Below are 144,179 nucleotides of genomic sequence, written 5' to 3' on the forward strand. Positions count from 1 at the left end.
AGCTGTTCTCTATCCTAGTTTCACACTTACAATAACACTTAATTATGTGAATTTTTAAAGCAGATAATTACCTAATTTTCTTAGCTGGCAACTAAGACATATGCAAAGTTACATAACAAATTGTGTCCAGTCTAGGAATTTTATTCTCTGGGATCCTTTACCTCTTTATGCTTTCTATGCAATGGTACAAAACACACTTCAAATATTTGAGTTTTCTCATGCACATTAAAAAAAAAAAAAATAAATAAAAATCATTCCTACACCTAGCATGATGGTTTGTTAAGTTTGATTGTTTGGTTTTTTTTTAAATTTCCATTATGGCAATAAGAGCAAACATAAGGAACATAAATTCTTTTTTCAAGCTAAAGAGAAACAAGGGAGAAAAGTGACCAGAAAGCTCACACTGGTTACTCTCCAATTTTTAACCCTTCTGTGCAAAAGATCAAGATGGATGTGAACAACCGTTACTGGGAGGAACAATGCCGTCACTGTTAGATTGAATCTTGAAGGTCTGTTTTCAGAGGGTAAAATCTTTTTGGGGTGGGATGAGATGCTTTCAGGCAGGATGACTCTCATACCGTGCCACTGAGGAGAGAGAAGGGAAGCTCCTTTCGATGTCTTAAGTCCCTGAAAAGACTGTGAGTGGTCCTACAGCCTGCAGGCTGCTAAACTAAAACGTTTGTGAGGAAAAATAAACTAGAGGGAAAGGAAATATTCTATAAACTGGTGTGACGTGTCCCGTGCTTGTGTTGTGTGGGGACTCTTGTGATACCACGTTGCACAGGAGCTACTTGGATCAATGGGTATATTTGCTGGTCATACTGTTTTATACTGGGAAAATGCATCGTTTCAATAATCTCTCTCTCTGGTAAAAAGGTGATCATTACAGACAGTAATGAAAAGTAAAACAACTTATTTTGTGCCTGAAAGTCTAAGTTCTGTATCAGAGGTGAAAAGACCAAATGATTTGTCTCCAGTGAAGCTGCATGGTTTTAAAAGCAGATTGTTACTGGGCCAGATAGCATTGACTCGGTAAACTGAATGGGACTTAATGCAGCAGGAAAGATAATATAGAAAGGAAGAAACAAACTAAACCAAGACAGTGGTAACACTGGTGATAACTGATAGGATGACAACACAGTGATGGTGAAAATGGAAGTTAAAAAATAAACGGACATATTTTCTTTTCCAATTCAAGTATGTAAGTCCCTTTAATGTTAATATATTTTATAGGACTGCTAGAAAAAGTGGAGTAGGAAACACTATCTATATGAAGAGCCCTGTAAAAGAGCCAAATCTTTGATAATGGAGGAAAATGATAGCTAGGATTTTAAGGGTTTGGGGGCAGGTATTATGGACTGAAGAGGCAAGTTCTGAGAGCTTCCCTTTTCCAACTGGCATTAATTTTCCTGGGTTCAGCTTTAGCCAGCTGCTCTTCATCCAGGTGCTGATTTTGGCTGGAGCATTAGGAGGATAAATGCTATATCCTGTAAAGCATGAAGGAGAATATTTGCATACTCTTTTATGTTTCCCAGAGAATTCAAAATATATGGTGGAAAATAATGACAGTATCATGTCAATCAACACACTAAGTGTCAGAAAATCTGCAGCGTCATTGACTTTCTTTGTCAACAGAAGAACTCTTGACATTATGATCCAGTTGGTTCTTTGTTTGGCTGAATTATTTAGGAATGTTGTTTTGTATCTAAATACCAACAGTAATGAACCTCGCTAGACTTCCTGATCATCAGAGCCAGACTGTGGTTTCCACGATGAGCCCATCAAAAATTAAACATTACCTGAGAATTAGTGTCTGACACCGCAGAAAAGGGGTCATTCATTAGAACATATTTTCATGAGAAATGTACTACTGCAGTTTATAGCTCAGCCAGCTCTCTCTTAATCTCCCTTCTACACTCCTTAGTGAAGTTATAATATTTTCTAAAATATATGCAAAATCTCTTACCGAGAATTTCTGCTTCTCATTGCGTACGTACTTGAGCTTAAGACTGGCGTCGGGACCATGACACACTGTGTTAACTCATAGGAAAAATTGCTGATATAGTTGTACACAAGACCTTTATTTTTTTTTTCCTGGAGCGTGCATCTACGCTACAGAGTAGACATAACTGAGTCTGGGGCTTTTCATGAATACTCATTTGTGCTGTAACTGACCTCCTTTAAGGACCTAACATAAGCCTACCAGGAAAGCAGAGCAGCATGCAAAACCCACCCAGGATAAGTAACTCATACGTTCTGACTGGTAATTGAAGCAGTGATAAATCAACCTGGATATGCGCTTACCCTGTAATACTACAGTTTGGGTTCCGAAAAATAAAACTTGCCATGAGAGCTATCCTCAAGATTACCTTTTTTCCAAATTCTATGTATTTTCTATGACTCTGTCTATTACTCTGGTAAGGGTACCTGGGTCCTATTACAGTGTTTTTCACACTTCCATCTAGTATTTCCATTTTTCATAAAGAACATTTTCCTAGAACCAAACAGTTTCCTAAAAAACGTACGGTACTTGCCAGAAATCTCCTCTCATCATCCACAAGTTAGAAGGTGATGATGGTAAAGGAATTAAATTTCTGTAAAGCTTCCAGTGGAGTCATGTGCCACCTGTGCACATAATAAAATATCTTGTCAGTCTTTGTTACAAACACCGATGTTCAAAAACAGTTTTGTTCTGAACTGTCAATGGATTGTTCATTGGGAATTGGAAAGTCAATCTGTAGATTCTAAAATAAATAATTTCACTCGCTAAGACAAGAGAAAATTGGGTGAGCAAGTAATGGAGTAACCATAATGTAATAAAATCTATAGAGAAGTGGGACTTGATGTCAGCAGAAAAATTCTCTGGCCACAGTCAAATATTGGAGAAATAATAATTTGGAGAAGGTATGTCAGGTTCTTACATATCCTTATTATCCCTGTGTCCTTTATACAATACTTTCTGGACACTGCTGCTACACTAAAATGAAATTACAAATCAAGTGCTCTGGACTCCCTTAGCAGCAAATTATTTGAAAATCTTAATCGGTAATACTCTTTAAAGATGGTAATTATTAGATAGTGACAGCACAGGGTACTAGATTCCTACTGACAAGCAGAAATTGTATTTTTTAGGACAAAATTCAGTACAAGTCTTCCTGAGAGCAGTACAGTTGAAATCAGTGACAGTAACATCACTGGTAATAGTGATGAATCCAGCCCTAGAATTTTCTAAAATGATTTGTTTCAGCAAATGAAGGAAATCATAATTCTACAAGTTTATCCATTCACTCTTAAAATTACCTTATGTAAAATTTCTCACATGGTCCCTACAGTGAATCTAACTCATTTGTTCATTTTCCAATAGCACTGATCTAACTATCTATATAGCTTCATCTTCCAGTGGCCATGCCTTAAACAATATCAACACACTTCCTGCTGTGGAGAAGTACTATTATCAACAAATAAATCTAAGTACAAAATGTGCAAGAAAACAACAGACAAAATCTCAAAAATTTAGCCATTTTTCTAAAAGGAAGAAAGGAGGGGGGGCTTAGCCTGTAAATGTGAAACAATCTGTGATTGATTAGCCAAAATCAAACATACGTATTAAAGAAGAATCATGGCATAAGAACTAACAAGGGATTTAACACAGATTGTGATTAAAAAAATAAAATCTCTTCAGTACAGACTCCATGGCTGAGCAGTTGGTTGGTAAGAGAAGTTCTAGCAGGTGTCACCAACAGAGGATTGAGGACATATGAGTAACAGCTATGTATAAAACACCATTTTTTTACCATCTTTCCACCTTAGCTTAAAGACTATGCTTTGGGGGACAACTGAAATAGTTTTCTGTTTTAAGAATAACCTGACAAGTGTCTGAAAGGTTCATCATGAGAAACATGTTCTTTACAGTGAAGATAAAATGCTGAGTTGATAATACAGAGCAAAAAAAAAAATTTAAAAAAATTTTAAAAAAATAGGGAGTTCCATGAGATCAGATGGCATACAGTTTTTTTACAGTGGAGGGGGGCAAAGACTTTGGGAATTTAGTGGTTAAAGCTGGGAATTAAGGCAGAATTATTTAATAACGTCAGAGTCGTAAGTATATGAAGCAAGTTGCCAAGTTGGATCATCACAGCAAACGTTATAAATAAATGCAAGACACAGCTAGACATTTTTATGAAAGGGGAGGACACTGAAGGGTGCAGTGACAAAGCAGCAAACAGGCTTTTTGAGCCAAGCAGTTTCTCCCTGTCCAGCAAATCTTTATGTTCTTTAACATTCATTTTCATCATGATTCAGAGGCATTATTACCTTCATTTTCCTCAGTCTGTTAAAGCTAGCTGAATTTTTCTTCATTTTTTTTCCAGTTACTGATGTAGGGTGTCTCCAAGTGTAATTACATTATCTTCATATCTCTGTAAGAACAATGTCACCACTGCTGAGAGGTAAAAATTTAGTTGCCCTTAAAGAAAATATATCTTAGGTTGTGTCCCTGGAAGATGCCTCTGATATATCATACCAAAAACTTTGATAGACTGCTGTATTTTGCAAGATGCGTACAATTATTTTTTTAATTTTTTTTTTTGTACAAAAGAAACATGACATATTTTCTGTAGATACTGCTGATAACTGCCTTCTACTGGGACAGAAACTTCTGGCAACACAATATGCTGATACAGTCCCTTCAGTGTTAAAATTTTAAAAAAGGGGCAGTTTGGAATGGAATTTTCTAATGCTGATATCAATGTGACTTTGGGACTTTCATAAGTCCTTTAAGATCTCATCATTTTCCGTATCAACATGGAACCGTTCCAGATTAAGAGATATATTTTCTTTCTCTTTGAAGACCATGTTAGAAACAAATTTCGAAATACATTCATGATTTAAACCCAGAAATTTTGGTTCTGAATAACCCCATTGCCACCACCACCACAAGTGCTTCTGATAGCTCAGGTTGTTTCAGGGTTCTTTTTTAATTTAATTTACTACTTTCTCTGCTCTGCCCAGCCTGTGCTTTTAAGAAATATATGAAAACCCGAACTAAATTCCAACGTTTTAAAGATTTCCAATGTAACATAGGAGTTTGGAAAGAAAGAGTTCCCTCTAAGCGATGGATGTAACTAACTAGATTATTTAAAATATTCTGCTTTTGTAGAAGGTTTTGTCTATTAATTGTCTAATGGTAAGAAGCTAAAGGACACAGTAGTCTCCCCCTTCCAGAATGTATTTTATTATTTCTTTTGTGATAGCGTTGCATTAGCTGATATAGGTTTTGAATAATAGAAAAGGATATGCTTGGTCATGTTAGTAAAGGCAGACTTCTGACAGTCAGTGTCAGTGATGACATCACAGGTACACCAATGGCTCTAACAAAATGTAGTGTCAAATATCTCTCCTAAAATAAGTGAGCAAATACAATGTACGCTACTATTCATTTCGTATTATCAGCTTTCTGTATTTCTTATTAGGACCTTGTATAAATCATGAGGAAAGATGACAGATTTCACACATTAGTCATGGTAAAATGGTAAATTTCACAATTAGTCATAGGCTATTAGAAAATGATCTAAAAATCTAGTTAAAGTCAGTTTTATCATTAAAGAGCTACTTAATGTTGTCTTTACTTCATAATGAACTTGAATGTCGGCATAGAATTTCACCTTATAATCAATACTTGAATTTTTAATTTTAATATCAAAGTACATCTTTTTCAAACACTCCAGATACATCTTTCTGAAAACAAAGTTAATTTTTCCTATATACATGCCAGCTTGCAACAATGCCAGAAGTCCAATTAGTGTATTAAAATCTGCAGCCTTTCCTCTTGTAGCAAAATACATAACATCAAATTTGGACACTTATTGCAGTTTTGTTTATACTTGACCTCAAAAAGGCCCCGAATGTTACACTTACATACCATACAGGTTTTGAAAAGACCCCCAAAATTTATAGTTATTTCTTCAGTGCTGTACGGAAGCAACAGTTTCCTAGCCTTCAATTTACTTTACTGTTTGTGTCACAAGATCATTAACTGTCCAGTCTGAAATCTGGAAAGATCAAAAATTATTGACCTTCAGCATCTTATTTTAGTGCATTGACTGTGCCAATGGCATAGACTGAAAGATGTAGCAGAAGATATTTTTCAGCCTTCTCCTTTACCTTGAGCCATGATGATCATTTTTTCAGCTCATCCTTCTTGACAGTTTGGGTCGGTGCCAGCCATTTATAACAACCTTGGTTAGTATCACTATGTGTATATACACATAATTTTAAGAAACGTGATGTAATTTTGGTTGGTTTGGTTTTCAGACACTGAAGACCTACAAAGATCCGAAGAGTAATCAGACTTTTCCACTCCAGCTGTGGAGAGCTTCATAGGTTGATATATAGAGGACCCTAAAGCAAATGTGCCTCATTTGGTTTGGTCTACTGTGAAAATCTAGAACTACTCGTTATCATGTACTTTTTTTCTGTTAATAGAAAATAAACATCTACAGCAGCCACATGCTGCCCTGTGCTGTTGTTATTTCCCAGGTGTTCCTCTTGGTTTTGAAATTATCTTTACTTTAGTTTGAAAGTGTGTGTAAAAAATACGACAATAAAGTCTTCACAGACCCTAAAAAGGAGCAATATTGGATGCTCATCTCAATTTCAGCTGAGGTTTGTTTTGCAGTATGAACATTTATAACTGCCAGTAAAAGTAGTAGATCGTATGAATGAGTTATGAATGAGCACAAAGATATTTGGATCACTATTGATGGGGAAAATTGTATTGCTGATGGCTTAGATGTCCTCCCGTTCAGGGTATGAATCTCACTTGTAAGAATTTTCACAGAGATCTGAAGACCAAAAAATTTTAAAATTTAAATATATTTCTATTTTATTTGGATAGCAACTAACTTTTGTATATACCAACAGTTTTAAAACTCAGGAAAAAAAAAAGGGGGGGGGGGCAGGGAAATAATGAGGTATGGAGTTGGGTTGTTGTATTTTGACTTCTGCTTGTGCAAAAGAATAAAAGTCCCTTGCAGGAATCTGAGCAACTCATCACTGAATCATTAACGTGAATGAAACTGTTGATTCATGTCGTAAACCTTCTGAATCACGTGATACATGTTGTACAGACCATACTCGAGAGTGTTAGGTGAGACCTGTTCAGCAGCTTCTTGAAACTGGATGGGATGGATTTGAACATTTCTGTTTGAATCGGTTTATGAACCCGTTGAAAATACTGTGTAAGTCCTGAGATAAGGGTGAGAGCGGTTACTGTGCTTTGATTTGAAGTGAGGCTTGCAACCTGAGGCTGGGAATTACAGAACATGTACTTGTTCAGGACCACTGTGCTTCTGACTGAAATTACAGAAATATGTGCATGCACACATGTATCTTATAAAGCACTGGCGGTTCAATACCTTCAGGAAACGTCGGATATATTTGTAAAGATAAGGCTCTCACTGCAACGTACCGTGCTTACACAAAGCACCTGTACAACACTTGTGCGGCAAAATTCAGTGTTCCCTGGCAAGAGGAGATTCACTGTGCCAGCGCTGAGCAATTAACCTGAGCGCATACCATCGAAACGTCCGGTGCTTCCATGTGTCTGGCAGTCAGCAACCGCGAGTAAGACATCGTGCATCTGGAAATCCGCAATAAATTTAGGCAGGTTTCAGCTTCTCCCATCAGAAAATTTTACACTGAAAAAAGGCTATCCCTGAGGAAGCCCTGGAGTCAGCTACGGCTAAGCAATTAGAAGAAAATCTGAGCTGACTCAGTTTGTGAGACATTCTGATTTAGGAATCTAAATTGTGACATAAAATATCCTTCGTTCACCTGTTAATATATTCAGTGACAGAATTTGCAGTGATACAACATATTCTCCAAACAGACTGAAGGATCTCCACTTGGGTCTTCAAACTGCTGTTGGCAGTGTTATTGTCCAAGAAAAAAAAAATGAAATCGTCTTGAGTTGTAACTAGTAATCTATACATATATGGTGAAGAAATAATTTATGGAAGTTGATTTTTTTGTTACTTTTCTTCATATTAGCCTTAGGTTAGAGGGAGAGGGAACAGGTCTCAGCTTCTGGTTTCATTCAAAACTAATAAATCTCTTTGGTCTTTTATTAATTTTGCACCACGGACTGGATCTATCCGTTCTCTCATCTCTACTTTCCATATGTTTTTTAATTTTCTACTTCCCAAAGTGTGGATTGGCAGTCACTGCTGCAAAGGAGGCAAAAACAGTTGCCTGTGTTGGAGGGCAGGCCTCCATACTTGCAGATACAACAGACTTTAAGCAGTAAATGCTTAAATGCTAGGTTATATGCAATTTTGTAGACTTAGATTAAGTGCTAAATACAAGCTCACGTTCCATGAGGGGTGCAAGCAACAGCTCGCCGACTCTCTCCACCTCTCTGTCATTTAACCTGTAAACAAGAAAACAATTTGCATTATTACTCCTTTTAAAGTTTACCCTGTAGCTTTCCTATTTTTATCCAGTGCCTTGCAATTTTCTCACTTGTGCTCTAATTTATGTGGCAGTAAGAACTTTCGGTTTAAAGTGTGTTAGAATGATACCAAGGGTTGAAATTATTTTTAAAGTTGTCTAACAACCTGAATAAAGCAGTATTTCCTACACACTGTTGAGAAAAAAAGATGACAATTAATTGAATGTAAATGTATGTAACCTAATGTGAAGCACTGTAATTCCAGGAGACCACTTTTCCCATTTACTAGAATTTAATTTGCTACATGGTGTATTTCCAGTGCGGTGGCATTCTCTGATCAGTTGCAGACGATAAATTTGCAAATTGGAAAAAAAAAAAAAAAAAAAAAAAAAAGAAGATATCTTTGCATTTTGAGGATCGAATTATCACAAGTATGTCTGATGGCAGTAGTTGGAAAGTTACACTAGTCTTTGCACTTATAAATGCTTTTCTTTTATAATCAAGAGTAATTATCATGCAATATTTTTTAATATATGTCATCTCTAGTAGATTTTTTTGAGATTCTGCTTTTTTCATGTGACTTAAAAAATCTATGAGCATAAAACAAGCATTCTGTTTCGTGGTTTGTTGAAGAGCTTCATGCTTACTAAGCTTTTACATGAGAAAAAAAAACCCTTAAATTTTTAATTTGGGAAATAAATTTTACTCTTAGTGTACCTGTTCCATTTCCCATCCAAAAATTTTTTGCTTTCCTGGGATACTATATATATATCTACTTTCTCTTACTATTTACCAGTAGTTCATTAGTAAACACTCTGGGGGGAAGGAGGGTGTGGAGGGGAGAAAAAGAAATACTTTATGGAACAAATTCACAACTATTTGATAGACTATTTTTTCCAGGTTGTGCCCTGGAGTAAGTTGATGAGACAATGCTGGTGTGAGTTGCAGAAACTGAGTATCTTTGACTTGTTTGGGTCATCGGTTTTCTGAGACAGGAGTCATATATTTCTTTTAAATTCATTTGCATCTTACACAGGCATTGTGGATTGTGATTAGGGATCTGCATCTCAGTTTAGTAATGACCTTGAATATCCTCTTATATTCTTTTAAAGAAAAAAAAACCTCGGCTTTATTTAGTCATTTAAAACATTATGAAAATTGTATAGGTGTGTGCGCGTGCATATGAAATTAAAACATCAAATAAATGAGAAATCTGTAATCTTCCTTTTAAAATCTTCCAACATTTCTACTTTTCTTTTGCATCGGAGAGCTAGCTGTTTTATTTTAACTGGAGGAAAGAAGCCTAGCATGCAGCAAAAAGGCAAAAGAAGAGCAAGACAATGTCTCAACAGAATTAAAAATGAAGGGGAAAAAAAAAAAAAAAAAAAGAGCGAAAGACAACTTTTTCACACCAGTGCTGGAATAGGACTTACTACCTTAGGGCATTAATTACTGTTTTAAGATATGGTCTTCACATAGGAGCTGCAGTAGCAGCAATAATTGTTATTGGCAATTTCTTCACAATCAAAAGTTTCTACCTCAGCTTAATCACAGGGGGGGATACCCTTAGGAGCTAAATTCAGCTGAAAGGACGAGGAAGCACCCCAGAAAACCTACTTTAAAAAGAGAAGAGGGAGAACCACTGCTTTGCCCTAACTCAGACAAAACCTCATGTCCCTCAGTAGCAGATTGCTCGTCTCTCCAAAGTAACGGAGTTGCTTAAAAAGTAAAAATAAACAAAGCAAAAGAAGCAATCAATCAAAAATATCCTTAGCTGATGGAACTTGACCCTCACACAAACCAATCTGCTCCTCACCTGCCCCTGAAGGTCAGGGTTGAGGTGGGGGCCAGCGTTCATTGTTGCTGTCTAGCCTCTACCTGGTCTGTGGATAAATATATTCTCCAGAGCTGTCAATCAGCAATTTCTCATGCACTCTGAATTCACTCAAAAATAGCCCAGCAGTTCTGGAGCACACAGGAGAAAAGATGCTTTGCCCAGCTGCGTTACTTTCAAATGCTACTCCTAAGATGACAATAAAATCATCAGATATAATGGATTATAAAGATGAAACATTCAGTTGTTCTGTTTTCTCTGCAGATTAATACACAGTGTCTATTTTTATAGTGATTCTTTCTTTCTTTCTTTCTTTCTTTCTTTCTTTCTTTCTTTCTTTCTTTCTTTCTTTCTTTCTTTCTTTCTTTTCTTTCTCTGTTTTACGGTAAAATGGTGGCAGTGTTCATCCTTTAATGCCCAAACAGGGTGAAAAACTCTGGCCTGGTATTTGCCAGCTTGATCTTTCCACATTGCGGAGTTGCAATGCGCTGTAGTAACCCATTGATCCAACTTCCCTTGTTTTTTACTTCCTGTTTGCACACTAATAGGAAGGGAAATATCCCAGTGGGTGTTTGAACAGCTTGAGCTTTGTTGACCTGGGAACTATTTTTCAGTGATCTAAGCATTAGCTTGGGGTTTAAACATTTCTGTAGTTTCAGATTCAAGATCCCTTGTAAACCTCCAAGGCTTTGTTTTCATCAGTTACACTTGTTAGATACTTGGCTGTTGAACGGGCTTTAGGATATTTTTTCCAGGATACTGGTGGTAAAAGTAAAAAAGGGGAAGAAGGAATTAATGTTACAGTATTGTATTCCACAGTGGCACATGGCAGCCCATGATTAAATATTCTCCTCACAATGTCTGATAATGTTTATACCGAAAATGTTATGCCAAACAGTGAGATTTATTTTTTTTCTTTTAATTTCTATTTGTATTTAGGGGGAATTTTTTTTGCATAGTGTATAGTTTGGTAGTAGAAAATATTCCAGTTCTGTCATCAATTTACACAAGGCAAGGTTTGTGAAAAATAAAATTAGTGGCAGGGGGAACAAATACTGCTAAACTACTGTTTATCATACAGTGGCATGGGTAATAAATTACCATGAATTCAGAGTTTCCACATACAGGATAATTCAAATCACCTGCTCCTTGCCAAATACCTGCCAAGACCAAGAACTCAAACAAAGCCCTTATGAATAGATATCAGTTAGACACTGGGAAACTGGTAAATTATTAAACTGCATGCTATCTAAAATGTTAAATCAAACTAGCTTTGAATCCTCTTGGGAGTTCAAAAAGTCTGTTGACATTCTTTTTTCCCTTTCTTTCCTTTTTGTCTGAAGTGTGAGCCTCTTGTTCATACAAGACTACCTTGTTTTCCTTTTCCCTCCGTCAGTTCCCGGAGGGTTGATTCAGCTGAGACCAGGAGGTGCTTAAAACCAGTACTGGGACTAGCATCTTCTGTTTTCCAGCTTGTTTTGTATTCTCATGTCTCCCTCATTGTGATGTGTGTGCAATGAACTTCAAAGAGTTGGCTATTCTGAAGTATTGGCTACTTTTCTTGTAAAAGCAAATGGAAAAAGACCAGCCAGCTTGTCTGCTTCTGCCTGACAGAAATCTGATGTCACCAATAAGCAACAAAAGCAGAAAATTACTCTTTGAGACCAGATGTAGCAGTGAAGCCATGAGATGGAAAACTCTTCAGGGAGATGAATAGCATATTTGCAATTTTCATGGCTTTCTGTGGCAAATTTGGTGAAGGACCTTGTCACTCCCTCGCTGTTCATCCTCATCCCTCTGCCACGCGGGGTGAGATGGCAGACCTCATATTATAAATTACATCATTGAAATAAGCTGGCTAAAAAAAAAAAAAAAAAAACCAAAAACACACACACACACAAAAAAAAAAACCACAACAAAAAAAAACCCAACCCCAAACATTTTTGGAGTGTCAATCAGGGCCATTTCATTGATGTGATTTACCAAGAGGCCCCACACAGATGCACCAGCATGGTGCAGGGGCCAAGGTGTGTAAAGGAATGAAACCTTGGTCTGCAGGTCTCTAGATTTGTGTTTGCTGCTAAAGATCCCATGTTTCTGACCAGCTGTTTCTTTTCAAAAGGAAAGCAACTCTAGCACACTCATGGCAGGGTCTGTTAATCCAACTGCACTATGAGGGGTAAGGGGAGGAAGAGGAGTTCAAGGAAAACAGGAAGGATGGAAGTGAAGGTTGGGATATTTGAGTTTTGCTAACAATTCTGTTGCGGTTTTTTGCACATGAACTTTAGAAAATCAGTTTCAATTAAGCTTCCTCTCTGTAAAATGATGTAGCAGGGGGAAAAAATGAGGCAGATGCTTTCTTTGTTCAATATGGCTAGTTAAAGGGGACTAGAGCTGTTACTGCTTCATGCTGTCTGTGAGTGGGTGGTACTCATTAAAAGAAAGAAGAAAGAAATAGTGAGGAAATACTAGAAATGGGCCAAAGTTGTCACTGATTATTTTTTACAACAAAACTTCAAGTGCTTATCACACTAATAACAAATCACCACGCCCGATATGTACCCACTGCTTAACTTCTGCATATCAGAAATTTAGCTGCAAGAGGCTTTTGCATCTCTAAACGGGGAGAGCAGTTCTTCCTTTTATTTTTTTTCTGTATTGAAAATACAGAAGTACAGAAGGTCAGAGAAGAGGGTAGCTCAGATTAATGACGTACAAATGTAGGTTATTTTTGAACTCAGTCGAACGTTGTTGATTTAATATCCAGACCTACACACTCTGTCTTTGATGTATTTTTTAATCAACGTAATGTTGATAATGAAGTATCGATTCCAGGTTTGTATGTCTCTTAAGACTAAAAATAAGAAACACAATGGGGAAAAAAAAAAAAAATCCCACATAGGCTATAAAAATGCAGAGTGGGTGAACAAAGAAAAATAGGTTAAGCTTGTGGCAAAAAAGAATCAGACAGAAAGGAGAGAGAAATATTCTAATGAAAATGTAGATACCATACATATGCATGCCACCCAGTTGTGCCAGTTTAGATTTGGTGTGTGTGTTATTTCTTCTAGTCTTTATAGATATTACGGACTTCTTGTAAACTAGAAAAAAAAAGCATGATTTTAATTTAATCTATCTCAGATAGCAAATAACCAAAGAAATAGTTTAATTAGGAGGGGAAAAAAAAAAAAAAAAAAAAAAAAGACCACAAACGGACAAGGCCAAGAAATGGTGGAAAGGTTCTAAAAAAAAGGCAATCTCTGTGACTTGGAAGAAGGGGGAAAAAATTAAATAAATCTACACGCTAGTTTATTGTATGAAATAAATTTCTGAATTATCGGCTCACCGTTTGCTGTGTTAACTACCAGGAGGAATCCAAAATCTCTTTAGTGAATGCAGGGGTAACCGGGACTAGATCACTTGGTTTCTCTGTTGAAGCCCAGACACTACAAGGGCATACAAAGAGAAAACTTTTCCTCAGTCCGGCAACGTGATGGCTCACAACGTTCTGCTGCTGCATAAATGCTGATTCATATATCTGATGGACCATTTTGCAGGGACTGTCACTTGTGAAGGGCAGCCGCTCCTTACACATCGCACAATTGTGATGTTTCATCATGTTATAATGAGCTTTGCATTATCTTAGTAAGTAGTGGAGAATCGGGGTACTGAGGCTGTGGACAACATCGTATATACTAACCTACACATAGACAACTCTCATGCCTTTAAAATTTCCCATGTTTTTATATTTTGTACCCCTGATTTAATGTCTTGGACCACATTATACATTTAAGGTCTAGCATTAGGACAGGTATTCCTCTACACCTTCTGGGACTGCTTGCTTTTTTATCAATATTTAATGGAAGAGATGCTTTCCTTACCTAGATTACCAAGTTCTTCCACTGCAGGAATGTACTTTGCCCTACTGCCTGAATACCACAAACCCATTCAAATGTGCTGTTGGTAAGTTACCTACCTGAGTCAGCATTTGTAAAACCTGGGACTTTTGTTAAAAGAAAGGTCATCTTTCCTCTACTCATGTCATTAGATGAGCAGTACAGCTTTCATGTTAAAAAAAAAAAAAAAAAAAAAAAAAAAGTCCCTAAGCTAATTTTGCATTTTTAAAGCACTGGGGATGCAGTATGTCTTCCACAGGTGTTTGGCATTATGCACCTTTTGGGTTTTTTTTTTTTAAATTTTATTTCTGAAATAAGAGCACAGTGAGTATTCTGGAGTACTCCAAAGTGTTAACAAGTTGCAGAGTGTCGCTGTCAGATAATATCCTCTAAAATAATTCAGTCTTTGACCATTTTTAAAAAATCCATACTTCTAAAAACCAATTCATTACAATTATACCAAACAATTATAACTGGCAATTTACCTTGACATATTTGAGTCATGCCTAATTATGCAAGTAAAATTACGAGAACAGATCTTTACATCTAAACAGAGTATTATTGATATCAGCAGAGTAGTTCTACACAAAGGATTATTATTCATTTTTTTTCAGCGCTTGACTTCTGGGATTCCAGATTTTTTTCTGAGGTCTCCCCACTTCTGTTTTCTTTGACTTTGAGCCTAAGAACTCTTACTTATACCAAAGTTAACGTAAATAACCATTATCTTTCGCAAACCAGGCTTAATGCATTTAAAGCAGAATCAGATAAGATTAAATCTGCACTGAATCTTCACAAACCTCAGATGTCTGAGTATGTCAAATTTGATCACAGAACTCATTATCAGTAGAATAATATCTCATCAGTAGATTTATTTTTTTGTTGGCTTTCTGAGTTGTGTAAGTTTCCAAGAGTTCACATATTTCAAGGTTAACTTGTGGTCACACTGTTTCTTTTTAGGCAAATAAGATGTAGTATAACCCAATCTGTTTGAAGAAAGTGAGATTGCTGCTCCTTTATTTTTTTTCCTCCTTTTTTTTTTTTTTTTTATCAACACAATTGTTTCTGCTCATTGGTGTCTCCCTCCCACTCTTTTAGCAGCTGCTTTACTGTGACAACTTACCTCCAGCAAAGTGGGAAGATGAGCAGCTGCTTGCAGAACCAAAGCCAATCTTCTGCCTGGGATCAGTTGGCAAGGATTTCTGTGAAAGAAGCGAGGATGCAGTAAATGATATGTGCTGAATTAATTGTACCTACTACCAGCCTGTCTCCAAAACTTGCTGGGAAATGTATCCATCCATTTGTGCAACAGCAAAAACAACAACAAAAATGACTCCCTAATCATCTTTGAAGGTTAAAGACATTTAACAAATCAGATCAGTCTATTCATGGGAACTATAGCAGGGCTGATGAGTTTTTTAAAAAATTCAAATTACGTTTATTTCTTTTCAAATTGCTCTCAATCAGGTTTTTCAGTAAGGATGTGTGTATGCGTGCGATTTCTTGGTGTGAGGAAAGGGCTTTATTTATTTATTTACTGTTATCATGGTGTTTTGGAGGTTGAGTCATCTGGTGATTCACTCTGTTCAGCTGCATAAAAAAAATAATATTGCAGAGGACTAAGCTGACATCCTGTAATATTTGTTCTTTTAGACTTCCAGGTACAGGAAGGTTGTTGCAAATATCTTCGTTTCTATGGCACAAATGATTTGTGTTACTTCCACCCAGGAGGTGGGAATGAAAAGATCTCCTTTCCTGATGCTCTTGTGTTTGGTCTGAACTTAAATACTGCATGTCTGCCAAAAAAACCCCAAAGTACCGCTGCACAAACTGCAGTATGCACACAGGGTTGCTGTGAAGGATCAGGGCTTGGGATGAGACTAAATGTAAACCAAGAAAGAAACTAGTTTTCTTCTTTTTCAGAGTAACTTCAAACTGCCTAGAATAGCATTCCAGAAGACTGAGGGGGAAGCACAGTGGTCATCTCGGGAAAGCTAATCAAGTTGAGGATCACGAGAGATTTTCCAGAAGCTGTTGAGAAAACCCATTTGTTGTGTGAGCGATGATGTTAACAGGGTTGTCTACCAGAAGACAGACATTGTGTTCCTGGCATTGTCCTTTCTAAAGGGTTTGGCATTTGGTCATCGTATGAAAATGTAACATGTTGTGCACTTCTGAGGCAGGCTTTGGGTCTGATGGAAATCCTTCTCAACATTGTTTTTCCCCTTTTACCTTGCATTTCCAGCCACAGAGATGGTGGGGACCAGTAGGACGTGATATCATCAAAGAAGAGGGAGACGTGTGGCATGTGGGCATTTGCAACTCTGTTAATATAACTGGGAAATCACTGATTCTCTGCCCAGGAGCATAGAGATTGTGAAGAAATACGTATTTGATTTCTTCAAGCTTATTTTGGATTGAATTCTCTCCCAGCTCAAGCCTTGAGGGCATCCCTGTTTTACTATTCTAGGATTTTTTGATTCCTACTGCTGCATGATGAATAAAGTGCCTTATTTTCCTGTCATCTTAACCTGCAGAAGCAGGGTGGTTAAGCTGCCCTCACGGCCATCTTGTGAATGGAGAGCAAGACACTAATCTATCCTTGAAGATTTGGGGACAGATTAAGCAGTAGAGAGCTATCAGATCATCTCTTCTTACACAAAATCCCCAGTTAGATCCAAAAGAACGAGGGAAGTCTGGAGCCTATTACAGCAATGCTGGGAATAGATCTTGCAGAAAAAGGTGAAAAAGGTGTGTTGGGTTTTTATTTATTCTCTTTTTTTTTTTTTTTTTTTTTTTTTCTCTGTACAGCATTAGGGAGAAATGATGTTCTGTTTCCTATCTGCATGATGCAGTTACATCATTGGCACTCTGGGTTTTGGCTCCTCAGGAGGTCAGCGGGTGGTTGCCAACTGTTGGAGGAAACTTCTACCCCTCTGACTTGTTGGGCTTTGGGAAGAAGAGAAGGAACTGGTCTGGAGGCCAGGCAGAGCAGCTGCTGCTGCGGCAGCTGGCAGCAGTCAGTATGGGTGATTTACATGTTCAACCATACAAAATCAGCTGAAAATTATTTAGCTGAATTCAGATGGCCAAATAATGTTAGTGTTTGCATTGCTCAGCATTTTCTTTTCATTCCATTCCCTAGTGTCTAGCTGCAAAATATCCTGTGGGTTAGAGGATGGCACATAGAAGACTAGGTTTCAGAAACAACAACAAAAAGGGGTGCCTTTCAAATACTGGGCTAGGAAGTCGTTTGTCATGAACAGATTTGAAATTAGTTTTCAAGGAGGCTTGTATTCTAGCCACAAAAGTTCCTTCAGCGATTCTGGCAGCGGTACCTGGACAAGGTTATTTCAAGACAAAAATATTTTATACCTCCTGGTTTGGTTTTTTTGTTGTTGGTTTTTTTTTTGGGGGGGGGGGGGGGGGAAATAAAAAAGAGGAAATTTGGAATTCATTTTATAGTATTGGCAATTTGCTAAAAATATGTTTTGTTTTGTTGTCAATCATAATATTGGTTTTGCATCTGCGTATGATACAATCCTTTCAAAAGAAATGCAATATAGCAGTGCCATGTCGTTTTTAAGTCTTCATGTCTATGTTGGCCTTGAGACTGGATAAACATGCCACTTCCCATTGTGTGACCACTATTTTTGACAGTGAAGTGAGTTATCACCGAATGTTAATGCCTCTCATGTTCTCTTCATTATACATGCTCATTTTCATGACAAAGAGTGTAAAGGGAACAGAAAATGGTGCAAAATTAATACGTTCTCCTGACAATCTGGAGACAGCATTGCATGATCTTACACAGAAGGCACAGCTGGGGACTTTGACAACTGCAAGTGCACAGCTGCTTCTTCTACAAAGTTCAAAAGATTTTCCATGTAGTTTTGTTCGTATGCATGCATGTGTATGCGTGGCTCTGTGTGTGCGTCTGTATGAACACCGTGCATAAGGTAACCAGGATTATATATTTTAAGTCCAAACTACATTTGATTTTAAGCCTAAATGACACCGGTTTCTCTCCTCCAGGTTTTGGCTTGTAAAATTTTCTGAACTTTATTGAACACGCTTGAGAGAAGAAGTAGGATCAAACAATACATAGATAGGTAGCACAGGGCATGAGCTATCGTCTGAGTCTTTTATTTAATATTCCATTGAGTCATATCGTTATTATCATCATTGTCCATGGGCAGCTGATATTGATATTGTTAATGTATTTTTTACTTATGTTTTAAATTACAAAGAGCAGTCAGTCTTCATTAGACGACTATCACATTAAACTTTGACATAACTTTTTCATCCTCAAATTCTAACAATATTTGCCTGCACAAAATTTATATGGGAGAAAGCCAAGAACAAAAGAAATTTTACAGTGTTGTACTTACCCTTTGGAAATAGAGACCATGCTTTGTAGATGTACTTCTGATCCATATTTTTTGCCATTCAAAAGACTGGCCTGTATTAATGGATCAGTTACAAGAATAAGTACTTAGCAGACTTATTGTGAGATGACTTCTTTCATAATCTCTGATTTTCAGAAGTTTCCTGTTCCATATATATCTGTAAAAGAAAAAAAGGAAAACAAAAACAAAAACAAAAACAAAACAAAACAAAACAAAAAAAAAAACCAAACACCTAAATGCTCAATCATCACAAGTTTTCATGACTGGGATCTGCCATTGGAAGTTCTTTTGCCCTGGGTAGACGTTTAAGGATTGTTTTTGAGAAGAAAAGGTGGGAAAAACAGGACGTCCTTCATATTTTTAGAACCTTACATCTCCAATGCAAAACTAGCTAATCCAGAACAGGTGAATGGATGCCTGAAGTCAGATGAGTTTGGGAGACGCCCAGAAGAGCCTGATTATATGCATTTCTCAAGGTTATGTTGCAGCTGAATTTATAGATAATGCCAGCATCCCCTAATAATTACTGTAAGAATAAAAATATATTCTTCATTTTAGGGATGTTTTAGGATGTTGGGGTTTTGAGAAAAATTAGGTGATCAAAGATCTCCAGAGATACCCAATATTGTTTTTTTTTTTTTTAAAAAAAAAAAGAAACCAAATTATATTGAATTCTAGAAATTAAACTGTTTTTTATAATTGCAGCAAATTTTCATCTTGGATCAAGAGCACACTTTAACTGTGTATAAATTCAGCCAGGAATTTGATAAAGAGCAACAACACAGGTCTAGACTGTAGCTTATCTGCAGAACTCCTATAGTCCTTAACAGAAGTGGAGGGGCAAGGTCTCAAGAGTGAAATCCAGTTTTAGATGAGATGAAGTTACTCTGCAGCTATAAATGACTGTGCTTTAACTTCTGCGTGTTACCTAGTGCTGTGACACTTTATGAAGACCTTAGAGTACAGTGTAGGTAGCACATTCATAATGTCAGAGGGAAGAGAGTAGATGGTGTTAAGAAATAGTGTTGCTACTTTCCAAATAATGGGAATCTTTCCTCTAAATTAAGACAGAAGATGAGTCACAAGGAATCTCTGTGGGTATAGAGTAGAGTAACAGGATTTAAAAAAAAAAAAAAAAAAGGTGTATGTGGGGTAAGATTAGGACTTGTCAGGAGCGTTTCAAGGGAGAGTTAAAATGAAGGAATAAAGGGAAGAATTTCTAGGTTGGGTCAATATCCTCCAAGTATCAGGCCAAAATTTTCTGGGGTATAGAGAGAAATCGCAATCACATTCTCTGCCATTTCTAACAGATAAAGACATTAAGAATTTGATAAACTGCAGTGTATTGGGGTGTCCTAATTTATACCTCCCTGCAGCAGAAGGTGAATTTGTTAAACAGTAAAGAAATCAAAGACACAAGTTTTAAATTGCTTCAGAGCCAAATGAAGAAGGCAAAAAATGTTCTTTGTGACCTGAAAGGACAAGCAGTAGATCAAAAACATTGTTTTGCACAGAATCGAAGGGAAAGGGGATAGCTGGCTTAGAGCTTGTGATCAATAAACAGTGGCATGCTGATTCATAATGCCACAGCAGACTTCAGATGATGACATCTTTGGAAAATGAAAGCCAAAGAGAAAAAAATGGCAAGAAAATATAAGGAACCACGAGACAAAGTGATAGCTCTGAAGAGACAAGTGTTACACCATGGCCTGACACAATGTGGAGAACAAAATGTGCAGATGAGTTGTGGTAACACGGTGCATCGCAAACTACATCTGCACTCTATTTTGTAAATCAGAAAAATCATAGAGAAATGGTCTTAAGAGTCTAATAAAAAGACACACTTTGATTTTACAAACCCGCTTCTAAAACTCTTTTCTCTGAAAATGTTTGGGTTTATGGCTGGAGGGGTGAGACAGAGGTGTGGGGGGGTTTGTTTGGTTTGTTTTTTTTTTTAATATTCTGATCACTGCCTTGGACTTCCTGGGTGAATGTGTTACCACAAAAATGTAATATATGTGTTCCGTATGGTTTCATGCATTATGTGTGTGGGTTGTGGTTGTTGCTTGAGTTCCCATGATTATTTAGTGAGGAAGTTGCCTATAATTCCTGGCAGCGTGGTAGTTTATCCATTACTTTAAAGAACAGCTCATATTTCAAAATGTTTTTTTCTAAGATCATTACAAAAATAAAAAACAAATGGCAAGGATATCAGCTCTTGTTACCAAGTGCCCAGCAAATGTAAAAACACTAAAAATAGCCACAGGAAGCAATAATTTCAATGACAAATCATAGAGCTGTTTACTTAGTGTGCTAAGTAATATATTTTTGATCAAAGATAAACAGTTTTAAAAGTTACATTTGTTTTGTTGCAGAGGAAAAAGGAAATTGCTATTCCCTGCAGGCTGATGTACCTTGTAAAGCAATCTGTCTTCAAACCCAGAATGAAAGAGAGCCAAAAAAGAAATCTCTGAATTACATGACGAGGCCCTTGAGATGCTGCTAGTTGCTCTCTGCTGTGGAGGACCACAGATGTCTCATATTGTGGGTCATATTGAGCATTTACTGGGGGTTTTTTCTTTGTTTTTGTTTTTGTTTTTGTTTTTTTTTTTGTTTTGTTTTTTTTTTTTTTTTTAACATATTATGAAACAATTTAGATTTGTATATGTCAGGTAGTTACGGTTTTTTGAATATTCAATACTGTCCACTCACTGCAGCTCCATTTCTGTAAAAGATAATTTCTTGAAAATCATCATCCTGTCTTAAGCATGTGACCAGGTTCCTTACTGAATAAACCCTGATTGATATTAGAATGCATTTGACAGAACTTGCGCTTCTAGAATAAATCCTTGGAAGCAAAAATTGTCAGGAAATTTGAACTCTGATTTCTAATCTTGGGAAAATATCCATTGGTTACATTTCACTGAAGATGGCAAGCTAATTACTATTCCCATTTTAGTTTTCGAGGAAGAATCTGTAGGGTGGTTTGAATGCATAGCACAGAACGTGCAGAATGGGGAGAAGGGAGGCAAAGCTGTCTTTCAGTATCTGTGTTCCTTCTTTGGCCTAGGCTTGTTGTCTCTCAAGGTTGCTTAAGATAAAACCCATACCTCAAAAAAGTCTGTGCCATGGAAAATGAGGATCCCTTCACGATATCGTTCCCTTGTCCCATGCTGGTTATCAGCCCATCCTGCAGAAATAAACTTTGAAAGATGTGTTCTTGGAATATTTTTACAGATGTCTTCTTCAAATGCTGTGCTGAGAGGTGGTGGTGTCTCCTGGGAAGAGATTTTAGAGCTTCTTTACAATTTTCTCTCTCCTTTTGAAACATAATATTTAAATTACTTTTGTCTTCTGAATCCCAGACTACAAATGTGGTGAATGAAAAATAACCGTGTGTAAGGACTATCAAAATATAACACAGGGAATTCGAGATTTGTGAAAGCACATGATGGGCTTTAAATTCACTTACAACCATAATGAACACGCTGACCAAAGCAAATTAGAAACTTTCCTGAAACAAAATTAATCCTAGTGGGACACTGCTTGCTTCAAGAGTACTGGGAAAAGTTGGATTTGTAGTTTAGGCTGAGGTCATACACTACAGCAGTAAAGAAAAGTATTCTGTTTTCTTAATTTTGAAAAAGATGTCATTATGCCTTGGGAAGTATTACAATATTTTAGTAATCAGCTGCAATGCTCATTAGTCTGCCTATTATATCTGAAGCACTTGTATTTGTTGAAGTAGCAGCAGCTGAGATAAAAGAAATTTGAAAGTGAAATCATTACAAATTTGAGTCAGTGCCTTTTTCAAACTGGAAGCTTGCAATATTACCCTTAATGAGCTGATGCCCCAAACTCCAAAAATGGATTCATATTTTCTAACCTCTTTTGAACTTCTTATTAGAAATTACTTTATGATCTGAATATATGAAGAGATCGTATTTTCTGTTTACTGACTTCTTTCTTCTAAAAAAGAAGGGAGTATGGGGGAAGTTGCTAACTAGTTCACAAACCAAACTTCATTTCTCAAAGTAGAATACAAATCACTTGACAGAGAAGAAAGCAGCTGAGGTAGATTTACACTGATACAAACAGAACCACGGTTTTATGGCCAAATAAATTTAAATTAATGTCTGTCGGTTGAACCTATATGCATCCTCAGAGTGTTATACTTTAAAATGAACTAAGAATTTGGTTATTTAAAAATAGCAACTGGAAGGGAAAAGGTGGAGGCTTGCATATCTTATGAACTAATCCTGGGAGGAGTACAGATGGAAGACTGCTTAAGGCAAAGCGGTTCATCTGCATATGGCAGATTTCAGGAACTGGGCCGGGATTAATCAGGGCCAAACATGGGAGGAATTTACATAGAGATTGTTTATGTTTACAGAGTTTCAAGTTTTCTTTCACATAAATCGAGCAAATAATTTTTAAAAGGGGATTGCTATTGGTTTAATTTTTATTAATTAATGTGTGTTTTCATTACAAATCAATTGATTCCCTGTGTGTATGCAATGAACAGAAAAACACGGCAGGAAAATGATTGCATTTTAGACCCAGAGTAGAAGGAAAGCATCATTCTTAATTAGTCAATTCGAAAGTGATATGTAGTGCTGTAGGAAAAGTACCAGATCACAAGAAATGAAAATATTTATGTTTTAATAGTTTCCTTTCAGTGACCTGAACTATGCTAACTTGTCTTTGATGAAGTATGACAGGTACTGTCAATTTAAATGGTCAGTATATTCATTATTTGAAGAATAACATTTTTGTAGCCATTACCCTGGGTGTTTTCAAGAAATAACCTTGTTCATGCAAGCCTTACAGCTTTTGTGTAAGTATTACCCAACAGTCCCAAATTTCACGACTGTTCTGGACCAAAGGGTAGGATAAAATAAGGAGAATTCCAGTAAAATAATTTTTCAGCTTCTCCTGAACATTTATTTCCACATGTACAAATACTTCAGAGTGTATATCTACATTTTTATCACCATGCTACTTATTTTTGACAAAAAAATGTACTTAATCCTTGCAGTAGATTGTCTTTTTTTTTTTTTTTTTTTTTTTTTTTTTTTTTTTTTTCCTGGATAGAAATCTGTAGCAGAGACTACGGAAGGCCAAAGAGTACAAAGTTGTTGAAAATTGTCCATCTGGGGCTGCTAAGGTGACAGTATACATGAAAAGGACTTCTTTTTATTTTTAACAAGGAAAGCTCTAGCTGCTGTTTGTAAACACTGAAGTAATCTCTAACTCAAAAAAAAAAAAAAAAATTAATCCAAAACAAAGTTATGTCTTTGGAGATGAGCAAGACATGGAAGGTCTGTGTTGGCATGTGTCTTTGTAAGGAACTGTGGGACTGTACAGCCGGACTTCATCTTATGGAACATGAGCCAAGAGTTAGGCGTTTGACCTCAGCTGATGACCTCAGTTCTTTAGTCAAAAGCAAAGAGAAACCAGCCCCTACAGAATGTAACTCTCCTACACACCTAGAGGCGCCTATCTCTCTTCAGCAGCTATGAAACTGAAATAAGCAATTTAAACACAGGCAAAATTAATCCTATGGCAGGTCAGAGTAATTTGCTTGGAATATAGATAACATTTCCATTTTCACTTTGGTAGTACTCTGTATTTACTTACATATTTAGAGGATGTGGCACACTTTTCCAAGACATATTTTTCTCTGTGGATAGATTAAGTGACTCTTAGCACCAAAGTTTGTCAGATTGTGATAAAAATATTATTTTGACATGCATGGACACGTTGACGGATTCAGATCTCTACCCGAAACATCTTTGTGATTTCTTTAAATAACAAAAATCCCATCGACCTCACACGGTGTCTTGTCATAGTTTTGGAAGAAGGATGTTCCTGCTAAAAAAGATCATTATTTCAGGCAGAGTTGATATTGGTTCTTCTTGGTGAAATCTGCCTCTTTTTCTTACTGCAAATCGCAAGTGAAGCCTCAAGACCTAGAGACGTGCATACCGCTTTCCCCTCTTCCTGCTGCATTCGCTTGAGTAACTGCACATGAGAAACAAAACAATGTCTCCTGACCTTTCCCATGACTGGAGCATAACCTAAAGCCTGATAGCTTATTGTCTGCCTCGGCACCTATAAAGTTTGTAACCACGCGACAAGGTACCCTGCCGTGGTGCTTAACACACGGCCCATACTACCTGTTCTAAATAGACTTCATATTAAGGATCTCCACTGGTAATTATCAGTAAATACCCTCTTCTTAAGAACATCTACCATCTAATAAAAAATGCAGTTACTAGCATAAAAATTATCCAAGCTCTTTTCCCATCTAAATGCAGTATTGGATTGATTAAATAAATCTGCTTATTGTTTCTCTCAAATGGCAGTTCCTGCTATGTTTCAGGACATATCTTTGGCCAGCACTGATTATGTATTTTAATGTTTATATTCAGTTTTAACTCAAGTGTTTTCTGGGTGGAAAATAAATTTTGACTTCATTTAAAAGGCATTGATTTTATTAAACTTATTCCTTGTGAAGAAATCCAGTATTACAGATGTTTTTTTCAGTTGCTGCACTCAGTTTTCTTGCTGATGTCTTTGTCATGGATTTCTTCTCCAAAGTGTGATACCTGCCAGGAAGATCACATGATGGGAGGGACTTTTTACAATACTTTTTTTTTTAAAAAAAAAAAGAAAAACCCTCTGCCTCTAAATGAGAACCAAAGATAAAATGGTTCATGACTTCCTCTTATTTGAAGGTTTGCGATAAAATATAAAAACAGGCACATTTACTATCACAAGGTTAGGGTTTGACTTTCTTTTTCCTAACGTCTTGTGTGAAGAAATGTAGCCAGATACTAATAGTAGGCTTTTTTAACCAATAATTGGTGTTGGTAATAAGGGCTGAGCTGACAGCCAGCTGTGCTACTGCCCTCAGTCCTGCAGTGAGGAAGGGGAAAGGAGTCTGCAAATGATTACCAACTTCAAGTATTTCTGGCAGTAAAGGTTTCATTAAAAAAAATTAGTAAAATACCTTTTCACTTTTAAAAATGTTTCCTACGTTTGAAAAAAAGGTCTGTATGAAGACTTTAGAAGAGAACTGCTGCGAACTGCGCAAATCAAGGGTATTGCCCAGTTGGGCTGCCGGCCTACATTGTAGACTTAGTCTTTAGTAAAAACTCTTCTCCTCCCAATTAAAGAATAAAGGTTGAGGAGCCTGCAGGCCTTTCCAGTATGTTTGGTGTGACTTTTAACCCCTCATTTTACCCTCTTTATATGGCTCTCCTTTATATCACACTCTCTGATATGTCGGTGGCGCCCAGTAGTGCTGCTGTGGGTCAGACTGGGTTATCACTTTTGTTACAGGCTTGACTTCCTGGGGATTTGTGAGTCAGCTGTAGAAATTAATCATAAATTAGAGATTTACATGCATGTGTTACGCACAGATCATTTTCTATCTTTTTCCCATTTACCTTCCCGTGATATGGTACACAACCCTAAAAGTGGGTTTAACGCATTGTGGGGTTTGGGCAAAGATGAGTGATACGAGGCTGAAGAAAGCATGACCAGCAAGAGCCTTCAGTACACTCCTGGATCCTGGTCCTGTCATCATTATTTTTTGCCTATAAAACATCTTTTATATCATTATCTTCCAAGTATGGCATAACTGCTACATTCCTGCTAAGTCATCACAGGACTGTCAATATTCATATCTATCGTGGCGAATAAACCAAACAAAGGGAGGCTCACACGGTCTACCCACATAAATTCTTTAGCCAAAAGCCATTTAGTTTTCCTGTCACTCATTTTATCGAGAAATTACAGCTTCTCGCTTTTACGGAGTATCTGAGGTAAGTGGAAGTTTGGGAAGTTCTCTGAGATCCTTGAAGAGAAGTCATTTGTTTGACGCATAGTTTGTTTTTATTTATTAGTAATTGTTTCTGATAAGCTACTACTGCATGTACGGGAAATAATGACTTTTTTTTTTTTTTTCTTTTTTTTTTTCTGGCTGTTCATTACACAATGAGAGAAGCCATTATACTCTATTAGGAAAACTGATGACATTTTATATCTGTCTAGATTAAAAGCCTACTTAACCTGCTATTTGTTGTTGAGTAGGAGACCTTATGTATATACTTCCCCAGGGGTGTTTTCTACACAACAAATCTAGTTTTGTTTGTTTTGGCTATGGAGTAATCTCGGTCACTAGAAACTGGTGCAATTCAATAGAGGAATAACAATCTGAATGTGATGTTACTGTCCTTCACATCATATCCCTGACTGGGAGAGAGCAAGGAGCAGGACATGCACAGGGCACAGCTGAAGTGAAACGTGAACTGCAGCTCCCTTACACAACGGGGACAGAGCTGTACACAAGTAGTAGGAAGCTATTTAAGACTTTGAAGAAAACTCCTTTTTTTTTTTTTTTTTTTTTTTTTTTCCTGCAGATCTCTTGCGTCATTTGAATTGGGAAGCTAAAGAAATCTTTTTTCTAGAATAAAGAGAGAAAGAATTTATACTTTTTATATATATATATATATATGTGTGTGTGTGTGTGTGTCTCTATATAAAAATACTGGGGAATAGAGGATAATTGAATAACTGATTTTTGGTAGAGATAGAAAAACTCCCCTGATGGAGAATCAGATATTAAACTGATTGTGCTACTTAGCTTAAAAGCCTGGAAACAGTAAAAATAAGAATGGGAAAATAATGAAAACATTGAAAATTTATAAGAGGAGTCTACTAACATTATTTATAGCACGTACTTTGATAATAATTTCTCTGAGCCACGTCTTCAACCTAAAAGAGCATTGCGGAGAAAGGCTACACCTGGGAAAAGAATGATAGAAACATTATCTTAAAGGGTGTTTACATAAACTTTGATGTTACTGGAAACAGAGGTAATGAGCAACAGCTTACAAGTACAGCAACAAAATAAAATTAGAGTGAGAAATTACAGGAAAACCAAAGCATCCAAATCCTAAATCTATAAAAAAATTACCTCTTATGATGTTTAAAAATATGATTTTCTGTTAAATATTTCTGAGACAAAAATACATCCTTATTTGGAATAAGTTTTTTTAAAAAGTTGTAGGCACTAAATATAATAAAGTTCAGATAAACTTGAAGGGGAAGGCTTACACTATTCTCTCCGGATCTGTAAAAGCAGAAAATGTTAAAAAAAAAAAAAAAAAAATGTGTACACCAAATGGCTAGCAAAATGAGGGTATAAACCATTTTGTATGCTTTATGTTGTTATTTGAGAAAATTTTAATATTTGAAAATACTTCTTGTGGCAATTAACAAATTAGCAGTTTATCTGGATGAAAAAAACCCCGCAACTTCAAGTTACTGGGTTACAAAGTGAATTGTTCTGCAGCTGCAAAATCAAGTGCCTTAGCTGAGTTAATGCTTTTCATTTCTTTTGCATGTGTCAGCATTAATGGAGGCAGGCTTCTATAAAGCCTTGCATGTGAAGATGGTGCTGAGCAGACTAGATTCAGTTCTGTTGAATGCTTTTTGCTTTTTTTTTTTTTTTTTTTTTTTTTTTTTTTTTTTTTTTGGAATAACGCACAAAGGGAGACTTCAAATCAGGCTGAACTTCAAGCAAAAGTTAATGCTATTCTCTTTTGGGTTCAACCACCCACTTTGCTTAAGGTCACTAGTTGAGGCTAATGCTGCACAGAGGGGCTGCAGCAAACTTGGCATCTCCTTGATTAGGCTCCCTGCTGATCTAATACACATACCAGCTCACTTGCCAAGTCAAATAACACATTTAGTGAATTGGAAATAAGATTTAAGTGAGCCAGCACAATGCGGCTTGCCCTCTCATCTTTTTACCGAATCCTTCTCTTTGTATGCTAGACTGTGAAAACTGCTCTTGTTAGAGGACTTAATCTTCATTTTTTCCTGTAGATTATTTGGAAACAGGTCAATTGAATGTTGGAGCTGCTAACTCCTCCTACCAAAGAAAGAAACCGCTTGTGGCATACTGATTGCATCATTTAAATGAAAGGCTGTTATTATTAAAAAGAAAATACTGTAGTATAAGGTTCTCTGAGAATGGAAAAAAAAAAAAAAATCTAGTATTAAGTGCAACCCCTTTTTAAATAATGTGTTTATTCCTTTGTCTTCGAGTCTTTTCTCAAGAGTGCTTTGCATTAACTGCTGGCGAGTAGTAATTGATGGGGTTGATCACATCAGTACATATATTCATCTCTTGTGGCTGTACTACAGTAGTTAATTCTTAAATACAGTAAGATACAATAAAGTGACATTTCTATAGGAAATTTCTATAATGCCTTTCATAAAAGCAAAGTAAATCACATCACACAGTGTTTGACTTTGAACTATTCTGTATTTTAATGAAAGAAAATCAGGACTAAAGTTAAGCCTTCACAGTTTGTTCGCAGTTTGTTTTTATTCTTTTTAGAAGGAGAAAGGTTACTGTGTGAAGTATAATTTGAGATTTAGCATAGATTTGTCACAGACTTTAATGCCATTTATGCTGTAATAATCTGTAACTGTCCCATATCTCCATGTTAGGTGTTCAGGGTTATGATGTGTATTGACTTTTTTATGATCTTCTTATCTCTCCTGGTTATACAGATTTATGTGCATCTCTTCCTTGTCTAACTCCTGAAAAAAGAGTTTGCTTTCTGAAGTGCTCTTGGTTTTTTTCTTTCTTTTCTTCCATTTTTTTTTTTCCTTTAAACAAATACAGAAGTACCATAATACAGAGAGGAAAATGGAGAAAACTGACATTTATAACATCTCATCAAAGACGGGAGATTTTAAGCACTACATTAAAAAGCAAAAATTTATCTGTGTGACCTACAACTGCAAGATAAAATGATTCCTTTTCTTCCAGAGTAATGACCAGTGCACTTGACTTCTAATGAATTCACTTACTACATTTTAATGTCCAGTTAGGGATTTTGAGGTATGGGCAAAACATCTTGGCATATTTTTTTTGTGACCATCGCTGTACTTTCAGTCCAGCTTTTAAAAGCCAAGCAGTTGTTGACCTTGCAGCAGATGTTTGGTGAGAGCTCAGGAAAATAGGACGGCATTAAAACTATGTTTATTTGTCTCTGCAACCTATTCAAGCAAAGTAGCAGGGAGGAAACCTGTTCTGCTCCCAGATGTCCTGTGCTTCTGCAAAGGAATGGCAGAGCAGATGCCCTCCCCTGCCATTGCTCCCAGAGAGGAGAAAGTGCTGGGTTACTGGCATGAGATCCATAAAGAACTGGGGCAGGAAATAGGTCTGTATTCATTATGGAACCCTTAATAGGCTTTAGGTCAAATGACAAAAAATGAATGCTTTGGAAAAAGAGCCACTTTGTGACTTCCAGAATTGTTCACAAGCCAAAGTAATATTTATCATTCTAAGGCCTGATTTTCAGCTTCATATCAGCTTGTCCGACCTGAACGAGCACAGAGGGGAAAACTGTGTGGCTCAGGTCTCATGATAAATACTTTTAACATTTCGGTTAGATTCTTTAGCAGTTTCCAAGATCAACGGCAAAAAAATGTGGTGGTTTGTCAGTAGATAAATATTGCATTAGGAAGTTATGTCCTTCATTACTTGAGTAAACAAATCGAAGCGTATTTAAGAGCTATCCTGAAATCAGAGACAGTCTCATGTTTCCATTACAGAAATCCTCCAGCAGCAGCTCGAGACATTTTGCATCAAAAAAGATGAGGATGCACATGCTCGGGAAACTGCTGGTAGGAAGGGCAGCCAAATCCTTCGAAAATTGTATCTGCGGCAGTGGAGTCTAATAAGGAAAAATAAGATTGCTTTGCATTTATTCCTTCCGAGAATGAGGTTGTCTTGGTGTCCCAGACAGAGGAGGAGAAAGAGGAGATGTTATCTGGTTACAGAAAGCCTCCCTCTGCACATATATGCACAAGTCCTAGGGTCTCTGGTATTATGTGTACTCTTTGGAATACGGACGAGGAAAGAGAATTTGTCATGCTCCAGAGTTGAATCTGCCGCTAGAAAATACTTTTTCTGTGATGCTGAGCAAGTCACTAAACCACTGCTTCCAAGGTGGCCGTCAACTGCAAACCCTCCAAAGCGGCTGAGCTTCTCCCTCTCTGAACACACACAGGTAGCAGTTGTGTTTTGAATACGTATATAAAATGCTGTAAAAGGGGTAGATGCTGAAAATACATCTGTAGGATAAAATATGGCACTTGGGGTTCGGGGAGACCTGTGGTGGTACAAACCTGGCTGCCTCTGTGACTACACAGAAATACCGTCAGAAAAGGAACACTGGTGTTGGTAAAACATCCCGATACTGCAACAGTGGGTGGAATTTCCGTGGGGAAGTAAAACCTGTAGACAGTCTTGGATAACTTGCATCAAACCAGAATCACAGTTCCCTTGGTTTAATAATTTGCGGTGTGTTCTTTACTTTCAGGTTTTTAAGTTTATAAACTTTAACGTGGTTTTAACTAATTTCCTTTATTTTGCATGATGTATGTACGTACGCAAAGCACCTCCCTCACTCAGACGGGTGCAACGCTTCCTATTAGCTTTAGTAAATAAATTACAGGAGGAGTATGTTAAAGTTCAGAGTTTACATTTTCCTTGCCTCTGCCGTGGCACATTTTAAACTCATATCTCTAGTCTTCCAGTGGTTCAAGAATCCACATAAATCCATGCCTCCCTCTTTTTTCTTTTGATAGATGTTAATATATTTTTGTACTCATCTATCTTGCTATATTACTCCATCATTATTACTTAATTGCACTGTTATGAAGCTCAGTGTCATTAACATCTAACCCTTCATGGAAAAAGCAAAGTTGAAGAGTGTGCAAGGTACATGGGGGTGACTGACCCAAATGTTCAATCTAGTTTCCCAGAAACTCAAGTCTTGTTTGTTCCTTAATGCCATGCCACAGCTAACCCAACTGTAAGGTGTTAGAGCAGTGAAGGATTTTCACCTCGCTGTAGTCTGTCAGCAGAGGAACATAAAAACAGCATATTAATTCTTCTCCAGTTAGAGAGTGTAATTTCTCCACGCTGATGGCTTCTCTCTTGTTGTCTTGCAACTGTATAGAATGACTCCTACCACATTAAGATTTTAATAACAGACAAGTTTTATTATTAATGGTCTTAAAAGGACCTACTGCTCTTCGGATTCAGTGAGCTACTCATCAAAGGGTAGCGTGTGAGCTGAGAGCAGCTGATGTCCGAGAAGCAGCTGATGAGACACGGGTGTAAAATAAAAATACATTGGTACTGGGGGATCATGGCTTAGTATTTTTCAGGTTTGGATCATTTCATTCCATCTGCCAAAATTCCCACAGTATTTTCCATCAGACTGCTGTTACTTCTTTTTTTCCAAGCTATACCTCATTGCTGTGCATACAGCTGCCACAGATACTGACTTTAACGACTTCCACTGGGTTTCTGATATAGCGGTTAATACAGATGCGTAGTGCTACTTGTACAGACGATAGTGTGTTTTGTGTTCAGAAGTAAAGACAGTCATAAAGGAGATCATAAAATTGTTTCCCCCCCCCCCCCCCTATTTTTAAATTATGCCTTTGCCTGCTTGTCCTTTTTTCAGGTAGAATTGTTTAAAATTTAATTTATAATCTGTCTCCAAACGTTATGTAAAAATCCGAAAAGTCACAAAATTTTACACACTTCCAATGTAGAATCCACTCTAATATAATGTAATTTTGGCTCTGACTGGAAAAGATTTCAGGTCCCTAACTTACTTATACTGAAATGGTTTTGAGGTAGTTTTATAAATACCACATTGGCTGTCTAAATGACTGTTTTTATGAGGAACAAAAAGGAAAACCTATACCAATTTCTATGTGACTTGAGTGCAAAGTCTTCATTTACTCAAAATGTGGAACATATATCTTAATAATTCCTTGGTGTTTTATTCATTAAAGTGGACGTATTTTTAATATAAGAAATGTAGATCTTATATCCACAGTAGATCTATGCATATATGTTTAGATCTAAGTAGAAAAAAAATCACTTCTAAATAAACCTGACCCTCAAATTACTTTTTCAAGCTATCATTTTTCTCCATTAGGTACTTGTTACTACATTGTAACAACCAATTATTTTCAAAATAAAGGAAATAAATAAGTTTGAAATGTACTTTGACACAAATTAGCCTGTCCTGTGGCAAAGTTTAAAAAATGCTATATGGACAAGGTAGTTTTCATATATTGTTCCACGGCACCAAGGTCAAAGGAAAGAGCAATAGATCATATAGTCTCAATATATTCCTACCATCTTGTCCCTGTGAAATACGGATATCCAATAGTCAGTGTAGTGGAAATTACAAAAAATAAAAATAAAATTAAAAAAAAAAAAAAAAGTCAAGCTTCTTGAATCATTATATTTGAGTCAATAACCACGGGACTTTTCAAAAGATATCATAATTTGAATTATTTCAGTTATATGGTCCTTTAAGGGTTTTCAAGGTTATTCCACATGACACAAAATACTAAATGTCATGTATTAGACACCTGGTTTCAGAAGCAGCGCTGAGGTGGCATTGCTAATTTAGTTCTGACAAATTTCTGTAATACAGCTATTTTCCGCCGATGAAGAAGCTCATCATGCCTCCATACGACACACTCCCCATTTCTCAAACATCACATACTCGACTTTCTTTCTGTTACCTAGGAGAGCGCAGGTAACATTGTGTAAGCCACTTCTAACTTTGAAAGCTCGTTCCGATCAATAGTGTGATTTAGGTCTATAAGTCATTTTGATGCATTTGAAAGGTTTGACCTAAAAAATGTCGCTGTGAAAATAAAAAGGCTGATAGTTTGAACAATGATATAACCCAAATAGCTGGCCAAACGCCCCGCACAGCAAGATCTGTAAGAAAAGGGTGAGATTTGCTGCATCGGAAAGTAAAGCTGCAGTGTTTATTCCCTGTGGAACTGAGAACTCACAGCTCATTTTTCTGTTCTGGGTTCCACTGTGGCCGTAGCACATTATGGTTACAAAGCAGACAAGATGGGTCTCCACGGAAAAGGTAGGTAGGAGTACAACTTCCAGAGTTGTTTCCCTCTGTGAAAGTGCGTACTTTAAGTAGCTTAAAATAAATTTTAAAGAGGTTGTGTGAAAATGTTAAGCTTAAGTTTGAATTTCACCATAAAAATTTCATTTATGCTCAGGGTTAAGAATCCTCATTTGAAGGAGTAGATAAGTTTCAACACATTTAAATGCACGTTGTCATTAGGGACAACACATTATACTATTCCACTCCTCTGTGACAGCTAGCTTTTTTTTTTTTTTTTTCCTGTCCAAGAGCCTTTTTTTACATTAAATTAACAGCAGAGCAAATGCAAAGACGTGGAAGATCTGATTTTTGAAGAGTTTCCCATACTCTAGAACTATAATCACAAGAAAGCATGAAAATAACCACCCACACTCAAATAACAAGAGATCCAGAAACAACCCCATGAAAATCTAATTCCATAGCACCTCATCTTCTGAAGCCAACGTGGTTTTTTGATATGAAAGCAATAGAATAAAACTGCAAGATAAATTCTGAGTTTCTAAACATAAGAAGGCGGAACAGAAAACGCAGGATTACACTTTATTGCATTTGCGTGCTGCTGCAGTGAGCTGTGTACTACCTGCTGCATTTGCCTTTGACCCTCACGTGAAATTGAAAGTTCCATAAAAACTGACAGTAAAAAAAAAAACAAAAAAAATCCACAGAAAAATATTATTTTTAGTAGGCTTATAACCCAGAACTTTTGCAAAATTATTTTTAAGCTTTTCCAATCATAATTTTTATAACTGTTTACTGACTTAAGAGACATGATCTGAAAATAAAACATGGTAAGCTGCAAAAAGAAGTGCATAATTAAAACAGTGAATGTGTAACTTTACTTATAGGAACAAAAGCTCCCTAGCAGTCCTTAAAGGACTTGTTTTGTATCAGTTTTACACTCCATTGATTCGTATTCTCTCACTGTGCCTTCCTACAACACACATGCAACAATATTGAACTCATTTCAATTTTTACAACACTGTAAAATTGTTCCTGCATTTTCTTATTATCTGAGTTGATGGACTAATTAGAAGCAGTCAAGGTTATATCTAGGTGTTCCAATAAAAAATGGTTCTAATTGCCCCGAGACTGGGGATAATTCAATTACAAATCTTTTCAATTTGATTCATTCCTTTTTTCCTAAGGAAGGATTATGTTGATGGGTTTCAGGTAATGGAACTGGGTGGCTTAGGAGGGGCATTAAAACATCCTTACAGCTTTAACTAATGTGATTAAGTTTTATGAAGTTTGTTTTTCTTCTTAAAATCTTACAGAGGTCAAGTACTCATGTGATTCCCTTGGAGCAGTGGTTGAGAAGTTGGTTACGTTGAGGACAAGGTAGTAATCTCTTGAAATGTGCTCATTAGTTCTAAAAAGATTTGAAAAAAAGTTGTTTCCCACATCACACAACCTTAGTTAATAAATGGAATAAAAAAAAAAAAAAAGGCATAATACTTTTCAAGTCCTTAATTAGTGATTCTTAGTACAGGACCTATTCTTGGATAACACCCTGTTATCGGTTCACACGTCTGTGATCATTACTGAGTAGACAGTCAGGGTTGACAAATATTTTGAAGTTGAGTTCAAACCTTTGCCCTGTCAGTAATCTAAACTGAACTAGATACTTACTGAGCTTGCAAGAGAAGATATCAGCATGAACTACGACAGGAGAAAGGAATTTTTAATTTTTTTTAATTCCTCTACTTTCCTGTTAGAAAAGTGTGTCTTTTACAGGTTTGCTTTATTTTTTATTTTTCTAGTGTCTGCATGTCTTATACAATCAAAATGGCAATTCATATTAGAAATGCGGTAACTTATGTGTTGAAAATATTGCTAAAATATCTTCCTTACTGGTAATCTCGTACTTGACACATCAGGAAAGGTGACAAGTGAAGATTCAGTGTCAAAAATAGATCATACGGTGTCACGAAATGTACTTTGGAAGATGGGCAGTATTAGTAATGCCCTTGAGAACATCCACACAAGTGGTGAGCAGATTCTTAACTCCATTTTCAAACCTGGATCTACCATTGCCACCGCTGGCGCTGGTTACGCACGGGAGAAATAGGGGATTCTTGATGAGATCTCCATAATTTCCACAAACGGGACCGTTTTCAATCTGTGGTTCATTCATGGGCTCTGGTTCACATTTGTTTCATTACTGTCATGTAAATTATTAAATGCTTGAGTTTTAGTTACCAAATGTTTAAGGAGAATAATTTTACAAATGAATGAGCGTGTATTGATGAAATTACTTGCCTTGACACCAATTAAGTGATGGTTTTGAATGCTTAGAGGCAGGGACAATATTTTTTTAAGTCTGGTGGTGTTCCGTATGAATGAAAATAAAACCGCAGTTCATATAAGCAGATGTCAAAATATCAGGGCTCACTCTGTAGAGAAACTTTAGCCACATTGTTGTAACCCCATGACGAGGGATGGAAAAGATTTCTTACTTCATCAGTTATCGGGATGCAAGCCTGCTCTGACAGAGATGGCTTGTGGAAAAGCCTCAAGCGGTGACAAAGTCAACCTTCAGTGATGCAGCCATGCTATTTCCCTGTGCTGACTTTTCAAGTCTACTCCCATAGAATCAATGTTATCAGAAGGAAAAAAAAAAAAAAAAACAAAAACAAAACAAAACCACAGCAAACACACAGAGAGGAGAGAGAACACAGCAGCACTAATAGAAAATAAAAATAAAAATTAAAAAATAAAATAATAAAATAAAATAAAATAAAATAAAATAAAATAAAATAAATAATAGAATAAAAAATAATTTAAAAATTTAAAAATAAAATAATAGAATAATAAAAAATAATTAAAAATATAAAAATAAATAAAATAAAATAAAATAAAATAAAATAAAATAAAATAAAATAAAATAAAATAAAATAAAATAAAATAAAATAAAATAAAATAAAATTCTCTAACTTCTGCCACAAAAAAAGCACAAAACAAATTATATTAGATTTACCTCTCACAAGCTATTCAAAGTTCAGTATTGAAGCCCATTTTATTTGTGGACTATTTGAAAATATTAAAACAAATATTCAGATTTGACCAACATTTTTAATACAAGTAACTGGCAAAGCAGATGTAGCCACTGTCACTCATTCTTTAACTTTTGGTATATTCTGTGTGTCGAGATGTAAAGAGGGTTTTTTTAATCACCACGACATAATGTTTGTTGTTAGTGTAAGTAGGTGCAACTTGTTTTGTTGGTGATGATTTGTCTGCCTCTGAGTAAGAGGCACCAGTAGATATAGGAGGTAACAGCAACCCATAGTTATAGTGCAGTGGTGAGAGTAGGCTTTACACCTAGGTGTAGAGTCTATCGCTTTTCAGCATCTGTTCACTAGTGACGATGCCTCTCCAGAATTTTTGTCTGACAGTATCAACAAACCAGAAGGCTAAAATTGATTTATTTGGTATGTAACAAGAAACTTTTCCTGCCTTCTGTAGTATTCATAACATGACAAATTTATTTTTTACCAAAAATTAAAAATACCTTTAATTTTCTTCCATGCAAAGTCCATTTGAGAACCAGATATTTCACCTCAGCAGAGTTTTTTCCTGAAGCAGGAAATCAGGTATCAAACCAGGCTTAGAATCGTATTGTGGGTTTGGAAGTACCTAAAACCTGGTGTAAGAACTTGGTCAACCTCAGAAATTGCTATCTGAATTTCCTACTATTTTTTTCTCTGTTATTGTAAAACGTCATAGGCTGAAAAAGCTCAGTCCACACAGTTTAAGCCAGATCAGGATCAAAGCAATTGTTGAGTTATTAGCAACACCTAATTCACAGGTAATCAGTAAATTACATATTTAGGATCGGTATCAATGAGAGAAAAGATATGTTTTTGTGGGATCATAATAGTAGTATTGGGGGGAAAAAGTGTCTTTACCGAAAAGCTTGATATAAGACCTCCATGATTTGATGCTGGTGCAATTTTTTTAAACTGTTTTCAGGTTTGGGTTTCTTTGCTTTTTTGTGTGGTGGGGTGTTTTTTTTAAAAAAAAAAAAAAAAAAAGTTTGCATTCCCAAGAACTGTCACAAACGGAGAAAACCTAGGAAGCCGCGGTGTAAAAAGTGAGTGTGATGCCCATACAACCATAAATACTCATGAATGAGCTCATTTTTTCTTTTTGTCTTGCGGGGCAGCAAACTTTTCAATTCAGGTAAGAAATGAAAGAACTAGTATGAAAAGTATTGTAAGTATGTTATTTGCTTCTTTGGTCTAAAATAATTAAAAAAAACAGTTATATTTAAGAAGAGCTGTCTTATTAAGTACATATGCTTTTGATAAATAAAATATTGACATTTTTATATTACATGTTAAAGTAAAATTCATTTGATGCATCTGCTCATGGGGCATTTGTGGTTTTGTAGCGTCTTATTTGTTGTCTTCAGAAAGGGGATTTTAAAAAGTAGTGCAATCTTCCACTTGCAATCATGTTTGTTGCTTGAGAATAGACTTGATGTCAGTCCTCAAAACACAGTTTTTAGAGGCCTTGATTTTGTTGTGTGAAACTCTTTTTTACCAAGTCTGTTTTTTTAAATGAAGGTCTAGGAGACAATGGATAGAAAGCCTCCAGAGCTTACTCTCATTTAAAATTTAGGCTTACTCAAAATTTTCAGCAGAATAAGGCATCTCAGGGGTATTTTAAAGTCCTGCTTCTGATCGTGGTCTTAAAATTAGGGCCAAGTCAAGAGCATGGAAATGATAAAACTTTCGGTAATAATTCTGGACCTCAGCTAAATTACATCTCGTAGCACTGCTGTAAGCAGGTTCCTCCCGTCTTCCCATGCGCTTGTTCATTTTTATCTAAAAATTAACCAGCTCATTGTAATGGCCAAACCAGCCAAATACTGCTATCTTTGCTTTATTATTCCTATCTAAGGAATTCATGCTTATGATCCATTTTGACTTATATAGTGTCTTTGCATTAATTAAATTCACTTCAAACTAAAGTTATTCTACTTGACTGTATAAATGTGCCTTAATTACATGAATAGAACTATAGCCAGATCCCTGAATCAGTGCGGATTAAAACATCATTTCACAGCCAAACAGAAACATGTTCCCAATCACTGCACTTGAATTATTGTTATGTAGCTTGGGGCTTGTATTAAAATCACTGAATAATTGCAATCAGATTATTATAATCAAGTACAGGAGCAGTAATTACAGGTTACAGTCATTTTAAGCTGCCCTGGTAGTCCCATATACTGATCATATGCATATTAAAAGTTTATGTTAGTGATAAAATTAATGAACAGGATTGTAAGCTCCTGTCTGTGAGATAGGTGTCACATATCTTACCATATAGGGAGTTGTATTTTGCGTAGCAAGGACATCCAGCCTATTTATATTATTCTTTTTTTTATTTTTTATTTTTTCTGTACTCACATCGGAAAGCTATCAACAAAGAGGAGCGGGAAAAAAAAAAAAAACAAACCAAAACATCTATTTGCAGAATAATCTGCTGCTTCACTCCATCCAAATTTAAGTACCGCTTAAAGATGTTATCGTTTTCCGTTGTAAGACTTCGCCAGGAGCATCGTTTGTACCTATTTATTATACTCACTAATAACACAAAGAGAATTGTGCAAAAGGCAGAAGGAATATTAAACTCTGTCAACATGAGGACACTGGAGACATAAAGTTTTATTTCTGGGGGCTATTGGAGGACAGCATGGAGGGGAAATTGATTTAAGACAGAGAAGAGTAAGTATTAAAAGAAAACTTTTCCAACCTGCTCATATGGTCTTGTTTTGGAGAGGCTATAAAGTAAATAGGTATTTCTGATTTCCTGAGAGCTATATTAAAAACAGAAATGCATGCAATTTTAATATTCTGATTAAGAGACAAAAACCTTACTAAGTTGACTATAATACTCCCGTTCCTTGAATCAAACTACGAATATGGAATATGAGATATGAATTGGATTGTGATGATCTGGATCTAAAATTAGACCCTGAAACTGAAAGAAGCGGGAGGCCTCTTATGCAGAGAAACATCTTATGAACATGTATGCTAACCACAAAATTATTTCGTTACTGAAACATAACTGCAAGAGGAAGGCTATCAAGGGTAAACACAGAGAACGTGCAGAAGGACCGTGAGAAGAAACAAGATGGTAAGGGTCCCATATCGTACAAAGATCTCAGAGGAGAACTTTCTCAGGGCCTTTATTCTGACACATAGTGGGGGTTAAATTTATGACAATTAAATGTGAATGAATAACAAAAATACATTCACATCCTCTAGACAGACCACCAGACTGCTCCTTTGCCAGCCTCAGAGACTTTCTACAACCACCACGACAGCCAGCATAAGCCGGATAAAAGGGCAACCAAACACCCAGACGCTGCTGCTGGAAAATTACATGCTGCGGCTCAGGATCTGGGCTGCAGAGCTGCCAAGTTCACTGCTTGGGTGCCCAGAGTGTCTGGCTCAGATGTTAGACCAGGCAGAAGGGGAGTGGGCAACGTGGATGCGGCTGCAGCGTGGGCTCCAGGAGAAGGAGGTGCAGTGCCAAGGCGGTAGCAAAACCTCAGGACCTGCCAGGGAGGTTTAGAGCTTGGAAAAAATACCCGCTCAAGTTTATAAACACGAATTTTGACGATTCACTAAGCAAAAGATAGATATCTGTTTAATTACTGAGCTCTAACATCTGTAATGAGATCCAACAGTGTCGTCTTCTGAGAGCTCAGAAGAGGCCCAGGATTCTGGGAAACCTGGATCTCACCCACTCACAAGAGGATTGTGTTCAACTTCTTGGAGCGAACAGGTTGGCTTGGGCACCAGGAAGGACTATGGCCTTTCTATCTGGTGTGTAAAGAGAGGATAAAAATAGATAAATTGTCAACACGATTCACACGATTCTTTAAAAAATGGTGCCTAGAAAAAACTTCATGATGCAGTGGTTTACAGCGTCCCCATTAATGAAACGTATCTCAGTGAAAAGGACAGACGTATGGATTTTCACTTGCAAAGCATAATAAGATCAATTATTTACACAAAATTGCTGACATATACTTTACCTCATCCCCACAACACACATAAAAGTATTATGTTTTTCTCCAAGAAACTCACTGAGGAGAAATTATGACTGCAAGAACTTTGTCTGGGAAAAAAAAAAAAAAAAAAAAAAAAAAAAGAAAGAAAGGCTAAACCTAAAAGTTTAAACTGCCTGCGGAGGTCAGGAATGCTCCCGTAGTGTAAATAATGGCATTGAAGTGCACCTACAGCTGCAGAGAAGTATTGCTTTCCTCTCAAGCAGCATGAACAACCTCTCTGGCCTCTCTTGTTCCTGTGGATGCACAAGTGTGGGCGTCTTGAAGTGTTTTCAGCAAATCCATGCCACTTATTCGCCAAGCTCTGCGCAGCACTGTGTACAGGGAATTAAAAGCTGACACGTCACGGCTATATTTAGAGCGCGGAGAAGTCCGAAGGAGCTCGCGTATAATGAACTATTGTATTCATGAACTCTTTTTATTTGTGCAAAATACTTCAGCGCCTCTCTGTTAGAAGGACTCTTGCTGGATTTGGAGATCTCTGCGGAAAACCATGTTGTCGTGGTGGGTGTGTAACGAACAGCAGCTGTGCTTGGAGTGCAGGGGCTTTATCGTGGAGAAAGCCTCCCCTTGCTGCATACACATACTGCTTGGCTGATCCTGTGAATGTGGGCTTAGTAGAGACCTGAAAGCTTCTAGAAATGGGAGGGGATTTTTTTTTTTTTCCCCCTCTCTCTCTCTTACATGTTTTAAAAGCCTCTGGTTTGCAGCATTTGTTGAAATTCATAAAAAGTGACATTTTGATAAGCAAACTGTTGAACATGAAGACCTCACTGATAGATATTGGGTTTATCATTAGTACAGCTTTGTCTACAGATTTTTAATTTTTTTTTTTTTTTTTGGCCTTCATTTCTGCTTCCCTAACACACGCTATTTGCCATATTTCAAAAATACCCTCGCCATCAAATTCAAGATTTCAGACCAGTAATAATTTTTAGATTGCTTTGTTAGTTCCAGTGGCCTACATCTTTCCAAGGACCAAAAGTGAAGGTTATTTTTCATCCAAGTGGTTGCCAATATGTGGAAAATTTAGGTAAATAGTTTGTTCTTCTGATCTTTGTGATTCTGGGTATGACACAGAATGTTCTTGAAAATTGTAACATCTGGGCTCAACTTTTGTCATATGAAAGAAAAACAGATGGAAAAGAGCAAAACTAATATGACTCCTCAGCCTGAAATGTTTTTGCATCTCTGTCAGGCAGAAGTGGAGTCGGTCATCCACTGAAAAGAAATTTCTGTACCATCATTTAGGGTGCCTGCACAACAATGCTCCTTTTCTTTACATTTGCTTGAGGCTTCATGGGTCATGCTTGTACTTCAAGGCAGAAAAGGGTGAAGACAGACATGCAAGGGACAATTGTTTTCAGATGGGGGGAAAAAAATCACTCCAGTTAACCCATTCAAAACATGTTGATTGGAGAAAAATCTCTCTGATACCTCTTTTTTTTTTTTTTAGAACAAATGAAAAGGTAAATGTCCCAGTACTAAATTTCAGTATATTCAAGGAATTGTTTTATATACACTTTCCTGAATATGAATTTTGGGAAAACCTTGATTGTTGCAGAGCTAATATTACAAGGTCATTATAAATGTGCATTTCCTTAAATTGCTGGTTTGGCAAACATTTGCACAATAACCACAATCACCTGAATGTTCCTTTAGAATAAAACTTAAGAGCGGTTCCACTGGAATTGCAAAACATCTTAAGTTTGAAAACTTCATTGCAATAGTCTTCATGAGAAAACAGCCTTAGTAAGATTCCTTGCCACCTGAATTTTATACAAAATTCCTCAGGTAGTTCCTCTTCAGGTTAGCTGAAGTTGAAAGGATGAATTCAGTTTGATCAAATTATGGCATCATATTGTGAAGTTAAAGCAGAAGTTTTCACTAGTGCTTGTATACCCTTTGACTTAATAAAATCTATAGGACTAAAATGAGTTATATCGAAAATAATATCTATAGAGAAGATGAAGGTATCAGAGAGTCCAGGTCCTGGAAGTAGGGTGTACCTATTCTACTCGAGCAGGGACCACGAATTTAAAGTGCAACATCTGCTATTAATTAGTAATGGCATTTCTTTAGTTTTAGAAAAATAATTCAGGACTGGGATACATTTATGAAGCCATTACTTCCTTTGAGAAATGTGTTTTAATACCAAGTAGCAGACAAAAAATTGCATATTGAAATGCAGCGAACTGACTTACACTTTTGCAGAATGTTACATCAATGGTCCCACAAGAATACTTGAGAGGCTGCCTTGCGGTATACTTGAATCAGCAATACAACAGTGCTCAATATGATTTTATACAGTTTCCAAATTAAAACTGAACAGTCAAACCAAATTCAATGACCATGACTTATTTTTCATCAGAGGTCTACATAAATACCAGCATCCCTTTAGGCCTACTGCCTATGCAATAACATTTCTTTCATGGACCATTATGCAGACAGGATGCGCGAGAAATTAAAGATCTAAATTTAAAAGGCTTAAGGTTAAGACTGTAAGGCTAATGTAAAGGAATAATGTGAATGACGTGATTATGTCCGAGGTGAACATCAGTGTTTAGAAGAACGAAGAATATTGTTAGTCCTACCTTCAAGCCAACGTAATGATCCTGTTATCCAAGGTTACTTACTGCTCTCCAGCCTCCCTCCTGGCCCAGGCCACAATCCCAGCTGTGTTGCAGGGGTTTAAGGTTATCTATGGTCCCACGTAATACTTACAGAGCTGTTCCACTCCTAGCTTTAACCCTCAGCTCGTGAGCTCAGAAGCACAGTTCAAAAACCTCTGGGATTCCCCCTAGGATGACATGGTCCAATATGCTCCTTGACTTTACAGCAGATAACTACCCGTTCCTATCAAATTCTAAGGTTCTGCTAATCACATCTCTCCATTATATCTGTCTTGATGTAAAACCTCTGAAGTAGGAGGCTTGAGGGGCGTGTTCCCCTAAACAAAGCAGCTGGGCTACCTCTGAATCTGGGTCAATTTGAATTTTCGTTAATTTGACAACTTCATTCTGCTCTCAAAGTTATCACAGCCCTACAGCTTTAAACCTAGCTTACACTTATGGTAAACTTCAGGATTCTATTCATGACCCAGTAGATAGCAACAATGCTTTACAGGAAATCTCTCACCACTTTTTGGGTTTCAACTGTGAATTACTGAAATATGAGAACATATAAGACCCTTTCCTCACCGTAATTTTTTGTCCACACCAACAGAGTAAGTACACATTGACTCTTTCCAACCTGAAACTAGGGAAAGCAGACCACATAGGTCATCTGTGTTGTCACCTCCTCCTCTGGTGCTTACAAAGCAAAGACGTATTATCCACATGCATATTTTTGAAGAGGTTATTAGCAACATCCTTCACCCTTTTCTTCATTTTCCACTAATATCTAGCTGTCTGCCAATATCGTCTTGATACTGAGCACACAGTTTTGCATTTACAAATTGTTGATAGTTCTCCATTATGATCTGTTTCCACAGAAGCTAAAGTGCTCCAGCATCTAGATCACGTCCTAACTCATATTAGAACTTGCCTTCAACAGTGAGCCCGAGCAATCCAGTTTCTTTAAAAACCAAACCGTCCCCCAGTTTCTATATGGTGAAATTATGATGACCATTCTGCTTTCAAAATCGAAATTGCAAACAAAGCGAATAAACTTTTTTATTCTTTTCAACATAAAAATAATCACGTGGACAGGCCTTTAGGAGAAGTCTAATTTATATTTCACCAGCATTCTCCTGATAGAGGGTGGTGATCAGTTGTTATCTTAAATATAATGTGTCCTTTAGTACAACAATAAAAACGACTGAGAATCAGCTCTGGCACTCAACAGAATGATGGGGGAGGGAAGGAGGAGGAACAGCAGAATAAAGACCAGATTTTAAGGGAGATATTAAAAAAAAAAAAAAAAAAAACAGTGATGTATTTCTAGCGACTTCAGTCTTGTAATGTTTCACTGTGTTCTCAATCCAGTAAACAACAGCTAAAATTAGCACAATAATTTGGAAGTTATGGTATAAAAAGAACAAGTGGAAAAACTCGACAGAACAGGGCTCCCAATGAATCTGAGTACTACTGATTAACACTAGTTTTTGAAATGTTAATTAGTTTTACACTTAACAGCTTGTCATTGTCTAAAAGGGCATAGGAGCAAACCTTCCAGAGTGAAGGCTGAGGAGTTTTTAACTCCTTGGTGACAGGAATTGGCGCACATTCCTTTGCTCTCAATAGCACCATGAGCAGACAAGAATTAATTAGCTTTGGTGATCAGTAAGATAAAAGAATGTAAGTATCTGAATTAGTTAGCAATGACAAGAGGGTGAAAGAAATATTAAGTAAATTAAGATGTACAGAGTAGTTACTGTCCACAAGCTAACTTGATTCCCCCTTATCAAGACAGAGAACTTGCCCAAAATATGAAATTCTTTCCCCATAAGAATGATGTCTGACAACGTCTGCAATTGCTTTTTTCGTTTAAGTACAACTTGATGGCACACTGAAGGCTGCGATGTATGCAAAATCGAAGTAGAAGGGATTAGATAATGATGACGTAGGAATATGTTTATTCATTACACATTTCGATTTAAACCATTGCTTTGAAATCTTTGAGAATGTAGAGTAGGCGGGGTGTTGCCCCTAAACGCGTTTATTCACATATTTTTCTGTATCTTCAATGAACTAAAATCCGGAACAACGGAAAAAGTTTTGCGGCTCGGTAACATTTCCTCCTGTGCATCATACACAAATCACAACCTAGCTGAGAATGCCTCAGATGTTAAGCTGTGGATTTATAGGCCAGATGTGAAAAATCACAGAGCGGGGAGGTAGAGCCGGCCCAGATGACTTCTCACATAGTCGGGTGATCAGCTGAGCGCAAAATGCTGATCTACCTTCATCCCCAAAAAGCCACATCCCTGGAGTAGGGGGGGGGACAGGCTGTGTTGCTGCCTGTTTTGCATGTGTTTCAGCAGGCTCCATTCCCCTAGCCCGCAAGTAGAGCAAATTCTCTTGCGCACTAAGTTCATGTATACATTTTCAGTTACCAGAGAAGTGCAAAAATGCAACGTTAAATTTGAATTAGACAAACCCATAAACACTCCATTTAGGTTTCAGGTTGGCCACAAAGCTCAGAGAATTTGGCAAAGCAAACACAGCATCTTCCCACTGTCTGTGCTATGGGAGTGATATCCTGTCGTGTGGAAGTAGTCTTGGCTTGTCCCCGTAGTTTGCTGAACACCTTTCTAGATTATTGCAATTTGCAGCATTTGACAGATTTCAGCAAAAATAGAAATTCTTTTACTGGTTCAAGTTTCTGTGTGAAGACTTCAACCAGTTTCACTTTGCAAACAGGCCAAATTGTTTCCAAATGCAGAATTTGTGGTGTAGAGGGGTTTTTTTTATTTTTTTTTCCTGAGGGGGATGCTCCTGTAGTGGTTACTTTAGTGAAAAACACTATCTATCCCGCAATTTATTTTACTTCTGTTCGCCATCTCTCTTCCCCCACCCCCCCACCCCCCACCCCCGAGGTTTTGGGATTAGTAAATTCCAAGTAAACTTTGGCTAAATTTGAAATGCTTAATTACAGCACGTGGTACATCTGAAAATCTCATCTCAATTCCTCCCTTTCCCAGAAAAACTCAGCTAAAGGAAATGTGACATGTAGCCTGAATCTTATCTGGACACTAAATATTTTTACTGAAACCCCCCACCAAAAAAAAAAAAAAAAAAAAACAACAAACAAAAAACACAACAACACACACACACACAAAAAAAAAAAACAAAACCAAAACCCAAAAAAACCCTCAAACCTCGCTGTATTCATAAGCCTGAAAATTTCAGGTCTTTATTTCTGTTGCATGCATGTTAAGAGAAACTAAAAAGTTGGAAATGTTTTTAGAAACTGCATAAGCCGTATTATCTTTGTACAATGTGGGTATAATACCACATTGGTCAGCAACTATAATGTAAAAGGTAATGTGCAAGAGTTTTATATGCTTCTCAGAACTATAAAGGAAGTGTGAGTGGATTTTAAACATTTTGATTAGCACCGCAAAGATTTTAATGCTTTATTTAAACAGTTTGCTATAGGGCAAACACATTTGGTAGACAAGTAAAATGAAAGCACGGGCATCAGTTTCCCTGTTTTCTATTAAGTAATGTTGCGAAGTAAGCAGAAGTTGGATTCAGATATCAGATAATTATCTCCACACTATGTGTCACAGTAAATAATTTTAATTGGTTTAACTTCAGGGACCATTACTGGCCTAATTAGAAACATGAAAAGGCTACAAGTATTAGGAAATATCCTGAAGGAATGAGAACATTAGCAATTCTGTCAAGCCATTTTTAAAATAGTACACAGTAGCAGTCACATTTCAGTAAAAGGCAGATTACTTGAAAGGTGCTTTTAGGAAAACAGTACTGGTGGGTTTGTAATAAGAGAAGACGGTGGGCAAGTGTAGAGAATTTGTAGTGCTTGACATGTATTATTACCGCGTTAAAGATACACTGATCTTATTCTGATTGCTGCTTTTAAAGAGTTTACCTTTGTGCTGCATAGGAATTATGAGAGCTTGGGGGCGGTGAGGAAGCGAGAGGAGTCCAGGCAGCAAGCAAGTTCATTTGGTTAAGAGAAAGAAAAAAAAAATAAAATAAACCCAGGCTGTGTGCAGTTTGGAAAGGTGGGAAGTTTCGAAAACTTTAATCAAAAATACGTATCAGCCTCTTCAGTGCTTTGGTGGAGCTCTTTAAAAATTGCTTGTGAGCTTTTCGCCCTCCACCTCTGCCTCAAGTTTTTGGGTCTTCCATGAGTATCCACACTCCAGACGAGATCATGAGGCAGTGATCTTGTGCTGAACGATACCTTCTGGTTTAAGCACTTCCACAGCTTCTCATGCTGTGTTTTAAAACTTCCTAGCCTCTGTGGAGAGCCCCTACGGCTTAGAGGTCTGCTCTTTGACTCATCTGTCACTGAAAGCCAACAGGCAAGCAGTGGTGAGCTCAGGAGGAATTATTTAACAGAGCTCAGATCTCAGTGTTAAATTGTTCCACTCTTACAAAAACCCAGACACAGAGCTTTCCTCCTTTTGCACTGAGCTGCTTTCCGTAAACATTATAAAACATTTTAATATGCTGCGTTGCTTTAATGAACATGTGGCTTCAGATTTGCTCTGCTACTGCACTTGGTTTGTCTAGTTCTTCTGCTTTCTAAGGGTTTATTGGTCACTTAACCCCTTCCCAGGGGTTACTCACTTTTTAGGTGTGACCGAGCACCAATAGACGAGTTGCAGTTGTACGTTTTTGAAGGCGGGAGTTGAGGGAAGAAGGGAAAACATGTTAGTGAATAAAAACTCATACAAGAATTGCTGCGTAATCCAGACGAGTTGTTCGCTCGGGTCTTCATCCTCTCTCCTGCAGGGTTTTGTATAACGTGCCTGAGGTGGCGCAAGAAATACTACAGAGGAAAATTTTTATGACAACCTTAGGGGAATAAGCATTTGATTAGTGTTATGCTTCACGTTTGCCGGTAGAGGCAGAGTAAACAACTGTGAGGGAGGAACAGCGATGGGGACAGCCGACACCACCTAGGGTGTTTTACTGCTGGAGAACAGCATCAAAGATTCAAGCAGAACATGCTGCTTGAACAGTTGATCCCCACCTGCCACCACTACAGCAAGGGATATTTTTACTGATATTTATACAAATACCTCAAAGCTATGCAGATGTAAAATGTATGCATAATCTTTTTGCTGTTAATCTCTATTCTTCTATTAACCTGTGGGAATTCCACTAGAAACACTCATAGCCAAAAATACACTCCCAGGGTTGCTCATCTAAATCTTAATAACATTCAATGTCAATTCATTCTATAGGCTGTGCACCACCTAACGAGATAACTCCTTTTGTATTTTTATCTAGCTTCAGAGAGCATTATTTTGTTCGCACAGAAGAAGGTCTTAGCCTACCTTTTTTTGCAACTCTGCTTTGTCAGGTCTTTCCTGACCCCTACTAAACAAAACAGGTTCAATCCTTACAGACTCCCTGCACAATATAGCCTTGTTCTGACCGAGTTTTCCTTTGTCTGCCTCTAAATAATGCCTCAGAGAGGCATCATCACAAACCCCAATGTACTATACGAGGGTACATCATTTTCCACCAAACATTATTTTCAATTTATATTCCGTTCCTTCCGTAGCATCACCTGATTTACATTTTTGAAGACCATTACCTATTGAACAAAAGTTCCCATTGATTTAGCAAGTGTTTTTCTGATGGAAGAGTGCTTACTACGCTTAAAATGTGAAAAAGGCCGATAGATCATGCATGAGATACAAACATAACTTCATCTAGTACATTGGTGTGACTACAAGGAAGCGGTGAAACTGCTGAAACTGCTGAAACTGAGAGTTGCTCTAGGTAATGAATGAATATGTAAAGCTCTGATTTTGTCAAACTAATGAATATACCAGCACGGTCACATAAGACTTAGAGAAAGGAATTTCAGCAAAATGGCTTTTTGTGACTGCTTAGCTTTTCAGCTATATTTTCTCAAAGGTTTAAATGACACCTGGTATCTTTTTCTACTTAAAGTGAAAAGATATAGTGGCAGCAGAGGTTAGGAGCATACGAGAAGGTGATTTGGAATGCATGTAGTAAGAGTTTTCCTTTGATGATGATGTCAGGTGAAAATTCCCAGAGGTAGAGCGGAAAACATCCAATTGTGAACTTGACGAAAAAATTACCTCGTCATGAGGTCTGCACAGAGCTGACCTCTGCCTCCTGTTTCATCCCACTGACCAAGTCTTGGCTCACACGACATGTGTTTTCATACTGTTCTGCGAAGGCCCAGATTCCATGGTTGGAAACCATTGTATCCACATGATCTCAGTGCAGATGCTGACTGTGTCCCCACTTCCTTCAAGTAAGGAGGATGGAGATGTTCTTTATATACCTATAAAGATAGATAGATAGATAGATAGATAGATAGATAGATAGATAGATAGACAGACATATATATATCTTTATACATATAAATTTATCTATAAAAATAAATGTAATATGGAAAGTAGGAAAAGACCCAGAAGTTTCACACAAAAGTCCGCGCAAACCAGAAGACCCAGCTAATGGTCCCTGAATCAGAAAATTGTTTTTCAAGGTGTGTTTCAGACAGAGCAGGGAGGTTGGCCAAGGCTGTGCAGAGCCACAGGCTGCCTGTGGGACCATGGTGCAGCAGAGCCTGGAGCTCTTTGTGCTTTCTTGTCCTTAGGCAAAAGGCTTTCCAGAAAATGGCAGAGCAGCTGGAGAGGGAGATGAGAGAGTGCTGTAGTATGGCCGTGTCCCTGTCTGGGTTTGCAGCTCTAAAAGGCAGGATAATATAAACAAACCAAGGCAGCAGGCACCCTCAGTCACCGCAGGCATCCCCCGCCCAGGGCTCTGCCAAACTCTTGAGTCCTTTGTGTCAGTGTCTTTGTAGGAGGTAGCAAATCTCTGGCTGTGTGGTTGAGGACAGGAATGCGTGATGGTCTGGTCCTATCCTTGTGCAGCCTCCCGGTCTGGAAGATAAAGAGGAGCTGCTGCCATCTGTCATGCCACAGGCAACCCCTTCCCCAGCCCAGCAGCCATCCCTCCCCTGCTCCCACCTCCGCCCTCGCCCAGCTGCCCGCTGGCCTCTAGTCTGGGCCAGCTCACCTTGCAGCCCTTCCTGATCCATCCTGGGCAGCTGTGCCAGGAAGCCCTGTGGCACATCCACCTCCAACACCCTGTGGCTGTGACACGGCCACCACACCACCGGGCAGAGCCAGGGCTGATGGAAAGCCCAGACCTTGGCTTCCTGGGGAAAAAGGGCTGTCGCTCTTCAACCTTGTTAAATGCAGTGGGGTGGACAAACCCCATAACTCAAGCCCATGGGGAAAACAGCATACGTGGAGAGCCCATGGTCACTCCTGTCCATGTGGGGACAGCCTCTTGACCCGGGGCTGTGTCACCTCGTGGCCCCTCACCGTCCTGTCCCACCCCACCTGCCCTGGGCATCCTTCTTTCTGTCAGGACCAAGGCAGAGTGAAGTGGAGCTCAACATGAGGGTGCAGACAAATAAAGCATAGAATCATAGAATTTTTTAGCTTGGAAAAAGATCTTTAAGCTCATCAAGTCCAACCATTAATCTCACACTGCCAAGCCCACCACAAAACTATGTCCCTAAGTGCCACATCTACACGTCTTTTAAATACCTCCAGAGATGGTGACTCAACCACTCCCCTGGGCAGCCTGTTCCAGTGTTTGGCAACCCTTTCGGTGAAGATGTTGTTCCAAATATCCCATCTAAACCTCCCCTGGCACAACTTGAGGCCTTTTCCTCTCATCCTGTCACTTGTTACCTGGGAAAAGAGACCGACCCCTCCCTCGCTCCACTCTCCTGTCAGGGAGCTGTAGAGGCCACTGAGGTCTCCCCTCAGCCCCTTTTCTCCAGACTAAACACCCCCACCTGCTCCTCATAAGACTCATGCTCCAGATCTTTCACCAGCTCCGTTGCCTTTCTCTGGACATACCCCGACACCTCAATGTCTGTCTTGCAGTGAGGGGCCCAAAACTGAACCCAGAATTCGGGTGCAGCCTCACCAGTGCCGAGTACAGGGGGCTGATCCCTCCCCTAATCCTGCTGGTCACACTATTTCTGACACAACCAGTGGTGTCTAAACACTGGGAAGCAATTCAAGTGTTTATTGTACTGACCTCTTAGGCTGTTTTAAAGCCTAATATCCTATGGATATACATGAAAGGGGCAGATGTGACATGGGATCTGAGAAAAATATATGCCTCTCTAGTTCAGCCAGGAGGCATACACGAGGGCATCTCACATTGCACTAAACGTTTATTTTAATCCCAGTTGTAATGTCTAGAAGTCCATTGTCTCTGTGTGTGGACAGTTAGCTCAGCCCTGGCTGCACAGAGCAGGGTTCGGGTGTCTGGAAACAGGCTCTGTAGCGTCGCTTCAGGTGCTGTGAGGAGCCTCAACGGGTCTTTAGCCACTTACACCAGGACAGGGCAGGGTTGGTGTAAATGTGGCACCACGCTGGTCTGCTCTGTCTGGGGGTCTCAGGCACTATGGAGACCTCCTAAACGGAAGTGGGAATTTATCTGTTAGGAACCAAACACTCTCTGTAGAAAACAATTCATGAGCTTGAAGTGAAGTCTGCAGCGCACCTCAGACATCCTCAGCATCCTGGGGTATCCCCAGAGGCCACTTCAGATATCTCCTGTAGATCCTGTGTCATACAGAGCAGCTCTGTGTGGAGGTCTCAGGGAATCTGTGATGTGGTTCTACATAAATGTTCAATCTTTTTTAAAGTAGAAGAGTTACTCAATGGCAACACCGTCCTCCTCTAAGAAAGGTGTTTTACTGGCCTGGTCAGTATCTGTCCTTAGCTAGACAGATTTTCAAATGAGACAGAATTTCCCTTTCTTGTGTCAATTCAGTGCTTCACCACCTAGAAATGAGTGTTTTCATTCTGTGTGTGAAAGAAAAGCTGAAGATAAAGTATCCCCCTAAAAGAAGGTCCAGCTGGGAAACCTGCCCTAGGAGATCAGTTACATTCAACATTTAGTCTATGCCTTGTTTTGTCTTCAGTAATGTCTTGTGATCATGAAACCTATGGTAGAGCATTAAAAAAAAAAAAAAAAAAAAGTACCTTTTGAGGATAGATCCTTCTACCAAGTTAGAGTAATCCTTGGAGTCCACTGTAGACCATATCATGCATATGTGGTGTTTGTGGGAAGTGTTAAGGTATGATGAAACATAGAAAAAGAAACATGAGTGAATGTGATATCTATCTTTCTCCTCTTAAGTAACTTTGCCAAGTATCCTGGATTGTACTCTCTAGGAACATACTGGCCCCGCCTTGAATTTCACCATATCGTTCAGAGATGCTGCTGCCTAAATAAAGATCCATCAAAAAAGAAAATTCTTCCCTGGCAAAGAAGAAAATACGGTTTCGCCACCTTTATAAATTTAGAATTATACTTAACACTATAGCTCAACTTCTTGGACTTTCTTCTTTCCAAAAATGCAGTAAGAATTTGCAGTCATTATTTTATTTTCTGCTTTCTTGTCTAAGTTTCATTAATGTGGGATTCATTGTTTCACTTCTGTGTTACTGGTTTGCATCTGAAAATGATTCTGCATTTTTAGGCTAGGTTTTTCCGAACACGGTAGAGCTGAATCAGGGTTTATATCTGTGACTATCTCCAAGTTTCTTTATCTATCCAAGGCAGCAGGTTTCTTATCTGACAGCCTTATAATTATGGAAGTAGCTGCATATTAATGATTCAGTGCTTACATAAACAACTGGCCTTGGAGAAATCTAATGAACTAACTTGCAGGATTTGATTTTGCCTAATTAAATGTAAATAATGTTTAATGTTGTATGTGACAGGATTTCTCTGGAAACTCATGGAGTTTTTTACGTAACCAAAGTGCTGTTATGAATGCAGAGTGAGGGCCATACGGAACATCATGAAGTTGCATGTCGTGTTTTGTTTTCAGTAGTTATCTGTTTATCTCTTCAAGTAGAAAACGGAGAACATTTAATATCTGGTTCAGCCTACGATAGTGGGTATCAGGAGATGCTTGCACTGTGCATAACCACATGCTACCCTCTGAACTGCTTCTTTTTCTCTCAAAGTACAATCCTGAACAAAATTCGTCAATCGAAATCAGTTTGGTATCAACCAAAACTCTTTCTTCAATTCTTATCTTTTTTCTTCCTTTCTATAGTGTTTCATATCAGCAGTCTGGAGTGGTTTTGTTCATTAGATGTAAAACAGGTAGAGCTGGGTCATCAGGTGCTGGGTCTCAGTTTCATTGCAGAGGGACGTTTGGTTAGTGAGAACCAAAGTAAAACGCAGCATCACGGTTTGCCACTGGTAGCAGTGAGCTGATTTACCAGAGCGGATTAATCCACTTTAAAACTACTGTATTTACAACATATGTGTCCATATACATGTGCGTGAATGTACATACACATCTGTGTGTATTTATTAACTTATTAGCATAATTTTGGTGTGTGCTGTTATTCTGACCATCCCTTTAAAACTTCAAATACTTCTAGGTAAGGATTTAATACCTTTCCAAAAACATGCTGTTCCATCTGAAATAAAGGTTTTGTGACATTGTACATGTAACTTTTCACATGTGCGTATGAACCGGTTTGTGATATGAGTTAGAATCCCAGAAGGAAGGACCTAGTCACCCTCGGAGAAAGACTACAGCAGCTATCTTCATTCCAGTCTGCGCTTCTCCCTGTGCTCTCTGTGCAATTCAGGTAACTAAATCACGAGTCTTGCCAGACTGTCTAGAAATATGCACACCTCAATTTCCTTATTTCTATTATATAAATACTTAAAGGGAAAAAGGAGTTTTTGTCTGGGATCAGAGTCCTGGAGAAGGCTAGTCTTCATTCAGCTGCCTGAATGAGCTATCAATTAATGCGAATAAGGCCATTACCTGAGGAAGACACCTTGGATAAAGTAAAACAGAACAGCATCCAGTGGACATTATCTTTTATCAACAAACTTTTTCCCCCCTTCTCTTCCCACTCCACAGGAATCTTGCAACTAAACGATGGGAAGAGAGTATGTGGCAGAGCAGGCGTAGTCACTCAGGAGAGAAAAAAGTAAGACATGTAGTGTATCTCACATGCTTTTATGAGACATTAATATATTTGTCCAAGTTTTTGTCCTACATATCCATATAATTTTTTTTAATCCTGATAAACCAAAAATGATTTTGAATATATTATTCCACAGCAGTCAGTATTTCCCTTACAAGGGTTAAGTCCTCATATAACTGCACCTCATGGCAGAGAATTACACCAATGGACAAGATTTAGGAGTTAAAATCAAGCAAGAAGTCAACAGGATTTGCTCTCATACCGAACCTAGACAAGAACAAGGTTTCAGAGTTGCTTTGGGAAAGTGCATAAATGTCACTATTAAAAGAAAAACCTCGGCTGTTTCAAACCACGCAGCTTCTCAGTCAGGCCGAGTGAGAAGAGGGACACTGCATTTTGGACCCATGTCCTGCCTTATGTCAGTGTGGTCCAAACAGATACTCTCAGATGTCTGGATTTCACTTGCAGTGTGCTTAGGATCGACTTTGTTGGATTTAAACAGATTTTAAGGTAGTAACATACACACATGAGATCAAAGCCAGGTTCAATACCTCCTTGGTTGGTTGATGTGTACTCCCAGCTGGATTTTTTTAGGCATGATTATTGAGGCTAGGGATGGTACTGCTGACATTTTTTTATCTCCTCAGCTGTTGTGGCTGCTGCAACACTTGCTGGTTTCTGTTCTTTCCTTTTCCTCTTGTGTTCCTGAAGGCAAATCCGGGTCATCCTGCAATCAGTAGAAAAATTCTGACTAATGATATGCTACTAATCAGTGATACTAATATGTGTTCTTTCACAAAGAAAAACTGGTAAAAATATGAGGTATGTTCATCTCTCATAATTTTTCCTCTGTATCTTTTTCTATTATTGTTTTATTGGATATTTCTATCACTGTACTTTTGTTGTCCTCAGCTTCAGGACTATATTTTGATTCTTGGAGTAATTTTCCTTTTTATTCTGTAGAATCAGATTTTTAAAAATTGTATTGTTTATACATCCATGTCTATATAGACTTTCAAAAGTGAGATAAAGAGACGAGTTCTATTCTGACCTAGTTTTGGTGATTTGGCTTTTTTTTGTTTGGCTGGTTTTTTTGTGGTTTTTTGTTTTCCTCCTCATTCCCACTTGACTGCACTGAGTTTCCATTAACTTTCCATTCTAAGTGCAAGTGCTGATGAGTACATGAGTAAGATTGAGCTACAGATCCAATGATGTGGAAAGCTGAATTAGATCTTCAGTAACACCCTCAAACATGCACATGTGTGTGCAGTGAGACACATTTACTTCGGCTGTGGGCACAAAGCAGGCAAAGCCACAGAGAACTACAATTTTGCCTTTTTTTTTTTTCCTTTTCTTTTTTTTTTTTTTTTTTAAGCAAAGGAAAACGTCAGGCTTTTACCATTTTGTGATTAACCACCCTGTCCTGCTGAGAATTCATTTCAGTGGAAACAGGCTTTGTTTGCATTCATATTGTGTGTATAAATATCATTGTATAATTATGATCCAAGGACTTGTAAGTGACACTTGAGACAGGGCAAACACTGTAGGGAGATGAGCTGGTTAGAACCTGTCAAAGTATTGCGATGAGAATTAACAACTAGGTCTAGATACTCTGAGTTTTCAAGATGTTATTTTCTGTACTGCACTTCAGAAATATGTGTAAGTATAAAAATATGTTTTCAAAATCAAAGTTATTTGAAAAAACATGATTCTTATGTGCTTTCCAGTATTTCTAACATGCACTATAAAATTTTTGTCGTTCTTACCAGACATCTTCGGCGGTTTTATTTTCATCAAACCTTCCATGCTTTAGTTCTAGAGTCACAAGAACACACTGCAGTTCTAAATTCTACAAATATAAATAAAACCCACAGCAGATTGGGCCTGAATATCTTCCGTTTGGTGGAATTCCCTAAATACTCTGTAAGGGACTTCTGATATGAAATAGCTATTTCATGTGAATCCACATTCAGACATACAGCGGAATTCTGCTCAGACACTGTAAGTCATTTTAAATCAGCTTAGACCTTCCTCCAAACCCTTAAATAGTAATGAAATTGAACATGCACGCAAGGCACCTTGCTTTGCCCTACAGCGACCGTAGTCACCGGTCTGACTCTCGTCATTTGTTCCCCATGTAACCAAATTACCACATCACTGGTGAATATACATATAAACATGCCGTCAATAAGGCCCCCTGGAGGAAGTAGGTTGTTCAATATGAGACATTTACCCCAACACCCCAACAGGGAGGTCTTCATCAGCCCCGTCCCATGGTGAGAGTTTGTGGCTGAAGTTCAGATCAGGATCAGGATCAGGATTTGAAGCTGGCCTCTAATAAGTAATGGTGAAGTTCAATTTAAATTAACAAGATGAGACTGAAAAGATAAATTAGGGGAAAATAGTTTGGAAAAGTAATTATTTGTTTCTGTTGCACAGTGGTTTTGGATTCTTAATTTCTTTTTTCATTTGAGTAAAACTTTGTAGCCCATATTACGTTCACACAATGTAATGAACCGGGTCCCAAAGTCAAAGCCACGTTTATAAATCCAGAGTCAGGTTACTCGCTTCAGTAAAGTTATCCCAGATTTACACCCCTGTTGACAAGACCAGAGGCTGGGAAATTAAGCTTAAGCTAATTGATAAAAATAACTTTGCTTCAGTTTTTTACTGACTAAGTGGTTAACGCATTTTCATTGTGTTGATATCACCTAGTTTCACTTTGCAATGCATATCTATTCAGAGTGGAAATGGTTAAATATGAAGAAGCCAGGTTATTACACATTTCAATTCCAGAGTCAAATATAAAAATTTCTATTATAGGGACAATTAATTACATCTCAAAATGGCAAATGTGCATCCTTGTCAGGTAGAGTGTACTCTGATGGCCTTTCCTCAAACACTGAATGTGGAGATTTGATCTCTTCTAATGGTGCTGAGAAAAGGGTAATTACGCTATGGTCAAAGCTAATTTGCTTTCTGCCAGATGAACTGTTGTATTTTATTGTACGCTGACATTTTAAAGTAATTACGGCACTGTTGACCTTAGACAATTCCAGTTGTATCGCTGTCTACAGCTGCAGCGTTCTACCTTTGGCTGGCAGACAGCGGCTGTAACGAGGTAATGACACGGACAAAGAGCACCATATGGGGCTCCTTTGAGATACACAAAGCCCACTGAAAGGAAACAAGAAAATTTTAACATCATCATTACAGTCACACATTTTTACAGCCGTAAAAGATCCCATCCCCCCCGTACACAAAATGCCCCTAAATAGTTTACGTGCTTATATACTGTATATCTGTGTGTTTTCCTTCTGTAAATGGCAGTGTGCATTAAGAAGAAAGAGGTCAGGTAGAACTGAATGTGACGGACTGGTCTTCCTCTGACATGAGTTCAAAGGCTAAAGACTATTGATTGAAATAAAAGCCTAGGTTCTTATCTAATGTTAAAGACACTCCTTGTTGTCTGAAAGCTGTGCACATAATTAGGCTGAAAGAAGAGCACTTCATCCAGAAAATCACTATAAACTGAGCTTCATTAAACGTAGATATTAGTTAATTTAAAGGAAGATGTTATTTTTCATTGATATATTTTAATGGTGTATGTCTGGTTGTCTTTTCTATGCTAAGAAATATAAACGTGTGCAGAGTGCTTCCTGGTTAATGTATCCCTGCTAGGACAGAAAAATAGATTACTATCACTCACAGAGAGTAATGCTTTATTCTCTCAGAGAAAAAAAAATTCAGGATATCGAACACAAAAATTTATTGTAGTGAAGGGCTGGTAGAAAACTGAACTTTACTGTTACATTAAACATTTTCCTACTGGTTTGTAGCATGGGCAATAGAAATGTTCACTTGTTCAAAGCAGGCAGCAGGATTTCGCCTGTGTCATGCTCTACAACTTATATGATAAATGTAAAGAGATAGTGGAAATGATTCTATGATTGTAAATCAGTTAATCTCCATTGGAGTTAGTTTTCCACAACGAGGCTTTGTTAGAAACAGTAAGAAAAGGGAGATTACAGTTGGCATGTGTCAGAAAAATTACATCTGAAGAAACAGGTTAGGCCCAGCATTCAATGTTGCTCTTGGCTCCGAACTGATAATATCATTTCTTAGAAATCTTGTTTTCAATTTTGCACAGCTCATCCGGTTGTGGCTGAATATTAGATGGAGAAATAACCCATGCATCCTAAAAGCCTGTGTTTTGAGAATACTATCTCTTTATGAGAGGTTCTGAAATGGGAATGGTGTTTTAAAAGTTAAACTACGATTCAGTACAGAATGGGCTGTTCTGCAGCTCTGGATACGTGCTGAAAACTTAGTTTTCTGGCCTGGCATTTAGATGTGAGACCGATAAGGTTTCTATTAATTGCCAAGCTTAATGTTTCAGTTCTGGACTCTGGTTATATTTTTGGGGTGGGGGGTAGTCTGAGACTTTTGGGGTTTGTTTTTTCCTCTTTTAATATTTCTGTTATCCCCCACAGAAACAGAAGCCCTGGTGGTGAACGAAGCACCATCATTCTGCACATAAAAGGCCTGTGTTACCAACCACCGAGAAAAACACCATCTCTGTGTCTGAAAGGCGGAGTGACAGAGGGCATGAGCCATGCCAGCTGCTTTATGGCAATGCTTTCTGTAGCGATCATTTGCAAAAGGGCACGAAGAGAAACCAAAAAGGAAAAGATTAAAAATAACATGGAATTAAAAAAAAAAAAAAAAAAAAAGCTATCAGTAGCGTTGCAGCATAATACTGTAAAGTTGTAAGAGTGAGATAGAGAGGGGCAATATATTTTAATAGAAGACAAACACTTGTCCTTAACACATTGCCAAGGTGATACAAAGAGAAATAAATCATATTCCAACTGCTCTTATTCACACAGCTGGCCTGGAAGTAGAGATTCGAGGGTGTGCGATGGCACAGCAAATCTTTTCCTTTACCCAGAATACAGAGCAAGAGAAAAGAATATGACAGGTCTCACTCTTTCTAGTCTTACCTTAAAGCAGTTATTCTCAGGCATCTACCCATCAAGACCAGTGACAAAAATTATCTATATGGCAAAAGAGTAATTTATCACAAGATGTGTAAACATACGGATTTTCCCCCAAGGAATAAGGCTAGATAGCATCAAGGGAAGTGTGTTGCCTATATGCTCTTTTCAAATTTGGTTGTAATCTGTCCTGTGGCTCTGTTACAAAACAGATGGAATTTGAGGCTAAAATATCTCTGTTGTAATCTGAGGTTAGATGTTGTAACTGGGTTTTTTTATCCCAAACTGTGTGCTTGCGCTGTATCGCGTACATCTTGTGTTTGCTCTGTGTGCTGCAACAGCTAAAGCTCAAAATGGGACTCAGATTCATGCATAGACAGCAACTTTAGTAGGGTGAGCCAGAACGGGTTTATCTTCCTAGCCAAGCTAAGCTTGTCTCAGCTGGAAATTGCTCTTTACATGTTGGATAGTTCACCTGTAAAGAATTACAAATTGCACCCTATTATTCTTATTTAATGCAGATTCCATATGTGACATGCATGGATTGCTATTCATGCAGCTTCACTGGAAAATGGCTTGGAATAGGGCATGAGTCATTTGTGATCCTTTAAATTAGAGATAGGAATACATTTTTCTGAATTATTAGACCAGTCTTGCTTTGTAGGTTGAAATTGTTGATGATGGCACCTACATTCCTAGGCTGAAGTCCTGACCCAAGAGTAGATCTGCTACTGATCTTTGTGGAGCACTATTTTCACCCTCCAAACTGGCTTCTATTTAATGTGAATTCTCATAAAAGATAATAGAGAGGAAGAGAGTTGCATTTTCTAATGGAAAATTAGATTTACTGAATAGGCAACCTACAACAGGAGAGAGAAAATAAATTTTTAAAAAAGAGGGGGATTGGAAGATGGAGACAAGTACCATGCAAAAGAAAACAAGATCTTGAAATGGGAAACTGACAACCAGTGTGAAATCAAGATGAGACAAAGGGGAATTTGGAGAAATTCATAGACCAGGAGCATTGCAGGTGGAAAAAGTGCTCATTGAAAATAGCAGAGAAGATAAGGAGATAAAAAGGAAAAAAATTCGGAGAAGTAAAAAAAGAAAACAGGTAATATGGAGATTTCAGGGTAAAGTAATGCAGATCTTTTACTGTAATATGGCCACATATTGTTTCATTCAGTATTTCATATTTGGCGACATTATTTGTCTCCAAATCCTGGAGAGAAGGATCTCTCCAAGCTTTTTGCACTGGAAATCATTGGAAGTAATTCATTAGAAATTTAGAACTTTTTTGAAATTTTCTAAGAGGTTATTTTCTTGTAAAACAGAGCGTCTTTCTTAACCCTGTTTGAAATGAGCTAGTTTTCCATGCAAAGCTATTTAGCGCTATAAAAGACAGTAACTCTAATCAAGTATATAGATTCATTAAGGGCCATACTAGATCTGTGTCAAATATGTGACCCTCCAATCTGTGTGCAGTTAGCTGAGGCAGTACTATCTCCTCATTACTATCTTGAATTTATTGTCCATGAAATAGGCTGTTGCCTGCTTTTCTATCAAAACAAATATAAAGACTAATCTGGCACATAAAAATGTAAGTCAGAATATTGATTCTTAGTAGCTGATCTAGATATACTTATCACCGATACAACGGTCTTTAGAAACTTGATATTTTCTATAAAATAATAGCACATTTCATTTTCGGGAATTTGCTGTCTAGCGCGGGTTTTCACTGACTTCATGCAAGAGAAACAAATCATCATATGGATCTTTTATGTAAAATATAACGCGTCTTCCGAAGTTTTAAAATGGGTCAGGCCAGTGGTGATACAAATTGTACGCAGGTCATGAAAGCCAGGAAATAAAATTATGAAAAATGTGTGGGTTTAAATAATTAAAGATTCCTAGACAGCTTAGTCCCCCAAATTAAGATTTTAAAATTGAGACTTATTTTGAGATATAATGAAGAAAATAATAAACGTTGACTGAAAAACAGTTTTCTTTCACTCTGCTTTGAACGTTCCCTTGTGATATCGACATTTTATCCCTAATTTAACTTATTTTAATTTAAAGTTACGTTGACTATGTTAGAGAAAGTAAAATGGTTTCTTAGCATTCCCTCAAAAGTAATAAAATTTAAACTGTGGTTAGCAGCAAGAACACATTCAAAGTGTTTTTAAAAAGGAAAGACTTAATTTATTTCCCTGGTTACACGTTATTCTAGACTATTCGATTACATGGCAGTCATACCTGTATTTTCCATTTTGAATATAAACCTGATCCTTCAGAGATGTTAAAATTTCATTCAACCTGGAAATCAATAAAGAGGTAATGACATCTTCACTACAGACAATATATATATGTATTTTAAAAGTAAATGGTGTTCACATTACTTATATAAGTTGGATGGGGTTGGTTGGTTTTGTTGGGTTTTATTATGTTGCTACAACTTTCAATAGTATAATAGGTTTTGGGTTTGTTTTTGGTTTGGTTTTTTTTTTTTGTCTTGAGAGTTTGAGCTTCAAAAGGCATAATTTGTCTTCCAGAAATGTAATAGGATCTTTGGTCTACATAGCCAAACTTATCAATTCATTTCAGAATTTAAAAAAAAAAAAATAGTATTTCTTTTCAAAGGCTTGGTTTTGACAGATAAATACTTGTTTACGAAAAAAGTGCTGTGTTTTAGGCTCTTTAGGACAAGTCCCATCTTGTTCGTTCCAAGTCAGTGGTAAAAGTCTTTCAGCAGGTGTGGGACAGCCCCTGGACTCTGGCTGTTCAGGCTCAGGGTGACCGCTGTGTCCCTTCCTCACTCTTCGAGGATACCACAGGTTTTGGGGAAGTGGTACTTTTTTCACACTCGTTTGTGCAAACCCTCGGAAGCCATCGTGCCTCTGTTGCTCTCTGTAGTGACCACAGAGAAGAAGAGAATTATTCCACTTTCACAGCTGTGCTGTAGTTTAAAATTTTTTTCTCTTAAATGCACAATTCCAGTAGTACTGAAAAAGCCTGGCACTATCAATAACTGCCTATTTATAATGTTATAAAATGTTCTGCTCCGTAGGCTTCGCTGCATCCTAATCTGGAAATTCTTCAATGTTTCTGTGGAGCCCTAGCTCTCCTTATTCTTCTATTCTTTGCATTAATTTTAATTGACCTAATTAATGAATCATTGTCTATCCATAACTCCAAACAGATCATCTTGAGCTGCCAAGTTCAGATGATATCTGAATTTAGTGGTTTCATAGGTGTTCATGGACTTTCTGTGGCCTTTAACCCCATTTGGCACAAGTTGTTCTATTTATTTTAGTAAAAGTTTATTACATTTATCTCATCAAAGCAGAGTGCAAGATCACTTCAGAGTCACTTGTAACTCAGTTCACAGCAGTTCAGGATCTCAAGGGCATGGGTCTTCAGATGTTAAGGCAGCAAAAAGATATGTTTTTTAATTCAACTTTATTCTGTCACCGAGTTAAATACCGTTCTTCTGTTTCAATGAGTTAAAATAAAACTTTCTTTAGGGCTATGGGCAGGAAAGTTTGCAACTGTCTGTCCTTCAGGGATTCTACTGTAGGGTACCGGACCCATTTATCATGAAAATAGGACATGAAAGGAACTGTGCTTTTAAAAGATGTTCTCTGAAGGTGTGTTAATCCATGGCTAAACTGGTTGTGCACCATTTCTGAGCAAGATCATTCACTTAGCACTGTGCTACCTTTCCAGGTCCGTACACGAGAGCGAACTGATGACAACACATCCATAATCTTTTTCTACGAATCCTTCAGATTTTTGACATAGGAAAAAATTATGAATCCTGAGTATGTTTAGCTAACAATGAACCAGTGTTTTTCATGTGCTAAAGGTTTAAACTCGTATTTCTGGACTAGCCATAGAGGAGATAGCAGTGTTAGCACCTGGTAATTCATTTTGTTATCTCTCCGACAGGGTACAGTTGTTCTTCAGAGTGATGTAACACCTTTAGGAGGGTATCACGCCTGCTGTGAGAAACTGAGCTTTATTTTTGGTTGGAAAGGGGAAAGAGAGAGGTTGCAAAAGAGGAGGATGGGACATCAGACAAACGGCAAGTGTTAATGGCTCCCAAAGAAGGGCAAAAAAGCAAACAAACAATGCCTATGTAGAATAGCAATTCCGGGTGGTTAGTTTACAGGAAAAATGAAATGGGTCAGACTTAAGCCAGTGTACACCTGAACTATTTCATTCATAAATTTTGTCTTTTTCTCCTTAATTTTCATAATTTTTATCTTCACTTACGTGTTTTTACAGTACCTGTTCTATTTTGGATGGCACTGGAGCATTTATATAAGTGATCCTGTAAGCTTTCCTTCCCTTTGTGTTGTAGGAGAGTGACATTGTGTGATGTTTCCTAAAATTCAGGATGAAAAACTGAGTCAACGCATTCCAGTTTTGCTGCCTAACAACTTCAGGTGGAAGACAGAAATTCTACCCTGATAACAGCGTGCATCTCAGGCTGGCACAGAAGTCTGTTTATGCAGGTTATGGCTGGTTTAAGAAACCTCTGAACTGTCACGTACCATCTGAATTAATGAGGCCGTACAGGTCTAAGGTCCCTAAAAAGACCCATCTAGATTAGAATCGATTAATCCTGTGGTGGGCTGCATCGTATTATAAGAGTGACAACAGAAGTAGGTTTTGCTTAAGCATAATTCCATCAAGATCATCAGCTGTATTCTTTAATTAGTGATGATCACCCATAACTTGACTGTAGTGAAAATTTCTCCAAAAGTATTTAACACACATTTACTGAGAAGTAACTTTGTGAAGAAAAATAAAAGTCAGAGAGATGATTTATAGTGAGGAAATGTGTTCGGAAGAATTCAAGACACCATGTAGAGTCAAGCGAAATAGAAATCCCTTCAAATATTTGAAATACTGACAGAATTGATATTTCTATACTCTGCATGTACTTCCAGTTTCCTATTGAAGTCATTACTATTTCACTTTTGTGAATAAAATTAACTGTAAAAAATCAAATAGTGACTGAAAGATATTGTAACTAGCATATAGATATGCCTTAAAGCAAAGCTGTAGTTTTGAACTCCATTTAGAAGAAGAACCCAGAAATAATCTGGCCCACGTTTTGTAGCTGTTGTCTCTGTAATCAGCTAATATAAAACATGTGATCCAAATACTAATAAAGATTTTTTTTTTTTTCTTTTTTTTTTTTAACATAAGCATTGGAATCTAAGCCCAGTGAGCACTGGAGACAAAGGATTTTGTAAGATATTAAAGTACAAAAAGAGTGAAAAAAATCTTAAGGAATCATTTTGGCTTGTTAAATATCTCGTTTTCTATAACTCTACAGAAATAATTCCATAAAAGAAATTGATCGCTTGCCATCTAAATGACTGGTCACCTCTTTGCATGGTGTTACTGGTATAATTTGAAAAACTATGCTCCAGATGAGCAATGGACATTATTAAAAGACCTTTAAAATTTTTGTTTTGTGCTTTCGAATCCCAGCGAACAATCAGTTGAACATCACAAAATCTATTAGGTATCTAGCCTTTAATTTCCTACCCTTCAATATTAAATGGCCAAAATAAGAGGTTGTTTTAGAGCGATTATGGTGACCGTAATGAGGCCTGACACTTGTGACACTTCAGCCACGCAACCACCAGCAGCTCCATCGCAACAAAGGAGCTCCCAGCGCAACACATTGTAATGGTGGGGAGAGTCGTGAGTTCGCAGCTTTGCACAGCAGGTGTGGCCGCACATCTTTGCACCCCCAAACACACACGCTCATCCAATCTGACAGATTAGACAATGGCACAAAAACCCCATCGCCGGTGCTTAAACAAAGACTTCATCTCTAAAGAGACAAAGCTGCGTGCTGAATGTGTTGCCGCCAGTAAATTTTCCAAATGGAAAACAATGTATATTTTATTAATGAAAAACAAATTGAGGCAGGGATGGCAAATGCGTTGGCTTTTTTTTTTTTTTTTTTTTGACATTTTATTAATGTGTATTCTCTTTCTTTTTAATATTTACCTTCATATCATCCTGCAAATGATTTTGTTAATTAGTTGTATCTTGTGTATGCTTCACACAACAAATGCAAGGAAGCTAGGGGACCACACTAAAAGAGATTAAAAATCCATCAAGCAAGTGAAATATGATTTTGCAGTCTTTAGTGTATAAATAGCTTGGGTTTTTTCTTTAATACTTATTTAGACAGAAACATAAATGTATGAACTGGAGTCTTTAAACTCATTGCTACCTTGGTGCTTGAAAAATTTATTTTTAAAGGAGGGAAAAATACAAAACCTAATTTTCTATTCAACTTAACAGCAACAGAGCATTAAAAAGTGAAGCTAGAGATGTGCATATTTACCATGAGGGAATGAACTGGGCATTAATGGGCTCTGGAGGCTTATTTGGAGACAGCTGCACTTATCATGAATCAGGAAAGGGAAATAGCAGCCCTGGTGCGCTGTAGGTCAGTCACAAATGTCGACTTCAGAGAGCTATAAATCTCCAGCATTACTTCAGCAGCCGACTCTCAGAACACCCTTCTAGCGTTTTCCTATAATTTAAAGATTATGTAAGGTGTATAGTGAGAGTGTTCGATGAAAATATTAATTTAGAGATAAATCCTGTAAATGCTCTAAAGCAGCAGCTTCTGCTGAGCAGGATCATCTTCTGGTACACTTCAAATAGGAATTGCTGCTAGTTTTGTCAACAGTAGGAGGTCATGGATGGCTGCCAAATAAAACAAGGCCTTTTTCAATAAAATACTTTCAGTTCTAAGTAGTCACAGAATATCTTCCTGTACCATTTTATTACTGATATTTAAACTTTGATATATTATTTTACACTGACAATTCCTTGAGACAGAAATCTTAATCGTGAAATGAGCTGAAGTAAAAAAGCAATTAACCACAGTTAACTCCTTCTGGCATGTCCAAAAACGTATTTTGCTGTTGCTTCTGAATGTTTTAAAGGCATTATCCAGGCTCACAGATTTTGTATCCCACTGTGAGGCTGCTGGTTTTCAAAATCCAATATTTACATGTTGAAATTTAGAGCTTTTAAGAAAAGTGGCAAAACTTCATCGCAAATCAACGTTTTAATTACTGTGAAATAGAAAAGGGTTTATATTGTTTTAATTTCATCAGCATGAGCTATAGGAACAGACCTTTTAGCTCTTAATAATAGAATGTGGTATATATGCAGATTATTTGGTTTCTGTCCTGTTGGTAGGAAGATTTTTTTGTACAATATCAGAAGAGTGAAGAAAGATGAAGGTGGAAGGTCCGGTCTTTTTAGCAAGATAAAATGAAATCAACGATGAGTGACATGTTTGCCTGTGATAAAAGGCACTCAAGTCAAAAAACTTCTAGTTCCGTGTTCTAGGTTAAACAGCGATATGGGGGTAGTTTCCCCTTCCCTCCTGTCATCAGTACTGACTTGCGGCCATTTTCATTAATTTCAGAAGGAGTGCTAGTACAGTAAGAACCAATATATGTGACATATGTAAAAACTTAGTGCAGTTTCTTAACCTTCAGGAAAACTAATGGGTTTGTGGTTGTAAGGAGTGTTTGATACATGCTTTTTCTCAAAGTCCACACAGAGTATGGAAGGACCATTGTACCTCAAAATCACACGTTTGGCTGAAATACTGCCCCAAAACTGACCTATTGTCAGTGATCGCATGGCTCACTAGAAATCTCATATGGCTCAGTAGATAACCCATCCTTCTGCCTTCCAGAGGATACAAATTATGCTGTACTCTCTTTATAACTACTGCAGTTTCGATAAGAGCAATTTTTAATGGGTTAATTCTTGTCCTACAAACCCATTTCAGGGGCTCCTCTTTCCTACTCACAGCATGTGAAACCTTCCTTATCCTTCCTAGCCCTCCTCCCCAGCTAGCAAACGCTCACTTGTCATAACCATATTGAACTTTGCTGCCTGAAAGATGAAGGAAAAATAACTTTTTCTTGTTCTTTGGGTGGCAAGGAATGTTCATAATGTTCATTGATACTGCTAAACAAATTGGTGCAGGGCACCAACGTAAAGAAACATTTAAAAAACCCACACTTTCTTCTTAGAAATATGCAGTTGTGCAATTGTTTGAAACATTTCAACTATTCCCATAATTCTTTTTATAGGCAGGGTTAGTATAATTGATAGTGCCCTTTACCTTATTCATGCAAACCTTCAAACTTCTACAACAGGATAAATGAGGTCTAGTCAGTGACAGGAGATTCTGTCAATGCCAATGCAGCTTCTTGACTCATCCTGGGAGAATATTCCTTCATATAATAAACACACAAAGCCATAGTCCTTATGAGAAAAAAAAAAAAATAAAAAATATATATATATATATGGTTTCACAATTGAAAATTCCATCACAATGTATATTTACAGGACAGGTGAATAAAAATTGCACCAACAACCTTAATTTTGGTATTTCCTAAGTTCTCCATGCATGACTTTGCAATCAGAATATTTCAGGTATTTTGATTCAGGTTTTGAATTAGATATTCTCATTCAATTTTTTAGGGTTTTAAGAAAGGAAGTTGAAAACCTAGAAATTCTGTCTATGCTTGTGGTTTCACATGTCTTGATATTTCAGTAAGAGGAGAGGACGTTGTAAAGCTCACAGACGCATACCTTTTGCTGACAGAACAGTACATGACTGCCTTCTAAGTGGGGAAAAAAAAAAAAAAACAAAAAAAAACAAAAAAACCACAGAAAGGGGTGCAATGCTGCTGAAGTAGTTTTACAGGGACTTTAGGGGACAAATACAAGGCTGTCCTTCTCTTCACTGCCAAGCTATCCCATCTCCTTCTTATCCCTGGTTTTCATTCTGATCTCCACTTTTCCACCTCCATTTGAGTCCAAGCCTCACCCTAATGCCAAACCATCTTCTCACTCAGCCTCAAGTCCCCCTCATATGACGTTGCTCCAGCTCTCCTCCGTCAGCCACAACCACCTGTCCGCTCCAATCTATCCCTTCCATTCACATTTATTCACCTGAATGTGTTTTAATCTGCCATTTGTTGGCCTCTCACCCATCCCACCCCTGCTATCCTTCTCTCTCCAGCTCTCATTTAATCTCATCGTTTTCTTCTCTCCCACAAGCTGATCTCCAGTCCCACTGGCTCACAGGTCCCACTTCATGCTTCAAGGTATCAGTGCTTCTCAGAAGAAAACCTGCCAGGCTACATTAAGAATACGAAAAATACATATGTTACTCAACCTCATTAGCTATATTCCTTTGGCTGGCGCCTCCTATGCTTTATATAAAATTGTGTCCTCGAGCAAAGAATCAGTCTGGAAGTTTTCAGCCAAAATGATTAAAATTTAGTAAAATAATAAGCCATGCAATTACAGTAAAACTGTGGGTAATGTCAGGTAAATTTAATCATAACTGGTATATTTGGCCAAGCTTGATATAATAAGAACACAGTATGTTGTGTTTGTGCTTAAGAATACATAAGCTAAGGAAAGATAATGTACAGATGCAAAAGTGTTCAATAGGTAACTATTTTGTACAAATAATACCTTTAGTTCATTTTTTTATAAAATGTTTGCAGCTGTATAATCTCAACAGTTGCTGCTGACTCTACAAAGACTAAAAATAATAATTATAAAATACAATGTCACAGGCAACCTAGATATGTCTGAAAATTTTACCTTAAACAAGTGTTTTGAGATAGAGAACTAAATCTTACAACTTTGCACTTCAAGTAGCAGTGTTGTGTTCATGGTGTTTCAAAGAGTAAAACTAGAGTTTCTCATTGCACCTGCAGCCATGAAGAGGGTTATGGGTTGAGCATCTCAAAATCCAGATTTGACATTTGCTGGAGAAAGCACTTCTGGAAGATACTTTAAATTTTCTGGAAAAAAAAAAAAAAAAATCATGTGAGATTATTTGTAATTTTTTCTGTTTTAAAATAATCAAAATACCCATCACAAAAAGCTTTGAAATAAAATTAAGCTAGGATTGCCCGAACCTCAAGCACCAGAAATTTCTAGATTGGGTTTAGCCCCACATTTTCCACATTCCTGACAAAAAAAACCCAAGAGATGGGCTGTGCACTGACAGGACCAAGCTTATCGGGCCTTTCAGTCTTCCAGAGGTCCACCTGGGCAGTTCATTGCCTACTCCACAATTGCTCAGTAGGGTTTTCAAAAGTTACCGGGAACCTGACAGAAAAAACACGTGTGAGTCTGGCAGCACATCCTGAGTGCAGGGGCCATGCCTGTTTGGGGATTTGGGGGGGACAGACACGACTGGGTGAAGACAGGGGGAGCTTTATAAATGCACTTGAACTTACATTCTGTTTTGAAACACCACATCTTTGATGAATTGTCATTTTTGTGACGAAACCTCTCTTTATCGGGAAAATCCAGACCCGCTGTAGGTGTAGAAGCTCTTCTGCTGCTGGAGAGCTACTGATGTGCCGCTCTGCCACATGGGGAGATGTGCCAGCGGATCCTAGTACTTCCAGATCCACCAGCTTGATTTGTCTTTACCAGCTCCTACAGGGCAATGCTTTCATCTTTATATTGTCACTCTGTGGTTATCCGTAGTGAATACACTATTGTTAGGGTAATTCTAGTGTAGCTGCACAAATGAAGCTGTTGTTGGACCGCTCCCAGAGCACCAGGGCCAGTGGTTGCCTGTCTTCATCTGTCTTTTATCTGTACTGCAAAAATGGCAGTTTCCCTCTAGAGCACATATCCGATCGCTGCCATCCGGCATCTTGGTGATGCTTAGGCTCATTTTGTAATTGCTTCCCTGTCACGGAAAACACGTTCGACTCAAAATATTACCAGACTTAAAAATAACAATAATAAATATTGGGTCCTGGATGTTTGAATTAGAGCTTATACTTTTTCAGTGGAGAGACTGGAAGCTTGTTTGGGAAAATAAAATCAAAGTAGCTTAGTAATTACATAGCTGCGTGAAAAAGGCCTTTAAGAAAACACAGCAAATGTTGTGAGAGTCCGAAGTACAGCAAGGGCATTATCGGTGCTCCCTGTAATTGCCATTACTCTTCAAAAGTAATGGACTGGAAATTGCAATGAAGGCAGCTGGTAGCTTCTCTGTATAAGGCAGAGAAGACACCAAAGGCCTTTGGGAAAGGCTTAGAACCACTGACTAGATTTTTCAGAGAAAACAGAATGGCCTAAAAAAAAAATATAGGGACTATTCTAATGTTTTAATAAGAATTTTTTATTATTTTTTATACCATCCAAACATTATTGGTGCCCACAAATTATGCAACGAGATCTAGAGTTCATCAATATTCACTTCACATGAGCTACATACACAATGTCCATTAGCTGGTTTTAGCTGACCAGGTGAGTATTTTAATGAATTAATTAGAGCTTCAAACACTTCTGTATTCCATAATAAATTCCTGAAGGTGAGGATGATGATGAAATTTGTTAATTATGCTGGTGAAGGATAATAGGCATGAAAAGTTGGGCTCCTATTACCTGGAAAATGAACATAGTTCTTTATATGCAGAAAGGTTATAACTCTCATACCTGAAGTGCTCAAGTAATACTTAACTATACTAACAGACTATTTTAAATTTCATATCACAGTGGACCTTGATGTATATGTATCAACATATGTGTGTGTCTGCGTGTAACTGTTTAGGACCTTTTTTATCATTCTTGTTGAATAGTTCTCAATCACCATCAAGTTCAATCAGGGGCCCTCTTACCTTTGTGAAAATTAGCCAAGTGCTTAAATACAGATTTTTCTTTTAGCCTTAGGGATATCTGAAGAATACTGGCTAAACAGCTGGCTAGTTACATTTTCCATGGCAATACAGCTTTTCAGTATTTGAAAGCCTGCTTTTTAATTTCGTTTTTTTGTTGTTGCTGTTGTGGGTTTTTTTGAAACCAACTGTTTAAAAAAAGGGATTGCTCTATGAAAAGCTATGTAATTCCAGTCAATTCCGTTTCCCTCTATCAGTTACCACTAACATCTCCTCATGGTGCATTCCTAGTTCTGTACATCTAAGAGATGCAAAGACATAGTACTTCAGCTACTTACTTTCTTCTCCGTGTTGAAAACATAAAGGGGTGTGAATTTACCACAGAAATTGTCTTAGAAAGCTCTTATAACCTTTGTTCATTCTGGTTTGTGAAAAAATGAAAAAAACAAGACGCCCTCAATGGATCACGTCAGTGAAAGAGACCAGTGCAGTACTAAATATAGGCCTGTATCATAGAGAGATCATACTCATGTGATGGGACCTGCATGTTTTATCTGTCTACCAAGGAAGCTGGAAGGAATTGTGTGTAACACACACCCCTGTGGCGTGCTGAAGTAACCTCTTTCTTGTGGGTGACCATCAGCTGCCCAGACAGTGTGGATGCCTCTGGTGGCCCATGCTTCTCCCTCCATCCCTGTTCCACCTGTGTATCTGCCTTAGACAACTGCTTTTGCCACTGGGAATTAAAAATAACAAATCCTCTTCCAGACTTAATGTCTCTGCAGATTTCTCCAGAGCACCAGGTTTCTCCATCCAAACCGCTCCTGGAGCCAAGAAGCCTTTGGCTGCTAGAGCCCTCATCCAGGTAACTACCATCTGGAATTGTTCCCCAGAAGATTTAAATTATACATGCCAGTGTACTGTGAACAGTGCAGGAAGACTTCACAGCCCAAATTTCACAGCAAGAATGCTGATAAAAGACAACCACTTCAGGCAGGTAAGACGTGAAGCCAATGCATCTGACCACATCCCTGTGGATTACCTGAATCAGAGCACATCGCTGTAAAAAGAACTGGGAATAACCTGTTTGCCGTTTTAGAGAGAGGTGGAATTACACTACAGAAATACTTAGAGTTGTTCCCCCTGCTCTGAGAGATCTTTGTCATTTTCTGTGGGTGGAGATCAGGATTTTGTGAAATGTAGTAGTATCTCAAAGATATGTAAAAAAGGCAAATACAATGTCACTAAATAAAGCTGAAATGCAATAGCCAGGCTAGTCTTAATTGCAAAATTAAACATTCCTTCTGGAATAAAGTACAGTTATTGCTGATAATTTAAAAAAATAAATATAAAACTATCTATTCTTTTAAAATATGCATGTAGAAAATTATTTTGCATGCTACTTCAGTAATAACCTGAAATAACTGGCAACTAACATCTCATGTGATGTCTCTCTACTATTTTCAGTCATTTTGTGAAATGACTGGTTTCACAATGTGACTAGAGTGTAAATTTAGATCTCTGTGATACACAGCTTTTCCCTATGTTTGCTACCTATTTTTTATTTTTAATACAAAAATGATAGGGTATTTGTTCTTTATATACCAGGATAGCGATACGATTTTCAAGCATATGTTGACATCAGTTATTCATGGCTGTTGTGTTTATGGTATTTTCAGTAAATTTACCGTCATTTACCATCATTGGTGGGAGAAGGTGCGAAAAGTATTTTTATTCCTTTATACAGAAATAAAGAGATTAAGGAGAGGGAACCCGTGAAGTTCCTCCAGGGTTTTATCATTAAGTGTGAACAATGCTGGCATCTCCTGGGTAAGACATCAGTCTAAGTACGGATACTGTAATTCCATTAAGTATTTCTAGTTGTAACAAACCGTTATCCAGTCATATGACCTATTACTTGAGACCGTTGGAATAATGTGGTACCCTGCCTGTATTTCAGGATTTCTATGTTATAAAATTTTAAGGTTTGAAATAATGTTCATAGATCATTATTCAAGATTTTGTCTCTTGGAGTGAATTGCCCAAATCAGGCCATTATACAGTTATTTGAAAGATTCAGTTGTTTGGGGTTGTTTGTTTGGGGTTTTTTTGGTTTTGTTTTGTTTGTTTGTTTGTTTGTTTGTTTTCTGGGAAAACTGTTCTTTTGGAACCACTTCCTTTAGAACATAGACTGTCTAACTTCTCTTTCAAAGAGAAATGAGGCAGTCCTTAAGAATTCAGCCTTGTGTCCTCCCTACTGCTTTCCAATTCCATCAGCGGTCTGGGTGTAACAGTCATAGTACCGAGGCTTTGAGGAGAAAAGTCTGCCACATCTGAGCCGTGTCTACCACTTCCATTTAGACGATATTTATAAAAGCACATCTTTGATATTTCCTGATTGGCACAACTTGTAATTTACCAGCTTCACCATAACAAGAAGATAAATTCTTTCTGAAAACTGTTTTGCGGATTACAAAAGCACTTCTGTGTCGGCAGAGAGACTTCTGAGAGTGACAGGCCATGGCTGGAGCAGCAAAGCTTTCAGGAGAAGCCCTTAGGACAGATGAGCTCAGATGGGTAGCAGAGGAAAACTGTAGCATGCTCTAAGGTCTCAGTGCCCTCCTGCAGCAGTATCTGATTCACAAATCTAAAAAATAAGGCTGTTATCTTCCACATGGGAGAAGCCCACGGCGGTAGCTGTAACATGTCCTGCCTTTGGTTGTATTGAATTATCTTTGGGGCCGAGGTTTCTAGTGGGTGCAGGAAGGGCTAACCTGCTCATATAAATCTGATTAAAGAGCTTCAAACCCATATGGAAGAATTTTTGGTATCTGCGACCTCTACATAACACGCAAAGTGAGCCTTTTATTGCTATTATTTGTAGACAGGACCCTAGTCACAGGGTTGCTTTGATGTTTTTAGTAGATTACAAAAAACATATGAGGGAAGGGGCCATGACAACTTCAAATCATGAGGCTTGCTTTGCCAACAACAAACTACAAAGATCATTTGTAATAAAGTATACAGTAGAGTCTGCAAAATTGAAATCAGACTGTTATTCGGATATCCAAGCAGATATCAGAGACTTCTTGAGAGGCAGTTCTCTAACTTGTTTAGAGACAACGTAATTTCATAAATAAGTCTGCTTATTAATATTTTAAATTGTTTTGTTTCGATAAACAGGGAGGTATTTAAAATCATCGTCTCTACTACCAGAAGTTTCCTCTGATACAGGAACTGTAATGACCTTAATGTCATAATATATTGTCACAGTTTGAACTGGGATACATAACTCATGATTAATATTGTAATCACTATAGTTAGAGGACTAATGCTCACACAGAAAGCTGTTTTATCTTTTCCTTCATGACTTCTGTACTTTTTATACATTTGACGGTATTGATAAAGATGTCTTTTAAGCAATACAAAGAAAAGAAAATGTAACTGATTACGTGCTCTCTACTTCCACATATGTTCGTGTCAAAATAATTGAGAACAGACCAGAAAATGCAGATTAATAAAGAAAGCAATATCTAAACATAATCTATGTCCCATATTTTTCAGTGTCTTCAAAGTTTCCAAGTTTACGGTAGTCAAATGCAGGTGCTTTACAAAGTGCTGAAGTTTTTTGAGGGCTGTTGTGCAAACTTCAGAGAGGATGAAGCCTCTTGGATATGTTTCAGAGGACGCAGAAAATGGAGATATTAAAATCCATATTTTTGTATCTTTTGAACAATAGAGGAGAGGAACTCTAAGGCTATAAGAATTAACTAATTAGGAGATCAAAGAAGTGCTATGTACAGACATGCAGAAGCTGTTAGAAAGGGTGTTTGAATTAAGCTAAATACGATGTGCTCTCAGCCATTGGAAAAAAACAAGAAGATTGGTTCTAGTGTGGGCATCTTCTGTCTGTCCATTTGTTATGAACTTGTGCTTGCCCTCTCCAGAATCTAGATATACTCTTCCTGGTATAGTTTCACAACTTTTTATGCACAGTACATGAGGTTAAGTAAGATATACCTGTACTTTTGGGGTGGCAAAGTTACTAAGGCGTTTCATTCATAAGTGTGCAGTACTGCTTTGTCTTTCTGCCTAAGCATCTGAAAAGCTCTATAATGAATTTGAAAATAAAATTGAACATGTTTGAAGTCTTTCCACCTCAGAATTACCCGAAGATGGTAATTTCTTCCCATTCAAGCATAGACAGGATTTCTCTGACTTAGGGATTTAATTTTTAAAAATTCAGTTCATCAAAACTAAACCTCTGAGGAGTAGTGGGGAGGAGAAAGGAAGAACACAGCAAGTCGGATTTCTCAGCCTCCTAGCACACTTTATGATCAAAACCAGGACTATTGACTGGTGGTCACTATATTAATCTAGCAATATGGGAGACAAGCTTGAGACGCGTACCTGAGTGAGTCAGAGTGGGTCTGGGTCTTAGTCTCATCAGCTAGAGCCAGACATTCCATTTTGCAGAAATAAATAATTATGGAATTAAGGTTTATCACTCTCTTCTTGTGCTTGTGCTTATGTCAGCTCTTCTGAGTGGCACAACACAATTAATTATTTCAGCAAAAGTTTCGCACTGGAAAGCGAAAACCGGCAGCACAAGAACAAAACCCAAATCTTCTGTTCCCTATGTGAATGCCTGAGCTCACTGAGCTGCCTGTTATCCTGGTCTCGGTTCCCTTTTCTCTTCCCTTTCTTCCCTTTTTTCCTGGGAGAAAGAAACAAGAAAACTTTGCAAAGCCTGCCTTTTACGCTGATATGGAATGAAAATTTGAAGAAAAGTTTATAGAGCTCTGTCAGACAGGAAAATAATTTACTGTCTCATCTAAATTTTCAAAGCTAGATAAGAATACCCTAGAGATATTTTACATGTAGGCTACTTTATTTACAGTGAGTGATTCCATATATCTTTGTAGGTAACAGTTTAGCAGGCATTAGCTAAGTTGTATGTTCCTGAGTTTCCTTTCATGTAAATCAATGTGGCAGAAAATTAAGGTGACTGAGGCTTTATGGAGATGAAGATCATGTCTGGTATTTTTCTAACAGAAACAAATTAAAAGCATATCCAATTTAAACAAAGCCTTTAATCTAAAAACGCAGAAAGAGTGATTTTCATACTTGCTTAAACTCTTGCCTGAATTATGAGTCTTATGTATCCATCATGTTCTTCTACTTTCTCCTTTTATATGCACCTTTTCCTTGTGTGACCTTTTTCTTTTTTTCCTTACTAGCTCGGTTGACAGTCCTGGCTGATTCTCTGGTGGGCAAGTTAAAAATAAACTCTCCTTCCTGCCAGTAGCCATTTTGGTGCTTTTCATTCATTTCAGGACAGCGTTACTTTGTGAAAGGAGAAGCTAAGGACTAGATGTTGTCTAAGACAAAGTCAATCATGGCAGCCTGCAAATTCCTAAAGAAACCATAGAGGTACCAAACTATGAGACCTCCCTGAAGATGAAAGAGGAAAGAAACACAGGTAACAGAAGCCTGTAGGGAGGAAGGGTTAGAAGACTTTCATATAACATGTGTTAAATGACTATTTTTGCTAAATTTTATACATTTAGGTTTTTGATTTTAACTTTGTGCAGCAAAGTTGCATGGCAGGGAGTTTCTCCTCATGAAGCCGGTGGCGTTCCTGCAATTCATTCCTGCAATACTGAAATGTTACTGTGGTTTGACCAAACACTGTTACACAGTCACATAACATCATCATGTAATGCCTACTTCATTTTCACAGGTCATTACCTAACATAAAGGTCATGGGATACAGTACCAAAAAGTCCTTTCCAAGAGCATGTGGAAATGTATGGAGATTTTATGTGTCCAACCCTGGAGGTCCTTCTAACCCACCATAATTATTTTTCATGTGTTTATCAGAAACCTAACAACACTACTGATTTTGAGATTTTTTTTTTTTTTCAGTGCATTACCTTATGCTGATTCAATTAAGATTCTAGATAAAGAAAAAAAAAATAGAAATATCAATTTTATTCTGAAGCTTCTACATGTGTTTGTTTCAAACTATCCATATGTGCTATTTTACTCTTTTGACATTTTAATGCATTGTCTGTTAGTGTTACAAATATAATCTGTGTATTTTGGTGGGAGTTTTTTTTGGTTGCATTTATAATTATTTTGTAGCATTTGCTAGAACTTGAGAGGCTTTAGACTGCTTAGGTAAAATATTAAAATTCTCCCTTTTCACTTTAAAACAGTAAGTAGGTCCGTAATTTGTTATTTTTTCTATAAAAGAAACTTAACATTTTGAAACAAGAGTTTCTGAAGTCTTTTAGCTAAAAAACCAAAAGCAACACAGCAGGGTGAGCGAGTGAATGCAGCAATGAAAGAGTTAAAAAGCATGGAAATATTTTGAAAATTCCTGTACATATTAGCTAGTCCTGAAGAAACTCTAGAGATCTGTCTAAATCTAACTGGCATCAGTGTGTTTTACAGCTAGACTAACTTTGTGACTTTGAAAAGTGTTCCTTCACATTGCTTTTATATGACACCAATTATACTGTGCACTGGAGGTGACTGTGAAACATATTTTGTTGGTTAAAAATATTGCATTAAATGGTTGTCTTCCATACAATTTTCAAATAGGAATCAATCAAGGCTTGTGTGGTGATGTGCAAATTTTCAGTCAATTTGAACTGATTTGGCTCTTCAGAAGGTTAAGGTAGTTTAATGGTTGAAAGCACATTGCTGTGCAGCAAGCTGCAAAAGTCAAAGGGTTAGAGGATTAGGATTTCATTTCCTTTTAGCCGTTGCCATGTCTGTTTTCTGTCCAAACTACTTCTTGTTCCCATTTAACCCATGCTTTTAAAGACAAAAGGGGTTGAGAACTTGTGGGCCTCAGGCTTCATTTTAACAAGCCGTCTCTAGCACTTTGGTGCGTAATTTGTCATAAATGTCATAGGTCAGGGAATGTTAGAAACCTACAGCCAGCAGATGGTCATTATGACAGCAGTTAGGTTTCAGAAGCAAAAGATGCTTTGTGATATTTACTCCAGAGTGTGAATGTTACACCTCTGTAGAATATTTTCAAGTTCACTCTTAAAATGAACTCATCCTTTTTATCACTCACTTCTTAACTAAAGCTCACAAAAGCCCCTGAGCCAAATCCTCTTCCCACCGCTCACGGGGTTCAGTGGGGTTCCTTCTAGCAGTAAAACATACCTGTAGAACAGTCCATTTCATTTACAAAGACTAGTAATAGTCTGAAATTACTAGCCATAGACATACTTCTCAGTGTTCAGTTAAATTAAGAAGAATTTATTTTTCATCCTCATGCTATTTTTTTCTGTCCTGTTACTCTTTTCGAATTGTACTGGAAATAGAGCCTTCAGATAATCACAGAATGGGCTTTTCCTGGCAACACAGTATTTCCAGTTGAATAGAAACGAGACATCCGTACTATTTTGTTTCACATGATACCACCAGACCTAAGAACCTTACAGGGGATGCAGGCTCCATCATGACAGCCAATACACAGTATTTAAGGTCTTAAAGAGGAAGAGGTGGCTGTTAGGAGCAATCTCAGCCCCCAAAAGCCTGTAGCCCAAAGTTGCAGGAAAAAACAATAACCTTAAAAAGTGCAATTCACTACACTCAGATCTGCATGGGAATTGTTTTACTGTAAAAGGAAAAGCTGCCTGCTCCTTCCAGAGAACTGCCTGAGGAGTGTGCTGATTTCTTATAAGCCTTATGAGAAATACTGATCTAGAGGAGGGGGTAAGGCGGTCTTTTTTTACCAATCAGTTCTGTGAAAGTGTTTTGTGCATAAGGTCTGTAGATACAAGCAAGTGCAGGAGTATAGATGTAAACTTGTGTGTGACAAGCTGACAGGCAGGCAAATGGGTTGAATATGGCTCCTAAGTGAAGGAGGTGGGTGAGCAAAAGGTATAAGACAAGCTTCTTGTCCCAAGGTAACTAGTTAAGTCAAAAAATAGGAAGAAGCTACCATCTGCAGATATGCTTGAAGCACCATTCAACAGGTAATCATTGAGAATGAGAAAATTAATTTTGTTGCTAGTCACTTGAAAATTTTGGTTTACTTTGTCTCATCCAAGCTACTTAGTTGAACTTTGTGAAGGTCACTAACACATATATTTTACACATGTGAGGAAATAACTACAGCAACAGTAGTTGGAATTTGAAGACACAGCCTGGTTTCCAGGGAAATAAGGCTGTGTCGTCCATCTGTCTGCCTGTTAGTTCCCCTTTAGTAATTTTTGACCAGTTGGCCAGTTTCAACAGGTTTCAGAGAAATTTCACACATTCACAAAAGATTAAAAAAATAACTGAGTTCCTGCAGGTTTCCTGAAAATGAGCGACTGGTTACAGAAGACAGACCCAACTTATTCCTGTAGGACAAGATTATCAGTTAGCAGTGATATCAAACTGCAGCTGCCCAGCCAATAAAAACTGCAGGATCAGCACTCCCATTGCTCAAAACCCAACCTGACATTCTTGTTGCCAGGCTGGTAGGTAGGTGAGAATTAGCTCCTAAAGTCGTCTTCTCCCTATGGGAATAAGAGGGGCACAAGGGTAATTACTGTGGTAGAAGAACCTATCAAACTCCTTGAGAAACCATACTCAATTAGTTCCACTGCTAATGGGGCAATTTGTCTTCTTTTTTTTTCAGTGGTAAGGGTTACAGAATAATTGCCTGCAGTGCAAGAGGTTTCTTCATCTTCTGAGCTCAGAACCTCATGTCCCCAAAAATATGTTCTTTATGTGTGGTCCACGCTTGTTCACAGTGATGAGGGTTTTCAAAACGTTTAGACTCTGAAGGGTGGAACCTGTGGTTCTTGGCACCCTCAGCTCTTCCAAATTTTGTATAGAGAGCCGCCAGCTACCAGCCTGTGAACCTCGCAGCTAGCTATATCTTCTTGTTTCACCTTCCAAAATGAAAAGTCAAATATGTAGGGTACTCATGCTGCCTGAAGGTCATGAGAGACTTGTGAGGTCATCATTTCTCCAGGGCCACTGTAAATGAAATATGCAATTTCTAATTCTCAAATGCTCCAGATTACAGAGACACAAACCTGAAGGATATTACCTTTCACAACCTGAATTCTATTTTATGCTCTTGAAAGACACTAGCCTCCAGAGTCTTAATGACCCCAATATCTGTCTGTGAGAGAGTGGACTACAATTCCTATCAGTCATTACAACAGATTTGATCAGCAACTAACTTTATTTAAACACTATATAATTAAAGTCTGTCCCAATGATTGAAAAGTATTGGATCCAGCTCCCTCTCAAATAGTTTTGCTATTGCTGGTCTCTGGATTTTGCAGGTCCCAATAGTAACAGGAAAGAAACTTCGGCAGATAAGAGAAAGACATCACAGATGGTACAAAACTTCACATGGAGAATGATTATCTTACTGTTGTTTGGGGAAACAGGCAATACTTAAGAAAATCTTCGACTCACACAGCAGGTGACAAGAAACAGTTCAAGAACTTTAAAAAAATGTACTAGGCCTTTGTAGATTTTTAAGTACACAATGGACCATTACCAACATATTCTCTAAATTCAGACACAGCAGAGGCTATAGCTTTCACACAGTAAATTCTTCTAACTATACCTTTATATGACTTTAAAAGGGGCATCTAATTTGTCATAATATAAATCTACTTTATGAAATGAACTTTCATACACCCTTCTTTTGTGTTGCTCTCCCATTCAGAATTGAATATTTCTTGATATTGATTTCCAAAAGACAGCTAATAAAAATCACAAATGTTTTTACACAAATACATTGTATAGCCTTTGTCAGTGTCTCATAACCAATACGTATGTATGCAATATCTTCTTTTGGTTGCCATGTCTTGGCTGTTGTCTTTCTCGCAGTTCCTATTTAGTAATTTTGAGAATGGGGGGAAAAAGGAAGAGGTCAACAGAAACTTAAAATTAAGAATTGTTCTGAATATACCCGACACTGATAAGCAGCAAGCGAGCAACATTTAAATACATCATTGCTGCCTCTGTGGAATGCAGAACAAGTGATCATTTTCTTTTCCTGACAACTATCTCAGATGGAATAAAGACGGTGCTGCATATAGACGTAAATGTTTGCATAGAAGTGCGGGAAGTAGTGATTAGTACTGTTCTATGAAAAGTATGAAACAAAGCGCTTTCCTTACTCAGATTAAAAACGCCGTTCCACACATACCCAGCACTTACCACAGTTTGTAGGATGCTTCAGAGACTGACCCTTCCAATGTGTGACCATCTGAGCACACCGCATGGCCGAGGAGAAAGTGTTGAACCTACTGCTTACGCAGCAAATCCACGTCTCCGTACGCTCCACGTTGAGCGATTTTGCTTACAACTACAGAGCTGTGTTCTGATCTCACAGGGTAGTTATCACGACTTTTCTCGGGGTGTAGCTGCTGTACAGAGAGGAGAGAGAGGATTTATTGGCTTATTCAAATCCCAATGAAGCCACTTGGGATCCTTCCGTTTCCTACAACAAGTATTAGATCAGACCCTTAAAAAAGGTACAAACGAAAAAGAAATGTCCAAAAGTGAAGCTTTTCATGAACTCAAAACTTCCCTGCATCCTTTTAACCAGTCTCCTATTTTCTTAAGGACTGACTTTGAGCTGTGAGATTTACCCCAGAGTTATGAAGGCATTATGGTAAAAGAGAACATGTGTTAACAAAAATACTATTATTGCCTTCACCATAGTAATAAGAAAGTCAGGAAACAAAACTGTAACTCAGCACCTGGGCAAATATGAAAGTATTGTGACAGGGGAGACAGAGTTGGTAAACAGTTTAAGATATAAAGCAAGGTTTTTTGAGGTGACTTGTTAGTGTGTGTTTTGCTTTATCTATAATACTATAAGTTTTCATTGGTTTAATTGTTTGTATTGATATGCATGAAATAGCTTAAAAATATAAAAGAATTTAAAAAAAAGAATTCAAATAGCAGCATAAGGTTTTGAAATCAAGAAGACTTTTTATAGGTGTGTGCTGGATCAAAAATCTCTATGCAGATCCTGTATGTATATAGATTAGATTGAAAATGATGCAGTGAAAGTTATTCCTGATGTTATTTCCAAGCCTCACTTAGTGTCATTTAGTGATAGGATGGTTACACACTATGCACCAGATTCTGCTGTACTTCTTTGCACAAACTGCTTCAAATGCAGGCAAGGAGTTAGCAGCAATAATCCGCACTCTAAGCCTTACTTTTCTTCTTCTCTTTTCCATTTGTATTTTCGCTGTTTCCGTTCTGCACACATCAAGTGACACCAAATTTATGATAAAAAACAATTTTGTGGGAAACCTAAACAAAAACTGGAAAGATATCTAACCATCCAAGTAGGGAATCTGAAAGTGAGGATCTAAATCACTGCTGGATTGTAAATACTACAAATAACTGTTGTAGACCTATTTTTCCTCAGTCATTTCTGGGTGGTAGAGCATCCACAGAACAGCTTCAGAAGTGGTGTTCTGCAGCCTAACAAGCAATTAGTACAGTCCATAAAAAAAAAAAAAAAAAAAAAAAAAAAAAAAGGAAAAAAAAAAGAAGAAGAAGGGGGGGTAGGACAAAGAAAAAAGAAAAAACTAGGCCTTGAAAGTGGAGGTGGCCACTAATTATTAAAATGGAGTCATAAATAGCTATAAATATTTAAGCTTTATAGTTCGATTTGTTTGTGGAGGTAGCTATTAGCCTGCTTGTGAGATGGTAAATTCCTGCCTAGTACAATGCAGCACTACAGGCAGCTCCAGTGTGCGCGGAGACAAAGAGCCCCAGGCAGCCCCACCCTCGCCCATTCTGCTCTCCGACAACACCCCTTGTTCACAAAGCCCCTTTCAATTATAGTCTTTGTTGGTAATGTTTACTTTTTTCATTCAAATCTCTCCTTCCCTCAGTCTCGGTCTTCCAGGCAACCAGCTCGCTGGAGCCGGCACAGGGAGGCAGGGAAAGAGAAAATGAAATCCAGCACATGCTTACCGTGGTAAAAAAAAAAAAAACAAACAAAAAAAAAACCAAAAAACACCCACCCACACACACACAAAACAACCCCACAAAAAAACCACAGCAAAACCCAGCCAGAAAACGTCCCTGCCCTAGACCTCCGAGGAGTGGACGCAAAGAAACAGGAGAATTTCCACACACACACACAGCGCTTGTAATTCTCCTTTTCTTATTATCCACAACTGCCTCTCATCTCTCACTGAGGACGCGGGCTGGTTGTGCGGATGCACGATGACAAGAGAGCTGCTTTAATTTGCTCAGTGAATATCTTTCTACTTGTATCTCCTTTTTCCCCAGATGGTAAAAAGGTTATTTATTGAGGAATGACACTTTTCCTTCTTAGGCAAAGATGCCACAAATAAGAATCCATTGTATGATACAGTCCAGAGCTTTGCTTTGGTGCTTGCTGCTTTTTGCCCTTGTGATTTTTTTTTTTTTTTTTTTTTTCCCCCCCCCTAGCTTGTGGGGATTTTTGCTTCTGGGCATGGAGGTTTTTTTGTTTTACAAAAGCAGTTATTTACTTTCATGTCTGAAATACGCTACAAAGTGCGTTTTGGAATATATTATGAAATGTGGCAATCCTGCCTATACATGACAAAATGTAACAAAAGGATAATGCTGCAAAACATTTTCACATAAAGATGTTGGAGTACAGGTTTGCAACTTCGTAAGGCAGAATTTAAAACAAATAAAAGCGGTAGTTAAAAACGTGCTGCTTTTTTTTTTTTTTTTTTTTTTTTCCCCCTGTATCTCTGCATCAGATTAATTAAAACCAAAATACATGAATACTTTGATCAGAAGGTGGCAGCTGTCACTCCAGCATCTGTAACCTGCGTGTAACCTGCATTTCTGGAAACAGATTTGTCCTGTGCACTCTCTACTCCACCAACAGATAGATGTTCACAATCCATGTCGACAAATCTGACACTACAGACTTTCTATAATGTCCCAAAAGCATGTGTACATATATGTGATTACCAGATACACACACAAGAGTATGTTCATCATTGGAGAACATTTTTCTACATTCTGCTTCTCAAATTCCAGTTAAGTTTTGGCCCATAGATATTAACATTTAATTGAGAAATATTTATCCTTTTGTTGCATGTAAAGTTTCTGCATTTCTTTTAAGAGGGAAAATAAACTACAGATTAAACAGTCCAGCTTTCAAAGGTACCTTCTCCAGACATGGGACAGAAGTTGGCATAGCTCAGTTCAGAAGAACCCAAATCCATGCTCTGAAGATGTCATACTGAGAAGCTCAGTCTGCTCAATGTAAAGTAACACAAATCAGCGATGACAACATTCTCTTTTCCCTTCTAAAAAGCCAAATTTTTTTTCCAAATTAATGAAACGAAAAAGATCGTTATATTGGCTTCTACATATCCAGCATATATTTACATTTGGAATGGGCTGCAGCATATTCTTGTGGTTCCAGTGTTTAACTAAGATATTAGTATTTTTCCTAGTCCCTTTTTTAAGCAATAATCAAAACAGAGACACGCTTTCTTTTTTCTCCAATTTGAAATTTAAATCACCTGTTATTAACAAAAATAATAATAATAATCTGGGTCCCTCTTGCAGCCATTCAAGCCCATGTACTCTCAATGAGGAACATCTGTACTCAAGCTCTTTCGGGCCTTAAAAGCGGTCATAAATCCAGTTCCTAGTAAATGAAAAACGTTTCACAGACGACTTAATTTGCTGTGGGAAGCCGACTTCCCCGTAGCCTCCCCGTTTCTCAGCCCGTGACCTTCAGCACTGTCCACCTGCTGGAAGCCATGTTTGATTTCCAGGCCGGGGAGATGGCTCTCGGCAGCAAAATGGTGTCATAGACGGGAGTGAAGGAATTTCTCTCTCTCTGTCATCATTAAGGGGGTTCCCCCTATGGCGAGGGGAATGAAAAGTGCGATTTAATGTTCTCTGGAGAGTGGTGGCAGGGGAAAATTAAAAAAAAGAAAAAAATTTAAAAAGCCTGAAAGCTTCACCGTCGCTTCCCGAGTGGGCCATTGCGGTCCTTGTGGCGAGCGGGGATGTCCCTGAGGAATTCACCACAGGCTGGCCTGAAAAGAAAGGGATTAAGGCCCTTTAAAGAGGGGAAATGTAACAAAAGGAGCACTTTTATGATGTAGCAGCATAAAATAAGGGGCTGCATTGTGCGGCTGATTGCTAAAGGTCTCTGAGCGGAGCAGCCCGCGGTGTAGGCCCTGCTCCCCCCGGGGCAAGCAGCTCGTGCTAAACCCTGTGCCTGCGCTGGAAAAAGAGCACGGCTCCCATTTAGGAGCAAATAAGAGATTATTGGTTTGTTTCTACATCTATTTTTTTTTTTTTTTTTTTTTTCCTCTTTCCACACCTACCGAAAAGTGGCCTGTAGGGAGATTATACTCTAGTGAAAGTTGCTGCTAATTAAAACAAGTAATTAGTGTTCCTCCAGGCTTTGCGGTTTCACTCACTTTTGCCCGCCAGACAACATTAGTTTAAAAGCAATCCAATTTCTAGCAATAACAGACTGTAAAAAAGTCATTTAACAAGTATATAAGTGTAAGGTTACAGTTCAGGCTTTGATTTATCTCTTCTGGGCTATTTAGAGAGCCATAGCAAAGTTGAGGCGGAAGGGGGGTGTGTGTGGAGTTAAATGTTTTTTTCTTCAGGTTTTGTTTTGGTGGGGTTTTTTTCTGAAAAGTCATGTCACTGCACTCCCAGCGAGAAGGCAGAGCTTCAAGAGACAGTTTTCCAAGCCACATTAAAAAAAAAAACAGAATTGGATTTAATGCAGTTTTCCGAGAGAACCCTCACTTAGCATTTTGTAAACAGATCATTTCATTAAGTCCTTTTGTTTCCGCTCCTGCTTCTGCCGCAATGAGGACTTTTTATTGACTCTGGCTCTCTCTGGATGAATAGGATTTTAACATCTTGTTGCTTCATATTGGTACAGACAAAAGTGATTATATGTATATATTGTTGTTCTAAAGAAACTTGAGGAGATTAGTATACAGTTTAAAACGTGATGATATATCGATTGACAAAAAACAGATTGGAACATCGCTCCTATCTTTGGTGGGCTTCCAATGTTCCTGTCATTCCAAAACTGCCAGCTGTTGAACATGTGGATTATAATACTTGATGCTGATACGTGCTGTAATATACCATACTTCCTCATTGGATATTTTGGTTTAATATAGACACCTGTGAAGGTTCCTTATTTTTGCACAAGTGGTTGCATACGTGGATAATACATAAACTGCACATCAAGAACAATGGGAGTATATGCAGGTGATTTCTTCCTATGAAAAGAAAGCACCGTTTTCCAACATCCAACCAGTGGACACAGATTTTGTTTTCAGTTTGGCTTATCTGGTATTTCAGTTGATAAATGAACCAGAAAAAGGAAAATATGATTTTGGATAAGCTAGAAAAACATTTTACACTGATAAACAGAATAAGATTGCATAGTAGTCAGACTGAAATGGCTGTAATTCAACACTAAAGTGTCATTTTAAATGGGATTTTTTTTTTCTAGTCATGTACCAACAGACAAGTCTGTACAGCTGAACTGCTTTTCTTGTAATGTTAATTTTAAATACACAAAACATACTGGGTTTGATCACAAGCAGAAAAGGTGAAAATATCCATCAGTTTCCTTTTTTCCCTTCTGCTAAAAGTTAATAATTCAGTCTGACAAGAAGTATCCATCAGGTTCTGTTTATGTAGATCCTGATAAAATACTTCATCTTATTGAATAATAACAAATTTAAAGAACAGTTCAAGTTTTGCTGAATGCCAGGATTTTCTTTTACACTTTAAGCATCTTCTTCTTTTTTTTTTTAATCTGATGATTTCAGCTGATGTCTTCTTCTATAAGAATAGACATAGTGAACAAAACCAGTTTATTTTAAATTTGTCTTACTGATAGGAATAGGAACAGATCTCCATTCCTGAAAAAATAGTAATAATTATCGTAAGGTCCCAGTTCTCTCCCCCTGGGATTTCTTTTAGGAATTTTTTTTTTCAATATATTTTCATAGTTTTAGTGGATATATGTAAAGACTTAATACCTTTATCTGGGTGTACTTTTGGGCCACTCTCAAATAACATTCTGCATAGTAAAAACCTCATTTTAAAAGCACATTGACCAGCATTCTGCGCTATTTATTTCTTATTAAATCTGAGATGCATATACGACATGCACACATACGTATTTTCGTGTAGGTATATGGATATAATTATAGACATAGATTTCCCTTTCAATCAAAGAAGCTGCATTTATTCTTGGTGCCAGCCTGCATGGAGTACCGCAATGGCAGGACACACCATGGGGCACCAGAGAGCAGAATCTGCTATGACTTGTGTGTACATAGTAAACTCCTTATAGATTAGCACAAAACCATAAGGGACAGTATAACAGCTCTAATTTTATGTAGTAAGCCGTATTTGCACAACAATTCCATTACAATACAAAAGGCAATCTTCAGAAGTAATTTAGGAACAGCGACTGTATTAATGCCGAGTCCAAGAAAAGGAGAATAATTTTCTTATGCAATCCAGTTTCAATGCCCAGATGTCTTCTGTAAATGATTTTAATGGTTATTTGATTCTAATTTAAACATAAATTGACCTTAAGATTCACCCATATCTTACATCCATGTATCTTGTGCAGTTCTGTTCATTTCAAGTTACTGTTTTTTCACTTATCTTGACTTCTAAGTGGACTCCATATTTATGAATTTTTCCCCTTATGACACTTTTTGGAGTAAATTCAGTGTATTAGCAGTATCAAAGTGAAGAATCTCAGCAGCATAATACACAAATCATATAGTAGAATGTCCAAAAGGCGTTTTGAAGAGCATCGACGCAATAAATGGTCCAAAGAGTTCATTGAAGTCACCTTCCATCAATTAATTGAAAAGATACATTTTTCCGACACATTTTTAAAGATACATCAAATTAAAGGCACCTTTCCCATTCCCCAGGTTAGAAGCCAGGAGTGTTCATCATCTGTGGTCTTTTTTGCGTCATGGTTAGCATTGAATAGGATCGACAGTTGTGAGCAATTCAAGAAAACAATATTCACCTGGCGTGTTATTATAGAAGATAATGTGCCTGCTTGTTCCTTAGCGCGTACTTTCTGCTCTTTTAGATTTCCTAATCAGCAAGTGAGTGAGCATGGTAGGGAGGGTTACTTTACTTCTCAACTGTATTCCACAGTTATCTACAGTAACTTATTGGTCTTTTCACAAAACTCTTAGAAAGAAAACAAAGTAATTTGCTTACTGGAAAGAACTGTCAAGCAAACATTGCTTTGAAAATGCTGACATTGTTATTCCATTTTTATTCTTACTCTTCTCTTAATTCGTCCTATCAGAATGTATTCTTGCCATTCTTCTCAGAGGTCCTTGGTCCTGGTCTTAAAATGGAACAGAATTTGTGTTCAGTGAGGCCAAGATTTCAACCCTGTACTCTCCACGGAAATGAGGCTAGACACACACATGCAAAATTCTGTGTTTGTCTGGGAGACAATACCACAGATAAATGAGACTTAATAGATAGTGTCAGTGCTAAACTCTAGCAGAAGTTTTGAAGTTATATTAAACAAAACACAACTGCAAGTTGATGGAGGCAGCTAGTACATGTAATATTGAGTGCCAGGATTTATCATTTCCTAATCTTTTCCATGATTTCTGGTGTGTCTTTTAAGTCAAGTTGTATGCCTTGAGTTTTTCTCAGTGGACAAGTCAAAAAAATCACAAAGAGGGTCGTGTTAACACCGGTGGTATTGTATTGCTCTGAAATTAGATGGAAGAAATCTTGACAAGATTTTCTACAGAATGTTCATATACTGAGGGCCAAATGCCCACATGGAATTTGAACATCCAATTTGTCCCTCTTTAGTCCTGATTGTAAAAGATACCGTCAGCCACAGCTTGATGTTTGCAGACGTTGTGGACTTTGCAAAACAACCTCAAGTGTTTCGATTCTGTGACTCAAAATGAAGATGCCAACTACCAACAATCTCCTTCTGAAAATACAGACAGAAAACATCATAAAAGCTTGCAAAAACAGCAGCCTTAAAGACTTAATGAGAGTTAATCTTAAGGCCAGTAAAATCTTGCAGTATAGATGGGCAGCATGATCACCATCTTATATCTTCAAGGCCTTGGAGGATGCTCCACAATCTTCTAAATGTTCTGGAAGCAGAAGGTGGTTGTCCAGCCTTCAGGCTGCCCAGCACCCTCAGAAAGGGCTATAGTGTGGTGAAGGACACGTGCCTACTATGCTTCACCTTAAAACACAAGATAGGGGATATCCTGTCCCCTATAAGGTCGAAGCTTTCTGACTGTTGAGTAGAGTCTTGAGAGGTTAAATCCAGGCAAAGCGTCTCTGCTGTTTCCTGCCATTTACTGGTATTAGTGTGTCGCTTGCGTACGCTGCAGCCCAGTAAAGTTACGCCCTCAGTGTTCAGCTGATTCAAAGCAGATTGATTCTGGTCTGGTTTTACCAAGCACTCTCTACACATGAGAATCACAGGTAGCTTTGTGTTACTTTATAATACAGGGAGCCAAGTAATTTTAAACTCTAGGTGGGTCAGACTACATCTGGGGTAAATCAGCGTGGGTCAAATCAAATTAAAATATTGCCTGCAGAACACCATCTCATTTTTTAAAGCTGCACAACCCAACATTGCAGCTCTTAAAATGATGTTGTGAAGATTTTCCTGGCCACAAGAATAAAATGGGCAGTGTGTAAAATTTTCTTAGGAGGTCTTTTTTATTATTATTATTATTTTAATATAGGATTAGCTGTCAAAGTCAGAAAAACCATCTCAGTTTAGCTCAGTGTAGCATCTAGCTTCAGATTTTAAAATTATCTACTTTACAAGGCCATGCAACATGTACTACTGTTACATGGAAAGAAAATGATCAAAAATCTTGAAATATGCAGAAGACATAGGAAGATAACAGTCAACAGACATTGTTTCCCTGTCCTTTTGCTCTGTGCAATATTTTTGGCACTAATGGCAGATCCGGTCTCCTCCTCGATAAGATGGTAAGTATTTTGGTGATAAGGGGTAAAGTATTTTGAGTGCCATTGTAAAACATTGTTAGTTTTGAGGCATCATTAGAATGTCTTCAGTTTGTCTCACACTGCATGAAGCCAAGTCAGTATCTATTTTGGTGGTATTTGAATATTCTAATGGTTTTGTGAGATAAATTCATAAAAAACGTGCACGGACTTAGGTAAACACCACAGTTGCCTTTCCTGCATTCACTGTTCAGAATTCTTAACAGAAGAGCAGATATTTTTCAGGATTTTTACTACAGTCTTCAAGATCTCCACATTTGCCATATCGATCTTCGGCTATGGGGACATGGCTTCTCTTATTTCATCATAAACAGAGCTGTATAACAGAAGCTGAATAATACCATTCCTGCTTAGGAGACTGGACTATTCTGGAGAACTCAGGATGTTAAAAGCATACTGAGAATGAGTTACTTTTATTGGTAACTTCATTACCAAGAATCTCGAAGAATATGGGGCACTTTGGACAAACTTAAAAAAAAAAAAGTCCTTGTGTATTTCTACTCTATGCACTCTAATCACTCCTACACAATAGAACATAAAAATTGGATCCAATATCTATTCAATATTTCTGTTGTTTTTTTTGTTGTTTGTTTTTTTTTTTTTCTCTTCAATTCTGACAAATATCAGTGTATCTAATTCCAGGAAAACACTGTACTCACATACACTATTACATCTGCGACCATCTACAAGTCCTGTCCTTGACATATGAGAATGATTGAGCAAAAGCTGTGAGAGCTTCTTTGCATTGTCCAAACTACATCTGGCCTCTTCATAGCAGATAGAATATACAGAGAAGCACTTAGAGTACTGTGGCTTTCTCCTAATAAAGGACAAGTCTGTCCAATATCAGAAAAACCCTCAGGTCAACTTAATGATACTTTAACTCTCACCCATAAATGGTTTGTACTGTCCATTCATCAGTTGCCTCTGAGAACCAGGAGCCATAAGATTTAAGTCCAAAAATGATCCATCTCAAGGCTGTGAAATGTTACTTCTAGATGTATTCAGTATATTAAGTAAAGACACATTTAAACTTAATGTTCAAGCACAGCTATGTTATTTAGTCAACTAAAAGTCATGACTTTTTTAGTGGATGGCCCATAATCAACAGGAAACGTGGTTATCAGCGCATTTTTCAGAATACCCAGGAATGTTGCTGTCACCTTGTCGAGAAGACTTAAGTACTGAATGGATGTAGAAGATGCACTTCTGTTTTCAACTCAGAGATGTGTCATCTTAAGAAAGGTCAAAACCCATCCCCAAAAATAAGAAAAATTTGACTTCTGCTGCCTGTGCTACTGAACAGGTCTTGGTGGCCATTGATCCAGCACTTTTAGCAGATGCTAGATATTCTTTCTAATTAAAAAAAAAAAAAAAAAGCAGAAAAAACCCTAAAAGACAATTTCTTCATTATATAGTACCTGCTTTAAACTCAGCGTCCATATTTTTTCTCAGCCTGATTTTTAACTCTGTAAAGGGACAGGTAAGAGAAAAATTGAACCGAGGAAAAAGGAACGTCCATTAAGCAATTCATATCCATTCACGGAACAAAACGACTTTTCAAAATTGTCTCCAAATTACAGTATATTTGAGTTAGGAACATAGGCATTGGGGACATTTTGCCCTTTGGCATCTTTGGACCAATGCTGTGTGCATGTAAGAACACAACCAGAGATAATTTTGGAGACTCATAGTTTTTCAAATGGTGTCTACCTGAAACTACTTTCACAAGCAGAATACTGCATCAGGAATTATAAAGAAGCGCTAAATCTCACAGCTAAATCTTTGCCAGTCAAATTCTCTAATCTGAAAATAACAGGCCTCAACTGTATATAGGCCACTAACGATAAGTCATTTAGTTTTAGAAAACCGAAAAGTTTAACCCTTCTTAATGAACAGTCAGAGCAGAGCCCAGAATAAGTCAGCCGTGACCACAGGTTATTCTCTTTTCATATGATTCTCTTCAATTCACCAGCCAAGCCCAAACACAGAGGAGGAGGGCCCAGCAGAGGGTTCATCACCTCATTTCCTCTCCATCATCTTCCTCTGGGTGTCAGACACCCTCGCAAAGCAGAAAAAGCTATTTTTCCTTTCAGTGGTGCAAAAAGAAGAAAAGGCAATTACGTGAAAACTGTCCCTTCTACGCTACCCATCAGAGGTACAGCTTGAATCTGATAGTAAACAGCTGAAGTCTGGGGAATTCTTTCTCTAAATAACTGTAGTATTATTGTAAGGTTCAGAAACTGTGATAGCTCTGTACAGTTTAATTTTTCCAGCCAGCACTATGTATTTCAGGGTAGAGAAGGTGGGTCTTTTAAAGGCAGGCCTGATACCAGAGATTGGATAATAGGGGAGGGACAGTTTATAGAAGCTGGTAACGTAAATTTGTCCTCTAAAGTATTTGGCAATCTATGTTAAATGGAAGGTAAACATGTTGTTAAGGAAATCCAAACGGGTGCTTTGTGATTCTTTAGTACGTAACAGGCAGTGTCAGGCATGAAAAATTGATTGATTGATTTGCACTAGTAAAAGGAGTTTTGATTGATTCTCTGAAGAACCATGTGGATAAGATCCACCAGGAAAAAACCAAACAAACAATAAAAAAAAAAAACACAAACACAAAAAAAAACCAGCAAAAAGTGAATTTCCAGAGAAAGAACTGTTAAAATGATAGCATTTTTTGCAGATGAGAATGTTTGTGTTAATGAAAATTGGATAGCTTTGGTGCTTATGTGTATCGGCTTGATCAGCATTTACTTGCTAACAAAATTAAAGAGGGAAAAAAAATAAAGGCGGTATTATTGCTGCTCATTATATCTAAGGATGAAAACACACACCCTGAAAAAGCACCAGCTAGTAACTGAGTAAGCGGGGGGGGGGGGGGATGTATGTAGATATATGCCCCACCAAAAAGCTCTGTCAACCAGTTTGCTTAGCAGCCAGTGCTGCTTTAAGTGCTCTGCCTTTCGTATTGACTTTGTACTGATGGCAGTGTCTGGTTCAAGGTCTCTGGCCTGCTGCTCAGATCCCTCCAAGGGTTTGATCCTTGATATCCGAGAGACCGGCTTTCCTTCCATGACCTTTCATGGCAGCAGTTCAGCGCAATTGTTGACTAACAGGAGGGATGCTTAAGAGCCGAATAAAAAAGTTACCCACTTCACAGGCTCAGCCTCGATTATGGAGTGAACTCCTGCCAGAGATAAGAAAGGACACAAAACTGACCACAGAGTTAGACTCGCAAGATGTCTCTCCAGAAATAATTCCTTCCCGTATATATATCACAAACACGCGCATGCATAAACTCTGTCACCAAATTAAGCAAGCAAACAAAAAGGCTATCAGCAAATCAAACTATTTCCCTTACAATCTCCAAGGGAAGTAATAAAGAAATTAAGAGATAGCTTTTGTTATGCGGTCTTAAATTTTAAAAATGTAGAAGACAGATGGATGTATAGTAAAGAAGCAATATCCTAAAACATATTTTAAATAGGTAGGAAGAGAGTTCAAAGAACATCAGCATTCTGTCCCATCACTCTCATAAACAAGCCAGAAATAGTTTTGATTTAATTGAAGTTACAACAGGATGTTTTATTCCTGAGTTTACAACGATGTAATGCAGTTATATAAGCTACACTTGAGAAATTAGTGAAGAAGGAAATATTTTCTGGATACCAAATGAACTTGTATATAAACTTCAGATACAGCAGATTTAACATCGTTATAGTCCTATAAGGTTTATAGACAGATATCTATATCGTGTAATCATTCCAGGTGTTAAGGAAGAAAATAATTTAAGAGAACCGAGGACTATTCAAATATTTAGCAGGTTTTATTGGTTGAAAGAGGAGAGTGTTGTCCATTCACCGATGATTTCTTTGGGTAATGATTTGATGTGTGAAGTTCAAGCTTTATCCAAGTAGATGTCTGTGCTATCAACTTAATTTTTGAAAGCTACAGAGGCAACATAGAAAACAGACTTTTAACTAATGTTCAACATCTATATTGTTTCAAATAATGCTCCACTATCTTCTGCAGGAAATGGGATAACTTGCAAATTCAGTAAAGTGCCGGTGAAGAATTGTTCTTCTAACCTCATGTAGGATTTATAATTGTGACCTTATTCTTACCTCTAGTGTTGTTTTTTTAAATTCAAAAGTATATTAAATTGACAGTTTAAACATATTTAGGGCATAATTTCCTGTAACAGGGTGATCAATTAAGACATTATATGCATTTTTATTAACTCCCTATCATTTCTATCGTTATCCTCTTTAATTTTTTGGAGGCATTTTGATTGTCCCAGAAAATGGTAGATAAAATTCCCTTTTCCTTCTTTAACTTTTCTCTTATTTACTTTATGTCTATACCACCAGTCAGTACCATTTTTTAACATATATTTTGAAGTATGTACCATCTTTTAGTCTTGTATGTCTGAAACAATCTTTATATCTCTTTATTTTGACTTTTGCTGTTGAAGGAAACAGAATTCAGGAGCAAAAGGCTTCAGTGAAATTCTGTGTCCATTCCTCTGCCCTGACTTCTCCACATGGGGAAGTTTGTGTGGTGGAGAGTATAGCTGTGTCTTTATTTCCTCTATTTCTGCCTACTTCTTCTGGAGAGTTTTCCCTGCACCCTGCTCCTCTTCACACAGCAACTGATTTCTTACTAGTGGAACTATTTAGAAACTGATTAAGATTCTGAAATACAAGTGGAGCTCTATTTGCTTCCTGCCTCAGGTTGTGTTTCTTGTCTGACTTTGTCTTCTTGCCCTGTGAATCGGGCCAGTCCTATTGCAACATAGCTGATCATCTGCTTTTTTGGGGAGTTCCAGACAAATCAACACCAGGCAATCTTCTCCTCGGCCTCAACAGTGTGTGATTCTCCAGGACGTTCACTGGAGGACAACAGGAGAGGATGGGTACTGCCCGTGTCATGCCAAGGAACTGAAGTGCGTGTTATTTAGACACTTGCTTTCGCATATAAAATGTAGTGATCTACACATAAGGAAGGCATCGGTCTTTGCTTTACGGATGATTTAATGCCCTCATTAGTCCGTGCTCATTATATTTCAGCTCTCAGTCCAACAGTGCCTTGTACCCAAAATAAATAGTATTAAAAGTGATGATTCATAGTTTCATATTTAGCTGTCGCTTTCTTTCAAAATAACCAATCCATGCCCTACCTTTGCACTTATACAGCTTATTTCTATAGCACTTTAGAAACTGCACTTCTGTAAAGAGATTGCACTAAGCTGAATTTCAATAGTTCTGTCCACTTCAGCTAGAAATTCCCCAGCACAGATATAATCCACACGTACTTGCAACTCTGCTTTAACCAGTCTAAGTATGTTCTGATTACAGAGCTCTGCTGCAGCACTAGCAGAATAAACAACTTCCAGAAGCTTGCAAAATTCCCAGTTGTATTTTCTAAAACACTTTTTTGTTTTAAGTGCAGAAATTTGCTTATGTTTATACCTCACAGAAGCACATGGAGGGCAGAACTGTTCACTGCGGTAGGGAGTTAAAGTTTTCAACGCAACTTGGAATGAAAAAGACAGATATTGAAATCATTAATGAGAGAATATACTGAGGAAAATATAATCCTGCATCCATTAAAGCATCTGATTTTGTTCAGATATATTTTACACTTTTACTTAAATTTTTACATGCTGCAATATTTAACATTAAAAAAAAAAAAAAAAAAGTCACATTGAAAAAGTGAATGTTAAATAGGCCATGTAGAAGTTACCAAACAGGGCACAATTTTTTTTTTTTTTCTTTTGAAACAAAGTTTTGGCACAATCAACATAATTTTCCAGAGGATTTCTTTTGCAAGAGAATCATTAGAGCAGTAGGAATTGCTCCACCAGAATTTTGCTAGGAGGTCATCTGATAGATGTTTTCATATCGAAAACAAAACCAGTAATTTTTAGCCTGACATCTGTCTAACCTTTCTTTTTTTAAAAATTTCTGTGCAGTTAGAGGGGCTACTGTATGAAGAGAAGTATTGCTTAAAGGAATCACAGGTAGATACCAGTTCAGAAAAATTATCTGGACTAATAGACAACAAAAGATTTTCTGTTGCAGATCAGCATCTGTGCTTTGAATTTTTAATGGTATTGTATGAAGGGGGGTTTTTTTATGTTTCGGATTTGCAGGGGGACTTGAAGGGGCAGCGGGGGGGGTGTGGGGTGTGCTGCTTTTACATTCATCAGTTTAACTCAAGCACTGTGCATTTAAAAATAAAATCAATTCAGATTTGCAGATGACATGCTGATGCGCCCTCATCTGAGGTGGCAGGGTTTATTTTTTCCATGTTTCCACAGTACAATAAATTCTGGGTTGTGTCTAGCTGAGGGTCCAAGGCTGCTTTTAACAAAGAGAGTGAACTTTTAACCTTTTGGGCTCCCAGATTTTGATTATTATGAGTAACTGATTTTCATTTAGATTTCATTTCATTAAAGTAAATCCGAATCATTGATCAGCATGCATATATATGAATATACTGACCCTCAAGCAATAAAGGATGTCTTTTGCATGTCACTAACAAGACTGAGTAAGGAAAGAGATATGTGAGAATCCCTTGCCCCAATTTGATTAGTAACCAGCACTGAAATGAAGAATTCTCGCGCGTTTGTTTCAGTTATTAACTTACTCACCTGTGTACAAATAGATGTTTTCCCAGGGATAATGCTATACTATTGTTTGCCTTCTAGACGCTGACTGTTTCAGAAACTCTGCGTGCCGCTAGATATTTGTTGTAAGATGAGGCTATTTTTTTTTTTTTTTGCACTAATTTTAAATTAGAATCTTCATTTTCTGATTGTGCTTACAGTGCTAGCTGAAAGAAGCCAAATAAAAACACGTTTAAAAGGCTCTATTTACCTTTTAATCTTCTTGCCACTGCCATTATACTCTTAAGCTCTAAGGGAGTAGAAACAGTCTCTGTGAGAAGTTATAAAGTGACATGTCTCTTCCCTTCTTCTTGGAGGAATAATGTGATGAGCAGTGAACACTAGAGGGGGAGCTTAACCGTTCAGGAGACTTAAATCTCCAGACCCTCTGGGAGAGGATCAGAGTGATACGATAGCTGCTGACTTAAACAAGCAAAGTTAAGGCATGGACAGCCATGGTTCAGAAGTCAAGAGGTCAAGAATAGTAGAGAGCCAATTTATTGTCATTTTCCAAAAAGGCAGCAAATCATAAGTGGAATTGAGAAGTTTAGGGCTCTGCTCCTACCATGATGTGGTATATTTTAAAAACCTCTCTAGAGGCAGTTTAACATGAAGAGTAGGATTACAGGGATTTTTTTTTTTTTTTTTTTCCCAAGGACTGTCTGTCATTTAAATGTCTGAGGAATGATGGAATGAATTATCATAAAATTTTGACAAATTTGATGGCTCAACCAAAGGGGGAAAACAGACATTCCACTTATTGGGTTCTAATAAGACATGACATTTAAAATGAGTTTACATGGCAGTTAGACCTTTGCTTTTCTTTTTTTTTTTTTTCTTTTCTTTTTTTTTCCTCTTTCTTTGATTCAGAAACATTTGTGTTTGGAGAGCAGTTATTTATAACTGATGCTTGTCTAAGAATGGAAAGCATGCTCCTTTTCATCCTCTGCTTCCTATGTTTTAATGATTTGGTGCCTGTTTCATGTATTGTACTTTCATATACACTTAATTTTGAGCCTTGCTGGCTCTTAGAGGATGTCTGTACATCCTTTACTGCAATAATGAAATATGAACTTACTGTATATTTTTCCTAGCTTTGTTATAATTGCATCACAAAGAAAGCTTTTCATTTTAAAAGGTTTCAGGGGTTTATTCCGATTTGTTGAATTAAAAACATTTCAATAATTCATTTTCTGTTTATATTTCTAAAGGAAGTAGTGAAAAGTCCAAACTGCCTATTTTCTGCTTACACAAGCTCACAGGTAAGTTGGTGCCCACTTCTAATATGGACAATGTAGCATTTGTTAATTTCTTATGAAGTAGCCTAGAAAACCGGACAGGTGGGCTTAGTTCTCTTTTTTTTTTCTTTCTTTTTTTTAACTCCTTATATCGCTGAGCGCATGCAAAATAGCACAGACACACAGAGGAGTATTCTGAGTTCAAAACATCCAGGAAGGCCTCCGAAATGCTGTTATATGGATGTGGAGCTGTACATCCAAGGACAGGAAAGTGCTTTTTTTAAAAAAAAAAAAAAAAAACAACAAACAGTTTCTGCCAGGTCCCAAGACGATGATGAAAGGTGGATGTGAGTATGGCAGCTGCTTGGCCAGGGGGTGCCTGGTCCATAACCTGAGCCAGCTTGGCCAAGTCACTGCTTCTGGCACTGTCCCTGGGTCAGGGAAACTAGCTGTTGCCCTAACAGGAATGCGTTCAAGCCACAGACGTGGAGCCAAAATATAGCTGAATTAAGCAAAAGAAAATATAATGATAAATCTTGTTTTGTTTCTTTTCCAGATTCTTTATAATTCTGGGTGGGATGCTAATTTTATCTGCAGTTACCAAAGAGAGTAATGCTCCTGCTATAGCTGCAAGGTACCAGATAAACAGAAATTAGGTAAGTGCATGTTTGTATCTAGTTACCTAACACAGGTGATGATATTTTTCAAGAGGCTCTGCAAATGGTTTTCCCTCTTTCTGTTTGCTCTGCGTAAGAGGTAGATACTTCTGTTATTTTAGGGTCTTTCCTCTGAATGCTTTTCCTCATGGTGACTCTACTCACAGCTTTCCTTGGGCTGCAGATATATAGAGAATATTACCACGCTGCTATATTTAAATAAATGCATTCTAATTATAAATTCACTTATTTATGACACCTTATGATATCATGTGCCTTATAGATCTTTACATACATGATGAAAACTTGTAGCCATTGCCTTAATTTAAATATATTAATATTAATCTCCGTTGTTTTATTATACTCGAAAACATTATAGTACATAATGTGAAAGGTCTGAAACATCATTCCTTGGTGTAAATGCAAACAATGAACTCATGAGCTTAGAGACACGGTAGTTCAATTACACATTATTCTGAAATTTTCTGTCTTGAACTTTCACGAGCCTTTTTCTGAACAGGATGTTCCTGCCCTCAGAGAGAAAGAATGCCACTAGTTTAATTTGATCTTATCATATTGTTGTACTTAAGTTAGATGTCTCACTTTGATTTACACATGTGCTTTGATGGTGTAGAAGAGAGTTTGGGGGATATTAATGTATTATGTGTTCTATCACTACAGGCAGGCATTACTGCAATAGCACTACGAGTCTCACTAATTTGCTTCATTTTAGAAAACGATAAGTGATTGGATTCAAAAGAGGAGCAGGTCCACTGACTACACACCACACAGACACCAGCCAGCTTTTAAGGGCACATTTTCTTCTGTTTTGTTACTGTATCCCCACTGATTTTCAATAAAGCTTCACTGCTGAAATTAATAGGGGAATTTGACCCTGTATTTTCAAGCACACTAATTTCTCTTTAGACAAGACCTTTTTATTACTCTCATATCCTTTATTATCTCAGCCAGACATGTATTGCTTCTCTGTGATGCTTGAGAAAAGACCACATACAGCAGTAAATACACTTTAGGAAGAGGGAGAAGACAAATAAGAGGTTACTAACTGTGGAATAAGAGCTCTTTTAAAATCAATATCTACCCATGCTTCACCAGATTTCACCTTTTCTTCTCTCTGATCTCTTATTTTTACTTTACTAATTTATGTAGCTCAAGTAACCAGCTACAGTCTTTTCAAAGGTGCAAGACCAGACTAAATTCCCCCCAACCAGCTGCTTTTGATAATAATGTTTGCCATAAGATTCTTTTTTTTTTTTTTTAATGTAACATAAGTGTAACATTTAAGCAAATAAAGTGTGAGTCCAGTAAGTGCAACTGATATTAGAAAAATTACATGAAAGAAAGTAAATCAGCATATCAGATAACAATACTTTATGAAGGCACAAGATGCTGGGTTTTATAAATTAAGATTTATATTTATGGCAAATCTGAGTGAACTCAGGCTCTAGCAAGAGCATTTTTTGGATGAGATCTGGCTAGTGAAGCAGTAAAAACTGGAAATTCACCAAGAAACCAGGCAAGCCCTAAGTTAATTTAGAAAAGAAGGAGGACTGGTGAGATGATTGTTTCCAAAGGAAAACATTAAACAAGTGTCAGCTATCTAAATAAAAAGGACATCATAATTCTTTTTTCTTCTTTAGTATAATGCTGGATAACTGATACATGATCTGATATTTTCTGAAAAGCTTTGGTTTCTCAGGCAAAGAACCTGAAGAATGTCTTTATGTTAGTGGTGAGCAGAGGTGACCACTCCTTTCCCCTAAATTTCCTTTGTAAAACTCCCCCTATGGCAGAGCAGTGCTTTTGCCTGCGCTCAGCACTGCTCACTCTTGACATGAGAAGGAGCATCCAGAAGGAACTTCAATGCAGTTGATGTGTCTCTAAGCAAGTGCTTTGCATGAGGACGTGGCTAGTGTAGGAGATCTTCTCTTTAAGAAGAACAAACATTCCAGTGTTTGCCACATATTAATTAAAAAAAAAATAATAAATAAAAGTCTTCCTTTATTCCCAGAAGTAATGTGTGAACATTCACAGAGAAGTACTCACTTGATCTCAGTGTTTGCAGACTCGCTGGTTGAAAGCAGGTCTGTCCTCCTGATACTGCTGGTTTGATCTCATCCTCCAGCCTGAACTTCAGGCTCTCTCTAGGCAGAATCTTCAGACATGCCCTTCACTAGAGACCCACTCGCGCTGCAGCTGAACGCTTGAACTGCCTCATTTGGGTGAATTTCTGCACTTCAGCTGGAGTTTGCTACTCCACCGCTCAAATCCAGCATCTGCCCTTAGGAAATACAATGCAGCAGCTTGAACACTCCGCAAAGGCATTAAAATGGGGCTGCCATACCTGTCACAGGTCAGGTTGACATGGACACTAAATTATGGTCTGTGCAACAACATTTTCCTTCTTCAGTGTTGTCGCCCATGAGATAGCAAAGATTTAAGGATGCTGCTTTTCATATTGAGCTCTAAAGTATGAAGAAAAAAACCCAACAAGGTGTTTCTAGGAATAATGCAATTAGAGGGAGGGTTAGTTGTCTTCAAAAGATAAACACTGTAATTGAAGTAAGGGATATTATCTAGAGAGAAAGAATTAAACCAGAAGATGTGAAAGAATTCATTGTCTATTAATACCCACAAAATGATTCATAACGGTTTTCTGCTTTCAGCTCCGAGTAAGTGATTAGCAGTTAGATCTACTCAGTAAAAGTTTTTTTGTAGTGGCACGCTAAAAGCAACAGAAAAAAAAACCTCACTGGGAATGAAAACAAATAGTGATTCTAACAGCCTGGCACCTGATAGCAAAATCAGTACTAACAGGTACAGCCTTTGCAAATTCTGGTAGAGAAATGGAAATCTACTGTTTTGCACTTGTAAATCTGTCAATCTGAAGCCATTCACTAGTTTATTTCAGGCTCTTCAGCCATTCTATAGTTAAGTACATTTCCCATTAAAAGCTTGATTTCTAAATTGCCCCACACAGAAGCAGTCTCTTCAAAGCTTACATGGTATATCTTTACCAAAAATTGCATTTTGAGGGAAAATCTGGACTAAGCCAGAGAAGTCATTCTAAATTTAGGGCAACTTAAAACACTTTCTTTTTATTTTTCTTTTTCTTTTTTTTTTTTTTTTTCTTGTTATTTAGTTGCTTGGCTACGAAATCCACGCTTGTTCTGTTGTTCTTGCGAAGAAGAGCTTTTTAGTACATTTTCGTGGGAGGTGAATGTGTTAAAGGGTACCCAGTGATGAAATGCAAGTGCAGTAGCTTGTGATGTCCAGTCCTGCAACGCGGTTCCGAGGAGGCAGGAGTATAGCTTTGTCTGCTGTAAGGACACAGGCTAGCACAGTGTGGAGAACAGCACTTGGGGAGATGCAACTGATGCAGATTGAACAATAAAGAGGGAGATGTAGAAAACAAATATAGTAACCCAGGGATGACATGGAAGCAAGCTAAGAACCACTGTGTTAAATCTTCAGTGTTTCAAATGCTTTTCAGCGTTCATGTCAGCTTTGTGAATTTATTTTTCTTCCAGTTCCTTAGTGGTCTACTATCCACCATAAAAATTCCTTCTTTTCCTTTCCAAAGTCTCTACCTATACACAGACATTCACACACAGTGAAACGTTAGCGACTGTAAACCACATCCATTGACACAGCAGTTCCTAGGAGGTAAAGCAAATATTTTTAGTTAAAACTACAGAGTCAATTTTACATTTGCAGAGTGCAATTGCCTAAATTAAATTTGGGGAAGATACCTCACACTCTTATTGTCATCGTGTCCTCAGCAACCTCAAGCGCTGGATTGGATTCGTCTCTCAGCCAAGAGAAAGGAAGTAAACAGGAGCTGCAGAGAAGCAAAACATTATGAAATGCAGAACATGATTTTGTCTCCATTCTCAGTTTAGAGATGTTAACAATAGATTGTGCACGCTTCCCCCCCACCCCCCCCTTACCTCTAAAGTAACTCTGTCAAAACAAATTGTTTTTAGTTTAAACCCAAATTAATGAACCAGCTTTATTATTTCAGGAGAGAGAGGCTGGCAAAGGAAAATAGAAAGAGAAAAGACCCAGGAGTCATTGGTAGAATAGGTGGTTTATAATGTGTTAAATGTGTTTATTTGCACTTCCAAAGTTCAGATTTCCTCATACATTTTCATACTGATAGAGATAAAATGCTAAAGTCTTAAATCCCTCTATGCCATGCTGAGTTGCTAAGGGCTGTTGAGTTTTTGTTATTTCTCCTCTCGAGTTAGCTCTGATTATGCCTGCTGAGTGAAAAATTTGTATTTGCCGACAGAAATAGGAACCATACCACGTGCGCTTGCACTCAGCAAATGCTCCAATACATCACAAAGATTTGCTCAACCCACCTTCAGAGGCCAAATCGAGCATGTTATTTTCTGTTTAGATCTGATCCTGAAGACTATCAGTCAGGAGTGTTTCTCAATCTCTGATTAAAACAAGGCCTGCAAAGCTGCAAGTGTTCATGCACAGTCTCATTAGAGGACTGGATGGAGTGACCCTGGTCTTCTAGCACAAAGCTGTGAGTGAACTTCAAATGTGAGAGTGCATCAATCAAATCCAACCAAGGCTTTTATGTCATTTTTTCTACTTTGCCTTTAAAGTCCTAAAGGAATGCCCTTTCCACTGTACAGCCAAGGATCATTCAACAGCGGCAAACAAACCAACAAAAAGCCTCTCAGGAGAAGGATTTTAGTCCCCTCACAAAGGGGAAAGCAAGATATTTTACTAATGTGCTTTCTAATAACATACAAAATACAGTTGGCTCATTTCACAGCTCCATGAGAATGATTTTTGCCAATGTGGAGGGCTCAGAAGTATGCTCAAGAAATGGAAAGTTTATTCTAAAAATTATGAAAAGGGAATGTTTCATGCATTTGCTTTAAAACAGGCTTGGTGTCACTTTTTGCACCCTTTTGGTTTTGGCCACTGCTTACTGAGGGAAAGAACAGATAAAAAGATATTTGAGAACAGCGCACCATTTGATCCAGCTATCTGGAGCTATGGCACAGCGTGGTATGCAACTTTTTTCTGTTTAAATGACGATGACCTCTTAGTAACCACTCTTAAATGGAAAAATTAAAAAGTTGCTACACGTCACTATCTAAAACCCTTTCAAAAGTTGTGATGCAGTGAACTGTGATCGTAAATGAGAGGAAGCTTTTCTTTGAACAAAACCAAGGACCCGAAATTAAATAAAATCCAGGGATGACTCTCCATGGAAATTAAATTAAAATGAGCTAGAGGAGTTTGAAAAAAACAAAACAAGTTAGATAGATGAAACAAGCCTAAAAGTGCCAAGTGACCAAAACTTTGGAAGTCCGACAGATTTCTTGAAAAAGTAGTCTGTACTCAGCTTCATTCAGCTGAGTTTAGAAGGACTTAATATTTAGTGTTTGCCTACAACGTATCCTTTTGTCTCTGTACCATTTTTTTTCTACCTAAACTTCAGAGATTATGAAGCAGCCATGACCTAAACACCACTCCTTGCCTTACCATCATCTATATATACACACATATATTTTCGCGATTTTTAATATGTGATGGTATTTCCATCCTTATTTTTAAATGTGGTTTGTTTTTTTTTTTTTTGCAGGCCTTCAGATGTTCAGAAGAATTATGCAGATTTTATAAATGAGTACTAGAGCATTTATGCCACTTGATGGTGCCCCATCTGTGCTTCTCCTGTAGTGTTTGACGGGGCATCTGTGTAAATTGCTACATTTTTTTGTTTGTTTGTTAATTAGCTCACTGCACAAAAACCATCATGCGTTACCTGTTATAATTTTGATATGCTTCAGAGTATACGCTCTTTTTTTTTTTTTTGCTTTGAGATAATGTTGGTTCCTGAGTTTGCCTTCACTCTCACAGTTTCTGAAACCAGATGTCAAGCTACTTCTCCTTCCAGTCATTGAAAATCCAACAAAATGAAGAAATTAAACTTTTGCTCCTGACTTCTGAACAGCACGTATTTCTTTACTTTTCTGACATCATATAATTGTTAACCTTTATCTCACACATATATCCAGATTAATGTATTATTTAGTGTACATTTATGTGTTTATAAACTAATAGTGTGTACTTACATTTTTTTCTGTTTATGATCTGTTTGTTCTATTCGGTTGCTCGACTCACCTTTTTTAATGAGGCTCTGAATATCTTTCAGTGGCGTTTGTTTTCTTTTGTTCGCTGTTCTTCCAGGAAAAAAAAAAAAAAAACAACAAACTAAACTTTTTTTTTTTTTTTTTTTTTTTTTGTGCTCTAATTTGCAGTGTTAGAACGTATTCCTAAATATTTTTATCTTTTTCTGGCTGAGAAACGATGAGGTATAGCTTCCCTCAGTGTTACAGTTTTTAATTTCAATTTCTAGCAAAATTAAATTGTCAGTTTAGATTTCCTGTGTATTTAGCTAGAGATTTTCGTTATCCTAAGAGACAGTCTCCTAAACCTGCAGATTCAGTACCTGGCCCTAGTAGCCATAAGCCAGTTGTTACTTCAGAAGACTGGAAAATTCAGAAGGCTGAGCAGGTTGTTTTATCTTGGAGATGGCTGCATGCATTTTTGACATTACCTTCATGTATACCCGGTACAAAATGAACCTTTAACCTTAATGTGACACAGGTTGTTGTTCAAGGTTGAATTTTAATTTACGTTTTCCAACATTCCTTGGTTTTGTCTCTTCCAACACTACTGTAGAGGGGACTTGGGGGATTTTGTTCATTTTCCTTTTGCATGTTGTGAAACACCTACAGTTGAGCTAATGCACATTCAGTGTATCAATAACAATACAGTGTGTATGGCTGTGGTCTTTGATTTCTATTACCAAGGGTTAAAAATATGGATATATGTTTTGCCATCATAGGACACTATTTTTCCACACAGAAACTTGCTTTATTATTATCTGAAAAGCATTACAATAAGTCTTTTGTATTGTGTTCGTTGGGTGGCAAATAAGAAAAAGTGATTTATGAAAAAGAGAATGCTAAACTATGTCAGGTTTAAAATCCAGGACGTGTCCTTATAACATAAGCTCTGTTGTGTCACAGCATTATACTCTTAAGCACAGCTAGGGATGATCACTACAAATGTTTAACACTTCCTATACTTCCTCTGCTGTGAGTGCAACGTTCAAACTCTTACAAAACCCACAACGCAAACCTGCACTGAGAAAATGTCAACAGTGCCTGTGAAACGGCAGCTAAAACTATGTTCTCTGGCGTTCCCAGGTGTGGGCAGATTTAGATAAGGTTATGCTAATGCAGAGTCAGGTGAGACTAGCCAGAAATTACAGTACTCTGAGCAACAAGTAGACAATCCAAATGGGTATGTCAGCAACAAACAATGTCATCTTAACCTTTATTCTCCTCAAAGAAAATGTCATCTTCCTGACTGCTACCTACTTCATGACTGCTTCCTGACTACTGACAAGTATTTTTCTGAATATACGTGAACAGCACATTTCTATGGTTTTATCAGGTTTGTTGTTTTTTTTTTTATTGTCAGAAGAAAACCTGTAGCTACCCATAAAGAGATATTTAATTCGCTTCCCCTTCCCTCCTTTCCTCTTTCCTACTTCATTTCAAGTTCCTGCAGTTTCTGCTACTTCTAGCACAGACATTCAGGTATCATCTGATATTGACAATGCCAGACGCTTGATATCGTCTTAGTTTGTTAAACTTCTATTGTTTGTCTTTGGATATGGTTTTGTTTTAATAAGAAACTACTAGATTGTTTCTCCTTGTTGTTTGGTTTTGGAAAGGAAATTGATTATGCTTGAGCAGACTCAGACAAGAAACAGAGGAGTCGTGTAATTTTGTTTCAACATACTATATTTGATTCTCTGATCTATTAAGTCCATCGGCTATTGGCCGTGATATCCTCCGTAATCATTATTTCTGTTCTTAGTCTTTACTTATTTTTGCTAAGGGATCTGGTGTAGTTGGGAACTGTCAATGTGGGGTTAATGGTTGGACTGGATGATCTTCAAGGTCTTTTCCACCCTAGACGATTCTGTGATATTTTACTTTTTTTGGTTACAAATGCTTGCTTTCACTTAAACCACCCCTCAGAGGTATGTTCATCACTGGGTATCTCTGCCTATCCTTTGATGTCTTTTCAATAGCCATTTTATAACCTTTTTTACCTGTTGTTTCTTATTTTACAGATTTTGGTCATTTATTTCAAATTACCTGGTCTCACAAGTTTCATGATCTACTTTTTTTTGCAACTTCTCCACCAATACTCCCATACTGAGATACACATAGGTGAGGTTCAAGCTCCCAAACCATTCCCCTTAGCAAAGGTCATATCATTCATCTGATTTGCTGTTGGGCAGATTTTTCCAACTCTTTGTAGAAAGTAGGGCATAACACAGGCCAACATCTGTCAAGTGAACAATCAGATCAGACCGGCTCCAGAAGTTAGCCAGAACACTGTCAATAGCTTCTTCACAGAAAAGCTATGGTTAAGAGAAACTGGTAATAATTAGAAGATCTTTCCTTGGAAAGTGTGTATTGATGCTGGAATATTAGCACAGTTCTGTTTATTTTTAAAAAGTCACTACAGTTCTGTTTATATCTGAGTAGAAAAATGAAGCACTTCAGAAACAAGGAGGCTGTGTTTATGATAATAGTGTTTAACTGCCCATACACTTGCTGATTGCCCTGTTGTAATCAATGTTTCCAAGGGTAGAACATAAGCTCCAGACAATCCTCTCAATTTCCTAAACAGTAGGATAAAATCTAGGAAAGAAATTTATGAGAACAGTTGATTAAAATAACAACAGCCGCAAAACCAGCAGTATAGAAAAAGAACCTGAGGTAAGTGTTATTAAAAAAGCTTGCAAAATGTCTGATAAAAAATATGCAGAAAATCTGCAGGCTGACAGCACAGCGTTGCTTTGTTCTTGGTCAATACTCTTGTGAGATTTTTGCCCAATGTGTACTAAGCCAATTCCTGTAACTTTACCGGTTCCATATTCGATGTTGAAATGAAATAATACCTTTTGCTACAGCTGAATGCTTTGGGCTAGACTGGGACAGTTTTTGTGGTGTCTTGCTTAACTTGAGCTGTCTACGGCTCTAGACAGCTGTGTCCAAATTCCTTTTACAGCAGTGGAGAGAAATTTAGTGAACAGGTACTTTTGGGAGGTAATCCAGCCAATGCATTTCAGATACATACTTTGAGATTAAGTCAGTTGTGCCACAAGAAATTATTTTCTCCAGTGATTGTAAAGACACAAGGGTAAACCTCCTTGCTGCAGAAATATGTGTTGGCAGGTGGAACCCACCCCTCATGCTTAGCTCAAAATAAGAGGTGGACGTAGGAGAACCACTTCCAAGAGCCGCTTTTTCTCCTTTCAGCGAGGAAATTTTGTATCTGATTCCTCTTTGCTTCAACAAGAAAAATAACCTTCTGAAGCCCACTGCAGAATCCAACTTATTTTATGTATGCCAGGTCAGCTCTTTAGATCTCCCTTGACATTGTCTATCTCCTTGTAGCCACCTCCTACTCACTAGTTCAGGACAGCCCTGGAACACACATGAAATCAGATGAACGATGCATTTACGTGCTGATCTGAGATGAGATGGAACCGTGTTTAAATGTATTCTTTAAATGGATCATGGCAGATAACATCTCCGTGTTGTGATAGTCATGGTGGGCAGTAGGGGATGGATTGTAGCCTTGTTAGAGATAGTGACAAATTTGTTCTTTATCTGTGCTTGGGGTTTGTTGCATTTAGTGAATAGCCCAATCTTTTCAACTATCTCACAGCAGAAAATGCTTTGAGTTGTAATATTCAGTACAAGAGAACTCATCAATCAAATTCAACCAAGATTCCAAAGTTACCTCTAACACTGGAACTTCTGAAGTATTTATTTTTTATTCTCATTAAATAAAGAGAGCCACAGATTATGATAAATCTTGTGTTGCCCTTCAGAGATACATCATCTAGTGCTTCAGGCCAAGAAATGAGTAGTTTCCATAATTAGTAAGGGAAATTGAATAATTGGGCTGTGGTTTATGAGGGTTCTCTCTCTAAGAAGAGAAACCATGTAAGTCTCAGTCAAGTGGGTTAATGTGATTTATTTTTTTAGCACACAATTATCGTAAGTTCATTTAACATAAATTCTACACTTGAATATTTATTTTGCCTTTTTTTTTTTTTTTCTACTTCTTCTTCACATAACCATAGAACCGTGTTTTTGTGGACACTTTATACTCATATTTTCTGTCTGGAAACATGCTTAATATTGTGGTTAGCATGATTTCTAACTTAAAATATTCTATGATATATTTTTTTTTCTGAAGACAGTGAAAGAAATAAGAGATTGTCTTCCAATAAATGGCATAAATTGGGGTATTTCAATGGAATTTTGCATGGTGACAAGACACCAATTTATTTCATATTTTGCCATCACAGAGAATCTTTGCATCTGAATTGTTTATGCTCAAATAATTTAAAAAGCTAAATCAGTCTACAGATATCTTCCTTGCCAGGCACAAAAACACTCTTGTGTGCTGGCATTTTCTAATGCATGTATGATGATATGATACATGCATTTTAATGCAGTATTAAGTTAATAAAAGCAAGAAGAGGAAGAATCCACTTCAGGTGTGGCTTGTAGGAATCAGATAAAGCAGGTCTGCACAGTAAAAAAAGTGGTTTATTCCATTTTTTCAAAGTGGATAGTCCTGTAGACTTCAGGAAATATGATGATACGGTGCTACAATCAGAGTGATGAAAAACTGGGGCAATTTCCATAGATGAAACAAATCCAATCTCAAGATCATGAAACAGAAAGTAGAAATTATAAAGTCTTGTACAAGAAATGATGATGACAATGTAGGATCGTTTTAAGAACAGGATTATTAAATCAAGTAATGACCAGTGTAGGTGTAACACTCAAACTCTGAGGATGTCTTGCAGTCAATATGGGGTCATGAGGCCAAGTGGTTCTTCAGACACACATGAAAACACTGGATATCCCAGGTCAACCTTGATGTAAAGAGATTTGTTATGCCTGAGGATGGAGAAATCAGAGTTAGCTAGACCTGATGCAAAGCACATCTCAATTCCTTTGCATATCATGTTAGGGAAAGGTATTAGTATGCCTTCCCCACACCCATCCCACTATGTCAGAGAGATCTGGGGAAGCAAAGGCAGGAGCAAGGGGCCTGCATAGAAAAAATAACATGATTTTTTTTTTATTTTTAAATTTTTTTTTTTAAATCATGTGGAACAAAGCATCAGAACTTCTGCTTTTTTCATACGATTATTTTATGGAAATAACTGTAACTCGAAGCAAACCAGTTCTCTGGACGCACCTGGCAAAGAACTTGGTACTATTAGCCTTTACTGGGTCTGACCAAACATCTACCTAGACCAGTACTCCTGTTTCTATCAAAGCAGCGGTAGATGCTTACAGAAAAATATATGAATATACAGAGAAAGTAGAAAAATGCATAGTAATCACCTAACAGACCTTAGCCTGAACTTGCAACCCTTATTCATGTGAATAAAGTCCCCTTGAAATCAGGGGATTAGCGTCCTGACAGTATTGTTCTGCTCCACTTTTTAACAGAAATAGCATCATGAGCTTTCCAAATGGATATTGATCCTCTAAACCCTCTTATGAGAAGCCCCAGTAGAGTTTCCTAAGAGAAGTAAGGGTTTACGGAACAGTCAGGGTATAATTTCAGCTAAACCTGAAATGTGCAAGTGTCTGTATAATTTGTTTCATAATTGCTGCATACTGAACATAACCTCCCATTGACTCCTCTTGTGTGTTTAAAAGCCTCTAAGTATGGTTTTAGTATTGAAGCTTTTAAGTATGGTTTCAGTGTTTTTCCTGAAATCCTCTTCTCTGGAAAAATGCTTCCGATGAAAATACACTCCTTATGTTTTTCATGACTCTGACAGAGGTGCAATATTTGGTGATGAGTTACTTAATGTCTCCCTTTGAATATAGTTTTCAGAAAAATTTTATTCTTATGGGCCATATTTAGAGTTTAAAAAACAAAAACAAAACCAACAGACAAACAAAACAAAGCCAAAACACCCCATCACTTAGTTACCAGAGAAAAAATGTTAGGTGAATATTATATTATTGTGATCTCTCTTGGATCCTGATGAAATACACCTTCCACCTTTCTAATGGAAAACTTGGGAAGCTTAGATACCATAAAATGATTGTGACATTTATAGGCATCAGAAAATGGTACGGGTTCCAAAGCCTTCCTGGTGTTTAGAGGTAGCCATGAACCATGGATTTACATGCATCAGACTGCATCAAATAGCTAAGACAGTATTTTACACATACCTAATCTCTGAGTACATAAAGTGCTGCATGTAATATTACTGAAACAACAATCTAGCTTTTAAAAAAATGCTTTCCGGTAACTATTTAGTTAGAAAAAGAATCAATATTCCTTCAGTATTCACAACCTACTCAATAGCTTAGCTGATATGTTGTTCAGGAAAGGTTAAAAAGAGAGAGAGAGAAAGAATGAAGGCACAGAAAGAAGCAGGAAAGGAAAGAAAAAAAATTATGCCGCCTAGCTACAAGCTGCAGAGGGAAATTAATATTCAAAAGGTTAAGGTGTCTGTGAAATGTATGTAATGAGTAACACTCATAGTTTGTTACTATAGGTTCATTGCCTCTAATGTTGAGGACGGCACATGGATAATTTACGATTCCCATTGTCCCCTCTGCAGGGATTAATTCTGAATTATTTATGTACCTATATACGCACAGAACTGAAACATTTTAGTTAAAGTCAGCCACTCACTCATAGTCTTGAAATTATGCAGCCCTTGTTGCTAAAAATGATGTTAGCCTCTTGTGATTTAAGTCATAACATTTTATTTTCAGTCCCACTGAGAGAGAAAGCATACAGGAGGAAAAAAAAAGATATATTTTCCTGAAGAAATCTCTGAATGCATTTTTTAAAGATTTAAATAGATAATGGTAATTTGTTGAGTCAAATTATTGTTGTAGCGTGCATGTAAATAAACCTTTATTTTATTCATGATTAGAGATAATTTTTCTATTGCTCTGTGAGATTATTTTTTTAAGATGGCTATCTTTAAATACAAAAGCTTTGCATTTCAATAAAGGGAATCCCATCTACTTATTAATTAATCAAAGAATGGAATTTCATTTTGGGAAATTGGTCTCAACTGTTAAGAATTCCCACAGAATCACTGCCTTTGGTACAAATGAAACCTTTGCCGCTGTTTCCATTTGAACTCCAGTGATTCCTTGCTGCTCTAAATGGCTCTTTTGGATACATCAAAATTCTTTAATCGTGGAAAAAATGCAGACATTAAACATTTCTTAATAAAATATTAGATTAGGGAGTGTCTTGAGATCCACGCTGAGGTTAGTGTTTGATAAAGATCTAACCCAGTCAGCACGAACAGGTCATAGGCATTTTATCTAAGTTAGATATCAATTTAGCATGTTATGTCTGTTTTTAACCATTTTTACTTCATCTGCAGGAGGGGCGTATTTTTCCTTGATTTGTACTTCAAACATGTCCCAATATGACATAGTCGCAGTGCAAAATTTCAGGTTTATTGATATACAGATGTCGTTGTGCAAAGGGCAATTAATAAAAAGTGCAAGAGAAAAGAAGCCATTGCTTGAGCAGCCCCAAACCTTTGGGGTTTCAGATGAACTGTCCGTCTCCGCTTTCAGGAATTGTACCCATAATGATGACTGTTCATCGCAAGCAGACAGCATAGTCTGTGAGCAGAGTATTTAATACCGAGTGGATAAAGACGTAAAAGTATCTGACACGGGGGGGGGAAAAAAAAAAAAATAAAATAAAAAAAACATATAAAAGATCAATCCTTCTTTTTCCCCCTTCTGTACAATTCAACAATTCCTAATGAATTAGGAGGAGGGGCATATTGATGTACTGCTTGACTGTAACACAAAGAAGTGTAGTTAGCAAAAAGCTGCAGTGGGTAATGAACAGTATTTTAACTCGGCAGTTTAACCTCCGTGTCTGTCAGCAATGACCTTTTACCAACCCCAATGAGAGCCTGATTTCTCACTTTTGCTACTCACTGCTGGATGAGTGAATGTAGAATTTGACAGCGAGAGGTTTTACATGAAAAGGGAAGGTACTTAAAAAGCATGTTTTGTGATGATAGGCTACATTTATTCACTGTTCATTACGCTGGGTGCAGCGGCAGCGTTGGTGGATTGATTGGGTGTGAGCAGCTTGTCTTCTGGGGCAGCGAGGAGGCGTTATTGACCTGCATGGGAGCCGAGGTGGCCTCCAGATGACCCCCCTTTCACCTGGAATTGACCTTGAAAACAACCTAGGGTTCACCCCGCTTTGAATAAATAGAAAAGTGTCTTAACAGCATGTGGATTATTAGAATTGACATATTGCACATTTCTCCTTTTTCAACTTTTATAGAGGTGAGTGTATAGGGGGTGGAGGGAGAGTGTTGCCTTTTAAATTTCCAGATCCAGCAGCTGCACGGCTTGGTATTTGTACAGATTTATGGCGGGAGGCAACTAGACTTTCTCCTGCTTGATGCTAAATTTTACCATTCATCATTATTGATTAGAGCCTACACTCTATGACAGAGCCCAAACCTTACTATGACAATTGCTATTTCAGTTGTTATGGGCCATAATGGGCCATAGGGATGATTTAAAAGAGCACAATAGCTATCTGTAATTACACATGAATAATCCATGAATTCTCTAGCACAGTGCTTATAATCAGACCCTAACAGCCAAGGCCGAGACATTTGTACTTGTTTCCCCTTCAGCAACTAGACCAGAAGGCACCTCTACATGTAAACTCAGCCACAACAGGCCAAAAGCAATTGTCTCTTTCTGCGTCCAATCTTGAGTTTTCTTCCTGTGCTTAAAATAAATCAGTTAAAGCGGAGAGTAATGGAGTATTGCATCACTGCTGAGGGTGCAACCCCCTAATGAACTTGACTTGGCATGGAGAGCTGCCTGGAGCTGCCTTCTCAGAAGCTGTTTCCTTCGGTCTTGTTTTGTTTTATCAGACACAAGGAGTTATTTTTCAGAGTTTCTAAACCCTGATGATAGCTTGCTTCTATGACAACCCGTTTCTGCGTGGAAAGACAAATAAAGGAAACAGATACAGCAGCTAGCTTAAAAGTCGATGCTTAATTTTATGTTGGCTTTTTCCACATTGAACATTTTCTGAATTGTTGCCCAACTTTAACCGCCTCAGTTTTGAAATATTAAGAGCATTGATCACAGAAGTATCTTTACTGCGGGTTAGATGCAACTCTTTCAGAGAGCTGTACTGGCGATAATATCTTGGATTGGTGGCATCGCCGAAGTGCCATCGCATAAGAAAGCACACTAGGTTGACCAGATTTTTCTAAAACAAGGCTTCTTCACTCACAGATACATCATTCCGAGCTAACTGGGCAAAATCCAGGTGGCTAACAGGCTGCAGCAGCTATACCATCACCATTTTCTGCTAAGTTTATGTCTGACCTTTGTCCTGTGACTGTCCTAAACTTCCATGTTGGTGCCAGCTAAGGAGAGCACAGGGTGGCCAAAGAGCCTGATGTACTCCTCATTTTCAGTGATACCTGTCTGGGTGCCCATCCCGTTTTGGGCTCTGCAAACAGTAATTCCTGCCTATTGCGGGGCTGCAGAGGGGTTTTCATTCTTTAGGAGCCCCTATTTTTCTCCCCTCCAGGCTCAAATGCTGAAGCACAGTTTGAACACGTTGTTACATGGGCCCTGTTGCAAAATTAAAATATAATATATCATTTAAAAAAAAAAAAAAAAAAGAGCTATTTCCAAATGAAGTAAAAGCCTGCACAATTTTATTCTGAGTCATTCAAATGATTTTTTTTTTTTTCAAATATTATTTCCTCCTAACTGCTGACATTTATCTGTACATCAAGTAAACACAAAGCAGGGATGTGTTTTCTTTAACAGCTGAGTCTGTACAGAACACACACACACAAAAAAGAGTGACTTATAATTGGAATGACATTAGAAACCCATGTAGTAGCACAGTCAGCTTCCATCTCATCTTTGTTCCTACCTCTCTATAAAGGATAAGGCAGTTTTGCCCAGAGGAAGAAATAAAAGGGAATCCTCGTTAAAAGGTACATTAACGAAAAAAAGAACAGCTTTATTGGGGACATGTGCAGAAAGGGATGTTTGAGTAGCAAATGATAATTTACTTTTGAGGTATATTAAAAAGGTTTAATCTTACTGATCATGAGTTAAATTGGATGTTTTAATCAGTTAGTGAGTGCCAAAAATAATTATGCCAGAGTGCTTAGTCTGCAGAATGTGTACACAAAGCATATAAATCCTTTCCTTCCCCAGGGATTTCTCAGAATAACACACAACTAAAAGACAAAAGCGATATCAAACTCATATAAATTAACATTGCAAATGATCTGAAAAATACAATAAATAACATGATTCTATCACTCTGAATATGCTATACAGGGGAGGGTGTCCAACACAAATACGTTCATTAATCTCTTATATCCTTGCTAAACTTTTTCAGGAAACTTTCCTGCCATTTACTTTCCACAGTTCAATTGAAGGTCATCCTATGCATAGCAAAAGTGGGCTGATGTCTACATACAGAAATCTGTCATCTTTTCTGAAATAAATGTTCAAAACCGAATTAATTTCACTTATTTCTTCCTAAGAGGAAGAAAAGTATTTGTCAGTATTTAGTACCCACTCTGAAAGCTGAAACAATGCTCCCTGATGGATCCTTTTTTTTTTTTTTTCAGTTTTGTAGCTTCTCATACAAGCATGTAAAGATTTCATTTATAAGGGATCTTTTTTCAATCTAGTGTAGTAGATAGCTACAGTGTGTGTGTGTTCATAATTACTGTAGATTGGATGCAAATTTAAATGAGATGGCAGCTGTGTAGGTGAAATGATCTTTAATCTTTGCAGCTTTTGCAAAATAATTTTGGAGCTAAATTATTTGTATAATCCTTTTACTTGGGAACTATAAGAACATGTCCAACACATGATATGCATACACAAAGGCTTTTTTGGAAGCTATCGTTTATAAAATACGAAAAATGCTTTTAGGACACAAGGTGTTAATTTTTTTTTAATTTCTAAAGTTCCTATTTTCACCCTTTCCGTTCATTCCCTTTTTCTTAAAGAAGGAAATCTCACAGGATAATCCCACCAACTGGGACTAACAAAACAATTTTAAAATTAGCCCTGCAGTTTCACTCCCTCTAGACACAAAACTGGAAAGGAAGACTGATGGAAAAAAGCAGTGGCCGTTGTGCTGAAATGGTGAGTTGGTCGCTATAATATAGTCTTGCCCCTCTTCTAGCATGGCTGGGTTTATCACAGGGTTTTTGTTTGCTGTAAAAGACCATATACAGGATTGATTTTCCACTACTCCCATTTGTTCCTCAGGAGTTAACTCTATTGAATGCAACGAAGTTAGGATTGCTAGTTAAATCAGACTATGTTTCCCTTAATTCTACTACTTTTTCATACCTCACTATATGTGCATAAGTATCCTACATGCCTTGAATGAATGGTTTATTAACAGCTTTTTGCAAGGCAGGTGCTTAAGGAGCTTTAAGTACCTAAAAAATAAAAATTGAACCGAGGTGCATCACAAATACTGGGTTGTTGTCCTTGTACTAAGCCAATGGCAGCTCGCAGAAGACAATTCTCAACTTCATTTATTCATTTCTGATGTAAAACATACCCAAAATAATAACTGAAATTTGTATTACTGCTGTTTTCCTAATGCCTTATATATAATTATACACTACCTTTGATTGCCTCCAATATTTTGGCCACTTCCTGCTTGTGTGCAGCAAAATTTAAAAAAAACCAAACAAACAAACAAAAAAAACAACCAGACAAAAAACCAACAGGTACAAAAACCTGTGCTGTAAGTCTCATCCAGAGACCCCCTTAAAGTTTCAGTCACCAATTAAAAACTGGCTTGTAGTGAAATATTAAAATGGATGTTTTTATACACCACGCTTATTGAAATGCTTGCGTATAATTAGGTGAGTTACAGACAGAACCTTAGTCCTAAGTACAAATGTTCTGATTTTTGTTGCTTGAAGTAACAATTTAATTGATAAAAATCTGCTCTTGAAATTTTGTTCATGAAGTCAGTAATTACAAAAAAAAGAAGCATCACAGAAAACACCTCAATTATCCATTTGAGAAAAACATGCTGGTGTGGATTTGCCACTAGTTTTACTAGTGGGACTCTGAGGGATAGTTCAAGAAGTGGTGTCAGAGGCTTTGAAATTCCTGTTTCTCTGAACTTTCAGATTCTGGAACGATTTGATGAGGTGTTTATTACGTTTCATGTAAAATAAAGCTCCTGCAGTCTCCTCAGTCATAAAGATCTGACTTCTCAGAGAAAAAATTAATACCTGTAATTTTGTCCATTTACGCATTTGTTGTTCGTCCATTAAAAATTTTTCAGTATTGTCTTTAACGTTTGGTAAAACATAAAAATTAGAAGATTAATTTAGGCTGGATATGCATAGAACCCCAATTGTTATCTGAGATCATCCATTGTTTCCTCAGGGCAGCCAATTTTTCCTTTTCTGCCATTTTTAATTTCCCTAAGGATAAAGCAGGAAGAAAAAAAAAAAAAAAACCAAAACAAAAAAACCCCCCACAAACCACATTGAAAATACACTTATGAAAAAAGTTAGTATTTAGTTTCTGATTATTTTACCCACATTATGGCTCACTGTAAACTCAGCTTTCCTCCACAAGAGATCGCTCACTCTGTAATATTTTAAGTTTTTTCTTTTTTTAAAGGCGATTTTGCTTTCTTCCATTTTGAGTTGGGGTTTTGTGGACAGAGGGCTGAGATTTCTTTGCTGGTATGTTTGAGTCCAGGAAAATGGTCTAGAGACAAGAATACCTGTGAAGGAAGTAAAAAAAAAAAAAAAAAAAAAAAGTAGAAAATATATTTAAAATCAATAGGCAACTGAAAGGGGCACACAAAAAAGAAAAAAAGGTTTCAAAGCATAATGAAAAGGAATGAAACCTTAAAATCTCTCTGAATCACCCACATACTGAGCTACTTTAATTTTGTCTCTGTCCCATCTTTCCTATTTGCATATAATCTTACATTATCTTTGACTCTTGAAGGTTGCTGTATGGCATTAAAAATACATATTTTTTTTTTACAGTATCCTATAGGAGAGACGAAAACTGGGGAAAAAGAGTAAAGTACTGAGAGGGTAAAATAAACATTAGAAGAACCAAGAGCGTAGAGCTGTTGTCTTGGGAAATGGTGTGAGAGAGAGAAAAAAAGCTAATAGACGAAAAAAAAAAAAAAAAATTGCAAGGGAACAGGACGATGGAAAATATTAGAGAAGAGGGAGAGAAGAAAATAATAATAATAAAAAATCAGGGATAAGTGTAGAAATACAGGAAATATTTGACATTAATACGGGCAAAAGAAGGAAAGGAATGAAAAGCAAGGGAATAAAAGTTAAATTGCTTCTAAATGTTTTACTAATTTTTAACATTTGCTTGAAAATAGGAAGGGAGCCCAAATACAGAATTCTTGCTTGAGGTGTAGCTTGACAGAGGGGGAATAATAACAGTATCTGTCTCCATATACGTGTCTGGCTGCAAGTTCTTCAGGCCAGCTGTAATTTAAAAGTGTTGGAGGGAGGGAATAACACTTTTCCCAATTTAGTCATGGGAGTGTTTAGTTCTGAACTGATTGCAAGGGTTTTGAGCCAAGTCCCACTGAAAGAAGCAAGTGACCAATTCATAAGACCTTGAAGATCAACCTCCACTGTGCGGTTACGCCAAGATATTTAAAACAAACAGGGCTGTGCACCTCGTGGATGTACGTGTGAGAGAAGGAGGAAGAGGCAATTATAGTATATAAACATTCACACCGCTCTTTATACAGCTGAGCATCAAAGAAACATATTTTAATAAAAAACTTAATTATTTCAGTCTCTTAGATTTTGCCAGTCCACTATCCCATGTCAGTTACTTGCACCCAAAGCAATATCTTGTTTCCAAGGACACAGAATTGTCTTTGTTCTTTGCTGGGAATCCCTGCGTTGGAGGGATTTCTGATAGAAAGTATGAGTTTCCTTCTTATTAAAATGTGGAAGTCTGCAGACATGGTGGACATGATTTCAACGGGGAAAGGAAACTCCTGATATTCCAGAGCAGGCTGAAAAAAGTTAATTTACTCGTTAGCGTTTTTCTGGCAACTGTTGCTGCTATCAAAGGTGGGTTTGTCGGAATAAAACCTCTCCTTGTGACTAGATCTCATCCCCTCGCTTGACATGGTAGTGGCAGCATAAACCCGAGTGCCCGACGTCGGTCTCTTGCTGTGGAAATGGGTGGGATCACTAATAAAAGTCGTTGACGTCACTGCAGGATGAGATGGGACAGGCTAATGGAACTGCTTAAGTTGCTGTGTGCTCATATGTAATATAATGTGCTTGTGCGGTACGAGCAATTCTGCATATTATACTGCAGTCAGGCATTAGAAAGACAAATATTGTCAAAAACGTAGACAAATATTGTCAAAGATTTTCTGTGAGGTGACTGTCCTCTCCTGAGCAGGAGCAACCCTGATTTAAAAAGAGGCTGACATCAAGGCCACCTCCCATTTTATTGAGTCCTTTTTCTTACATCAGAGAGTCAAAAACAGAGTTACTTGCCTCTAGTCTCGTAGCTGTTTTGTTTATGTGAGGAAATCACATAAATTCACAGGGCCTGAACTACCCCGTGCAGTTGAGTACATGCATCTGCGTACATTAAATATTCTACTTTTTCCTACATTTTTTTTACAAGCTTCCTTTTCTCTCACAGTCTACAAAGACAAATCAAACCATACTTGGGTTTTAAGCTGTTCTCGTTATCAGAGCTGTGGTTTTGCTTTAATTCGTAACATTCCTAGTGTCCAATGTATTTTAAAGTAATTTCTCTCAACTTTGAATGGGAACATGTCCCGTTTTCATGCTGGATCCCAAGTGAAATCAGGAATCCTTCTATGCTTTGACTCTGCCTCCACCCAAGTCCAATTCAGGTGAAAGACGTGGTCATTGTCCCGTGGGTGATCCCTACCACCGGGTGCTAATGCTATGGGTAGCTTTTCTATACCTTCATAAAACCCCTAAATAGATGCCCCATTGAAGTACGACTCCTTTCAGAGAACGTATTGCTCTCATGATGCATTTGTGCTGAACTGAGCTGTTAAGCAGATGGTCTGCAACAGCTTGTACCTTTTGAACTTTTGTAGTAAATCATTTTATTTCTGCATATAATGGGCTGTAATAAGAACTAGACACCCAGACAGAGAGATTTTCAGGAGCAAGCAGGTGTCAAGTAAAATGAAACATCATCTTTTAGTCAATCGCAGACAGAAACGAACTTTCTGTCCATAGCATTTTCAGTACCCATTACTTTTAGCAGTTCAGATGTACAAGTGGTTGCACTCTTCAAAATCCATTTCCCACCCTGTTTTCTTTGGTCCTTCTAGTATTTATTTTTGGCTCACCCATGGGAAAAATCAATTCAACTTGACATGAATGTTGAGTTGATGGCCATCTAAGTTATCACTACATTTCAGCCCAGTCTCTCTCTTTTTTTAGGAGATAAATAGTATGAAGAATAGGCCTGGGTAAGAGGTGAAGGATCTCAGTGCAAAGTAAGAGTTCCTTCAGAACATCACGTCTGATGGATTATAAACTCAGCCTCCTAGAGGATAATGATCAAACATCGCCTCAGAATCCAGCAGCGTCAATGATCTTTACTTGTAGGTGATCAAGGTAAGATCATCAACCACTGATTCTTTATCAAGTGGTAGGGGTCAAAGGGCAGGAGCAGCTGACGGCTGGCATTGCAGAGTACTTCTTTCAGCTTTTTTGCTGAACAAGGAGGAAGTATGCCAGATAGATAGGAGTTTGCAAGGTAATTAACTGTGTAAAATTACAATTTTTAAGATATGAATTGACTGTGGGGTTTTCAAAGGGACTTTGAAACCAAGATTTATTTACTCCTTTCTCGCATGGTAATTTACAGGTGTGTACAGTAGAGTGAGAGTATAAAATGTAACTTCTATTAAAAGAACAAGCATTTTCGCCAATCTATAGTGTTGTGAAGAAACCAAGAGCAAAATCTGGGAGGTTTACCCTGGAAGCAGCGGTCATCTAGATAGTGCCATTACATCTTCCAATGGCAGAAAGGTAAAACGACGAGTTATGGAGAGCGTTGCTTACTTATTTGTAAATTAAGTTATTGTATTGCAGCAACAGTTGTAGGCTTTACTCATGCTTTGGTTTTGACCATCAGCCTTATCTCCCCGTCGACTGGGATCAGAGAGGTCTCTGACATAGCTAGGAAAAAAAAGAAAAAATCTGTTTCTGAGAGTATTTCTGTGAAAAATCTTGTTTTCCAGGTTTTCAATGAGGGAGAATTAGAACAAATAGAAAATAAACAGCCTCCCGGCAGGCCCCCTTTCTAAAGCCTGAGCTCACTCATAAACTGTTGACAGTTCCCTATACAAAAGCACCACGAATGCCAGATTTCTGAAGTGATGGAAAATTGCAAGATTAGGTGTTATGCCTAAGGAAACTGAAGTAAGCAAAACAAAGTAATCACTGGGAGGTTTTTTGTTTGGTTTTTTTTTTTTTTTTTAAGTAATAAATATATATTTTTTGTTAGTGGGTCTTCATCACAGTGCAGGAAATATATAATTTTTCCAGCTGATTTCTTCCTTTCCAGTCATTCTTTGATTGTTTGACAGCTTTTAAGTGATGATATCAATGCTGCTGTAGAAATACCAGGCACTGATGTGAATTGCATTGGACAGTGGGTGTATGTTTTGGGAAAGATTACTTAAGATTTAAATTTGTATTTTAAAAGAATCTGATGGATATCTTGTGCTGTTTTACATGTAACCACTACACATAATGTGGTGCTGAGAGTAAAAACGGGATTTTAGCAGTGCTAGTAATTGGTACTTTACAAGTGATAATAGATGCTAACTGTGGATTTCCAAGACTGATATCAAAACAGTTTTGAGTAAATTCTCCGTATTTTTTCCTGGAGTATATTAGACAAATATAAACAACCCATGGCATATACTAAAAAGGCAGTTCCATTCAGATGGTTACTACTGTTTGATTGACTTTTTTTTTCTGATTCCTCCTCAAATGCCTTAGACTAGATATTCTTACCAATACCTAAGCCTTAGCCCTCAGTGCATCCTTTATTTTTGATACAACCATGAGTGCATGCTCTTGGCAGAAAGTAAGACACCAGGTGTTGAACTAACTGGTAGAAGACACTGAAGTAGTGGGATAAGGGGAAAAATTTAACTCCCTGTTGAATACATGCTCCTTAAAGTTGGAATCCTCTAACAAAATCATAGCAGGTTAATGCAATACAGAGCCTTAATGGAGGATTTCAATGACTTGTGACATGTATTTAGGTGAGCACCTATGGTCAGCTGAGGGGAGGAAAGACCGTACTGAACTTCGGGAAGCAAGAGGTGGTACTGAGAAAGCATGCTTAATGTAGAGCAAGCATGGAGCAAACACTATTCCCAAGTAATTTGATAAAATAAAGCTGGCAGGGTTTGGTTCCTCTCTATAATATGGAGGGAGCTTGTGTCTATGAACCAATAAGGGAAGGCTGTAGAACAAACAGTAAAGCTTTGCTAAATTTTACTCACTGCTGCATTCAAAATCAATGTCATAACTCAAAAAAAAAAAACCAAAAAAACAAGGATAAGGAGAGGCATGCCAAATATGCGGTAAATTGAGACGTATTTCAGTCTCTTTACATGAATATCTTGTGTGTTGCACTGTGTCACTGTACAGAAACAGGAAACTATAGTAAAACATTTTGGGCAGCATTCTCTCTTCATTAACCAACGCCGTTAATCGCTGAAGGCCTCACCACAGCCCTGAGCTGTGAGGCCGTTCTTCAGAGCTGCAGAGGCGCTGAAGACAACCTGAAGTCCCAGGCAGCACTGACTCCTGCAAGGAGCCCCCCTGGGAGACCAGTCAGCCCTTCCCTGACTTCATTCCGCTCCCGAAAGCTTTGGGAAGGGCACATCAACCCCTGGCACAGGTTATGGGTTGGCCTTGCATAGATCTACAAGTAGACGGAGGGCTGGGGGTGGAAATAGGCTGTATCCTCTTTTTCCCTCCACTGAGTCATTCTCTGTACGGGAGGGTTTCGGTTTCTTTGCAGAGTAGTTGGTCTGTTTTAGCGCCTTTCCCAGCAGCTCTCACTCCTTCTTAGAGTGGTTTTTTTCTTTTCTTTTTTTTCTTTTTTTTTTTTTTTTAATTCCCTCACAAACAGTGATATTTCAGTCGTGCTAATTTGGCTGGGCTTACTAATTTTAAAATAGGTCTCAGGATGCGCTTCTAACACCTCCTGAACATACAGCTGTCCTTGTTTTGAAACAATTTCTTTGACCAAGACCTGAGCAAATTTCTAATTGCCTCCTTGTTGTGCTTCTACCTGCTCACCAGGGTTGGATGGGGCGGGGGGGGAAGCAACGTTTCTGTTCCTGCCATAATACATTTCCCGCATCTGTTTATGAGCTGTCATCATCTTAACGAAACCATTACTGCTGGAGTTAAACAAACTAGTATTCACTGCAATCTTGTTTTTATGTTTTACCCACAAGCAATGGGCTGGGTGACTCTTCCCACAGCATCTTTCTCTATTCAACCGTAGTGAAGCATAGTCATCTTTCTGCTTTATTTTCTCGAGTAGGCTTCATTGTTCATTGTGGTCCCCTGTTTGACACGGAGTACTCTGAGCTGTCTTGCATATAAACAGAATTCCAGTGCTTTGAATTTTATTTTACATCTGATCAGTAATTTTGTGTCTTCGCAAGGATAATTTTAAGAGGGTTGCTATGTTCTGCTGAAGACTTTCCAGTTCGTACTTGTGTTGCGCTGCAGGGGTCAAAACTTGCAGCACGACCACCGTTTCAAAATCACATTGGCAATATGTCTCTTTACATAAAGCATCAGAAGGATATTTTTGGCTCTTCGTTTTGAATGCTTTGATAGCGAGGTGTCTTTCACGAATGTGACACTTTTGCACAGAACCACATCCCCCACAACGGTTAAACTATCAAAACAGGCCAATAATGGAGAACTCAAAACTATGACTTTTCTCTTTGCCTCTGGCTAGCCCTCAAGTATGATACTTTTGAATACTTGTTCTGCATCTTTACAAGTTTTTTATATCAGTTTCCAAATTTGTCAGAAAGATGGAAAAAATTTCAGTAACATGTGCACTTATGCTCTGTATCGTGATCCACATTATTTTCTACTGTGGTAAATGTGACTTAAGTAGTTTAACTACCATCTTTCAGCATATGGCTTAAATTAAAATGGTGTTTCCATTATCTTAATACCCATGTTTGTTTTTTAATCGTTGCTCTAGTCACATATTTCTAGGAATGTTTTCTAAAATCCTGTACTTAGTAATGAAAGTATTTTAAATTATTTACTTCAGATACACTGATAAATTATTTCATGCGGAAACATATACGTATTTTCTAACCCGGTCTTCTTTGTTTCACTACACGAAGAGCACTAAATAAATGCAAACTGCTTGTTCCGTCCCAACTAATGAATAATGCCTGCAAGAGAAGGAACATCCAAAGAGGCATCCAGGGAATATTATGGGGTATGGAGGGATATCTGTGTTTAACAATGACCCTCGTAAAGGAAAGCACCTCTCTTCAGGTGCTTTGCTTTAAACTCTGTCCTAGCTGTGGTCAATATAAATTCTGCCTGAACTATCTGATAGTCTTTCATATAATTAGCATGTTCAAACATACTGACTCTTCACATTAACAGAATTAGCTACAACTCTGGATTATGTTGACATAATAAAAATTTTTATGAAGGTTTTATGGGAAGAAAAGATCCCCAAAGACATACTTTCCCAGGCTCCTTCTTTTGGCATAGGTTTTGAGTTGAGTGTGGATGGGGGGAAGGTTTCAGAGTGAGTCATTACTCTGAAATAAACTGGGTAAGTATCCTGTACTAAAGCCATACCAAATTCATCCTTTAAGGCAGTCTGATTATTATTTCAATTTTGAGCGTAATTACTTGATCCCTTTTGTTGTTTTAGTATGCCATACACCTCTTTTCTCCACTGAAATTACTGCAGACATAAATCAGAAGGATCCAGAAGACACTTTTCATTTATTTCTGCAAAATTTCCTGCAGACTCATTCTCAATGCCGGGCACTACATCTTTCATAAAGCATTTGCCACAGCACAGGGTTTTCCTGGTTTTCCTGCAGATGCCAAGCGAATAAAAAAACATCACTGGAACGAGGGCCACCTCAGCAATCTTTGGAATCAGTACACTTGAGCCTCACACAGACTTGTTCTCAGGACTACTTCTTCTTTTTTTTTTTTTTTATCTTCCAATTTGCCCTTTTTATAAACTTTCAGTCTGCTTTAAATTTAGTCTAAAGACTCTGGATTAGGTTTAATGTTGTTGTAAGATTTGATTTAGGCTTAAGAGTGTTTCTCTTGGTTTTGTTTTCTGTTTCTCTGGATTCTCCATTTGATTACATTTGATTGTACAGCTAAATGTTTTTTAATGTTTTGCTATTTACTTAGCAAGAGCTCTCCTAGTAAAGGAAGCTAATTTAAAAGGAAATATTATGGGTAGAAGGGAAGTAAAGTGAAAAGAAGTATGAAAGACCAACACTTTAAAAAAATTATTTATACCAAAATTATTCCAGCTCTCCCTATTTTGTTCAAAGAGGTGGTTAGCCCCCTCCTCAGTATTCAGTTCTTAATCTTCTCATCTTCACAACAGCTTGCAGAAATTAACTGCCTAAAAAGTGAAATTAAAAGTTGTGAGCCAGCCCTCCACCCACTTAGGGCACTGTCTGACAACAAATCAAAAACCAGTAATAAACCTGGCAGCTTTCTTCCATCGTTCAAGTGCCAAAAGGAGGACTACTACAAAACCATTTTTTATTTTACTTGTAATTAATTACCACGGATTTTTTTTAAATAATTAACATAATGATCTACTCCCTTCCTTGTTCCTACATGTTTACTAAAACCCTAAAAAATCCCATTAGTAAGTAATACACACACTTTCCATTCAACTGATGTTCCTTCAGGGTTCTGCAGCACAGGCTTCCAACTGAACTTGTGGTCTTACCGTTATTTCAAGCCTGTAAATAAGGGGGTTTGTTTAAAAGATGTCATTAGGCCTCCTTCTTCAGAGAGGAACATTTAATAGAAGCCTAAGCCTCATCTGGGTTATACAGAAAACTAACAGCAGCAATAAATTTAAAAAAAAAAAAATTAAAAAAAAAAAAAATTACATGTACCAGAGAGAAAGCAGAGTTAAGGAGTGAGGTGAAACTTGCTGAAATCAGTGAAGTCCTTCGGTACGTTTTGGATCAGTCCCTTGGCACCGCAGAGAAAGCTCATCTTGTGCGTCAAAACCATGTCTGCTGACATTTTCTGAAGATAAATGATAATTATTTCCCCTGCTCTGGGTTTGCCATGCCATTTTCCCGTTTTTCTGCACTCAGAGACACATCCCTCCATGTTGCCACGATGTCCGTTTTTGAAAACGGTACCGCTTGTAGGAGAAATGGGAACTGTTCCTCCCCAAAAATACCTCAGCAACACTTCCCCAACCACCGAGTGCCTTCCCGCACTGTTGCCGCTGGTATGTTGGTAGACATACAAGCTTCTTACTTAAAGAGTAAGTGCAGCCTATTTTAATCAGCCATCCACGGCTTTGTCTGGGTTTTACAGCTTCTGTAAGGTGAATTTCGAAGCAATCCTGCAAGGGAGGCGTCAGGGTGTGAGTGTGCACGGATCTCCTTTCTAACTGAACAGACACAGCCTGCTCTAGGTGGTAGACCTGGTTTGGAGCACTGACAAAATTGTGCAGCTCTGGGCGACCTCGCAGCGTCGTTTTACGGGAGGAGACCAGCTCTGGCAGAAGGTTCCCATGTGCTCACCGTTTCTCTAGTACACCCATGCAGAATCTGTTGCACATAAACAATGAGAATCCAAGACAAGGTGGAAAAAAAATGTCAAGATGGAAGTTTTCGAAAGCCAAAAAAAAAATGTAACTGTGGTTTTGTGTTCTTGAAAGAGTGGTGAACAAACCGGGACAAACCTTCTTTGGTGTCACCTGCTCCAGCCAACCCCCAGCTCCTCCAAGGACCTCTCTGTCCCGTTACGCAGTTCCCTGTTGTACTTTTTGGCAGAGAACAATATCGCAGGTGAGTGAACTCTGAAGAGGCCCAGAGTTATGAAATATTGTGTTTGATTATCTCTCTGTTTTCCTTTTAATCTGCTTTTTTTTTTTTTTTTTTTTCCTCAGGGTTTATTTTCCCCCAGAACTCTTCCAACAAAATTATTATCCAGATTTCTTTGGAGAGACTTTTTTTCTGTCAAACAAACTCTGTTTCAAAGATTCTTTAAAAAAAAAAAAAAAAAATCAAACCCACCCTGTGCTAACAGATACAGCCATTGTGCAATTTTTGTAGAGATGTGTTTTCTTTAATCAGTGCTTTTACATTCATTGGAAATAAAAAATCTGTTTACTACGCTGGGGGAATTAAGCTCCGAAGAGATTGTTTTAGTTCTCTTTGTTTATGATGATTTGTTAGCTCTTGACTGCAGAAATAATTTTGTTGTTTACATTAATCTATGGTGGCAGTATTAACTTCACATCATACATAAATATAATTATTGATCATTACCAGCTGTAATTCAGTGTTAGAATTACAGATTTACATAATTGTGCTATTAAGTGTAAACTTGAACTTCATATCTGGGGTCACAAATAACTGGAGGCAGTAGAAACAGAAAATTCTGATTATATGTCATTCATATTTTAATATATGCTGTTGCAATTTTGATCAGTGTTAATGTAAATATTTTTATGTACTATGCAGCAATGAGATGCTAATGGTTAGAAATTACAGCAATATTGATCTGGCTAATAAAATGGAATGCATTAGTAAGAAAGGATATTTATTATCTTCTCCAAAAATTACTATACATCATCTGCCCAAGGAAAATTTCTTCCATCAAAGTTTGAGATGGCATTTGTGCTGGAAATGGTGTAAAGCTCTATTCAAGTAAAAACCAAACAAACAGGAGACACAGGCGATCTTGTTTTTGGTGCCTGCAGCTTTCCCACTGATAAAGCTTCACAGAGGGAAACAAGCTGTATAAAGGGACTCACTTCTGTAATACGTTCTCTTCTCCTCGTGTAATCTGCACATGAAAAGATACTCCAGAAAGAACAGTCAGTACAATGGGCCTTCTCCAAAAACTCTTTTACAGACATGAGGGGGACGTGCACGCATATCTGCACGGATCTGTGTCTTACTAATTGCCTCAAGCAAAACCTGTGAACTCAGTTTTTCTCTCAGGCACGGTGCGGTGAGAGGTCTGGCAGGATGCTGGGCTGCCCCCGTCCTCCTCCTCTGGACATGTCGGATGCATGGCGATATAAAATTACCACGCACCAAAAACAGCTGGACTGCTGGTTTACAAGAAGAATCGTCTGATTCTGGAGAAAAGGTGGCGTAAAATAAGAATTTGTGTACAGTTTGACCAGGTTGTCCAAACTCAAGGGCCTTCACAGCTTCCCAGAATTTCTCCTTTGGGAAACAAGCCACATGCAAGAAACTTAGACTTCCAAGCAACTGGAACAAGCTCTGGTCTTCCACAGGGAGTGGTTGTCTTGTCATCATTTGCTGTGCTTATGCTAAATAGAACATAAATAGAAACTATGCTGAAGTGAACACTCCTTGCTGGCAAAGGAGATGGACCAAATCCATTGAAATGAGCACATTCTTTCCATCTGGTAGTGCCACAAATTTGTGGTCAAACAAGCAGATCTTAATCCAAAACGCATCATTAATATACAACATAAAAAAAATGGAAGACCACTGAGTGAAACTAATGTGCTAAACACTCTGACAACTTCTCTGGGAAAGAGAATAAGTTAAAATGTCGAACCAGTCCTCCCTCAATACTGTGTATACTGCTTTACTTAAATATGTAAATAAAATACTACAAACTGGAATAGATTATCAGTTTTTCTCTGTGGTTATCTACTCTAACCCATCTGTTTATTAGTTTGTATTTATCCTGGCCAGTACATCAAGAGAGCGAGTGCTTAAAATATGACCATGTTAATAAAAAACAGGCCCTATGATTTTGTTTATTTAAACTGAACAGCATCACCAGGATATGCATGAGTTTAGAAAAATGGCTTTGTGATAGAACTGCGACAAAAAAACTCGGGTTTGAATTTGAAAGAGACAGATAATCTTCATGTGTTAAACCCTCACCGTTATAGGCCTGCAGGAAATAACACCACAGTTTCAATAATCTGATACATAAATCCTGCTACTTTTAGGAATTAGCACTGTTTGATTCCAAAAAGTATCCTGCAAGTTTTGAGTGGATGAATGTGTAACTAATTTCAGTATCAATGTGAGTACGAAATATTTTCCCCACTAAATACTGAAAATAAAGTATGTTATGACTTTTCAGACAAGGGCCTCAGACGATGATCATTTAGCCTGTAAACACTTATTTTTGCTCCACTCAATAGAAGAAGTGTTAGTCCTCTGTATGGATATATTTTCTGATCCATAGGAAACTATGAGGGTTGTTATACTTCGTGTCCTATGCACGTATATAATATCACTAATAACTTATTCAAGCCTTTGATTACTCTGGATCTTCCAGAGGCATAATAGAAACTACCCCATGCAAATTTACACTGTCTGAAGCAAGTGGCTTAAAAATTCAGCCAGTCATTCATTTCTCTGAAAGCATCTTTTAGCTCCACAAAACCTCTTTCAGAAGACTAAGACAATCGGAAAAGTTACGCTCACCCGATATTATCACTCTTCAGCTTATTTCTGAGCCTAGTGAGCAGACAGAAAGGTGAAATATAATATAGAAATATATTATTCCTGCATAAAATTTCTTCCTGTGTTATTTCAGGCAATACAGGAAACAAGTTGTGAACGTCCACACCAGTTCTCAACAGCCACCTGATTTTTTTGGAATCTGAAAACTACAATTCTAAGGTGTACTGAGATCATACAAGCATTGCAAAACCTGTCTTTGTCTCCTCGTGAAAGCTGTTTTTCAAAGAACTATGGCAGAAATAATTTCAGAATCAAATCCAGTGGTGAAGTGTCAGTAAAAGTAAAAGGATGGCAACTCAAAGCATCTGAAACTGATGCCAAGGGTGATTATTTCAACTGAAATACTACTGTTCATAGTGGAATATCTATGAATGCCGAAAGATTTGTACAAAGAGCCATGTTGTAAGATGGAGTAGGGAAGATACAGGCCTCAGACACATTCGTCGCCAGAGATTTTAGATTGTGTATATAATTAAGGGACGAGTGTGTAGCTCTTTCCAAAGTTGTTTTAGAATTTAGTCATGCTTTTAGATAAAATACCATTTTGAAAGATCTCATGAGGAAAACTAAGAGCACATCTGCTTGCCTTTCTTGTCCCTCTATAGAATATTATTTTGCAAAATCTCTCTGCTCTGCCACCAAAAAGTCAATCTCGATTAATTTTCTGGAAAAAAGTATTTTTATAGAATTTTTTGCAGCAGAAGGGTGTGGTTCATATAACCTATGAGACAAGAAAGGTGTGCTGAAACACTTAGATAATAAACATTGTAAGATTCTGCTAAGGGCATTTCTTAGCATCACCAAGTCTGGGCTCTATGTAGGCTGAAAAAGACCTGTCAGATGTGCCATGACTGAAGGGTATCAAGGAAAACCAAAGGCAAAAATGTGAGTCTTAAATGCTTGATGATGACCCATACTTTTGATTAGGGTCTGATTTCCTCAATTTTAAAGATCTTTTGTGATTAGGTAATTTAATTTGTTCAAGGCAGATTCAGGTTTGTGGATGGCCATCTCCAAAAGATACATTTTTCTCTCTCTTACTTGTACATCATTGTAGGTATTTATGATGCTTCATAAAATTAACAAAATACCTGGCTAGAAAAACAACATTTTACTACAGCAGTTTAAGAAGGCTTTTCTGCTTTTTTTGTCATCTCACCTAAGATTATTTCCTTATACTCTTGGTGTTTCTTTTTCCATCTAGACACTGGACTGTGAAGAAAACATTATTTAAAAAATTCTTGTGAAAAGTGATGTTCCACAATGTACGGCTGACTCTAGTCACTATCCTAAAAGGAGCAACTCCTTGTGCCATTGCAAAGTTCAGTGCATTCCCCATGTGAATGTAAATTCTGAATTTATGCTTTCGGAGAGAGGAGAAGTCTTGAAATAATGTGAGTAAGTACCATCAAATAATACAAAAAGTAAGTAGCCATTTCTTATTGGCTGGAGTGATATTTGTATGATCTGTTTATTGATTCCAAATACGGACAACTGTGCTAAAAAAACCCACAAAAAAAACAAAAAGACAAAAAAAAAAAAAAAAAAACAAACAACAAACTGGAAATTTAGCTCCCTTTACGAGCTGGAATACTTTCAGTTGAGCAGCTCTTTCTTGACAGAGTCTGTGACTCATACAAAGTTGCATAGGAATGCAACTTTATTCAAAATATAAATATTTTTAGTCAGTGGCAACCGAACGAGATTGATATTTCCTCTTTCATATGCTATGAAATATATATAAATCCATGAATATATATTTAATGTTTTATATACATGTATATGTGCAATTAACTAATATTGTCTTCAAAAGTCAGAGATCATTTAATATCTGGTTTAAAAGCATGACTTCACCAGCCAGTTAAATATTATACATGAAACATAATCCGCACATGAGTCGGTGTTGAGTGTAAAATTTATTAAATAACGTGTTACATGGTATAGCTTTCCTTCTACTGTAGCTTTTCTTCTTTCCTGTAGCTTTCATTCTATTTTAGCCTGTAGCTTCCATTCTGATTGCAGTATCTGTTCTTCTTAGCACAAAAAGTTTACCCTTCACCAATTTCCTATGAGCAGTCTTGTATACTCAGAAAAAATAACCACTTTTATTTTATTGAACACGTAACTCCGCACGAATTATAAAAGTAGTGCTGCAATTGTTATTTCACGTGGCAATCTTTTCAAGATGTTTCGAGTCATGAGAACGGCGTAGCTTGATGCATTTCTCTCTTTTTCATGGGTTCACCATGGACTCGCACACATGTCAAAGAGCTATCTCCAGGTATGACCTATGGCTGATATTCTCTCAATACCACAAATGTCCCAGAGCTCCAGCAACCATCTCGTTCCCCCTCCATTGCTTACCCACAAAAACCACCACTGCTGCATCCTCTGCAGTACTTTTTCTTCCTACATAACTACATTTTTTCAGTAGTGCTTCATGGAGAGAATTCCTTTGGTTCTTCCCTGTCAATTTATTTTGGGAAAATAATATTTTAAGATTAACATGAAAAGAGTACCGGAATGAGAACTAGCCGGAGATACAAACGCCACCACATGAATACCGGTTCAACATTAAATATGAAAGATCAGATCTGTAACAGCTTCTTTCACTCTGAAAAAAAAAAAAAAAAAGGAGAGAGAAAAAAACTTTGCTAAAACCTCTCTGCAGTGCCCTTTTGTCCGTTTGAGATTAACAGTTTCCTTGTGTTTTTCTCATCTTAAGAAGCCTCAGAAATTGGAAGCTCAGATATATTCCTTCCACAAACACCACTATGTGTCCACAGTGCTAATTTAAACTGTGAATTTTCTCCAGAACGACAGCCTCAGGAACTCTATTACCTCGTATTGATAGTTTCCACCTGGCACCTGTTGATTAATGTACTAATCTAAGCAAAATAATGTTTTTAAAAATTGCAAATATCTTGTATACTCTTGCAAAAACAGTAATTTGTAGAAGATGCTAGCAGTTTTCCGTATTTTTATTCCAAATAACATCTGAACGTTAATGTTTGACATTTTCCTGTTACATGAAGATATAACCTTCCCTTAATTTATTTTTTCCCCTTTGGTTTTGTTTGCTTGTCAGACTTTGGATACTCCAGTTTAGAAACTTAAAAAAAAAACAACAGAAAAACAAAAGACCTGAACATTTGTTCTTGACATTAATTCTAACATTAGGTCAGCATTTTGCACAGCTGTTCACACTTTATGAAAGCAGAGTTTCTCTTCTGATAGGAACAATGCATTTTAAGCCTACATTTTGCTGGAGATTTAGATGTGTGAATCAGTGCTCCCAAGATTTAAAGACGTGAAATCCAACACAATAGCTCAAAGTGAAAGGTGAAAGGTCGCACAAAGCTTAAACTGTAGAAAAACAGAGTTAAACTTAGAAATAGACAGAGTTAAATTTAGAAATAGACTCCTGGAAATGAGCTAAATAGAAATTAGCATTAAGAGGAAAACAATGCAAAACAGTTTATATGGAAATATTTTTATACAGTGCAGATTTTGAATCCAGGAACTGATTAAAGCATGACTAATTTCTTTAAATGTATTAATCCTATCGCTCTGCATCCAGTGGCACATTTATCCTTGTGACATTAGAGCAGGGGAAGCCTGTTTGTTAATTTTTTCCTTTTTTGTGGGTTTTTTTTTTTGGTATAAACCATATACATCCACTAAATGTGATAGTAATATTTTTAGACTTTGAAATCAATATTGTATACTTGGGTAGTTAAGGATCATTTCATATAAAACAGTGCACTGGAGGAAAAAAAAAAAAAAAGAAAAGAAAAAAAAAAGAAAAAAAAAAGAAAAAAGAAAAAAAAAAGTTTTTCCTCTAAAGCAGAACAGTCCAATGGCTAAAAGTGAAATTTTGCCATATAGAGAATATTTTTTACCTTTTTTTAAGTCATAACTGCATTTTTTATAAGACTTAAAAAGAAGCATTAAAAGATATTTAGAAACACTGATTTATATTTTCCAGCCTGAAGAGAAGTAGTAATCACTGGAAAACTTACAAGAAAAGCCTCAGGAGGACAAAAGAATTTTTTAGTATTTCTTCACTCACCCAAATTCCAGGATTTCTGAGTCAAAATTTTATACGACTATGCTTATATTTCTTTCTCTCAATCTGAAACTTCCTTTTTTAAATTATTCATCAGATTATTCTTCTGCTTTCGAGTTAGTAATGCCACCTGAAAACAGGGATATTTTGAGAATTCCTGTGTTAATGTTTGAAAATTCATTTCTTTGAGTGAATTATAAATCTGAATTAAAAAGATGTTTAGTTATCTAGTTCTGGATAGATGGTCACAGCAGTCATCCCAGCATAGATGAGTTAGGGGGGGGTCACAGTGCAGTTATATCATGAAGGTTATAAAAATGCAGCCTGAAGAAATGCACTCTGCCTGCAACTAGGGCTGCATTTAACCACGGACCACAGAAAAATTAATGCCAAGTGTGGCAACAGGTCCTGCACAGGAGTCTGACTGAGGAAATTTTACCAACTACTGCAGCTTGAGGAATATGAAAACCGAGTAAAGTGAACTGCAATAGAATGGTGAGCATACTGGGTTGCTAATATAAAATATAGAAAATCTGAGGTGTGCTGTGTTTGAGACGACAGCAGAGTTTCCTTGCAAAACTGCAGCGCTCTGAACTGTCAGACACTCTGTTTGACTTCAGTAGACAACAGAGCATATAATTTGGACCTTACACAAGTAATTAGAACCACATTGCTTTTTGTTTTCCGCAGCCTCTTTTGTTTTCTCCTCATTAGTTTTGCCTCCATTTTCAATCCGATGGAAACGGCTTCAATCACAGGAGGCCACATCCTCAGCTGTACCAGATTTGGGTTTAGCGCAGCTAAACGATAACGAGTTTGGAAAAGTGGCATTAATTTCTTTCAGCTCTCTACTCCCTCACCCTGGGCGAGTTCCAGGGTGCGAGCAGTTAAATTAGTGTCGGGATCTACAGGTTGGCCACAAATCTGCATCCTGTGGCCTTGACGTGTTCCTGGGGAAGGATTCTCTACTTAGGGTCATGGTTTTTTGGGCCTGAGCCATCACATTCTGTAGGAAGACCTCAAAAAAAAAAAACCTGCATGAAATGAATTTGGGTGGTTATTCAGCTGGGGAGCCTTCACTAGGTTTGTCCATGTTTGTGGGTCCCACCTGGTGGATTTTGGGCCATCCCTTTTGTGAGACAAAACACTTTTGCCAGTGTCAAAGAACAAGTATCCAGCTAGAACAGGTCATGAAGACACAGGCAAGCATTTTACGTGGTATATCCTTGCATAGAACTGTGTTATATACAATATTAATATGCGTTAAAAATACTAACTGCTGTACCAAAGTAATCCATCTACCTGATCAGAAGCAAGCTCCTTGAAAATGTAGTTATTTTAAAAATAAAATCAAAGCTCTTCCACAGCAGATTTTCTCCACTTTTTTTTTTTTTTTTTTCCTAAAACAAAATTTTATCAGTGCTGTGGGGTTTAATGGAGTTAATTTGAGACTAGAAGGCAATTTTGAATGGAATATTTTATTTTTTTTCTTTGCCCTTTTATGTGCAAATAAAGAATGGTCAGTCTGAAAGAGAAAAGGGAAAAGTACACCGTGTCCTCTTTCCACAGCAGAGGGATCGATGCCTCACAAGTGTTTTTGTGGGGTATTTTTAACCATGTTTTTGGTGTGGCTCCACGGCTGTTTTTTCCCTTAGAATGTACAAAAATGTGTAACGCGTAGGAAAGCACACACCCAAATACTCCATTTGGGATGCCTTTCAACCTCGGCTTGCCCTTTTGAATAGAGGAGCGACCAGGCATTCATGAGAGGTTCCAACATTGTCCTTTGTCAGGCAGCACAGCGGGGTGCCCTGTCTCCCCCCCTCCATCAAAGACCAGCTTCTCGCTCCCCACCGGGGACTTCCCACTCCCTTCTCCTGCTCCATCCCTTCCTCTCCCTCATTGCATCTTTCCACACGTGTCTTTTGCATGTCCTCTCCTTCTTTTATAGAGAAAAGGCAACCATAATTTACCTGTAATCTATTTTTTATTTCATGCACTATTGTTCGGTTCAGTTTTTCCAAGACAAGATTTAGGGGATGACTTTTAGGAAAATACTTGAGATTCTGGCTTTGGGCCTTTCCCTGTGTTGTTTTCTGCAGCTATAGAATATGATTCAAGAACACTAGTTTGAAAGCCAGCACAGTGAAAAGAAGTTTCACAAAAATAAAAATAATTGGATATAAAAAAATGTAATAAGAGTAAAGAAACAAAAATAATAGCAAGATAGAGTAACTGTACAATAACTCATTATAGGGGAAAAAAAAAAAAATATTATGTCACTGTTCAGAGTGGACTTTTTTCTTCTTCTTTTTTTCTTTGAAAACCATGTCTGTAGGTTTTTCCAGACTCTACACCCCTTTGTGGAGCAACAGCTTCTATCCTTACACCAGATTGCTGGTGCACTTTGCAAACGGTGACCGATCCAGTCAGTTCCAACTAGATGCAAACAACTTGCAAGACCTAAAAATAGTTGGACCGATGTGTGAATGCGGTCACTGAAAACAGGCTTTCCAAAGCAAAATCCTGTGCACATTTCAGGGCAAGAAGAGTGCATAGCAAGAAAGAATTTCCTGTGTGACAGATAGCCACTGTGCTGCATAAAGATCGGAGAGGTCTGGCTTGCTCCTGTGGCTGCACCCACCCCTGTAATCCTTGAGTTTCTCAGACTACTGTCCAACAACTGATGTTTTTTCATCCACTTCAAAGTTCTTTGTTTCAGCATCCCTTCCTGCAGGCCCCTCGAGGATACAACTTGCAACTATACCCCTGTGAAGACAGCCACACAATAACACTCCACGGGATGAGCAATAAACTGGAAAGGAATGACATCTGAATTGGTCCATTACATCTCAGGGAATGAAGATATACTTAAGTTATTGTTCAGTTTCCAGTCCACCAGTGGGCTAGTCTGCTCCTCTTGGAATTAACCAGAAGTCAACCTTAAGCAAACAACACAAAAACAAACAGACGGAGTATACAGTGAGCGTAAATACTGCAAATATTTAAAGTCCATTGCAAGGTATAAACTTGCAGTGAGCTGGGTTATCTACTTGCTGGCTGCCTGTAGACTCATATCTACGACTTTTAGATAACTCATCCAGGATAACTTACCTATCTTTTCTTTTTTTTTTTTTTTTGTTTTTTTTTTTTTGTTTAACTTTAAAAATTAGAGTGCAATAATTATTTTCCAGTCAGTTAACTGAATATTTGAATCTTTGCATAGTTTCATCTGATAGATTGATAAGCATGTACCTGGAAGGTTTTGGAATAAATTCTCATCCAGCAAGGATAACAAAAATTTTTAGGACTACTTCATACTCTTAACAGCTTATCAGCACAAGGACAGTCTTATTTTGGTATGAATCACTTGTATAAGGTGGCATAAACCCTCTCACAAGAACATAAACTACCCCCCCCCCCCCCAAAGAGCAAATTTCCTACTAAAATAAGAGTCTAAACATGGGTTTATATCATTATAACCATATCTGCTTAAATTCTTGAATAAGAGAACTTCCCTGTGCAGACAAGACTTTTGTGCAAAAATTCAAATTTAAACCTTCTGTCTTATCTTGTAAAATACAGCCTTTTTCTCTCAGACTTGTATTGCTTCTCAAAGACATTGTAGTGGAGGAATTTATTCTTCCAGGTCTTCTGTCTCATATACAGCTTCAGGGTTATTAGTACTACATGTGTTGACTGTTCATCCCTTTAGTAAATTGAGTAATACAGTGAAGCAGCCAGCATTAAAGACTTCCAGTGATTTTCTAAAGGCAAGGGGCCGAAATCAAGAAATGACTAATAAAAACAGTCAGCAAAGTACCTACCTTAAGGTCTCGAGTCTTAGACTGAAATAGCAAAGGATTAAACAGACATGATGTGGTGGCTACACAACAGCTTTTGAGGAGTGAAGTGACTAAAACTTCGAATTACATCTGCCCAGATTTTTGTCACGTGATATCTGGGCCTGAAATGAGGATCACTCTCTAGGATGGGCACAAAATATCTTAAATGGTATATGTGGAGTCTTGGTGATGCAAATATGTTCCATATGTGTTCAAGTGTCTTCTTTGGGAATCATTCACACCATCATTCACAATGCCATCGACTCCAGAACTGGCTGTTCACATTCATCATGTAAATTGAGATAGTGGTTCTAAATGGGGATGAATGGGACCTACCCGTAGCCAGTAAATAACATCCCATCTCGAGATTCTTTTTTGCATTAATGGAAAATGCACAAATTTCTATTCTTATGTGGGAGCACTTCACTTTTCAGCAGATGGCACTATATAGTACATCCTACTGTGCTTTGCACTTTGCTTAAAATACCCTTTTGCCAACTTGACTTGGAAAACATGTTAAATGTGACACAGAAAATCTTTGGATGATCTGCAAAAACAGGAAACGTTCTGACCGTGCTGAGGAAGAATAGCACGAGGTTCCCATCTCACCAGAGGCAGGAAATTCCAATCCACAAGAAGTATTTATTCTGTCATAAAAATATACTTTATGAATTTTTAGTGCTCTGACTCTTTACAGCAGCTCTTGCTGTTGACTAGAGTTGGACACCAGTAGGCAAGAATCACTTTTCTAATTCCCCACATGCTTTCTTGAAAAAAGTTTACTCTTTTAGCTTTCTAAGGAGATACTGCCCCTTAGAACCAGCCATGGGTGCTGGAGACTGGGATTTTGGAGGCTAACACGCATCTACCTGGAAGAAGATTGTAGCTTGCCGAAGTGCATTTCCCAGGCAGTGTCGAGATCTTGGTTTGTGCAGTAGTTGAGTTCCTGAGCTCACACACTGATATTTAAATAGACAGTGGAAAACTTACCCAACATGTACACAATTACTCAGAATAGCAGCTGTGTAATAAAGGAGGTTAATTCCAGTAAGGGGACTTTGGATGCTACTCAGTGTGGGGAACTTGGCACAAGTGGGTAGAAAAGCTCTAATTTATTCAAACACTCTTTGGGGCCATGAAGCAGCCTCCAATCTGAAGAGAGCAATGCCAGGAGAGAAACAATACTTGAGTCACACCCTGCTTCCTTCTTGGTTGTGCTTCTAGAAGGTGCACGGATATTTTTCAAAGTCACCACACCAAGGCTTGCCCTTGGTAGCTAAAACTAACTGTGAACCTAGATATGAAAAAAACTAAAACAGTAATGGCTTTGAGGGTGGGGTGGTGCTCAGGTTTTTCATAGTTCAGGGGGAACTGGGATGATAAAAAGTGTTCAGAATGCTGGTAGTAAGTAAAAGATTGTCAAAACAATCTTTTGTTAACAAGGTTTTGTTTAACTTCCATCCACTGAAATAATACCAAGTTTATCTCTATTTGTTGTTCTCTCTTCATTTCCCCCTCATTCTCTTACTATTAAGAAACTGGCATTAATAAAACACATTCCTCACAGCTTTTGCCATTTCTTAAGTCCCTAGACCTCTTGGCTGAATAGTTGCAAACAGATTTGAAAAGAAAAGTAATAGCACCATAATTTTGCCAGAAGTTATAGCTCCTATCGTGACTCTGAACCTGTGAAATTTTTGAAAGGGGAAGAATGTGTGCTGGCAATAGTACTTGATCTGTGTTTCAAGAGGCAGAGTTGAAACCAGCCCCCCATGGGGTGCAGGCGGAGATCACGAAAAGGATGGTCTCCATAAGCACAACGCTGCAGTCCCTCCCTCCCCCTCCTCTCTATCTGAACGTACAGAAGTGGATTTCAAAATTAGATTCTGCATAAACAACTTCCAGAGCTCTCATCTAATCTGCAGGCTTGTACACTTCACAACAGATTAGGGTCTGGCCTCTAGTTTTGTGCAGGTTTTTTTGGTGGTTTGTTGTGGGTTTTTTTTTTTTTCAGAGTGACTTCTGCCTTCATGAAAGCGTGAAAAGTATATATACATATACATTTTACATACATATATATATATATACACACACACAGCATATATATATATATATATAAAGAATCCTTCTCCCTCTTTATATCCACAGTACACACAATTGTACACCAGAGCAGGTGCTGCAATATTATTTTGATAGTAAATGTAGCACATACAAATGTCATTATTCCATTTGGTATTTCTGGAGGAACAGGATGCACATTTCCTGGGGAAAAGCAAAAAGTGCTGGATGAACGCGGAAAAACTTTCAGCTGTTCTCCAGTAACTGAGTTTTGATTTCTCAAAAAGCAAAACTCAGTTGACGGGGACCTATCAGTATCCCTTCTTATTCTGTATATAAAGGTGTTAAGTTTACCGTTATTTTGGTTTTATTCCTTAAAGAGGGAAAACAAGAGTGGGACAGATTCTGCTCCTGTAACCCCAGTGAGATCTGTAGGTGCACAGTCACCATCCCAGCACCAGGAATTTTCAGAGCAAAGGTTCTCCAGCTTGAACAGCAAACCACAACCCACACAAGTTTCCCAGTACGTGTTGACCATCAAGGGACTGACAGAAATGAGACGTGTTCAAATCTCATACTGCGCAAACACGGAGAAGGATGCCCAAATACTCACCTAATATTTGCAACCTAGATTGAAATTATCAGAATATCAAAAACTAGGAGCCTAATCTCATTTTTATCAATCCCAATCCAATCCCAAATGGATGAGATAAATTAATATTTTTCAGCTCTATGCTCAGTAAACCAGAATGATGCAGAATGAAGGCTTGTGAATGCTGTAGATAAGGTAATTCATCAGCAACCTGCGCTCTTGTAGCCCAGTTCTGTGTCGCTGAAGCATCATTCTCCAAAGTGGTACTACTGTTACAGGTAACTTAAACAAAACAAAACAAAACCAAAAAAACCCCAAACAACCTGTCTTCAAAGGCGTTGCTATACTGCGAACGACATGTACTTTTGCACCTTGTACCTGGGCTGTCAGTGCTCCGAGGAGCAGCAGGTAGTGCGTGCACTATGGCGTTTAGAAATCGGTGCCTTTTCCTGCATTCCTATCCCCATACAAGCCAATATTCTCAATTTTATATGAATGGGATGGATCTGTCAGTGATTAGACACCTGCTTGTATAAACCCAGTGAAAATAAATTTAATGCAGCACAAAGGTGTGTCTGCAAAATACGTAAGCCTTGGCATGAAGGTGTATACGTTGGGATTGTTTGTGACCTACTTACATATGTAGTTGCTTGATTTTGCAGTTGCACCAGTTTCCCCTTTATATAATACAGTGAGTGAGCACAATTTTAAGGCAGATCTTTGTACTTGTATTTGAAAACATAATCTAAAATAGCAGTGTGTGAGCTCCATATTAAAATGCACATTTACAGGCATTAAAATAAATGCAACAGTGCTCACAAAATACTGATTTATTTTAATCATTAATAGTTAAATTTTCCTTCCTCTTTCTCATGATCCTCTGTTCAGTTATCAGTAATGTAAGACACTTATTTTAAAGAAACCAAATCTATACTTGTTGACTAATATAATGTGATTCTTCTTGATCCTGGTTTTTGGTTTGGATTTTTTTTTTTTTTTTTTTTAAATAATCACTTTTCGCATATTTTCTAAAACTAACTTTACATTTTAACTAGACATGGGTTTAATCCTCGGGAAGGCTCCATGTGGTGTATGCTACCAAGCTGTGCTCTATTGAATTTCTGTGAGCATGGCAACTTCCACAGAGAGATTTATCTGACAGCCCTGTAAAAATATGCTGAGCTCTTGTTGACTGGACTTTTTTCAAATAGCCATAGGGACATTCTCTACTGTTTTTAGAGCCACCAGAGTTAGACACAGGATAAGAAATTAAATTAGTTTCATATTAGATAAGCTGTGTATAGACAAATAAGACAAGTTTTATTAAATGTTACAAAACAGTTGATAAAAAGCTGATGATACAACAGGGGTTTTTTATGCCTTTGGAGCCACGACAGCAATCTTCCATTTCATTTTCAGTGACTATTTGGTAGAACTATGTCACCTGTAGAACCCACAGGGAGATGGCACCTACCTGTGAGTCTGTAATGCGGGACCGGACCGTGGCAATGTTGCATTTCATTGGGAATTTTTTTCTAGCCCTCTGGATTTTAATAATGGACCTCCCTATAGAACACAGATTTACATTGTTCATTAACCCTTCAAGCAGGTTGTTTAATGTGGCACGGGTCACCTCTCGACTAAGTCCTGAGATGTGGAAGCAGTGAAGCACTCTTCACACTCACACCCTGGAGGGCTCACAGGGTGAAATAAATTAACTTTCAGTAGACCTCTGAATTTTTTTTTTTTTAATCAAGACAAACAGGAAATACATGCGGTTATTTGATTCAGTTCTCCACGTTGCTGAACAAACGGGAAGACCAAGGCTGCTCAGAGCAAGTGTGTACTACAGCCACAGTGAAGTAAGGTACATTAGCCTGTGCAAGAGCAGTATTACTGCAATTAGACTTCTAGTATTACCTCAAGCTAGTCTGCCAATTTGAGAATCTCTAGATTATGCTGCAGACACTTCTAACTGCACTGTGGACATGTCCCTAGAGCTACAGTGTTTTAATGTGTCCCTCTGCACGGCAATGGACTTCGCAGTCTCTCTCCGAGTCATTTAGACTATAACCAGAGGTTATTTATTCAGATTACTTACCAATGACCTTAATTTAACCCTTATTTTAAATACATTTACTATTAAACATCAACAATTCAAATAACTAATAATTTCAACGCAACTGCAAAAAGAACAAACGCAGAAAAGCTCTGAAGCTCTTTTGCTGTCACTACCTATAGCATCAAAGAAAAAAACATGCAAATAAAGACCAAGAGTGGTCTGCTACAACAAAAAGCAAGCAATAAAGGGATTTTTTGTAATCACTGAGGAAAATAGCTTGATTCCTTCCTCAGTTTCATTTTCCATCTGTAACTTTCCTATTAGTTGTTTTGCCTCACGACTTAATTTCTACAGCCACAGATTCTTTTACTGAAGGGTTATAAATGAACCATGCGCAGAAAGCACTAGCTTTCTGTATTTAAATCACTTCCCAGACAACAATGATAAAGAATTAAATTTTCCATTTTAAACAGCTGCGTTTCCAGTCTTTATGGCTATAAGGAGACCCTTGCAAACCCAAATAGAAAGTAAAGAACAGAAATTACCTTCACTCTCAACAGTGATGTAGAGATAACCTGAACCTCCTTCTGCAAATAGGGTGCTAACTCTGAAGCTTAATGATGAATATTTAAATGTCAAGATTAACAATTTTAGCTGAAATATTCAACCACGTTCTTCTTCACTGATGCTGAATTTAATAGCAGCCGAAAATTTAATTAGTGCCTGCTGGTGCTAGATCAATTGATGAAAGTGATTATATGGTTTGTTTACTTATGACAAGAGGGAACGGGGATTGGTGATTGAGGAGGTCCCGTCTACTGTGTTCCTTAATATCAACAAATGTGTATGTTTATACTGTGACTGTAATGTATTGAGACACCAGTAATAGGATGGTGTTTCTAACATGCGTATGATACATGCAAGACACTAGAGAAGGTGGTTGTTGACAAAGTGAGAAAATAATGTCCCCGAATGTTATGTTTGTTCTACATACTCCTGTGCAGCCACCGAAAGATGATAGTGTAGCTCTATGCTGGGGCTGAAAACATCAGTCATCTCGGTTTTAAATCCCAAACTCTCTTACCTCTTTTTAGTTAGCAGAAGTCTCAACTTTCTCCCACTCTGCTGTGACATTTCTGAATCTTCACCCCTAGCAACTCCTATTTTGTAGCCTCGCAAGTCTCGGTTGCATAATTCTTTCACTCATTGTCACTTTTCAGTTAATGAAAATCTTAGAAAGCTTAATTCATTTGAATTTGCTACAGAATTTAGAGCTAGCGTGACTCAGAAAGCTGTGGGCATTGCTGCACTATTTAAATCCTACATACAGTGAATTACACGGTGTTTTGGTTACAAGAAAGCAGTCCAATATTAACTCCTGTATGGCTTAATTTCATGTGTAGCACTCTTGCTGTCAATACACAGAAAAGCCCTAGCCTGTCATCACATTGCTTGGTTTGTGTCCACATACCAGGGGCTCCAAAACGGTGGTCAACATGCAGCTAGAGAGATGCCAGCCACTTCAAAGCACTCGATGGCCTGGCAGAGGATATTTCTGTCAATAGTCATACTCACGCTGGCGGCTGCCGGTGATAGGAATATCTGACAGGGAAAAAAAAAAAAAAAAAAAAAAAAAAAAAAAAAAGGATATCTCTCATTTATTCTTTGCTTCCAGTATAACAAAATAGACTGAAGAGGCTGCTGAAGCTCTGATGGAAGAACAGGCCTTAACATAATTCTGAATCATGAACTTTCCAGGCAGGGAATGGATTTTATTA

This window comes from Athene noctua, chromosome Z (genome assembly GCF_965140245.1).
Source record: "Athene noctua chromosome Z, bAthNoc1.hap1.1, whole genome shotgun sequence".
Classification (NCBI taxonomy): domain Eukaryota; kingdom Metazoa; phylum Chordata; class Aves; order Strigiformes; family Strigidae; genus Athene; species Athene noctua.